General features: G+C 43.4%; 1 protein-coding gene, 1 long non-coding RNA gene and 1 pseudogene across 2 annotated transcripts; all 3 read left to right on the top strand.

Annotated features, from left to right (window-relative positions):
- The first annotated feature begins 15,186 nt into the window (after window positions 1–15,186).
- LOC121439526 lies at window positions 15,187–20,532 on the top strand. Its single transcript, XR_005973259.1, has 6 exons — window positions 15,187–15,352; window positions 15,447–15,545; window positions 15,925–16,069; window positions 16,295–16,417; window positions 18,098–18,170; window positions 20,425–20,532. It is a non-coding gene; the product is annotated as an uncharacterized LOC121439526 (long non-coding RNA).
- Window positions 20,533–54,804: 34,272 nt separating this feature from the next.
- On the top strand, window positions 54,805–56,140 carry LOC121439497 (annotated as a pseudogene).
- Window positions 56,141–82,394: 26,254 nt separating this feature from the next.
- Window positions 82,395–137,177, top strand: Ca5b (carbonic anhydrase 5B). Its single transcript, XM_041639989.1, has 8 exons — window positions 82,395–82,486; window positions 95,471–95,665; window positions 108,531–108,728; window positions 117,688–117,806; window positions 119,296–119,391; window positions 121,256–121,318; window positions 122,311–122,466; window positions 136,276–137,177. The coding sequence occupies exons 2-8, from the start codon at window positions 95,524–95,526 to the stop codon at window positions 136,453–136,455; spliced, it is 954 nt and encodes a 317-aa protein (XP_041495923.1). The 5' UTR covers window positions 82,395–82,486; window positions 95,471–95,523; the 3' UTR covers window positions 136,456–137,177.
- The last annotated feature ends 6,791 nt before the right edge of the window (window positions 137,178–143,968 follow it).

Here is a 143,968-nt window from a genome sequence, read left to right as displayed (position 1 = left end):
CTTTCACTGATAGGCTATCTTAGTAGGGAAACAAATATAACTCCTTTTCATCTCTGGTGAGAAAGGGGAACACTTCCTAGAATGCTGGTTGGTAAACAGTCTCCACCCCCACCCCCCAAACAACAAGGAGCCGGTTCTGTTGAAGCCTAAGGTCTGGCTGTTGTCTTAAGCTCAGCGTTAATGACATGAAGCCTTGCTGCCCAATACGATGATTACTAGATGGTGATGATGCCACCATGGACAATGCTCTGTCCTGGTGCCACTAGGTAACCTCTTAAAGGGGGCGCGAACTGCAATGAAAACTGTAATTTAATTTAGTTTAAGTTGCCAAGTGGTGCTAGCTACTGCATTGTTTGGTGCAACTATTTAACAGTGACTAAGAACTGCTTACTGTGAACTAGGCTCCCTGCACTATTTCTCAAATCCTCACAGTGGTTACAATTATCTCACATATGAGGTACCAACGAAACTGGGTGTTAAAGTCACTGGCAACAAATGGAATGAGAGCAATGGCTGTCCCTTTCCCAGCTACCCTGACCTACCTTGAATCCTGTCACCATCATACTGAACCAGTGTCCTAATAGGTCAAATCCTATTGGAAGATCTAGACCTAATAGGCCAAAACTGAAATTACAACCAGGCCCTGAGATACTCTGAGGATTGAGATACTAGGGATGAAAAGCTCTCCCCAGGTGGGCATCCCACCAACAGTGCCAATAAAAATCTGCAGGGTTCTATGCCTGGGCTTTCCCCTCTCCCCTTATGGTACTTCCTTCATGGAAGGTCAGGAATGGGAAGATTAGCTTGCATCGCTCTGATGTCAAGTGGGGCATCTGGGTTTTAAAGCATCAGAGTGGAAGCTATGAACAGGAACACTTCTGTAGCATTTGGAGAGACATAGTAAGGGGGGATTTGGTTGGAGAAGGCCCCTTTCTGTTAGCTCAACCCACCGAGGAAGGCTGTAACCATCTTCTCCACCTTGGCACCGAGGGCACTGAGAGAGGAAAAGCTGTCCCAGAGGAAGAGGCAGCCAGCCCAGCCATTCTAGCAATGGCCCTGTTAGATGCCATGGAAATTTCCCTAAGCAAAGAGCTAACCTAACTACTCCCACCCTGACAAAAGTCGATAAAGTTATCTTGAGAAGGAAAAGTCAATCCACAGATGGACAGAGACTTAACAAAGATTTCAGTCAGGGCACAAAGGCCTGTTAGACACAGATATCTGATTCGATTTGCTTTTAGTCTTGCATTTCATAAAGTAGTAAGTTCCCATATGCTCTTACTTACATGGATGTGACTAGGACTGCAGTAACACTAAAATACTGCATCTTAGCCAGTGTGCGACATTCATTTCCAAAGAGGAAAAAAGTCTTCTCTGAACAATTACTGTTTCTCAGTGATCTTTTTGTCTTATGTACATATATACCTACGGGCACTGCACACACATGGTGTACAGACATACACACAGGCAAAACACTCATACACATAAAATAATTGAAAGAAAAAATATGGAGAAACAAAAAGTTTTTAAGTACACCTAATACCACCAGCATGAACGACTAATGATGATGTATTTTAATAAGTCACACACGTTTTACTTAGTTTTAAACTTTGTTTTTTCTTTTTTTTTTGAGACAGGATGTCATATAGCCCAGGTTGTCCTCAAACTCATTGAATAGCCAAGTATGACCTTGAACTCTTGATTCTCTGGCTTCCAACTCCCAAGCACTGCAATTATAAGCATACATGACCATACCTGACGGTTGTGGGTCTTCTTATATGTTCTGAGGAAATGTTGCTTTCACTCATTATAGTGGCACAATCAGAACAAGGTGGCATGATGTTGGAACTTGAACATGGACCTTATCTTCTTCTATCCGTAGAGGGATGGTGCTATTCTACAGAATCGGACAAGTTGCATTAAAAATGATGCTTCCTAGAATAATGGTAACTTTTAACTCTAGACACCAATGAATATTTTTCCTTTCTTTTTATATTTTGTATGTTTGTGGTATATGTACATGTATGAGTGGGTTCACATGTGTGAGTGGGTGCATGTGTGTGGTTTCATGAATTCCAGGGAAGAAAGAATGTAGGTATCCTTCTCTATCACTCTGTCTTTACTATAGGAGGCAGGGGCTCTCTCTGGCCCACGAGACAGGCTGCTAGTCAGGAAAGCCCATGAGCCTCCTGTCTTTGCCCCACCACAGTGCTGGGGACACAGATTTGAGTGTACAACCATGCCAGGCTTTTTAGATAGATTCTGGGGATTTGAACCTAAGTCTGCATACTCAGATAATAAGTCCTCTAACCTACCAAGCAATCTACTCAGCCTCCAAAATTATTGTAATTATAGTATGATGATGATGATGATGATGATGATGATGATGATGATGATGGGAAATTGTGTGGTGACACACATGTACAGTGCCATGGTACACATGTCAAGGTGAGAGAATAACTTTGTGGAGTTAATTCTCTCCTTCAACCTTTACATGGATTCTGGGGATCAAATCCAGGAAGTGCCTTTACCTGCTGAGAGCCATCTTACTGGTCGCCAAGGATTTGTTTGTTGCTGTTTTCTTTTCTTTTTACTTTTTTATTATTTGTGTGTGTGTAGGCAGGGGGAGGGGACAGGATTGGGAGCCCATGGCCTTAGCTCTTGTGTGGAGATGAGAGAAAAACTTTCAGTATCCAATTACTTCCACCCAAGGACCAAATTCAGGTCTTCAGCCTTGCCCAACAGCCACCTTTTCCTACAGTGCCATCTTGCATTACATTACATAGTAATCAGCTGCCTTTGCATTATCTATCAGCCCAATATGATCATAGGATTGAATCAGCTGCTGTATTAATAAGCTTGTTTGCATTGTTTAAACTCTCTTTTGTTTGGTTGGGTTTTGTTTTTGTTGTTGTTGTTTTTTGAGACAGGGTCTCAATATGAAACCCTGGCTGTCTTGGAACTTGCTCTGTAGACCAGGCTGGCCTCAAATTCACAGAGATCCACCACCCGACTCTGCTTTCTGAGTGCTGGGATTAAAGGCAGAAAGGTATGTGCTGTCACACTCAGATAAATGAAAGTCTTTTTTTTTTGAGACAGGGTTTCTCTATATAGCCCTAGCTGCCTTGGAACTCACTATGTAGACCAGGTGATCTTGAACTCACAGACGTCCACCTACCTCTGCCTCCCAAATACTGGAATTAAAGAAGCCACAACACCACCACACCACCACACCAGGCAAATTATTAAAACTCTTAAACAAACTGTGCTTTCAACTTTAATTCTAGCACTGTTAATTTGTCCTACAGTGCTTTTAAAAATATCTATTTTAGGCCAGGCAGTGGTGGCGCACGCCTTTAATCCCAGCACTCGGGAGGCAGAGGCATGCGGATCTCTGTGAGTTCGAGGCCAGCCTGGTCTACAAGAGCTAGTTCCAGGACAGGCTTTTTTATTTGTAATGATGTTTCCTGCATGTTCCGGGCCTGAAGAGCACAAATTAGAGCTTCCTTGGAACTGGAATGACAGGCAGTGTTAAGCAACCTGATCTGGGTGCTGGAACCTGACTCTGATCCTCCGCAAGAACAGCAAGCACTCTTAACCACTAAGCGCCCTCTCTAGTCCCTCTCCCCGGTAGGGTTTGTTTTGTTTTGTTTTTAATTTATCTTCTTTGTAGAATATCATGTTCTCAAGTACCAAGGCTTGAAATACTTTCCCCCTTGCCCTTACAGAATCATCTTGAAAATGATAAGAAACACTTCCAACACTTTCTGTGTTTCAGCCAAGGAGCTCTATTCTATCTCTTCTGTTCTTTTTTTTTCCCAATATTATTTTTATTATCTACATATCTATCTATTTATCTATTTATTTATTCATAGGAACAGGGTCTCCCTATGTAGCTCTAGCTGTCCTGGAACTCACTATGTGAACCAAGAGGGTCTTGAACTCACAGAAATCCATCTGCCTTTACCTCTTGGGTGCTAGTATTAAAAGTGAATGGCTTCTCTTTCCCTTTTTTTATAAATTTATTTTTAATTTGACAGAGTCTCTCTAACTTGTTCAGGTTGGCCTTGTACTCATTATGTAAACCAGTCAGACCTTGAACTTTGATTGCTCCTGCCTCAGCCACCTAAGTAGCTAGACTTACAGATCAGCACCACCAGGACTAGGTAATTTTTAGTGTGTGCACCAATTTCTCTCATTTTCCATTACACTTCACAGAGATTTACCTATTCATGTTGTAACTGAGAAAGAGCAAGATCATGGGTCTAGTTTTCAATTCCATTTTGATTTCTGATTTATTAGTAGTTTATAATTTGATAAGTCTTTATTTCTATGATCATTATATGTTTATTTTTCTTTCTAATTCTTGAATTGGTTAATAAATTCATTTATTTTTATCTTTCTCATAATGATTGCAAAAATATAAGATTATCAAATTATATATATATATGTGTGTGTGTGTGTGTGTGTGTGTGTGTGTGTGTGTTTTGTATGAATGCATGTATGTGTGCCGTGTGCAGGCAGTTCTGTAGAGGCCAAAAGAAGGTAGCTATCTCCTGGAACTGGAGCTACAGGCTTTTGTGGCACAGGGGTTCTCTGGAAGAGCAGACTGTGCTCTTAACTGCTGAGGTATTTCTCCAGTCTCTACTGATCAATTTTTATTTTCTAAAAGTTTAAAGTTGGGGCTGGAAAGATGCCTCATCAATTAAGAACACTGGCTGCAGCTGGGCGCGCTGGTGAACACCTTTAATCCCAGCACTGGGAGGCAGAGGTAGGCAGATCTCTTGAGCACCCAGGTTCAGCTACCAGCACCCACATAGTAGCTCACACCCGTCTTTAAATCAAGTTTCAGGAGTTCCAGTGCTTTCTCCTGGCCTTCTCAGATACTGTATACACATGGTACACTTACAGACAGATATGTATTGAGGCACATTAAATAAAAATTAATATTTTTAAGTTTACAAGTACAGTTTTACGTTTTCTCTCTATCCCAATAATTATCTAAAAAGTATCTTCTACAGCAAGTCAGAAACAACAATCTGCTGTAGGATATTTGATCACAGTTTGGGAAGCTGTGTCTCTGTTCTACCTCACCTGCCTAAGGCACCGTAACTGAACAGCCAATAACTAGGCAGTATAGGATAGCCTAGACTTCCAGGCAGGGATAGGCACTCTAGAAAGAATCTGAGGCACCACAGATTAGCCGTTGAGATGAGGAGGAAGTCAGATGTACTGTACTGAGGAGAGGGAATACACCATGTGCCAGGATGTAAATTAATATAAATGGGTTAAGTTTTAAGAGCTACTTGGGAACAAGCCTAAGCTAAGGCCAAGTTTTCATAATTAATAAAAAGTGTCCCTATCATAATTTGGGAGCTGGCAATTCAAGGAAATACCCATCTGCAGCAATCCAAAATGGAATCGTTTATAATATCAACTTTTATAGGTTCTTTCTCAGTTTGCTGCCAATAATCTGAGGTGCCATAAGTTAGTTGTGACAATGAAAGTGCTAAAAGCAAACTGGTTGTTAAGTAGATTGATAAAGATCCCAGTAAAATACAGGGGACGCAGAGTTAGATAGCTGGGCTCTTCTTTCTCAATATACCTTTTGCAGCTTTCAAAACTTTGCACAGATTTGCTGTTCATTTCAATTACAATTATTCTATTTGTTACATTTGTTTACATAATTTGTGCATATGTGTACACGTGTGCACAGGCCAGTGCATATGGAGGTCAGAAAACAACTTTGAAAAGTCGGTTGTCCTCTTCTGCTATGCACAGGCTCCAGGGATCAAACTTAAATCATTAGGCTAGGCAGCAGTTACTTTACCTGCTTGTCATCTCACCTCCTCTTGATAATCTGTCTTTCTGTCTGTCTGTCTGTCTATTTTGCAATGCTGGGATCGAACCCAGAAACTCATACGTGCTAGGCAAATGCTCTGCCACTTATATACCCAATTTTGAAACAGAGCTTATTAAGTTGCCCAGGCTGACTTTGAACTTGCTCTATAGCCAAGCAGTACTTAAACTTTGATCTAAACTCCTGACTAGCTAAGATACCAGGCCTGAACCACCCGATCCAGATCAATGTACAAAATCTAATTAGCAAATTTCCAGAGGCTGTCTTGCTTTACGAACTGCTCATGCAGTCAGCTTCAATAACTTCTTAGTCGCTGTGCTAATGATGACAAAAATTTCAATCATGGCATATCAAATTTATTTCTAAACACTAAGAGTATAGAGAACATCAAGAAAATTTTTAGAGAAAATTATTGTTGCTGGAAGCTTTCAAACGGCAGTCATTATCCTGAGACAGGAAAGATACATTAATCTCACCATGTTTTTAATACCCTAGCAGTTTCTGGGCACATGATTATTGATCTCATGCGCAGAAGAAAATAAAATATGAGGTGACACAAAATAGAAATGTGTCCGTTGTTTTTCTGACTCATGTAGAATGCTTTTTTATTCTTTGTTTTGAGACAGGGTCTCTCTACATAGCACTGGCTGTCCTGGAACTTGCTATATAGACTAGACTGGCCCCAGACTCACAGAGATTCAACTGCCTCTACTTCCTGAGTGCTGGGATTAAAGGTGTCTACCACCACTCCTGGCATAAAATGTTTTTAAAGCTCAGTAAAGTTATAAAAAAACATGTGGATATGGAGGGCTCCATTTATCCACAATAAAGCCAGAGATATCCCTTTAAAATCTGAATCTATTTTGTTTCATTGCCACAACTGGAATGATTTTATTCGCTTTAAATTAAGACACACAGGGAACCAAGATATTTCTGTCCATTCTGCAAAATATTCTATTTTGACTAGTCATTTTCTCTTTCTTTTCTTTTTGAGCAGGGTCTCACTATGTAGCCCTGGCTGGCCTGGAACTTACTATGAAGACCAGGCTGGCCTCCAACCCTGCCTGCCTCTGCCTCCAGAGTGCTGGGATTAAAGGGGTGTGCCACTAGGCAAGTCACTCATTTTCAAACAGTGCTATTTTCTCCTCTGTAGGATATTGGCAGTTCATGAAGACATTTTTTTTTGTCAGAATGAGACTGAGCCTGATTGCTGTCTCCTCCCATTTTATATTCCTCTCTAATGCTGGGATTAAAGGCGTGCACCATAACTGCCCGGTTTCTATGCCAAACTAGTATGGCTACTGGAATTAAAGGTATATGTCACCACTGCCTGGTCTGTAAGGCTGACCAGGGCGACTGTTTTGCTCTGATGTTCAGGCAAGCTTTATTTATTAAAATACAAATGAAATATCATTATAGAAATAGGCAAACAAAACAAACAAACCAGATGTCTTCGTTAGGGTTTTTAGTGCTGTGAAGAGACACCAACCACAGCAACTCTTATGAGGAAAATGTTTATTTGGGGTGGCTTGCTTACAGTTTCAGAGGTTAGCCCATTATCATCATGGTGAGGAGATGGCACTGTGAAGGTAGATGTGGTGCTGGGTCTGAGAGTCCTACATCTTGTAGGCAAAAGGAAGTCAACTGAGACACTGGTCAGTATCTTGAGCATAGGAAACCTCAAAATCCACCCCCACAGTGACCCACTTCCTCCAACAAAGCCATACCCACTCCAACAGTGCCACACCTCCGAATAGCGCCACTCCCTGTGAGACTCTGGGGACCGATTACATTCTATCTACCACACCAGAATAGAACAAAACAAACAAGCAAACAGGGGGCGGGGGAGCATGAGAAGCGTACACATACAGACACAGAGACACATGTGTGGGAAAACCCACAAAAAACAGATCCGAAACCATAATATATAAGCAAAAGACTAGTAAGATATAGATAGATGCATAGATAGATGTATATATACCTCAACACAGATAGATAGATAGATAGATAGATAGATAGATAGACAGATAGATACATACATACATACATACATACATGCATGCATATATACTCATACACACAGATAGATAGCTGTGTGTGTGTATATATATATACATCTATATAAATGTATGTTTACATAGATAGATAGATAGATAGATAGATAGATAGATAGGCAGGCCCAGGCAAAGCATTATGAGACAAAATGACCTCTCCAAATACCCATTAGCTAGTTCTGTGTTGACCACCTATTACTAGGCATGGGACCTCACTTGAGTGTGGTTTATATATCTACTGAGACTCCATTGAAGAAAACTAATTTCTCCTTTGTGAATGTTTGTCACTTGGAGATAACGCCTTGGTTAGAGATGGGATCCACTTTCCCCTCTCTGAGCTGAGACCCTTCTGGCTTCAACCTGTGCAGGCCCTGCGCATGCTGCCACCATTTCTGTGAGTCCATACATGTGTCAGTCCTGCCTACTACTAAAATAAGCTCATCTGACTTTTTACTAATGTAAGACTTTAAGACAATCCTGAAGCCATTTTTGACAATTCTGAATCCTCTCAGCCTCTGTGCCATAGTGCTTCCCCTCCTCCCCTGGGAACCAAGGACCTAACAGCTACACTCGCACGTACTCAGTTCCTGAACAATTACCCATATACGTATGCTTTGATTCGGTCCCCTGGGAAACGGGGTCAAAATGACCTCTTACCTCATCTGATCTGGCAACAGCTCTCCAGTCAATTATTGGTAATAGCCCTTTCGAATAAGCCAATCAGAATAGTCAAAGAACAACCGCCCTTGCTTCTGTGGCCCCTTTAAAAGTTGACTGTACCAGCTATTCGGGGTCCCTTGGCTTCCCGAATGCTGGGGGACCCTGTCATGACAGAATTAATAAAATCCTCATGCTTTTGCATCGGCTGTGGTGTGTGAGATGGTCTCTGGGGGCGACTCCTTCTCGGTGTTTGGACGCTAGAGTCCAACATTAACATGAGTGAGAAGAAAGAGTGGTTTCCTGGTTATTGGAGCCCCGAGCATATACATGGATTCAAAAGCCCATGAGTAGTACGTGCACACTGGAACCCAACATCCTGAAAAGCCCTTCCTGCCTTCCTTTGTCCTTGTCGTTTATACTCATACCATTTTGACATCCAAATACTCCTAAGCATTCCCGTGTGCGTGTGAGAGAATCTCAACTCTCTGAGCCCTAAAGTCTGAACAAGCCTGGCTTTCTCAGAAGCATCTACACCAATCCACACCCCCGTTCTCTTCTGAGAGTTCTCCCAGTTGTTCCTGCTACTTGCTAATGCTCTCGCAGACCTCTGTCCTTGTGTGTTTCTCCACACAAGATCTCCTGAAATGGAACCTGAGAGGTTTTATTTGCCTTTACACATCCCAGCCATTGTTCCAAGTCTGTCTCATTACCATCTCTTTTGAGGAGTCTTTCCTTTGCTTTTTTGGTACAGATTTGTAAGTGGTGCATGTAACCATTGTTCTCAAAGCACTTCTCTCCCACAAGTACATCCATTTCTTTTCCACATAATTTAATTCCCAGTTCTACAAAGTCAACCTCCCCTAGCACAGGCTCAGTTTTGCATGTCATACCCCAAAAGTGTTTCAAAGTTGCACAAAACTAAACTGACTAATTTAAGCCAAAAAGTGAAATTCTAGTAGTTTGACACCTCGGAGGTGAAGGACAGTCCCATGAATGACATTGTCAGTTCATTCTTCACATCACTGCTCAGAGTAAAACAGTTTCCAATATCCTTGATCAACAAGAAATGCTACAATTTTGATGTCTCCACCTCACCCATGCTCACTTTTTTTATTCAAAATTTTTATACAGTTTTAAGGGGTGTTGGTTTTTGAGACAAGATTTCTATATGTAGCTTTAGCTGTCCTGGAGCTAGCTGCGAAGACCAGACTGACCTCAAACTCACAGATCTACCTGCCTCTGCCTCTCAAGTGCTGGAATTAAAGGCGTGCACCACCATTGCCTAGTTATCTAATATTTTTTATCATATTCTTTCTCGTCCCCCCAACTCCTCCTAGATTCTCCCCACTTCCCAAACCATCCAACTTTGTTTTTTCTCTCTCCCTGTCTTTCTTTTTCTGTCTCCCTGTCTCTCTCTTTATCGATCGATCTATCTATCTACAAATATTAAACTCAAAACAAAGCCGGATGATAGTGTTACACGCCATTAATCCCAGCACTTACTTGGGAGGCAGAGGCAGGTGGATCTCTGTGAGTTTGAGGCCAGCCTGGTCTACAGGAGCTAGTTGCAGGACAGGCTCCAAAGCTACAGAAAAACCCTGTAGTAATAGGGATGGCAGGGCTGCATCCCCAGCACCCGGCCGCCCCTATGGCTAGCTTTACCCAAAATAATTACACAGACACTGTATTCTTTTAATCACTGCTTGGCCCTTTAGTCCTAGCCCTTACAGGCTAATTCTCACATCCCGATCAACCCATCTCTAATCATCTGTGTATGGCACCCCAAGGTGCGCTTACCGGGGAGATTCTAGCCTAGTCCATCCTGGGTCGGAGCTTCATCCAGGGAGCAGGGCATGGCGTCTCTCTCAGGCGTCTGCTCCAGAGAGGAGAGCTGTGGCTTCTCTGAGCTCACTTCCTCTTCCTCCCAGCATTTTGTTCTGTTTACTCCTCCCACCTATCCTCTAACCAATAAAATGGGCCAGGGCAGTGCCTTTATTAGCCAATGACCTTCCTCCATCAAAACCCTGTCTCAAAAAACCAAAAAGAGCCGGGTGATGGTGGCGCACACCTTTAATCCCAGCACTCGGGAGGCAGAGGCAGGCGGATCTCTGTGAGTTCAAGACCAGCCTGGTCTACAAGAGCTAGTTCCAGGAGAGGCTCCAAAACCACAGAGAAACCCTGTCTCGAAAAAAACCAAAAAAAAAAAACCAAAAAGAAAAAAATCAAAACAAACAAACACACACATTCAATCCATTTTGGTTTGGCCAATTATTCCTGGGTATGGGGCCTGCCTGGCGTTTCATTCCATGCTCATTTTAGGTGAGGAAATCGCATACAGGGATATTAAAAAAGCTCATCAAATTTTGTAAGTTAATCAATAGCTATAATCGTGATGAACTTTGTCTTATTTTTCACAGGTTAACATTTTTGTTAGTCACAGAAAGTTAATCACTACTGCTTGGAAATAAAAATTAATTCAGAGAAACCAGGTAAATGAAAGTCCGCCAACTTTTCTAAGGTAGGATTTTTTTAAAGCAAGTTCTGACTGGGCAGTGGTGCCGCACGCCTTTAATCCCAGCACTTGGGAGGCAGAGGCAGGCAGATCTCTGTGAGTTTGAAGCCAGTCAGATGTACTGAGCTAGTTCCACAACAGCTAGGGCAACAAAAGAAACCCTGTCTTGGAAAACAACCAAATAAATCAATAACTGCAAGATCTCTCTGTGTAGCCTTGGTTGTCCTGGAACTGACTATGTAGGTGAGGCTGGCCTCCCAAGTGCTGGAAGTCAAGGTGTGTGCCACCATGCCCAGCTTTCAGACAAGAATTGAATGGTCAGTTTCTTCAATGAGCTGTGTCTCATCTTGGGAATGGAAATGCTATAATGAATTTCCTCTACTAGAAGCCTAAAAGCAAGACTTAGCTGACATTTTGTCCGATATGTGCATGTTTCCACTGTTGCCCGGGTTTGTTAAGTAAGGATTATAGAGGGCCACTGTTTTGGATTTAGAACCTGCATGAGGTCTCAGGAAACATGCCAGAGCAAAATGCAATCACTCTTTCAAAATGTCTCAACTGAGTAGAAATTTTAAGGAAGCAGATAGATCTCAACAACCCAGCTTTTCCAGAAAATCCAGGGTTCCCGTTGACTTGAGTCATTCAAGATAAGGAAATCTCTTCTACTTATTAACTCTTACTAAGACTACTCTAAAGGCACTTGATGTTAGCCAACTCTGTGTGTGTGTATGTGAATGCACATGTGTGTTTATATGTGTATGTGTATATTAATCTGGTCTCAATTTCCATCTTACAAAACCCAATGTTCTGCTATTGCACAGTGCAAACTTTAATGCTATTTTGTAGAAGAGAAGCTGCCCCAATTCATGAATCACAAATAAAAGTCAATTATATCGATTACTGCATCTATTGCTTTTGCCTCTGGGCAGTTCTAAGAATTTTGTCATGACATTTTTTTCTAGCACGAATTTATTGCAACCATGTTCTATGGAGTAGTATTATTCAGCCTTAATTCTCAATTTTGCTGCTAGTTGGGCAGTCAGGTTTAGGCCTCTTTGTACAGATTTCTTATGCAAACCTCTACAAATGTGGGTGGGAGGCATCAGGTGATATAACCTTTAAATTATATAGTCTCGGCTCCCTAACAGCATCTTAAGCATACCCTTATTCTCACTGATGCAAAAGGCAAATGAATTACCCAACGCCTCAGAGTTTCCAATGCAGAGACCTGGCCAACAATAATGAACTTGAACCCTCTACTATCTGAATTTCATCTCAACAGCCTTACAATGAGAAATAATTGTGTGGACTGCACATGCACGTGCACACGTGCCCACACACACATTTGACTCCCATCACTATAAATCAGAGATGTAAAATCTTATTTTCAGACACTTGCCTTTCTTTTGCCCATGTCAGACATGATCAATTGATCATGGATTTTTTTTTCTTTTGGGTGTAAAGGAAACATTACTTTCCATATTAAGTTATTTAGCCAACCAACACGGATGAAATTCTTTTGTAGTGACAGACAGGGAAAGATAATCGAAATGCAACTTTGAATTAAGGCAGGCTATTGAGGGTCTAGGCACTCAGCTGAAGTGGAAAGTTTGGATAGTTCCTGAATTTCATTTATTGCAATTGTGGCAACAATTTACATTAAGGGGGTCCGGGGATCACTATCTGTGGCCCCTTCTTTCCACTTACCTCGCATCGTCATCATGAGTTATGGTCTAGAGGTCTTGAATGGCTTTGTTTTCTCTGCCAGTTAAGGAGTTAAAAGGAGCGAAAATCTCCAGGGCATTGGGAGAAGACAGCAGCAGACAGAAGCAGCTGGTGAAGAAAAGGTTTTTTATTGGAGGTGAAGAAGTACACACACACACACACACAGCACAGCACACACACAATGCACAACTGCAAAGCAATGGGGAGACTTGGGAAGCTGAAGCCCAGTCTCTATTTCGGGGGTGGGATTTTTAACGGTCTTTTTAAAAAAAAAAAATTATTACGTACACAGCCTTCTGCCTGCACGTATGCCCGCAGGCCAGAAGAGGGCACCAGATCTCATTACAGGAATCACCAAGTGGTTCCTGGGAATTGAACTCAGGACCTCTAGAAGGACAGTCAGTGTTCTTAACCTCTGAGCCACCTCTCCAACACCTTTCAAGGGGTTTTTGAGTGGGCCTTTCTTTCCCAGTTTAGGAATGGTCAGTTTGCACAAAGGCAGGGAGGCTGGGGTCCACAAGGCTGGGGTAGGTTCTGGTTTGTCCTTAATCTTGTTGGACTGGGAGGGGGGCCTTACCAGACCTTTTTGTTCTCCAAACAGGGTCTCTCTATGTAGTCTGGGCTGGCCTGGGGCTTGCTATGTAGACCAGGTTGGCCCCAAACTCACAGAGATCCACCTAGGGCCTTTGTTTTAAGGTGCCAGTCTTTTGTCTCTGGTGAGGAAGAAGATGAGGAAGAAGTCAGACAGGGAATGGGTCTAGCTCCTGAGCCCCAGCAAGGAATCAGAAGTTTCCCTCAGGGTATGAGTTAAGAAGTGTTTTTCAAAACCCAAATCTCGATTGGTTTTTATGAATATTATAAAACCGTAAAATAATTTTCATTTCCTCCGTTCTGTGGCCCTTTAGAAGCTTAGATCCTCACCTACTTTCCACCTTCCGATACTGTTCTATATCTGATGGTTTGCGGTTAGATGTCTTATTCACCCTTAATAAACTTTTCCTCCAATTCTTAATATTTCTCTTGCAGAATGTTGTGTATATTTTAGTAAGTTGCTTCAAATCATTTCTGGAAGATAAAGGATAACTAATGTTATCAAAACTAAAGCAGTCACTTATACAGGGTGAGGAACTTAGGAGGTGCCCCAAGAGGTAACACAGGCCAGTACGCATGCGTGGTAAGAGGGTTCTAAAAGAGAACCCTTCAGTTTGAGAGGACCGCTCTGATAGGCCAGTAGGAGTGTCTAAAGCGGAGGTGGGGGGGAGCGATGTAAACCAGCCAAGTTTGGGTACCATGGAAATGGCCCCACCAGTAAGGGGAGGTAGATGGTGCAGCCCAGAGGAAGAGGCGTGGCCTAGGCTTCAATTGAACCATGAGGACATGGTTACATATGGAGGCGGGCTGGTGGAGTGGGCGGGGCGCAGAATTAGCTCGAGTGTGAGAGAGTGGCCACTGCCGGAGGACTAGGGCGTGAACAATTCAGTTCCTGGCTGTGGTCAGAGTCCCAGTCATAGGTATACCTGCAGAACAACAGCAGAAAGAAGGCGCCCAGCCGGCCGGATCGCTAGGGCGAGCGCTGCCGCAGGGCGGGACTTCCGGTTATCATGCGTGCTGGTCAGAAGTCATGAACACACGTAGTGTTGTGACGTGAGGGGGTGTATCCAACATGGCTGCGCGCATGAAACAGTGTGCCTGGAGTCCTCGCGGACTCGATCCCGGTAAGTGCGGGCAACTCTGTGTAGCATTAGCAACAGTGTAACATGGCCTTCTGAGAGGACAAGCCCTTGGCCCTTACACTATCGCGCTCTATCGTGGATCTGGGAGACCTGTAAGATGTAGGACCCCGAGTCTAGCGGAGGTCCTGCCGAGCAAGGAAGGTGTAGGGTGTCGATTGGCCGGTTATCAGTGTTCTCTCTTCTATAAAGGGTCACCAGATGACCTCTGAAGATGGTTTCCACTTGGGAGGTGACGAGACTGTGTTGGACTCTAGCGTCCAAACACCGAGGAGGAGTCGCCACCAGAGACCATCTCACACACCACAGCCGATGCAAAAGCATGAGGATTTTATTAATTCTGTCATGACAGGGTCCCCCAGCATTCGGGAAGCCGAGGGACCTCGAATAGCTGGTACAGTCAACTTTTAAAGGGGCCACAGAAGCAAGGGCGGTTGTTCTTTGACTATTCCGATTGGCTTATTTGAAAGGGCTATTACCAATAATTGACTGGAGAGCTGTTGCCAGATCAGATGAGGTAAGAGGTCATTTTGATCCCGTTTCCCAGGGGACCGAACCAAAGCATACGTATATGGGTAATTGTTCAGGAACTGAGTACGTGCGAGTGTAGCTGTTAGGTCCTTGGTTCCCAGGGGAGGAGGGGAAGCACTATGGCACAGAGGCTGAGAGGATTCAGAATTGTCAAAAATGGCTTCAGGATTGTCTTAAAGTCTTACAACTGCATCTCTCGAAACCGAGGCTGAAGAAGCTGGAACTTCTCCGGATCCGCGTTATTAATATCCCGACTGTGATACTCACCACCATCTCCAGGGTAGGCATTGGCAGCACACTATGTCTGAAACACAATTCTGAGCCTTTCCACGCCTTGGTTTCTTACGTCCTTTTCCTTTTGTGCCCTGCCCCAGATCGAGAGAAGAGGAACTTCCAAAATAATGAGTCACTGGGATCCCTGTGACAGCCGGAGTTAAAAGTTACTGGGCCGAAGCTGCTGGAAACTCGTGACTGTACTCTTCCTCGTTTGTTTATAACAGAGAGAGAGAGAGAGAGAGAGAGAGAGAGAGAGAGCGCTTGAGAAATACTTGGCTGTGTACACCTTCATTGGGATAATCTCTTCCGTGTCACTCCCGAAGGCCTCTGTTGCTTTTTTTCCTGCTTTCTTTGCTGTCACTCTGCCGGCCTTCTTTCTAGTCAAAGGTTTTGCTGATGTGTGTAGAACAATCTGAAATCCCTAGTGAGCAAAGCAGTCCTGTGCATCTCTCGGGGCAAATGCACACAGGCTGCTTGGGAGCCCCCTGTGAACCCAAATTCACCCCACTCCCTATAGCTGTTCTTCAGTATTTTGGAAACGAAAACTTCCCCCGTTGTTTTTCTCCTTTCCTTCAGGTATTTTAAAGTCCGAATTTCGGGATTCACCAAAAGCAACCAGGTCCCGGGTCTCTGCCTTTCCACACCTCTGTTGCTTTCTGGAGCCGGACCACCATTGCTTAGAACTGGACCGCAAGTGCGGTCAAGTGCATTGCAAGTGGAAGTAAGTGTGAGGGAAATGATGGCCGAGGCCGTCCTCTGCCACGGGTCAGACATCTGCCAGCGGGAATGCGGAGTGGGGCTCCTCTGAATTGTTAGTGGGCAAGGCGAAGAGAGCGCTTGCTCTTACAGCTCTAGATGAACTTAAGTTTGTCCTCCCTGGACAGGTCCACATAAGTTTCAACTTCTGTTGTGGACAGTTATTATTTTTCTCCCCTTGGTGTTTTAGGTCCCTGCATGTTATTTCGTATCCCTCTGCAAATTATTGTGAAGATGGAGTCTGGTCCAGAGGTCCTTGCTAGCAGGGCTCTCGAAGCCTCTCTCCCTATACTTCTGACTTGGAACTGAGCCTGTGAGTACTGTAGTTCCCTTAGCAGAGCCAAAAGGCTTGTTGGGTTTAGAAAAGTCTCATGCTAAGCATGTATACTTAGGGTGATGTTGACACTCCAGCAGGGGATTATATGCCTGAAGAGCTGTGAGCATGACTAGGATGCACACAAAAGCACCCCCCTTTTATAAAGTTGTAGCATACTATAATTATGCCATGAAGAAAGCGGACAAGAACTGCGAGCAGTTTCAAGTATCTCAGAGTCTAGTCTATCCTGTTGGGAGTTATCATTTTTGGTAAAGTCACTCCATATACTGCAACTTTTTTTCTATGGATCTCAACTTGTCCAGAGTTTGGATTTTAACATTGGCAAGCAGTTCAGGGTTAATTCTAGCTGGCCAATTTGTACTTGTGTGCCCTACTTTGAACATGGAAAGTCGGGGGAATTAGAAGATGTTTCTTCACATCCCTCCATGTTCTTTTCTTGGAAATTAAATCCAGGTCATGCTAATGCCACACAATAGACAGTAATTACGTATAGGAAGTAGTCGTTTTCTTATATATCTATTTTGAATTAAGTGTATATGCCTGCCTGTCTGCCTGTGTGCTTCTGCTTGTGGACACTAAGGTCAGAAGAGGGCATTACATCACCGGGAACTGGAGTCACGCACAGTTGTGAGCAGCCTGGTGTATACTGAGACTCGAACTTAGCTCTTTCTTGACCTTGGAGCCATCTCAGCCCCAGGAGGTGGTTATTCTCAATTGGATGCTGCCCTGAGCACTGAGATGTGGAAGGGCATTTCTGACCTATGGGTAGCACCTTCCCCACAACGATCACATTCAGAATGTCTGAAGACATTTCTGAATTTCCCCTGCGCAGGAGAACAAAATAATGTTAAAAAACAAAACAAGACGCCGAGACAAGGATAAGCGAATACACACTTAAACTTGTATGTGTGTGAATGCTGATGAGTTTAATGAAATGGCTAACAGCTTTCAAGCAGTTAATATATTTCTAATATTAACAATGAATTTATTTTCAAATATTGCTTTATGAGTTTGTGTTTTTCCTCTTTGCAGCTTATTAATGTAGGAAAATTAGTTCATTACCAATTGTAGTTCCACTTGATCCTTGAGAACTGTATCATGAACATACTGCTACTGTCAGTTTATTTTCTTCAGCATTGATTGTGGTCTCATTAAATGAATGAGCCTTGACCAAAACAATCTCTGGCTGCTGTTTATGCTGTTATTCTACCTAGATTATTTAGAATGCTGGTACTTCATGTTCTTAGACTTAAAATAGAAAAAGTCATGTTTATTTAATTACTACTGTTTTATATGACTGAGGAATTCTTTTGCTCTGATTTTTTTGTTTATTATTTGTTTTTATTTATGGAAGTTGAAAGCTGAAGGCCGAAGTCAGTATGCTCATATTAGGATTGCTTGCTGGGTTCAGTCCCAACCAAGAAAACAAAAAGTAGTGGCCCATGGAATTACTTGATTAACTCTCCATATTGTATGTCATGTTCACGTTTCTAAGTTGTTTTTAAAATTAGGGCACAATTGCCTTGATTTGGCTTTTAGAATGTTACACTGTCTAACCTGATCCGGTTTTTGCTACTCTACTGAGCATATGTCCTCTTGTGATTACCCACCCCTCACCTGCTTAGTTACAAAAACGATATTCATTGTTTCTGGCAGTTTCATGGGCAGGGGAAGACCTGGTGGATGCTCAAGACCAAGAATGCCCAAGATTGCTGAGCCTTAAATAAAGGTAAAATGCAAACTCCTTTGTTAGTTCCTACAACACAAAACTGATCATGGACTGCTGTTTCTAGTAAGAGGGCTGCCACCCTGTCTTTAACATTCTCCTTCAGGTGTTTAAATCTGATCTCTTGGAGGCTGCATCACTGAGAGGTGTAGCTTTTTCAGAAACAGCATTTCAGGACTCCCTTGAGCTCTGTGTTTATATCTTTGCTGGCTGGAAGTCATCTTTGGCTGTGAACTAAGATTGCTGTCTGCTGTTTTCTTAGACAGTAGGCTGTAACTGTTGACCATTCTGACTTGTAGTTTAACAGCTTGTACATGTTAGTTACTTAAGATGAAAGCAGCCAAAGAGAGCCATTTAGTATAATATCTAATGAAATTGCCTAGTCACCTAGAAAAGAAAGGAGACACGAGGTTCTAAGTCATACAGGTGGAATTTTGTTTTGCTAATTCTTAATGAGATGTAACAGATGTGAGCTAGAATGGAAATAGCACAAATATAATGTTATTGCAGTAATTCTTAATGCTCATGGCCTCTGTACCTTTTGAAAGATGTGAACCATGGCTTACACTTGGTGCCTGCAGTACCAAGGCAGGAGTTCCAAGACATTCTGGGCTGCATAGCTATGAGACCCTGCCTCACACAAAGGAAAATAGATAGATGTGAGTGGGACTCTCTGAAATACAGCAGCCACAAGTCACTTGTTTGCAAATAAACTTTAATTTCATTAAACTTTTATAACTGACTGTGCCTACTCCTTGCTATATTTCTATTGCACGTTTTTAATCTTCAGAGAAGGTTGTTTCAGACAACAATGCCCAGTGTCATGACTGTATTGCTGAGTCTCCCAGTTTTCCAGTTAATTTGGACGGCCATCAGACATAGAGAACTATAGTATTAACAGACTTGTTTTGCTAAGTCTTCACAAAGAATTTTCATGAAGGACAGGATGCCCAGAGTCTTCTTTCATTAACTTTCCAATAACCTTAAACGGTGGCTAGATAGGAACCCCCTGGATTTGTTGAGTATAAGGCTATCTCAGCTCCCTGGGACTAACAAGAAGCCCTGGAGCTAAACACAGGAAATGTAGGCTTCATTCCCTGTACTAATCATGGCTTGTGATTCCACTGTTAGTCAGTTCAGCCTCAGCATTTCCCCCACAACCCTGATAGTCCAGCAGGTCAAACTGTGCTCCTATGACTGTCATTAACGCCTTAAGGAGAGCCTGTCTGTGCATCCCTGCATAAGGCCCTATGGAGAGCCTGTCTATGTATCCCTGCATAAGGCCCTATGGAGAGCCTGTCTATGTATCCCTGCATAAGGCCCTATGGAGAGCCTGTCTGTGTATCCCTGCATAAGGCCCTATGGAGAGCCTGTCTGTGTATCCCTGCATAAGGCCCTATGGAGAGCCTGTCTGTGTATCCCTGCATAAGGCCCTATGGAGAGCCTGTCTGTGTATCCCTGCATAAGGCCCTATGGAGAGCCTGTCTGTATATCCCTGCATAAGGCCCTATGGAGAGCCTGTCTGTATATCCCTGCATAAGGCCCTATGGAGAGCCTGTCTATGTATCCCTGCATAAGGCCCTATAGAGAGCCTGTCTGTATATCCCTGCATAAGGCCCTATGGAGAGCCTGTCTGTATATCCCTACATAAGGCCCTATGGAGAGCCTGTCTATGTATCCCTGCATAAGGCCCTATGGAGAGCCTGTCTGTGTATCCCTGCATAAGGCCCTATGGAGAGCCTGTCTATGTATCCCTGCATAAGGCCCTATGGAGAGCCTGTCTGTGTATCCCTACATAAGGCCCTATGGAGAGCCTGTCTATGTATCCCTGCATAAGGCCCTATGGAGAGCCTGTCTGTGTATCCCTGCATAAGGCCCTATGGAGAGCCTGTCTGTATATCCCTGCATAAGGCCCTATGGAGAGCCTGTCTGTGTATCCCTGCATAAGGCCCTATGGAGAGCCTGTCTATGTATCCCTGCATAAGGCCCTATGGAGAGCCTGTCTGTATATCCCTGCATAAGGCCAAAGCCTTTGAAGATGTTCTTTGGTTCTGTAGGAAAAGCACAGCCCCCATGACAAAGACAGGCTAGAAAGCCAGTGAGGATGGAGAACAGTGCTGCCCGGCAGGTCGGGGAGAAGCCACAAGGATCATTCTCCGTTTTCTAATGGGTTAGGAAAGGGAAAAGGAAACTCATTTTAGTGATTCTTTTTAATAATTAGTTTATTATTTTATGTGCATTGGTGTTTTGCCTACAGGTATATCCTTGTGAGGGAGCAAGATTCCCTAGAACTGGAGTTCCAGACAGTTGTGAGCTGTCATGTGGGTGCTGGGAATTGAACCCAGGTCCCCTGGAATGGCAACCAATGGTCTTAACCACAAAGCCATCTCTCCAGCACCCTAATTTTAGTGATTTTGTTGTTGTTGTTGTTGTTGTCTGTCTATTTTGGTTTTTTGCTTTTCTGAGACAGAGTCTCTCTGTTTAACAACTCTGGCTGTTCTGTAACTGGCCTTGCAGACCAGGCTGACCTCAAACTCACAGAAATCTGCTTGTCTCTACCACCCAAGTGCTGGAATTAAAGGCATACACCACTATCACCCAACTCGGCTCTCTTTGCCAGTTTTAACAGAGACCTTATTCATTGGCTTTGAATTCTGCAGCTAGCAGTTACAGTATGCCAGAGGGGAGGATGTATCATCTCTGTGGCAGGCGTCTTTGAAACAAAATCAAGAGCTGGATGTAGTGGCATTGGAGAGGCTGAGCGAGGGGTTTAGGGTTCAAGGCCAGCCTGGGATACGGAACAAGACCCTCTCTCAAAAAAGAATCAGAGTCATTTGAGGAATTTCTGAAAAGATGTCCATTCTGATCAGATTATACTATTAAAGACAGAATGCCATTTAAAATCTGTGTTCCAGTTGGTTTCTGAAATACAAAGCTCTCTGAAGAGCAAGTTATTGTATACTATAAAAAATGAAAGCAGTGGCTTCAGGTCTGTTGAGAGATAAAAAGAACACCATGTCAGACGGTGGTAATAAAAGTCTGTTTTCAGAAGCTGCAAGCCTGGGCATGCTTTCCCTGCTCCTTTGGGCTTTCTTACTCTTTCTCGGAAGGCTCCGCCCCACTTTCTAATAGGAACATACTGCTCCTAGTCTAACAGTTGAGTGGTGCCCCATTTTCAGCGATTGGCTTCTGCTATTTAGTAGTTCTGCCTTCTTTCTTTTATGCTCCCATATATAATCCTATAATAAAACTTTCTAAATTAAAAAAAAAAGACCTCACTTTTCATAGATCAAGATTTCTCAACTGTGGGACTTAAAATTTTGGCCTGGAAAATTATGGGACTGCTCTGGTCTGTGTTAAGGTATTGAACAGCATCTCTCGCATCTGTCCACTAGATGGCACTGCTGCACCTTTACTTGTAATAATCCAAATGTTCTATGAAGGCAAGATAGCCTTTTCTGTTGAGAACCACTTTTCTAAGAGGGTTCAGTGTCAGTGTTGCCCGGATACTTGTATCCACCTCCACCTCCCAACACACACACACAAAGAAAAATAAGGGTTTGATTTTGAATTTATACTTGTAGCAACTAAAGCAAGAGAATCATTTCTTCTTTGAAGATGAATGAGAATAAGCAATTTTCTGTTTTTATGGAAATAGGAGCTTTCCAGGCTCTTCATCTTAGTTTACCTGTATTTCAAAAGAAATCAGGAAACAAATTGATGGGAAAAAAGAATCTATTTGTAGTTTGGGCAAGTGTTGACTTGTAGGCTTATTTTAAGTGCTTTTACAACCCAGAAGACAGATTCTTGGGAGTGGCAATTTTATTCAACTCTAGGCTTGGGAAAATGGGGTAGAGACCACATGCTTCACAGAAAAGCAGTCCCCATTTTCCTAGGGAGCCACAGATGCTGGGTTTTTCTAGGGCAGTGGGTGGAAAACTTTTGCTCTTTAATGCCTTTTGTTCTCCCTTAGAGAGATTTGTTCCTCTTCTTCTGCAGTCTGGCAGGCTCCAGGGACTTCCTGCAGTCCTATTAACATACTAATAGGTGAAGGAAAACTGCTGGAAGTTAGGGCCCAAGTGGGCAGAGTTAGTTTGCTAGTGAACCACAGTGATAATCAAGGCTTGCAGGCTTTGTTTACTTTGCATATTAATGCACACTTTTAGTCTATTCTGTTACCTACTAGTTTAATTTCCTTCCTGCAGCCATCTTAACAGTTTTACCATTTTCTCTATATTCTATGTGTTTTATATCATCTGTCTTGATCCCATGCACTTATCTGTCCCTTTGAATCCACTCTCCGCCCCTGCACATCCCCCAAATAAAACAAAATTTAAGGGGAAAAGGAAAGAGAAATAAAAGGTGGAGAACTTAAAAATCCTGGCTATGCTGTTGTTGTCCTGCGCTGTGGGGAGCCTGCACCTTTGCGATTTATAGCAAGCCAGGAGACATAGGCTAGGACATAGACACGCCCTAGCTCTCAGGTGCCTTATCCGGTCCATGCCTGGGTGGTAAAAAAAGAAATAAAAGGAAAGGACATGACTGCTGCTAGGTTTGGTGGGTAGCCAAATGTCTGGATTGAAGAGCCTCTGGGGGAAGAGCAGCCCAGAGATCAGGGTAGAGGGCGGGGTATGCCAGCCATACTCTATAACAGGTAGGGACCAAGGGATGCTGGGTCCGCTTTGATATGTTTGAAACAACCCTGGGTGGAAGGGAACTGGACCTCAGGTTGCTTCTGTTCTGTTATAGAGATAATTTTTTCTTTAAATCTGAACTGAGGAAAACCGAGTCTGAATGATATTGCCCTCCCCTCCTCCATTTTTAAAGGAGAAAAGTCTAGCTTTTTTGTGAGGGGTGGTGTATAAGATCCCCGTCCATTAGAGGCCTTGCCAAGTTCTTAGGGCCTAGGTGTTTTGTCTTTGGAGGCCAGCTTCCTTGTGAACTCCTGTTTGCCTGTAAAGGTTCCGCTTCTCCAAGTGAGAAAAGATTAATCTAATAGCAGGGCCCACTGTCTCTCTTTTAGACCCGTGATACTCAACCTGTGAGTTGTGACCCCTCTTGGGGGTCACCTGAGACCACTGGAAAACAAATATTTACATTACGATTCATAACAGTAGCAAAATATAGTTATGAAGTAGCAACAGAAATAATTGTATGGTTGGAGATCACCAAACACAAGGAGCTGTATTAAGACTAGCTCTTCTACACACACACACACACACACACACACACACACACACACGCACACACACACACACACACACATACCTGCCGCAAGGCTTCAGCAGAGAAACACTGTTCTGGGGATTTGACTTTGTCACAGGTGCATTTTACTTGGTAAAATCTGTAGACTCGGTGGTGGGACATAATACAGAGCTCTGGTCATGGTCAATAACTTTCGGCCATTTATGTCTCCTACTTTTACTCTTTTTTTTTTATTGCGAAAAGAAGAAAAAAAACATAAACAAAAAACAAGTTTCCACCTCCTCCCAGCCTCCCATTTCCCTTCCCCTCCTCCCACCCTTCTCCCCCTCCTCCCACCCTTCTCCCCCTCCTCCCACCCTTCTCCCCCTCCCCCCACTCCTCTCCCCCTCCCTCTCCAGTCCAGAGAGCAGTCCGGGTTCCCTGCCCTGTGTTAAGTCCTAGGTCCTCTCCGTCCATATCTAGGAAGGTGAACATCCAAACTGGCTAGGCTCCCACAAAGCCAGCACATTAAGTAGGATCAAAACCCCCTGCCATTGTCCTTGGTGTCTCATCAGCCCTCATTGTTCGCCATGTTCAGAGAGTCCGGTTTTATCCCATGCTTTTTCGGTCACAGTCCAGCTGGCCTTGGTGAGCTCCCCGTAGATCAGCTCCTCTGTCTCAGTGGGTGGATGCACGCCTCGTGGTCCCAAATTCTTTGCTCATGTTCTCCCTCCTTCTGCTCCTCCTTGGGACCTTGGGAGCTCAGTCCAGTGCTCCTGTGTGGGTCTCTGTCTCGATCTTTATCCATCACCAGATGAAGATTCTATGATGATATGCAAGATATTCGTCAGTATTGCTCTAGGATAGGGTCATTTCAGGTTCCCAATCCTCAGCTGCCCAAGGAACTAACTGGGAACCTCATCTTGGGCACTAGGGAGCCCCTCTAGGGTCAAGTCGCATGCCCACCCTAAAGTGGCTCCCTTAACTAAGAATTGTGGTTCCGTGCTCCCCTATCCACCTTTCCTTTATCCCAATTCTCCTGTTTCCCAGGTCCCCCCTCCTTCCCTTCTACCTTTTCTCTCCCCATCTCCCCTTACCCCCATCCCCCCCAAGATCCCATTTTCTCCCCGGAAATTTGGTCTACTTCCCTTAGCGAAGAGGACAACTATATGTTTTTCCTTCGGTTCACCTTCTTCCTTAGCTTCTTTAGGTTCACCTATTGTAGACTCTGTGGTCCTTATTTATGGCTAGAAACCAATTATGAGTGAGTACATCCCATATTCATCTTTTTGGGTCTGGGACACCTCACTCAGGATAGTGTTTTCTATTTCCATCCATTTGCATGCAAAATTCGAGAAGTCATTGTTTTTTACCGCAGCGTAGTACTCTAGCGTGTATATATTCCATACTTTCTTCATCCATTCTTCCATTGAAGGGCATCTAGGTTGTTTCCAGGTTCTGGCTATTACAAATAATACTGCTATGAACATAGTTGAACAAATGCTTTTGTCATTTGATAGAGCATCTCTTGGGTATATTCCCAAGAGTGGTATTGCTGGGTCCAGGGGTAAGTTGATCCCGAATTTCCTGAGAAACCGAAACACTGACTTCCACAGTGGTTGCACAAGATTGCATTCCCACCAGCAATGGATGAGGGTACCCGTTCTTCCACAGCCTCTCCAGCAAAGGTTATCCTTGGTGTTTTTGAGTTTAGCCATTCTGACAGGTGTAAGATGATATCTCAAAGTTGTTTTGATTTGCATTTCCCTGATTGCTAAGGAAGTTGAGCACGACCTTAAGTGTCTTTTGGCCATTTGAACTTCTTCTGTTGAGAATTCTCTGTTCAGTTCAGTGCCCCATTTTTTAATTGGGTTAATTAGCATTTTAAAGTCTAGTTTCTTGAGTTCTCGATATATTTTGGAGATCAGACCTTTGTCTGTTGCTGGGTTGGTGAAGATCTTCTCCTAGTCAGTAGGTTGCCTTTGTGTCTTAGTGACAGTGTCCTTTGCTTTACAGAAGCTTCTCAGTTTAAGTAGGTCCCATTTATTCAATGTTGCTCTTAATGTCTGTGCTTCTGGGGTTATACATAGGAAGCGATCTCCTGTGCCCATCTGTTGTAGGGTATTTCCCACTTTCTCTTCTATCAGGTTCAGTGTGTTCGGACTGATATTGAGGTCTTTAATCCATTTGGACTTGAGTTTTGTGCACGGTGAGAGATATGGGTCTATTTTCATTCTTCAACAGGTTGACATCCAGTTGTGCCAGCACCATTTGTTGAAGATGCTTTCTTTCTTCCATTGCATACTTTTAGCTCCTTTATCGAAAATGAGGTGTTCATAGGTTTGTGGGATAAAATCCGGGTCTTCTATACGATTCCATTGGTCGACTTCTCTGTTTTTATGCCAGTACCACACTGTTTTCATTACTGTAGCTCTGTAATAGAGTTTGAAGTCAGGGATGGTAATGCCTCCAGAAGATCCTTTATTGTATAGGATTGTTTTGGCTATCCTGGGTTTTTTGTTTTTCCATATAAAGTTGATTATTGTCTTCTCCAGATCTGTGAAGAATTTTGATGGGATCTTGATGGGGATTGCATTGAATCTATAAATTGCCTTTGGTAGAATTGCCATTTTTACTATGTTGATCCTCCCAATCCAAGAGCAAGGGAGGTCCATCCATTTTTTGGTATCCTCTTCAATTTCTTTCTTCAATGCCTTAAAGTTCTTGTCAAATAGATCTTTCACTTCCTTGGTTAGATTTACCCCAAGATATTTTATGCTGTTTGTGGCTATCGTGAATGGTGAAGCTTCTCTGATTTCCCTCTCTGCTTCCCTATCCTTTGTGTATAAGAGGGCGACTGATTTTTTGGAGTTGATCTTGTATCCTGCCACATTACTAAAGCTGTTTATCAGCTGTATAAGTTCTTTGGTGGAGTTTTGGTGGTCGCTTATGTACACTATCATATCATCTGCAAATAACGAAAGTTTAACTTCTTCCTTTCCAATTCGAATCCCCTTGATCCCATTATGTTGTCTTATTGCTATTGCTAGAACTTCAAGCACTATATTGAATAGGTATGGTGAGAGTGGACAGCCTTGCCGTGTTCCTGAGTTAAGCGGGATGGCTTTGAGTTTCTCTCTGTTTAATTTGATGTTAGCTGTCGGCTTGCTGTATATAGCTTTTATTATATTTAGGTATGACCCTTGTATCCCTAATCTCTCCAAGACTTTTAACATAAATGGATGTTGAATTTTGTCAAATGCTTTTTCAGCATCTAATGAAATGATCATATGGTTTTTTTCTTTCAGTTTATTTATATGCTGAATTACATTGATAGATTTTCGTATGTTGAACCAGCCCTGCATCTGAGGAATGAAGCCTACTTGATCATAATGGATAATTTTTCTGATGTGTTCTTGGATTCGATTTGCCAGTATTTTGTTGAGGATTTTTGCGTCAATATTCATGAGTGAGATTGGCCTGTAGTTCTCTTTCCTGGTTGAGTCTTTGAGTGGTTTTGGTATCAGAGTAATTGTGGCTTCATAAAAGGAATTTGGTAATGACCCTTCTGATTCTATATTGTGGAATACATTAAGGAGTATAGGTATTAGGTCTTTTTGGAAGTTCTGGTAGAATTCTGCATTGAAACCATCTGGTCCTGGGCTTTTTTTGGTAGGGAGGTTTTTGATAACAGCTTCTAATTCTTCGCGACTTACAGGTCTGTTTAGATTGTTCACCTGGTCCTGGTTTAGTTTTGGTAAATGGTATTTATCTAAAAAAGCGTCCATTCCTTTTACATTTTCCAGTTTTGTGGCATATAGGCTTTTGTAGTAAGATCTAATGACTCTCTGAATTTCCTCTGTGTCTGTGGTTATGTCCCCGTTTTCATTTCTGATCTTATTAATTTGCGTGTTCTCTCTCTTTCGTTTGATTAGTTTGGATAGGGGTTTATCTATCTTGTTGATTTTCTCCAGGAACCAGCTTTTTGTTTCATTGATTCTTTGGATTGTTTTCTGTGTTTCTATTTTGTTGATTTCAGCCCTCAATTTGATTATTTCCAGTCTTCTACTCCTCCTAGGTGAGTCTGCTTCTTTTTTTTCTAGAGCTTTCAAGTGGGCTGTTAAGTCTCCAATATGTGCTTTCTCTGTTTTCTTTAGGTGGGCACTTAGTGCTATGAACTTTCCTCTCAGGACTGCTTTCATAGTGTCCCATAAGTTCGAGTATGTTGTTTCTTTATTTTCATTGAATTCAAGGAAGACTTGAATTTCTTTCTTTATTTCTTCCTTAATCCAGGTATGGTTCACTAGATGACTGTTCAGTTTCCATGAGTTTGTAGGCTTTTTGGGGGTAGCATTGTTGTTGAATGCTAACTTTAATCCATGGTGATCTGATAAGACACAGGTGGTTACTAATATTTTTTTGTAACTGTGTAAGTTCGCTTTGTTACCAAGTATGTGGTCAATTTTCGAGAAGGTTCCATGAGCTGCAGAGAAGAAGGTATATTCTTTCCTCTTTGGGTGGAATAATCTATAGATGTCTGTTAAGTCCATTTGCTTCATTACCTCCATTAATTCTCTAATTTCTCTGTTCGGTTTCTGTCTGATTGACCTGTCCATTGGTGAGAGAGGAGTGTTGAAGTCTCCTACTATTAGTGTGTGCGGTTTGATGGCTGCCTTGAGTTTTAGTAATGTTTCTTTTACGTACGTGGGTGCTTTTATATTAGGGGCATAGATATTCAGGATTGAGACTTCTTCCTGATGAATTGTTCCTGTTATGAGTATAAAATGTCCCTCTCCATCTCTTCTGATTGATTTAAGTTTGAAGTCAACTTTGTTAGAAATTAGTATGGCCACACCTGCTTGTTTCTTAGGTCCATTTGCTTGATAAGCCTTTTCCCAGCCCTTTACTCTGAGTAGGTGCCTGTCTTTGTGGTTGAGGTGTGTTTCTTGTAGACAGCAGAATGTTGGATCCTGTTTTCTTATCCAATCTCTTAGCCTGTGCCTTTTTATAGGTGAGTTGAGCCCATTGATATTAAGTGATATTAATGACCAGTGGTTGTTAACTCCGGTCACTTTTTTAGTAGTAGGGTTTGTGTGTTTTCCTTCTTTGATTTGCGCTGGTGAAGAGTCTCTAGATGTCTGAGTTATTGTGGTCATTGTTGGACTCCTTGGTTAGTGATTTTCCTTCTATTATTTTCTGTAAGGCTGGATTTGTGGCTATGTATTGTTTAAATTTGTTTTTATCCTGGAAAATTTTGTTTTCTCCATTTATAGTGAACGAAAGTTTGGCTGGGTATAGTAGTCTGGGCTTGCATCCGTGGTCTCTTAGTTTTTGGAGAACATCTATCCAGGACCTTCTGGCTTTCATGGTTTCCATAGAGAAGTCAGGTGTAAGTCTGATAGGTTTACCTTTATAAGTAACTTGGCCTTTTTCCTTTGCGGCTCTTAATATTCTTTCTTTATTCTGTATATTTTGTGTTTTGATTATTATATGGCGAGGGGATGTTTTCTTTTGATCCAGCCTATTTGGTGTTCTGTATGCTTCTTGAACCTTCATAGGTACATCTGTCTTCAGGTTGGGAAAGTTTTCTTCTATAATTTTATTAAGTATATTTTCTGTACCGTTGAGCTGCACTTCTTCTCCTTCTTCTATTCCAATTATTCTTAGGTTTGGTCTTTTTATTGTGTCCCATATTTCCTGAATGTTTTGTGATGAGAGTTTGTTGGACTTGCTATTTTCTTTGATCAGAGTGTTTATTTTCTCTATGTTATCCTCAGAATCTGAGATTCATTCTTCTATCTCTTGTATTCTGCTGGGTATACTTGATTCTGTAGTCTCTATTCATTTACCTAGATTTTCCATGTCCAGCCGGCCCTCTGTTTGTGTTTTCTTCTTTCCCTCCATTTCAGTTTTCAAGTCATGAACTGTTTCCTTTATCTGCTTGATTGTTTTTCCTTGGTTTCCTAGGGTATCATTCACTGATTTACTCAATTCCTCGAACTTTCTATTATGCTTCTCATCCATTTCTATGAGGGCGTTTTTTATATGCTGTTTAAGGGTGTCAATCACTTTCATGAAGTCAGTTTTTTCTACTTCTTCTTGATTAAGGTGTTCATGTCCTCCTGTTGTGGGGTCACTGGCTTCTGGTGGTTTCGTGTTGTTTTTCAGATTGTTGGGAGAATTCCTGCATTGGCGTCTGCCCATCTCTTCCTCCCAATACTCCCTTTTGGATCTTCTTTTACAGGATCAGGTCTTCTTGCCCACTGATGTACCTTCCCAGTGATGTCACTCCCCAGAGATATTTCTCCACAATGATGTTTCACTCGGTGCCCAGAACGAAACTCCATGCTGCTTAGTTAGCTCGCGAACAAAGGGCCCACCCCGCTCGCTGCGGGCAGGCTCTGGGAACAAAGGAGCTACCGGCTACCCCTTTGTCTTCCCGGTTCAGATTCGGTCCCAGCGCCCTAGCAGGCTGGGCAGGGAGGCGCTATGCCCCAAAGGAGGGAGGGAGACAGGGGGTGTGGGGATCTGGATGTAAGCTGAGTGGGATAGGAAGAGAGAGGGGGTTTGGGCAGTATAGCCCCTGTAGGATGGCCAGGAAGTGTGGGCGGGCTGAGGTATGATCCCAGCTGCCGCAGCACTCACTCACCACAATGATGTTTCACTGGGTGCCCAGATCGAAACTCTGCGCTGCTTGGTTAGCTCGCGAACAAAGGGCCCACCCTGCTCGCTGCGGGCAGGCTATGGGAACAAAGGAGCTACCAGCCACCCCTTTGTCTTCCCGGTTCAGATTCGGTCCCAGCGCCCTAGCAGGCTGGGCAGGGAGGCGCTATGCCCCAAAGGAGGGAGGGAGACAGGGGGTGTGGGGATCTGGATGTAAGCTGAGTGGGATAGGAAGAGAGAGGGGGTTTGGGCAGTATAGCCCCTGTAGGATGGCCAGGAAGTGTGGGCGGGCTGAGGTATGATCCCAGCTGCCGCAGCACTCACTCACCACAATGATGTTTCACTGGGTGCCCAGATCGAAACTCTGCGCTGCTTGGTTAGCTCGCGAACAAAGGGCCCACCCCACTCGCTGCGGGCAGGCTATGGGACCAAAGGAGCTACCGGCCACCCCTATGTCCTCCCGGTTCAGATTCGGTCCCAGCGCCCTAGCAGGCTGGGCAGGGAGGCGCTATGCCCCAAAGGAGGGAGGGAGACAGGGGGTGTGGGGATCTGGATGTAAGCTGAGTGGGATAGGAAGAGAGCCCTACTTTTACTCTTAGCCCTGATTCTACCCTCCGTAATATTTCTAAAAGGTAAAGAACTGGACCTTTGTGGTAAGGAAATTGAGGCAGAGAGGAGAGTCAAGGAAAAGACAGGCTCTTTTGGAACAGTGAGGGACCACAGCCTTCCTGTGGGCTGGAGGTTGTTCACTCAGGAGCTGAAGATAGCAAAGTTGCAGGTCTTGACTCTGGGCTGACTGCAGGTTTTCTGAGATCATAAAAGGAGGGCAGGGCTCTCCAGGAGGCTCTGAGCAAGTGGAATGGCCCTGACCAGGGTTAGGGATGACCCGTGTCTGTCTGTCTCTCTCTCACTCACTCACTCTGTGTGTGTGTGTGTGTGTGTGTGTGTGTGTGTGTGTGTGTGTGTGTGTTTCAATCTTCATTCAGCCCCTTGCCCAACTCACAAACCGTTGCATGGTAGATGGGCGGTACTGTAAACTAAAAAATATCTACAAATACCAGTAAGTACTGTGTCTTCTTGCTGGAGCAAATCTGCCAGTCTAGGGTAGTAACTGGCCTCTTATTTGCTGGATGGAAGTTGTGGAATGGGGGAGGGGCAAAGGTTGAAGTTAGGCTTGTCTTTTGGCAAGTCTCACAAGAGTCAAGTTTTTTTGTTTGTTTGTTTGGGTTTTTCAAGACAGGGTTTCTCGGCTGACTGTCCTGGAACTCACTCTGTAGACCAGGTTGTCCACGAATTCAAAGAGATCCCTGCCTCTGCCTCCTGAGTAGGAGTCAGCTTTTTAAGGAATCGCTTATTAGTGGATGTGAAGGGTGAATAAAAAGAAGAGGGAGTAGAGTCTGACTGGAAGGGTGAAGTGGGGACTATAGGTAGGTCGGGGTGAAGTGGGGACTATAGGTAGGTCGGGGTGTCAGCTGCTGGGGAGGGGGTAGTTCGTGGTGAAGTGGGGACTATAGGTAGGTCGGGGTGTCAGCTGCTGGGGAGGGGGTAGTTTGTGGATCCAAGATTGGCTCTGGGGATGATATTTTTGTTGTTAGGGCTTGATCTGGATATAACAGGATGGTCTGTTGAGGCAGTTGGTCAGTTTGGTTGTCAAGAAGAGAGATATTACTTGTGTTTTCATGTACCCTGTAGTGAAGGATGGCCCCTTGGTGTGGAGGAGACTGCTTCAAGGAGATCCTATATTGCAAGAGAGTTAATAATTGGTCTTCCCTTTGCATCAAGAAGGCCCTTTCTCTCCATGTTAAGTTTTTAGGGTATATTATATTGTAGACATAGCCAGAGTCCGTGTATGTGTTGACCGTGAGGTTAGAAGCAAGTGTGAGAAGCTTGGGTGGAAACTGTCGGGAAGATATAAGGGAGTAGGGGTTTGACTTTTACTATGTGTGTGAAAGACCCCAGTGGTGGGCAGTCTTTCAGGCTAACGAGACCCTCCCAAGGAACAGCGAGATCACTCTTCGGATGCAAACAGCAAGAGGCTTTATTCAGTACACAGGTACCTGGGGCGACTTAGTCTCTCAAAAGACAAAGCGCGCCTGCAGACTGGGGGAAGGTCTTTTTATAGGAAAGAGGGCAGCAGAAGCAGATTACAGAAGCAAATGCGTTGTTAGTGGTCAGTTGGAATGGGGCAAGGGGCATAGGTGGTTTTTCCTTTCCCAGCACAGATGTATGGCAACAGATATCCTGTCCCTCTTTTGTTCTTTCTTTCCTTTTCCAGCACAGATATATGGCAACAGATTTCCTGTTAATTGATGTGCTGTCCTAATCTATAGATATCCTGTTTTGCAGCCAGGGACCCTGACCTCACTCTGCACTTACATTTGTTCGTCAAAAGCTTTGTGAAATGACGTTACAGCAGCTTAAGCTGGGATCTTTCATAGGGGGAGTTGTCTCTTCTGTGAATTGCTGCTATTCTAAGTTGGGCATATGTGCTGACTATGGGCATCCGGGTTCCCTAAGCAAACGGGATGTTCTCATGGGAGCAGGCCAGCTGCGGGTTCTGGGAGGGGGTATCCAGAGGGCCTTCCACTTTTCCTGTTTCTAGTTTGGCTCCTTATCGCTTGGGGCCAGATGGCTGACCGGCTGACCGCAGATATCTTGCCTGGCTTCTCCGCCCTTGTTCTCAAGTCGAACTTCCCTGCTCTAATGTTACTTGTGTTGCTCCAAAGTTTAAGCCTGGCGTTGCTGCTGCTTAGCTGTTTGTCTATACTGTGGGGGTCTTTCAGTGTGCACTTGTGGGAGTTGCCAGGTTTCTTTAAAGATCTGTGCCCTCCTCAAAATGGTGCAACTGGCTTGATGTAATGATGTAAATGAACCACTTGCTCTGACTTATGGGGGAGGACGAACGTTCCTTTATTGCTGTATGCAGGGGGAGGAGACAGCGGCTCACATAGCTGAGGGGGGTAAAGAGCTGCAAGTTCCACAGAAACAAGATAATTATGCTCTCCACATAAAAAAAAAACACCTTTTAGCCCCTTCTGGGTGGCACACTTTTGATTTGGCTTTAAGGCTGTCCCCGCAGCTAGCAGTTTTAAATAAATTCAACTAATTACAATTTGAATTGAGTCTGCTTTTTTTTCTTGGTGTCTTGAACTCCATAACATTTCTGGAGGCTCCAGGATGGGTCCCAAGTGAGAGCAAGTCTGAGGTGGAGTTGGAAGCCTGGGGAGCCCGACTAGAGCTGCCACGAATTTGCTGGTCAGGAATATGCCCTAGACGGGAGCAAGTTCATAACTCGGAGGCCCAGGGCATGTAGCCCTAGACGGGTGAGCACACTTGCAAACTTGAGAGGCCTGGGGAGCCCAGACTGACTACCACAAATTTGCAAGTCGAAAACAAACCACAAGTAAGAATTGCTGACCAACATGCTCTGAAACTCGGACAGATTGATGAGTTGTTCTGTTTTGGAGTTTGGACCTTGGAGAGACATAGAGGAGATTGGGTGCAATGGTAGAACCACTCTCTGGGACAGAAAACACATGCTTCTGCCCTGCTTCTGGTGTTTGAGTGACAGCGACCACTACCTCTGAATTTGTCTGATCTTCTCTGTGTTGACGGTCTGTCTTTTTGTTTCTTTTGCCTGGTGGGCTCGTGTTTCCAGTTTTGTTGTAGGGGTGGGAGTTGGACTGAGCACAGCCAAACTCCCCTGTGCTGCCTGCTGCAGCATTGCAGGGGTTCTGGGAGGCAGACTATGGGACTAAACTCACCGTAGGAGCCCTACACTGTCTAAAGCAGAACGGCCCACTTTTGATACGGAATGGCCAGATGCAGGGTCATTTGACCCTCAGACTGCCAAAAAAGAGTCTGGCAAGTGGTCACCGAATCAATCCTGGCCACCCTGATCAGTTTCCTTACATTGACACTGACTTCCCCTCCTCCAGCCCCCTCTGTGACTGAAATGTGCCCTTGAACAGAGCTCCTCTTGTTTTATTTTTTATTTATTTATTTATTTATTTATTTTTGGTTTTTTTCGAGACAGAGTTTCTCTGTGGTTTTGGAGCCTGTCTTGGAACGAGCTCTTGTAGACCAGGCTGGTCTCGAACTCACAGAGATCTGCCTGCCTCTGCCTCCCAAGTGCTGGGATTAAAGGTGTGCGCCACCACCGCCCGGCCACTCTTGTTTTAGACTAAGTCAGTGAGCTAGAGACTGAGTAAGAACCTTAGTAAAACGTTGACACTCTGTCTTAGCGCCTGCAGAGGAGGAGGCTAGTTCTTCACCTTGAAATCCACATTCAGCGAGCCCAGGACCTGACTGTCTGAAGGGGACTCCACCCGCAGTCCTAAGAATTTAGCCTGATTTGCTCTCACCTTCGCCTGGTTTTGCCCTCAGCTCCACCTGACTGGCAGGCAGGATGATGCTGCGCTCCAGCTGAGGCAGAACCCAGCTGTTCTCCTTCACAGGCCACTGCCAACCGTACCCAGGGAATGGGCCAATGGGAGACAGGCTTGCTTCGGACCTTTCCTAGTCTATGTACCTGTTTCAACCAATGATCTGTGTAAGTGGATGCCACACAAACCTCTTAGAAACCTCAGGCCCTCATCAGTCTGTTAGAAGCCATTTGTTTTCCTTACCCATCACCCCACCTGGCCTGATGGTTTGTTTGCAAGCCGCTTTTAGGTTACGCCTTCTACTTTAAGGAAAGGGACTGGCTCATAATTGAAACTAGGAAGGCGACAATGGACCCAGGGGCCACAGAGCTTGATACAAAACAAAATCCTGCCCTCAACCTTACTAAACACTGACCAAGGTAAGGCGGCAAAGCTCTGGTCAGGCTTTAGTGTCCAGAATGAGAGCAGCTGCTAGAAATGCAGCTAATCCCTCAGAGGTATCTCAAGTAATTCAGAGAAACCAGGGATCTCCTGCTGGGTTCCTGGAGTGTCGCTGAGAAGCTTGCCAGGAGTTCACTCCCATTGCTCCTGGCGTCCCAGAAAGACTGCGGGCTATTAATACTGCTTTTGTCACCCAGCCAGCCCCAAACAGTCACAGAAAGTTACAGAAACTAGAAGGGTTTGAAGGAATGAACAGGTCCCAACTGTTAGAGGAAACTCAAGACTAACCAACACAGGAGTTGGTTCAGAGTAGGGTCCGAGGGAGGCCAAAAGTACCTCAGGCGACCAAATCAGCTCTGAGCAAGCACGGAGAAGGGCTGATGTAGAGAGAAAGGGCACTGGAAAAAAAGAATGCCTAAAGATTCATAAAGAAATAGAAAACTGGTCCTCAGTCTGACAGGATCAGATTGATGGGGCTGGGCATCATACCAACGAGCCCCCAGGAATGAGCACAGGAAAATTAGGGGGCAGAACTCCCCAGTTCCTGGTGGATGTGGGTGCAGTCCATTCAGTGCTCTAGGCCCTGTCACTGAGAACCACTATCTAAGGGGTCACAGGAGTTGACACCTATGCTTGGACCACCACATGAGTAGTGCACCGTGGACGAGGTACTGCGACTCTTTTTGTTTGCCAGATTGTCCGTACCCCTGACTGGTAGACACTTGTAAGAAAACTTGGTGCTACCGTCATATTACCTGGGAATAAAGGCTCTCTGGACCTGGGGAGTCCACACTCAGAAATCCTGGTAACTTACCCCCTAGAAGAATATAAAATGATAGAAAGAAATACAAAACAAACAACAAACCTGATAGATGAGCCTCTCCTAGCTAAAGTTCCCTGGAGTGTGGACAGAGACCAATTCCCCAGGTCTGACCTTACTTATATTGCCTACTGATTATTGTTCAACTCTTGAGATCAGCCTTGCCTGTAGGAGTAAAACAATACCCCATCTCGAGAGCAGCTAAGGAAAGAATGAGCAGGCATTGGAAAGAATCAGCGGCCTTAGAGATGCAGGAAGTTTGGTACCCTGCCACTTGCCCTGAAACACTCCACTACTCCCGTTGTTAAGCCAGGCACCAAAGACTATTGTCCTGCTCAAGATTTAAGGGACGTAAATAAGAGTGAAATTATCCACTCTTTGTACCAAAATCTTATGCTTTTATCAGCCTACTGGGGCCAGGAAAAACTGTCTTAGACCTAAATGATGCCTTTTTCTCTTTGCCTTTGGCACCTGTGAGCCAAAATCTATATTTGCATTTGGATGGACAGACCCTGAGTCAGGGTTCAAATTGACCTGGATTTGACTATTGTATCCCCACTCTAAGGAAACTCAGCATGGACCTACTTGAATACTGCCACCAGCACTCAGAGGGCACCCTCTAGCAGTGTGTGGACGATCTCCTCACTGCACATACTCTGAAAGAGTGGCTACCAAGGAACTGCTTGGACTGCTCCAAGTATCTGCCCAAAAGACAAGCTTGTGCTCCAATAAGGTAACTTATCTGGGGGCTTGCTTAGAGGACAGCCCCCTGTCCTTGGGCAGAATCCAAGCTACTCTGAAAATCCCTGAGCCACAGGATAAAAAGGCAGGTAAGAGAATTCTTGGGTACAGTTGGATACTGCAGACTGCAGATAGCCAACTTTATTGAAATACCAAAGTCTAGGAAATAAAGAAATAACAGTGCCTAGAAGGAAATGGCCCTCTCTGAGCAGGAAGGACAAAGAAAAGGAGGCATTGCAAAAACTCAAGGAAGCTTGGTGTCAGCACCAGGGCTTGGGCTATCTGACAATGCTAAACTTTTCCATTTATTTGTGGATGAACGACTTGAAGTGACAAAAGGCATGCTTACTCAATCTTTGGGACCCTGGAAAAGACCTATTTGTCTAAATGCCTAGACCAGTGAGTGGTTCCCCACCTGTGGGTTGTGACCCCTTCAAGAGTTGAATGATCCTTTCAGAGGGGTATCCTAAAACCATTGGAAAACAGATATTTACATTATGATTCATAACAAAGTTACAGTTATGAAGTAGTGACAAAAAATAATTTTATGGTTGGGAGTCATCACCTCTTGATGAGGAACTGAATTAAAGGGTCGCAGCATTAGAAAGACTGAGAAGCCCTGGCCTAGACCCTGTTGCAGCAGGATGGTTACCCTGCATCTGAGCCATTGCTGCCACTGCATTGCTAAAGAAAACTGATAAGCTGGCCACAGGGCAGGGGTTGGTTGTCACCACTCCCCCACTTCATTGAAATGCTCCTTCCAGGAGCCTCTGGGTACTGGATGTCAAATACATGCCCTACTCAGTACCAGCATCTTTTAGATGTACCTGGTATCCAATTTTCACCTCCATGTTGAACTTAGCACCCCTCCTGCCTGACCCTGAAGAATAGCCACTCCAGGACTGTATCCGATCATCAGCCAGCTGCGATATTGATGAAGACCACCCCCTCCCCAAGGAAGAGGCAGATGCAACTTTATTCACCAGTGGAAGTAGTTATGTATAAGATGGAGTCAGATATGCAGGGGTGGAATGTAGTGACAGTCATATAGGTTATCTGGGCCCAATCTCTGCCTCAAGGGACATCAGCTCAAAAGGCAGAACTGATAACCTTGACGCAGGCATTAAAATGGGGAAGTAGCCACACTGTCAACATCAATCTATACCAATAGTCAATTTGCCTTTGCCACTGCACATAGCCATGGTGTCTTGTACCAAGAATGGGACCTGCTGACCTCTGTGGGGAAAGAGATAAGAAACAGAGACCTCAGCTCCTCTAGCAGCTGTTTGGTTGCTGAGGAAGCTTGCGATAAATCTGTCATCCAGGACACCAAAAAGGGTACTTGGTTGAAACCCGAGGCAACAGATTTGATGATGCCCTGGCAAAAAGAGCAGCCACGGAGCCAGTGGGACCACTACAAACGTTAGGCACTTCCTTGCTTCTCACCCTCTGCCCCAACCAGACCTGTTGGAATAACCCACATATACCAGTGAGGAAGAAAATTGGGCCAGACAGCAGGAGTTCACTAAGACAGAGAACAGGTGGGTTCTTCCAGGGGGGCACTCCATCCTACCAGAAGCCCATTCTCTTGCAGAGTCATCATAGCACACACCTGGGTTCAACCAAATTAAAGGAACTAAACAGGGACAAGTACTTCCTACTCCACCTAGGTGAAAGGGTTAGATTAGCTGGGGGTGCTGTCTGCACCAGCTGAACCTGAGAAGAGGAAAGCCAGCACCCATGGGTGTTTAAGAAAGGGAACATTATCCACGAACACTGGGAACTAGACTTTACTGAAGTTACTCAGACAAGGTTTGGCTACCAGTGTTTGCTAGTTTTTGTAGATTTTTTTTTTCAGAATGGGTAAAGTCAGAAATCACTAATGTAGTTGCTAAGAAGTGTAGTGATATTTCATTTGTATTTTAATAAATAAAGCTTGTCTGAAGATCAGAGAGTAAAGCAGCCCCACTGGTCAGCCTTACAGAGCAGGCAGTGGTGACACACACCTTTCATCCCAGTAGCCACACCAGTTTGCCATAGAAACCAGGCTGTAATGGTACATGCCTTTAATCCCAGCCCTAGGAAGCAATATAAAATGGGGGAAAACATATCTTACAGTCTCATTCTGAGATTCCTGGAGGCAGGATTGCCATTTCGAACTGAGGTAGAGGTAAGAGCCAGTGGCTGGCTGTTTCGCTTTTCTGACCTTCAGATTGAATCTGAATTTCTGTCTCTGGATTTTTTACTAATCATGCTACAAAGAAGCTACCAATGAATATCATTCCCCAATTCAGCCTTCCCTCCTCTGTGGCATCTGACAATGGTACAGCGTTCATGGCCAAAGTGTCTCAGTAAGTGACTAAAATTCTAGGAATATGATTGGAAAGTATACTGCGCCTACAGGCTCCAAAGCTCAGGACAGGTAACTCTAATAGGACTATTAAATATTAATTATGTTCTGGACAGAAACTGGCGAGTGCTGAACCAAATTGCTCCCTTCTGTTATTTTTAGGATCAGGTGCTCCCTGTACCGAGACAAGCTGAAATAATTTAAAATAATATTTGGCTGACTGCCTCCGCTTCTTTCTGCCGAGGGAAGGCCAGAGATTAGTGAAATACCTCATCATGCCTTCAAGACCTTAGAGTCCCTGCAGTAGACAACTAGAGGCACCCAGAGCCATCTATCACCCCACCGCCTGCTCCATCTTTGATTGAACCAGCACACAAGTTCAATCCCAGGGTGATGTGGAATGTCCTTCTGGATACGGGTTGCTTTTATTGGTTGATAAATAAAGCTGTTTCGGCCAGTGGACAGGCAAAATATAGCTAGGTAGGAAGTCCAAACAAAGATCCAGGAAGATGGAGTCAAGGAGACGCCATGTAACCACCGGGGAAGCAAAATGTGAGGTAACAAGCCACAAGCCTCTTGGTAAAATATAAACTAATAGAAATGGGTTAATTTATAGTTAGAGCTGGCCAGTAGGAAGCCTAAGCCATTGGCCACACAATCATAACTGATAATAAACCTCAGAGTGGTTATTTCATGGCTGCAGGGACCCAGTGGGACTGTAGGACAGAGAAAGTCCTCCAGGTACACCAGGGACTTGGTGTGGGTCTGGTGCTTACTCAGCAAGACTCTGGAACCTTCCTGGAAGGACCTGTATGCTGCGATTTTGACGACAGCAACAGCCATCACAGTAGCCGGGACCACAGCTTGAGTCCACCACTCTCCTAAAGGCAGACACAGCCGGCCCCAAGAAAGGTGGCCAGTGAAGGGTAATCCAAGATCCCTAGTGCACTTTAAAGGCCTGACCCTTCTGCACCTTGAACTCAGACTGGTGCTAATACTGGGACTCTTGGGAGGTGACTCCCATTATGTGGCCAACTAAAAGTGTTGACCTCTGGAATTGGGAAATCTTTCAAACCACGGATGGGAAAGTAACAGGCATTTTCCAGATCACCATCTCCTGACTTATGTTTAGATTCAACCTGTGCAGTTTCTTTGACAAAGCAAACTTAAGGCCGAATGATGAACTTACAGTCCAGGTCATCTGGCATTTGGAACCAAAACATGGGAAATAGTCTTCTGGTCCTCACCATTTTATGTGTGTCTGGCTGATGGGCCTAGACATTGTCATAAATAAAACAGAGATAATCACTGCTCCACCCAGGGCTATGAGACTTGAGTCTGACCAGGGTGGGCATGAAATCCACAGATCTCCTTCCAGAGATTACAAACCTAGGAACTGCACTCCCTCCACGTTAAAGATTGAGGCCCAGAATGAATTGACCACCAGACACTGGCTTCCAGGCCAGACCTGGAGATTTGTGATTAAATTTATAAATTATGGAACTAGTCCCAGGTAAAATTCACTATTTAAAAAGGTATTGCCCCACCCAGCCAATTCTACAGCCCCCAGAAAGAGCTGGCTACTTCAGCCAAAGACTAGGATGTCTCCTTGCCCTATTCTCCCTCCCTACACCACTTCACCCAGGGTTATAAGTCAGTCCATACATAATCACAGACTTAACCTCAGCCCCACTCCAGAACACAGTTACAGTTTCATTCCCCACTGATGTCCCTGAGCTTGAGATCTTAAGGTTACTATATAATTGAACACACCATACACTCCTCTGCCTGGGAAGAGAGATTACTAGTTTTGTCTAGACCCAAGCTCTGCTTTCTCTGTGCACATAAGGAAGGACCAATCCCTCCCATCACCCCAACTACTATCCCACCAGAAACAATTAAATTGCAACCCAGAGGAAGCTAAGCTCACTTGCTTAACCTCTTCAACTTATCGTCTCTCAGCTTCCCTTTACCCAAGCTTGTAATGTTTACCTGTATGCCAGCAGGTCTGAACATACTAGGATCTACTTCCTTGCTCCCATAGTGGCATGTAGGCCTGCAAAGTCAGCCTTGCTAGGTGTGTGACAGCTGATCATCTCGAATTAGGGCCACAGGAAGGAGATTTCTCCTCTAACCACTCTTCTCCCCCAAGCAGACAAGTGCACTGGAGAGGAAGAACACGTTTGCCTGCCTGCATGTATAGGACATCCTGACTAGGAGATCCGTCACGGCCTTTTTACGGAAAAGAGAATAGCCATCCCAGTGGTCATAATACCCTCCCCTGACAGCAGGAGTCACTGGTGCAGGGGCCTTGGGAATGCCAGTTTTCATTCTGCAAGACCAGAATGTTAAGGCATCGAGTAGTAAAGTAGAGGAATATATACAGCACCTAAAGGACTTCATGAGCCAGCTAGAAAAAGAACAAGTAGATTTCCTCACGGAGCTGGTGTTACAAAACTGTTGATGACTGCATTTGTTACTCTTGAAGAAAGGAGGACTTTGCACCGTCGTAGGTGAAAAATGCTGGGTTTTTATGTCAATAACTTGGGGTTATCTGGGAAACACTAGCTATGGTTCAGGAAAACTTAGATTCAAGGGCAAAGGAGAAGAAGTGAGGCTTCTAACTGGTACCTTTCTCAGGATTCCCTTGGCTCACAACCCTCCTGCCCTTTAATTGCCATAGCTGAGTTTAGCATTACAATTGGCCCTTGCATTTTATTTTATTTTGGTTTGTCAAGACAGGGTTTCTTTGTGTAGTTTTGACTGTCCTGGAACTCACTGTGTAGACCAGGCAGGCTGACCTTGAACTCACACAGCTCCACCAGGCCCCGCCTCCCTGTGGAATTAAAAAGTGTGCCACCAATGCCCAGCTGGCCCTTGCATTTTAAATTGGTTGCTAACATACATTAAAAGAAGAATCAGCTCTGCTAAAACATTAGCCCTCCAAGTGTAGCATCAACCTGTACCTCAACAGGAACCATTGATTTGACTCATACAGTACAGAGCGAGTGGGGGAATGTAATGGCTAAGGAAATTCTTAGGACCTCCTAGAAGGGACCTGGTACGGAATGGTTAAAATCCCTGTCCTTATCCCCTTCTGCACTGCATGCCTTCGATTAGGCTTGAAAGCTGTGGCCCTGCTACAGTTTTTAATAAGTTCAGCTAATTACAATTTGAATTGAATCTTGAATTACATAACAAAATGAGTGGGGAAGGTGGGGGCGGGCTCCTGTAGGGGATAATCAAAGCTATGGGTGAAGGGGTTGAAAAAAACGGTTGAGTGCCTCCGAGCAAGAATGCTGGGGACCTGATGCTGCAGAGGGGTTATTAGGGAGCAAAGTCGTGGGGGTGAGGAGTGGGCATGGCTTTGATAGGAGGGTGAGACCTAACAAGCACGGAGAAGCTGGGCCCTGGGGGGCAGGGGATGTTATGTAAGGTGCTGTGGCTGAGGTCCTTGAGTTAGTGTGGAATGAGAATGTTTTGGGCGCTATGAAGTGACATTTGTTTGCTTCGATGACAAGCACGCTTCATTGGCTAGGGTCTGGAGCCAAGGTGGCCAGCTTTTGGTGACCATGGGGAGCTGTCTCATGACATATGTCATACACACACCCTTGACAGGTTGCAAAAGCCTCCTTCTGGTTAGTTTGTAAGAAGAGATAAAAGGGTTTGTGTAGATCTGGAGAGGTTGGGGGAGAGGTGTAGGAGAGTGGGTGTGAGTAGGTTTATGGGAGAAAGGAGGGATTGGAGGAATAGGAGTGGTTCTTCCAGGGCACGTTAGTGGCCTCACAAGTTGAGCATCAAGGGAGATGTTGGCCATCCAAATGCAGAAGTTAAAAAGTCCTAGTAATTCAAGCAATTCACCTTTGCTTTGGAGAAGGATATAGTCAAGGAATTCCTTCTCCCTGGCTCCCTGGGTATAATTCTCTTTTTGTGAGATTGAGAGGCCCAGATAAATGACCAAGGATTGGCAGATCTGGGCCTTGTCTTGGGAGACCCTCTATCCCTAAGTGGCCAGAGAGTTGAGAAGGACAGTGTAGTGTTGCAGCGTTGTCTGTGAGGATTGGTTATATAGGAAGAGAAGATTGTCTGTATATTGGAGATGGAAACTAGGGAACAAATTGAGGTTGGTGAGATCCTGCTGTAGGTCCTGCCCAATGAGGGCTGTCTCCAAATCCCTGGGACAAGACTGTTGTTAGCGACATAAATGGAACCATGACTTAGAATAATGTAGTGCTGGCAATCGGAGCCGTGCAGCTCAGATGGGACCTAGGCCCCAGGGCAAGCTCTGATATGTTAATAAACAAACCACAAGGCTGCTCATCTGTAACCAAGACCAGGGTGAGCTTTGCTATGTTAATAAACTAGCTCCAAGATGACACTGATATATTAGTGAACCAGCCCTAAACTGTGAATCCCTCCCTATACAAATGAAATTATAAGGAACACGTGAGACATTGGAAGTGGCCCCTAGGATTGCACTGCCATGCTCCTGAGACATGGCATCTTAAGGACCTTCCAGATTTCCATCAGTGCCATCCTCCTAGCCTGCCACAGCAGAAGACTTCATGGAGGATGAGGGTCGAGCCTGCACAACTTGCAAAGCATCCTAACCAGAGAACATGCCCCAGGAGAACCCTGCCTCCGCAGATTTCTACCCAGCCAGCTGTTCTTCACTTGGTGGAATGTCTGTTTAACTTTTATATCACTTAACATGGTATTATAAGGAATGCTATGTGAGCAAACTCAGCATATTCAAAAGATAAATCATGCATGGATGGTTAATCCCATCGGGTGAGAATAAGACCACAACCACAATTTTGAGCCAAATTTGAAGCAAACTAATTAAATACTGGCCATGATAATGGACTCTAGCCAGCTCCTTTCCGGGGTTCCCAGAAGATGGCCACAAGTCACATGTTACAGAGGCTTATTTATAAAAGCAATCCCATAAGGCCACATATATCCCTCCAGGAACAATAAGGGGCAAGAATATACTTCCTGCCTGCATACATCCTGCTTACATCCAATCGGGCAAGCATACATCCTGATGTGTTTTCTGCCTCCATGCCTCCTGCCCTCCTGGATCAAGGTACATCCAGTGCCGTTGAGTCAAACAAACTTGTTTATGGATCTCTTAGGCACAGGGATTAAAACTTTAAACCTAACTTTGACTCTCACAGGACATTCTGTTGCGCCTCACTGTCTGCAACTGCATCAAGATAAGTTATCAGGTGTGCAAGGTGTTTGGGTCTTCCCTGATGAAGGCAAGAAGGGGGACAGTAAAGAAGACATGACTAAGATTGAACATGGAAAAGAAGGCAGCCAAGGAGGGATGGGAAGAGAGGTGCTTGTCTAGGTTAGTGACCATGGATAGCTTGGTTGATTTTTCCGGAGGTCCTAAACCAGTTGATATTTGATGCCTGGAATAGGAGTGTTGTGAAGGGAGTTGATGGGAGTTAAAAGGTGCTGAAGATGGCAAAGCATAGCACCCCCCTCCTCCCGTGCGGTTCCTAGGATGCAGGAAGCAATTCCCTCCAGGCAACCCAGTGGCAGCTAAGGCCAAGGACCTTATGTGTCCTAAGACTGCTTCTATGGCATCTGTGTACACATTTGGCAATGTTATAGATGATCCTGGCTATAGCAATTCTACTAGTGTACTTGTTCTTCATGTTCTTTTCCCCCTTCCACACCAGTGGCTTCTGAAAATATGGATGTGCTGTACAATAATATGAGTCTTCCTGATCTGACAGAGCGGGCAGGCATTGACGCTGTAAAGCTGGTCATGGGAAAAAACCTGACTGATGAAAGAATCAGAGAAATTTGGGGAAAATGCAGAAATTGATCTTTGTCTGATTATGAAACTTGGCAAAAGAACAGTACTGAAACAGAAAGGAACTTGGTTATGATGAATAAAGTTTCTGAAGAAGCTAGGATTCTGGAGCTCACTGCCTATGGCCTTATAAATCAAAATGATATGTGTTGGGATTGTGAGGAACAAAAATGGGAAAGGTACGACAATGGAGTAAAACCCACTGACCCATGTTTCTGTAATCTGCAGGTAGTTAACCTCTGAGGTGAAAGCCTCAGAAGCTGTTTTATGAGTAACTCAGCTAGGAGTTAAGAATCCAGTGGCTGGCATGGGGCTTGGGACCTGGGGCAATGTGATGATGAATGAGGATGTTTTGACTTCAGAGCATCTTTATACTTCTTGTGAACTGCTTTGCCCAGGTAGTGATTAACCTGTGGCAAAAAAAAAAGAATCATTTTTCTTGTGTAAAATTTACAGGAAAAGACTGAGGTTTGAAGCTTGGGGCAGAGAGAGAGTAGAAGAAGAAGCTGCCCTGCAGCTGAGAACCGGTCAGCTTGCATCAGAACCCTGTGTCCCTGTACTCACTTCGCCTTCCAGAAGTCCCAGATTCTCTGCTGAGGCTGGTCCCCGCAAAAAGGGTTCCTTGCAGTAGCTGTTCAATCAATGATGGCCTTGAGTCTGTAGCACATGGTGGAGGGGAGAGGATATAGATCCTGGACCGTGAAGCTAGAAGGCTTTTTCAAGTTTATGAGGATGGGATTATGATGGATAGCTATTGAAGGGTTCGCGGTGTCCCAGACTCGAGGATTGGCTAAAGACAAGAGGCTATGGGTGGAGGTTTGGGCAGGCTAATGAGAAATATGTTGGATATTTTAGGGAGTATTGCAACTTCTCTTATTGCTTTGTTAAAAAATAAAATTCAGGAGTTAAATATTAGGGAAATAAACCTGAGAGATCCACAGAGCAATGGAGAAACAATCACCCACTCTCTTCATCACCTTTTTTGCTGGAAAAAACACCACACATCTCCTTAGGCCCCTCCTCCTGCCCCCTCTGTGTCCCTCTAGCTTCCTCTCAATCCACTAGAAAACTCTATGGTCCACTCTGGTCAGTTTAGTATGGACTCTGCCTTTCAAACGGAGGTCCGATTCTACTGGCAGTCTCAGAACAGCAGCACAAACAAATCCCTCACGACAAGGTGGTGGGGGGGGGCAGATTATGTACAGAAACTTTAAGCTTAGAGAAGTGATATGGGATTCCCCTCTGTATGCTGCGAATATGTTTTTACTATTATTGGTTAATAAAGAATCTGCTTTGGGCCTATAGACAAGGCAGAATAGAGCAAGGCAGGAATTCCAAACAGAGATGCTGGGAGAAAGTAGGTGGAGTCAGGGAGATGCCACGTAGCTGCTGAAGGAGAAAGACACAAGCTGTCAGTCGGAACCTTACCAGTAAACCACAAGCCTCTTTGTAAAATATAAAATAATAAGGGCTGGAGAGATGGCTCAGCGGTTAAGAGCATTGCCTGCTCTTCCAAAGATCCTGAGTTCAATTCCCAGCAACCACATGGTGACTCACAACCATCTGTAATGAGGTCTGGTGCCCTCTTCTGGCCTTCAGGCACACAGACAGAATATTGTATGCATAATAAATAAATAAAATAATAGAAATGGGTTAATTTAAGATAAAGGAGCTAGCTGGCAATATGCCTAAGTGATTGGCCAAGCAGTGTTGTAATTAATATAGTTTCTGTGTGATTATTTTGGGTCTGGTTGGCTGGGAACAGAATGAATAGTCTCAGCCTATAGAGTGGCACCCAATGAACGTTTGGGGCTGATGCCCACCACTCACTTCCAGTTCGGGTGTTTGTGTGCCCACTTGGGGTCTGGAGGAAAGTAGCTGAGACCATGCCTGCAGCTCAGCGCTCCTTGCCTGGGCAGCTCATGGGATTGGGTCTGCTAGGAGTGCATAGGCAGTAGAGTATGGCAGATTCTCACCACCATACACAGAGATATTTCCAGGTCATGCAGTGTGCTGTATGACAGACTTAGCTTTTACTCAGATAAAAAGGGTTTATATGCTGCACGGTGCTACCCAGAGTTGAGGTGCCAAATACGGTTCCCACCTGACTGTCCCAGAGTTGGCGGTAGGGTACCTCTGTCATATTGAAAGTCGGAGAGAGGCAAAGCCAGCATCCAGGGATGGTTCAATCACACTGCTTACCATTTTAAAGACTCCTGGTCATAAAATAATTACAGATATTCAGTAAAGACAGATTCAGATAAAAAGACTTCTAAATGGGCCATGTAGGCTTGGGAGAGAAGAAATAGTTATTTTTAAAAAGTAAATGGTTTTAAAAAAAATAAAGCAAAGTCTTTTAAAAAAAACACAGTTCAGACAGTCATAGATTAAAGGAGTAAAGAAAAATATGCTATGTAAATATGGAATATACACAGAAAGTATGGATTATGTATATTATTGTGTTTTCTTTTAATTTTTTGACTGTTAATGAGCCAAGTACAGAGAGACATTTCATTGTACAGGCTGCTAAACTAAACCAACATATATACTTTAAAATATATGTTGACTTCAAAATTTGGGGCTACGGCTATGTTACTTTGAGAAAGAAGTTCTGCTTTTGTTTCCACAGAAGATGAGAACCTGTGGATTTCTTCTAGGCTAATGTGGTTTGATGGAACAAGACTCGCTGAAAGGTCTCTGTAAACCCCTAAAATACTTTGCCCAACAAAAACAGGAAGCAGTTTGAAGAGAACTATGCCCAAATTCTCTAAATTATTGCTTGTAAATGTATGTTTTCATTTAAAGGGGGATATGCTATAGAGATGAATACTTTGCATTGGTACGGATCTTGGTTTATTGATAAAAATTTAAGGTCAATTTTGTTATATGTATTTCTGCTCTTATTTAAGGTATTGTGTTTGTGCAGCTCATTTAAAAATGTAATGTATAGTTAAGAAATGCAGGTTAACAGTCATCAATAATAGTCAAACTTGTAGTCATGTAGTTAGGTTTTCTAGATGTACAGAGATAAGTTTCAGATGGATAGTTATTCTTCAACCCTTTCAAAGACTAACAGAATATGGCATTTTACATGTTTTAAGATCTTAGAACTTTTCAGAACAATGAAACACATTTGCTCCTGGCAGCACCAGTCTACTTCAAGAATATGATGAGCTTTGAAGAGGCTCCTAATTGAGTTTGTAAGCCATTTGGGCCAGAAACTGCTCTTTGTCTGGACTGCTTGATGGCATGCTGTATGAATTGGACATGCAGGACCCACAGAAAAATGTTTGCTGTACTTGCCTAAAGGTGAGACAGTCCTTCAGGTTTCCTGGTTCATTAAAGAACTGCCAGAGGGCTGGAGAGATGGCTCAGTGGTTAAGAGCATTGCCTGTTCTTCCAAAGGTCCTAAGTTCAATTCCCGGCAACCACATGGTGGCTCACAACCATCTGTAATGACGTCTGATGCCCTCTTCTGGCCTGCAGACATACACACAGACAGAATATTGTATACATAATAATAAATAAATATAAAAAATAAAAATAAAAAAATAAAGAACTGCCAGACATTTTGCATGACACAGAAGAAAGCATATGATGAACTTTACCATTACAAAGCAAAACAGATGTTCAAATTTCCTGCTTCATGGAAAAGTCTGCCAGATACTATGGGCCTGTAAGCTGAAGGTGGATGTCCCAATGTTATAGAAGAACTTTGGGTGACTGTCCAGGCAACAGTCTCTGTCAATTCTAGAGTTTTGGAAGTTGTTTACAATACACTTCCTGTTTACTTAGGTAATATTATATCCTTCTGTAGTCTTTGATGGAATTGAAAAATAGATAGTTATAATTATAGTTTTCCTTAGCTAAGATAAAAGGTAAAATATATGTAAATAGTGTAACTGTAATTTTTGCTTGATGCCTATTTGTTATATGTAATTTTACTATGTTAAAGTTAAAACCTTCCTTTTTATTTAGAAAGAAAAGGGGAGGTGCTGTGGGATTCCCCTCTGTACTGTGAATATGTTTTATTACCATTGGTTAATAAAGAATCTGCTCTAGGCCTATAGACAGGGAAGAATAGAGCAAGGCAGGAATTTTAAATAAAGATGCTGGGAGAAAGTAGGTGGAGTCAGGGAGATGCCATATAGCTGCCTAAGGAGAAATATGTAAGCCTCCAGTCAGAACCTTAGCAGTAAACCATGAGTCTCATGGTCAAATACAAAATAATGGAAATGTGTTAGTTTAAGATATAGGAGCTAGCTGGAAATATGCCTAAATGATTAGCCAAGCAGTGTTGTAATTAATATAGTTTCTGTCTGATTATTTCAGGTCTGGGCAGCCAGGAATGAACAAGCAGTCTCTGCCTACAAAGAAGAAATCATAGCTTAGTGTTGGGGTAGGCACTGAGATATTAGGATAAAAGACTGAGTAAGGATTGCATCGTGTTGCCAAACTAGCAGACCCAGTTAGGCCTATGGAGTAGATTTTAGAGACACCTGACTGTTACTGTTAAATTAGTTGTTTAGTGCCCGGTGCCATTTACTGGAAAAGAAGCTCCTGTATCCAGTATGAAAGAGATTTTTTTTTCAGCCATTGTATCATTATTCACCCTGATGAGCCAAGGTGGGTTCAGTTGGGGGGCTGAGAACCCAGACCTCTTTACTGGGCCAAAGGGGTGGCCAAAGGATTTCAACAGAGGTTAGAGGGGGTGTCAGTGCAACCTGATGGACAGTTCGTCTTCTAGTGATGCCATTGTCCACAGCTTGGACAGCCTTGGCAGGGGCTAGGACATTTATTAGCCCAGTGGTCAGTTTGATTGCATCAAAAACAGGGGTGGGGGTACCTCACCTTCTTGGAACAGTGAGTCACAGGGTGGACTAGATGGGCTGGGATTTAAGAGTTGCGACCAGGAATTGAAAGCTGGGTTGATGTCCTCGCCTCTCCTTTTCACGCTCCCTTTCTTTCCTCTGCCCTGCTTGTGCATATACTCACACAGACATGTATGCATGCACCACACATGCAGGAAAGGAGTGGGTGGAACACTGTAAGAACCAGAATTAGAGGACCTCTGCATCAAAACAGCATTTTCTGGCTATGCCTGGGCTCTTGCATACACGGACCCACAGCTGTTGTGAGTGCATACATCAGAAGACTTGGTAAGATCAAGCTGGCCAGAAGCCCACTGTGGGTGGAGGAGGTGGTCATGAAGTCCCACCCATAGCTGAGGAGCTGTTGGCAACTGATGGCTGCTGGCGGAGGAAGAATACATTTTCTTCAGGGATGGGAGTCCTGGAAAGCTATTCATGTTCCAGTTAGATGATTCTACACTCACGCACATATAGGCAACACGACATGGATTCGGTGGGTTTTTAAAAATAATGAGGTTGGAAGGGAAAGTGGTGGTGGAGGAGATATGGGCAGAATTGGAGGGAAAGGAATGGGGTGGATTTGATCAAAGTACATTTATATGAATGTGTAAAATTCTCTAATGATATTTTTTTAAAGAAATAACCTTAAGCTGGTGTTGTAGCTCAGTAGTAGAGCACTTGCCTGGCAGGCACGATATCCTATGATTAATCTGCCTCCCCAAAAGTAGCCTTGTCTTCCCTGGAGGAATAGCTTTCCCTTGATTCACTTAGACATGGAATGTAAACAAAGTCCTGATATTGGGAAACCAGGAGCATTAATTATACAGGAGTGTCTCCTCGAAGAAGGAAATACCAGTTTTCCATCCAGAAGACTGGGAGTGATATTGTTAATGGCCTGGTGACCTTTGCTATCTGTAGAGGCAGACCCCACCCAAATCCCCCAGAATGTTTATCCCAGATTCTCCCCCACTAGACCTTTATCTTTAGCTCCCACTGAATAGAACCCATCCTTAGGAGAAATGTCAAATGTACTTTATAGCCTGCTGACCTCTATACAACATGTAGCTACCATCAAGTGTAACACGAATAATAAAAACCCGGAGACAGATATTGGAGTTCAATCTGAAGATCAGAAAAGCAAAACAGCGAAGCCACTAGAGAGCTCTTACCTCTATGACATCTTCAGACTGAAAGAGAGTGAGTTCCTGCCTCATCCCACCTTATATTCTTCTAGAATGCTGAGATTAAAGGCGAGCACCACCACTGCCTGGACTGTGTGGCTGACTAGTGTGGTTGTTCTGCATTCTGGTCTTCAGGCAAGCTTTAGTTATTAAAATTCAAATGAAATATGACTACACTTAAGCTTGTTTCACCTGGAATTGGAATGATTGTTGCCTGGAAACTTTCTCCAAATTTTGCTATATTTAAATACGCTGACAATAAACTGCCTGGCATCAGACTCCTGAAGTTTGATCCAGCCTAAGTCAGGCTGAACCGAGTTTTCATTCTCACCTCTTTGCGGATTGTTTTCCCTACCTGCCATGATGCCTTCAGGGACCACCTCATCCTGCTACCTCCACCTTCTCCCTTTTGTGGCATCTGTAACTTTCCTTTTCACATGGAATTGTAAAATCTAAGGAAGGGCAAGTCCAATGCTTCCTCCTTTTTTTCTTATCATTGTTTTTCACTCGTACAATCCATGGATATGAAGCTGATTTCCAGGGGAAAAGAGAGAACCTTTGGATTCAATGAGCAAAAGATGGTTTATTGTAGTACAGTGCATTTGTCAGAACAACTGTAGACAATTAGTGACCAGGAACTTCTCCAATGGAAGCAGCTTGGGGAAGGGACACTGCAGTGCAAGAGATGCTGTGGTGGTTTTGAATGGAATGTAATTGGAACCCATGCCCTCCCAGCCAGGCTCTCCTTGCAAAACGCTGAATTCACTCACCAAGCCTTTATAGCTCTCCCATGGCAAACAGATATCTCCACAAATGGCTACTAAACCTTTGTGATGATCATACACACGGAGCTATGTGGAAAGAAAGGAAATAAAGACATTAAACAGCCAGTGGAAATATTAACCATGCTCGAGGAAGCTGCCTAACTGGTCCAGGTAGCTCTCCTACACTGTGCGGAGAATACCCAGTGATTGACTCCTACTTGGGTAAAGGAAATCAAAGAGCTGACAAGCCAAGTCTTCCAGGGGAAATAATTTATTCAGGCTCTGATACTGATACTGGCTAATATCAGGCTTTGGTGGCCACCTCCAGAGTCCTTGTGTCCAGGAATTTGAACATTGATAGGACAGCATGTACACTTACAGGAAAGCAAAGCAAGACAGTTCATTATGAAAATATAGGCTTGCGCCTTTAAGCCCAGCACTTGGGAGGCAGATGCAGGCAGATCTCTATGAGTTTGAGGCCAGCCTGGTCTACAAGAGCTAGTTCTAGGACAGGCTCCAAAGCTACAGAGAAACCACGTCTCAAAAAAAATTAATAATAATAAAAAAGGACTGAAGAGATGGCTCAATGGTTAAGATCATTGCCTGCTCTTCCAAAGATCCTGAGTTCAATTCCTGGCAACCACATGGTGGCTCACAACCATCTGTAATGAGGTCTGGTGCCCTCTTCTGGCCTGCAGACATACACACAGACAGAATATTGTATACATAACAAACAAACAAATAAATAAATAAATATCAAGAAAAAAGAAAATATAGGCTTGTAAACGAGGAAGTGGGGTAGAGCATGGAGAAAGTTTAACAGCTCAAAGGGCCCTACTGTACAAAGAGCTAGGGGTTTTATGCTGCCGTATTGGGGTCTATCTGGCTCATTTATATAACATGGGCTTTTCTGTACCTGCTCTAATCTGTTGCATGTAGTTCTCTGTTTTATATATCACTCACATCTTTTTGGTTTGGGTTTTGGTTTTTTGAGACAGGGTCTTTTTGTAGCCCTGTCTATCCAGAAACTATATAGTCCAGGCTGGCCTAGAACTACAGAGATCTGCCTCCTGAGTGCTGGAATCAAAGGCATGCACCACTATACTCATCGCTAGCATCTTTTTTTTAATTATTTTTTTAAGAATTGAATATCCCATTTATTAATTTATAAACTGTAAGAAAAGTGAGATGGCCTTTCCCTCCTTGGCAAACCTCACACTGGAAAAGGAAAATGCATTAATACACATATTACAGAAACATCATGGAAATCCAAAAAGACATAATTCATTCTGAGTTCAACACAGCGTCAGGGACACCCACAGAGACTTCTGTGGTGCCAGGTCTCAGTGTCTTCCCCAGGGAGGAAACCCACCAGACCACCTTATCAAGGTGCCCTTCCCACTGTGGTGATGGGCTCTGAACATCTGCAATCCAACAAGCAAGGCAGATGGGACTGCCCTGAGGCTGGCATTGTGAATGAACTAACCTCAGATATAAAACCCCAATTAATCTGGACGGGGCGGTGGTGGAGAGCTTCTTTAATCCCAGCACTCTGGAGGCAGAGACAGGTGGATCTCTGTGAGTTCAAGGACAGGCTCCAAAGCTACAAAGAAACCCTGTCTCAAAAAAACCAAAACCAAAACCAAAAAAACAAAACAAAAAACACAACCCTCTAATTAATCAAAAGCACAAGTACCCAACAAACCAGGAGTTAAGGACTGGGGCGCCATGACACACTTGTCAGCTAAGTGCTTAGAGATGGAGACAGAGGCATGAAGGACTCTAAGAAGAAAGCTAAGAGTTGGAAGATCAGTCCGGGAGCCTTAGTGGAGATGTCTTCAGGTGAGCTTCGTGGCACATGCTTTTAATTCCAGCACTCAAGAGGCAGGGACAGAGATCTCTGAGTTCGAGGTCAGCATGATCGATATTATGAGACCTGTCTCAAAAACAATAACAACAACAAAAAACAAACAAACAACCCCCCCCAAACTAGTGCCTTGATTGCCAAAGAAAACATGTCACAATCCTTGGGTACCACCATTGGCCTGCTGTGCCCACACCAGAACCCTTATTTCTGTGAACCAAAAGGTTCTCCTTGCATTGCCACACTGGCCTTGAATTCACAGGCTTGGGAGACCCTCCTGCCCTGGCTTCCTGAGCAGCTAGGACCCTAGGAGTAGGTCACTAGGATGAGTCCCCAAACGTTTTGTTTATGAGGCAGTCTTATTATGTAGCCCAGATTGGCGTCAAACTCATGTCCATCCTCCTGGCTCAGCCCCTGGATGTATTCCTGCAGGCCAGGTCCCTAAAACCGATCTTTTTCTTGAGATAGGCTCTCATGTGGTCCAGGCTAGTCTGGAACTATGTAGGTGAGGACCCTGACCTTGCTTCCGAGTGCTGGAAAGGTAGGCCCGCACCACTATGTTGCTTTCTGTGATGCTCGAGAACGTAGCCACCAACACATGCACGCGGAGCAGGCACTTCGCCATCCCAGCCTCAACTGACTCTTAACTAAAAACTTAAGATCGGCCGGCTGTCCCATCCACTGGACATCTTCTCACTGACACGCGACACTATATTTGGAGTGTAGATTTCATCTTCTGCTACTCTGGCTGCAGCTTCAAGATGTTTCAGCATTACCTTGCTACCACTGAGCTCCAAGGGACTGCTCCAGTAACAAACATCCCACATTTTGAAATGAATCAAGATGGTTTCCACCCACTGGCTAGCCTGGTGCAGTGCCTGCCAGGACCTAGGCTCCAAAGCTTCTCCAGGGAAACTTGAGGTTCTGGGGAAATTGCCATCACCATCATCCTGCCTTCTGTAACATCAGAAGGGTGTGGGTGCAACCAAGGTTAACACTGGCCACCCCTTCTGGAGTCCAAGCGCCACTCAGACTGAGAGTGGAGGGCTGTGTCCTGCTCTGACACTCACAGGCAGAGGAAGGCCACACCAATCACTGATGAACCGATGGTCACTGTAGGCACCCACGTCAGCAGCACTAAAGTGCAAGTGGCTTACTGCTGTGGAGCATCCTGGAGCACTGCTGCTGAGGACACGTAATGGCACCTGTGTCAGCTCTCCATAACTCTGGACTACAGCCCCGCTGTCCTCTCCTTGAAGCCCCAGATGCCACCTCCTAATAGCTTCCAGGACTGCAGGCACAGCAATGCCAGTTCTGCAGAGTGGGTCCCTGTTGTCACCAGAATTTCAGATCAGACCTCTGCCATGTACTGGGGGCACCTCTGTGCACCAAAGCAGAGCATGGCCTCTGAGCAGAAGAGTGAACCAGGATCAGAGCCATGTTGTGGTCATGTCCCACAGCCCATCAGGCTCTAGGGCTCCCCTGCTGGCCTGTTACGCGTCGGGCGGTCGTCCGGCGGGAAGGGGGCGGCCGCTTGGGCAGGATGGCGGCGGCGGCAGCCGCGAGTCCCGGCGTGGGCGCGGGGGGTGGCGGCGGGGCGCGCGAGGGCGCGCGGGTGGCGGCGCTGTGTCTGCTGTGGTACGCGCTGAGCGCGGGCGGCAACGTGGTCAACAAGGTGATCCTGAGCGCCTTCCCATTCCCGGTCACCCTGTCGCTGTGCCACATCCTGGCCCTGTGCGCCGGGCTCCGGCCGCTGCTGCGCGCCTGGCTCGTGCCGCCCGCGCCGCCCGTGTCGGGCCCGGGCCCCGGCCCGCGCCGACGTCCGGCCCGCTGCTGCCGCCGCGCTTCTACCCGCGCTATGTGCTGCCGCTCGCCTTCGGCAAGTACTTCGCGTCGGTGTCGGCGCACGTTAGCATCTGGAAGGTGCCAGTGTCCTATGCTCACACCGTCAAGGCCACCATGCCCATCTGGGTGGTCCTCCTGTCTCGGATCATCATGAAGGAAAAACAGAGCACCAAGGTGTACCTGTCACTGGTCCCTATCATCAGTGGAGTCCTGCTGGCCACTGTTACAGAGCTGTCTTTCGACGTGTGGGGGCTGGTCAGTGCCCTGGCAGCCACGCTCTGCTTCTCCCTTCAGAGCATCTTCTCCAAAAAGGTGTTGAGGGACTCCAGGATCCACCACCTGCGACTGCTCAACATCCTGGGCTGCCACGCCGTGTTCTTCATGATCCCCACGTGGGTTCTCGTGGACCTCTCCACCTTCCTGGTCAGCAGCCACCTGGCCTATGTGTCTCAGTGGCCCTGGACACTGCTGCTCTTGGCAGTCAGTGGATTCTGCAACTTTGCACAGAATGTCATCGCCTTTAGTATCCTCAACCTCATCAGCCCACTCAGCTACTCAGTGGTCAACACCACCAAGAGGATCATGGTCATCACTGTGTCCCTCATCATGCCACGCAATCCAGTGACCAGCACCAATGTGCTAGGCATGATGACTGCCATCCTGGGGGTCTTTCTGTACAACAAGACCAAGTATGACAGAACCAGCAGGCTCGGCGCCACATCCTCCCTGTCTCTCCGTCAGACCTGAGCAGCAGAGAGCATCTGCGGAGCCCGATAGAGAAGCCCCACAATGGTACACTGTTTCCTCAGCAGGGTGACTTCCAGTATGGCAACATTCTCCTCACAGACCATTTTCAGTACGGCCACCAGAGCCACCCGAACTCCTATGCCCTCAGCCGCCATGACGTGTAGGTGTCATCAGGCCAAGCTTCCTGCACCACCTCTGTAAGTCCAGCAGCCTGGTTAAAAATCATTTTATTTTAAGATTTATTTTTTATTTATTATGTACACAGTGTTCTGCCTGCATGTATGCCTGCAGACCAGAAGAAGGCGCCAAATCTCATTATAGGTGGTTGTGAGCCACTATGTGGTCCCTGGGAATTGAACTCAGGACTTGTGGAAGAGCAGTCAGTGTTCTTAACGTCTGAGCCATCTCTCCAGCCCCACAGCGCTAGCATATTAAATAGCCCCCCAAAGTATGTGTTTTAATGTCACAATAAACACTGGAGTACCTCTGTTCTTGTGTCACTAGTGTAAGATGTTTTAGTTGGCCTGGAAAGGGGAATGTCTTACTGTTTTGTTGCTGTGATGAAACACCATGACCAAGGCAGCTTTTAAAGGAAGTGTTTAACCGGAGGTTTGCTTACAGTTTCAGAGGGTTAGTCTATGACCATCATGGCTGACGGGGAATGTGGTGGTGGGCGGGGAATGTGGTGGCGGGCAGGCAGGCCTGCACCATGTGGGTGCAGTAGCTGAGAGCTCCCATCTGATCTGCAAATAGCAGGCAAGACCACCCCGCAGTGGCACACCTTCTCCAACAAGGCCACACACTTCCTAATTCTTCCCAAACAGCTCAGGGAATCAAGCGGTCAAACATATGAACCTACGGCGGGTATTCTCATTTAAATGATTGTAGGGGTTTATAATCTTTTTCTTTGCCAACTTGTTTTTTCATATGCCAATTCTGGAAGGTTTGTACAGGGCCTTCAGGACGTCACTCTCTGCCGTATTCCCTTTCCTTAATATCCCACTTAGACTGTGGGACCCTCACCCCTTGTTCTCAAAGGGTCGAGAAGAAATTTCCTAGCAGAATGTTTTCCCAGGAAGATAGTGGCCTTCCCCTCTCCCACTCGGGAGATTCCGAGCCCAAGGTCACTTTGCTCAGCCCAGCCAGCCACCTGGTACAAGCTGATAAAGATGGCCTAACTCAAGAACAGTGGCCTTGCTCTAAAAACAAGGAAAAAGCTGACTTAGCAGAATGGGAGGGAGCAAAAAGTCCTTGTACCCGTGCCAAAGCATCTTCAAAGTGTCTCTTTGTAGTTATGCCTTAAAAAGCTTATCCCACAGAGGAGATACAACTCCTCTCTATCTCGCTGTAACGGGGATGGAGATGAGTTCCAAACATGTTTGTATTATGCTGATTAAACCTTGCTTATTACAGTCTGGGCCTCTCTGGTGGTCTCTCTCTGGGGGTGGTAATCTGGGCACAACAAGACTTGGCTAAGTTCAACCCCTCATTGCATGGAATGGGATGAGTTTCTCTAGCATGGAATTTTAACTCATTCTGAAAATTTAGTGCCATAGTGGTTGTACTTCCTAAAGCTCCAATACAGCCAATTTTAAACCAGTTCCTTGAAGGAGTGTACTATGGAGTGGCTAGATTAACAGGCCTAACGTGTCGGAGCTTCTCCCTTTGCCCCACTTCCAGCATTCATTGACTGCCTATAAATACTTTGCTGATAAAAAAAGGGAGGTTTTTGACCTTTAGGGCTTAAAGCCTGGGTTGTTTGGAAAGTGCTTATTTCTTTGGTTTTGTTTGAAAAATACTTCTTAGTCTTTGGCTTTTTTCTTTTTTCTTTTTTTTCCAAAGATTTATTTATTAATGATGTATACAGCATTCTACTTGCATGTGTCCCTGAAGGCCGGAAGAGGGCACCAGATCTCATTACAGATGGCTGTGAGCCATCATGTGGTTGCTGGGAATTGAACTCAGAACCTCTGGAAGAAGAGTCAGTGCTCTTAACCTCTGAGCCATATCTCCAGCCTCTTTTTTCTTTTTCTTTCTTTTGGGTTTGTTGTTGTTCTTTGGGAACCTGACAGGGTCTGTGTGGGATAATCACACAGATGTGTACAAGTGGAACTTTTACCTCTGCATCTGAGGCCTAAATAACCATTTAGACCTGAAACAGGTTACATTGTTCTTCCAGGTGGTTGAAAATAACCTGTCCTTCTCCCTTTGAGGCTCAGGTAGCTTTTCTTTTTCTTTCTTTCTTTCTTTCTTTTTTTTTTTTTGGTTTTTCGAGACAGGGTTTCTCTGTGGTTTTCAGGTAGCTTTTCTGATTGTTATGGGGAAATTAATTATTGTATGATAAATTTCAAAAGGTTACAATTCTCAGGAAATTTGAATGTTGGTTTTTTTGAAACAAGTTTGTTTGGTCTGGCATTTGCCTTACTGTGTTTAAATTTCTAAGATGGAGGCTGGAGAGATGGCTCAGCTGTTCAGACCGCTGGCTGCTCTTCCAGAGTAGATGGGTTTGATTCTTACTACCTAATATGGCAACTTGATGAAGGACGCTAAAAAAGAAATCCCACACTAGCTCAGAATTGAGTATAATAATATTTATTTAGGGGTAGACTCGCAGCTGAAATCCTCTGCACCAACATGGAACAGCAACCAATTCCAGCAACTGGAAGAGAGAGAGAAAGAGAGAGAGAGAGAGAGAGACAGAGAGAGAGAGAGAGAGAGATTTAATAGCACCCCTTGTCATGCTATCTACAAGGTAAACCACAAGCATTCTAAAAGGAAGTGACCCAAATTCCAAATGTGAAATAAATTTTTTTTTTTTTTGGTTTTTCGAGACAGGGTTTCTCTGTAGCTTTGGAGCCTGTCCTGGAACTCCCTTGGTAGACCAGGCTGGCCTCAAACTCACAGAGATCCGCCTGCCTCTGCCTCCCAAGTGCTGGGATTACAGGCGTGCGCCACCACCGCCCGGCTGTGAAAAAATATTTAAACTATGCTTAACCCTAGTTAAGTTCAGTGGCCCCAAATCAATAAATACACAAATAAATAAATAAAACAATAGAAAAAGAGGTACAAGAGTAGGAGAAGGAAGGATTCAGTGGGAGTCAGATGAGAGAACACAAAACACAGTACATACATTTATAAAATTGTCAAAGAATTGAGCAAATACAGGTGTTGGCCAGTGGTAGTGCACACCTTTGATCCCAGCACTAGGGAGTCTGAGGCAGGAGAATCTCTTTGAGTTTGAGTGCAGCCCTGGTCTACTGGTGTGGGAAGTAACTTAAAGGCTATTGGCTTCTGGAATTCCTACAGCAGCAACTCACAATGATCTACAACTCTTATTGTGGGGGTTCCTATACCCTTTTCTGGCCTCCACAAAAACCAGGCTCACAAGTGGTAAGCAAACATACATCCAGGCAAAACACCTATCTATTCTTTTTAAAAATTTAAATACTTTTAAAATTTTTTAAATTTCTAAGACAGATGGTGATAGGTTTTTCTGACGCAGCAAGCCAGATCAAGATAAATTAAAAAGTAAAAGACCACGTTTATTTCGGCAAAGCACTCCTAGGTGACCCTCCAACCCCCAGAGATGGAGGTGGGGGGGGATGGGGCAGGAGAAAAACCACGTGGCTCGTCTAAAGGAGGGGTCTTAAATACCCTGCAGGTGGTGGGGGGCGTGTCCTCCAAAAGCTTTGTGCACAGTTATGGTGTGCTTTTAGGCACCGTCTTGAGCTGCTGGCAACTTGGGGGGGAGGAGCCTCTGCCACTGCCAAGAATGCAGAACTGGGCTTTTGGCGGCTTTTTTGAGGGGGTGAGGTTTGGAGAGAGAGAATGGGGTTGGGGGGTGGCTGAGCTAGAGATTCCAGGCGAATAGATGGTAAGCTTTCAATAGGTAGATAGATGACTTACTAAGAAGGATCTGATACATTGAATATGACCTATATTAGATTCTGGTGAAAGATGTATACCTGAAGGTTCTTAACATTATATTAATTTATGAGTAGAATCATTTTTAGCAAAAATAAGTGGGCAAATGGAATGAAAATTTTTATGTAGAAGTTTTTATGTTATTGCAGAATGAAGATTCTAAGAACGAGCTAAACTTCTGCTGTTTCAATTTTTTTGTTGTTGTTTTGTTTTGTTTTGTTTTTTCGAGACAGGGTTTCTCTGTGGCTTTGGAGCCTGTCCTGGAACTAGCTCTGTAGACCAGGCTGGTCTCGAACTCACAGAGATCCGCCTGCCTCTGCCTCCCGAGTGCTGGGATTAAAGGCGTGCGCCACCACCGCCCGGCTTGCTGTTTCAATTTTTATTGTTACTGGTTTTATAATGCTCCAAGTCCATCCCTAGTTTGTATTGAACTCACAGCACCTTCTAATCCCATAGGGAAGGAGGAGGTGACTGTAGCTGTTTCCTCTATCATAAGAGAGGGAAACAGGAAAATTCTACCACTCTTAAGACCCGACAGTTGGCCTAGTGAGCATCCATCCTACTGGAGAGAAGGGAGACACTCTTTAAGGTATTAGCTGGTTTGAGGTCTGAATGAGTGTGGTTAGCCTACAGAATGTTACGAGGCTTTATTTAGTTCATTCTCAGCCTGAGAGTTGCTAAAGGAAAGCTCTATCCCACCTCTGTGAAATCGTCTACAGAAAAGGACTGGTTTGTCTTTACTTTTGCTGCTCATTGCCCCAGGGGGGTCATTTAAGCTCTTTTCAATGTTGTACTTCCTTCACAGATGGAAAGCTTAACCATAGGCAGAACCATTGAAGAGGCTTGGTACCTCCATCAGGAGCATGCCACACACACTCAGATCTTAGAGATGCTCTTACATCAGTAGAACTTACCTGAAACCCAGACACAATGTCATCATCATAAGCGGTTTACCCTACAGGAGAAAAGGGGACGGTGCAACTAAGCCAGGGAACTAAAACAAAATACATGCAGTACAAGAAAAATTCCTCTTCATTTTTAGGAAAAAAACCTGTCAAATTTACTGACAATTACATGAATGTTGTTCAGAAACTCTAGAGGATATGAGAATGGGTAATATGACCACTATAAGACAAGAATGTCAGTCAAGCAGTGGTGGCGTACATCTTTAATCCCAGCACTCCTGCGTCAGAGGCAGGTGAATCTCTGTGAGTTTGAGACCAGCCTAGTCTACAGAGTGAGTTCCAGGACAGCTAGGGCTCTTACACAGAGAAACCCTGTCTCAAAAAACCAAAAAAAAAAAGTACTCATTGCTCTTGAGGGGAATTGGGTTTGGCTCCCTGTTGGGGAATATTATACTAAGGTTGTTACTTTTGTTTATGTTGCATTTGTTTAACTCTGTGAAGCTGTGACACTGTACCTGTCTAGAACACCTGATGGTCTACTAAAGAGCTGAATGGCCAATAGTGAGACAGGAGAGAGGAATAGGCGGGAATGGCAAGCAGAAAGAATATATAGAAGGAAAAATCTGGAAGGAAGAGAAGGGGCCAGCCATCCAGCTACACAGTAACCCACAGAGTAAGATTTACAGAAGTAAGAGAATGGGAAAAGCCCAGAGGCAAAAGGTAGACAGGATAATGTAAGTTAAGAAATGCTGGCAAGAAACAAGCCAAGCTAAGACCGGGCATTTCTAACCTCTGTGTTATTTATTTCGGAGCTGGGTGGCAGGCCCCCATAAGAGCCAAAAGAGTGAAAAAAATGTCATAGCCCTACAGTTCCCAGCACCCACATGGTAGTTCACAACTACCTGTAACTCCAGAGTAGCCAACACCATCATCTGACCACCTTGGACATCAGGCACATACATGATATCCATCTGTACATGAAGGCAAACACTCATAAAAATTACATCCTTAAACTATTCAAAAGGGAATCATATTTTGGATGAAATGAAAGCCCCCCCCCCGATAAAGAGGCTTTGGAAGGAATTGAACTAGTGTAAAATTTCTTAAAAGTGGGCTCATCTGTCTCTGGATCATCCTGCATCACACTCAGCTCTGTCCGTTTGAAACTGTGAGTGGTTGGGGCTGGAGAGATGGTTCAGAGGTTAAGCGCACTGGCTGTTGTTCCAGAGGTCCTGAGTTCAATTCCCGGCAACCACATGGTGGTTGATTTGGTGTCTTCCTCTGGCATGCAGGTGTACATACAAGCAGAACACTGTATACATAATAAATTAATTAATTAAAGAAAGAAAGAAAGAAAGAAAGAAAGAAAGAGACTGTGAGTGGACATAGATATGTTGAAGGACTGAAAGCTCCTAATGGCAGCGTATAGGCTGTTCATCCTGCGGTGGCAAACTCTTACACTTTGACTGGCTTACATTAGGACTGTGGGTCATTTTCTGGTTTGTTTTTTCTTAACCTTAAATATGGTTGCTTTTGCCTTTTTAATAACAATCCTCAGCTGTCATTTGCTTTTTACTGGCAAGATCCCAAATAAGAAATAGTATGTGCTGGTGAGCTGCCCATCACCTTGACAGAAACCAGAGTCTTCCAAGAAGACAGAACTTCAGCTGAAGAATTGCCTTCATCATACCGGTCTGTGGGCATGTCTGTGGGGCATTTTCTTGAGTGGTGGTTGATGTGGAAGTGTCCAGCGTACTGTGGGTGATGTCACCCCAAGGCAGGTGGACTTGAATTGTATAAGAAAGAAAGCTGAGCAAGTGATGGAGAGAACAGCAGTATGCAGCGTTCTTCTGCAGTCTCTACTTCAGTTCCTGCCTCCAGCTTCCTGCTTGAGTGCCTGCCCTGGCTTCTTTAAATGACGAACTGTGAGGTAGAAGGGTAAGCCAAATAAACCCCAGGTTACTTTTAATCAGTGTTTTATCCCAGGAACAGAAATCAGACTAATCCAGGATATTAAAATACACTGTTGGGTTGGGTGGTGGTGGTGCATGCCTTTAAATACACACACACACACACACACACACACATTAGCATTACATATTTATATATTGTAGTAATAAGAGCGGCAGGGCTGCGTCCCCACCACCCGGCTGCCTGCACGGCTAGCTTTATACCCAAAATAATTACACAGAAACTGTATTCTTTTAAACACTGCTTGGCCCATTAGTTCCAGCCTCTTATTGGCTAGCTCTTACATATTGATCTAACCCATTTCTAATAATCTATGTAGCCCACGAGGTGGCTTACCAGGGAAGATCTTAACCTGCATCTGTCTGGAGTGGGAGAATCATGGCGACTCCTGACTCGGCTTCTTTCTCCCAGAATTCTGTTCTGTCTACTCCGCCTACCTAATTTTCTGTCCTATCAGAGGCCAAGCAGTTTCTTTATTACTTGACCAATGAAACAACAGATAGAAATATGATTCTCCTCCATCAATATATTATATATATAAATTGTATATACTGTTTGCCTTGGGCCTTCAAAACTTCTCCGACTGTCTTTAGTAAGATGTTACCCACAGACTTAAGAGCTCTGAAAATGAGCTGGGTGATGGTGGTGCACCCCTTTAGTCCTAACTTTCAGGAGGCAGAAGCGGGCGGATCTTTGAGTTCAAGGCCAGCCTGGTCTACATAGTGAGTTCCAGGACAGCCAGGGCAACACAGAGAAATCCTGTCTCAGAGGAAACAAAAAGAGCTCTGAGACTGGAAGGAGTCTTGCTGCAGTGTGTTGCTGATTAACTGATCACAAGCGCCAATGTTGAAAAATGTCTACTTGACATATTTAACACCGCTTCAATGCTAAATCACCTGGCATGTGCTAGATCCAAAGAGTCATCTCACAGAGAGTTGGCATTTGTAAGCAGAGCTGATCACCTCAGCTCTTAAAGAGAAGGGAGCTTAATTTCCAACCAGAAATGACTAATGATGCCATTACAAGTTCCGAAAGGAGGAGGCATCTGAGAGAGGCTCTAGGCATGATTCGGCTCTGCCAAACTTGGGTTCCTAACTTTGGAATAATAGTAAAATCTCTGCAAAACCCTGAAAACGCTATCATAGCCCATATTTGGGTTCTAGAATGCCAGAGGGCATTTGAGAGTACTAAAGAAACACTACCAGCCTTGGACTTATCTAACCCTTAAGAGCCCTTCAAGGTATAGATTTAGAGGTACAGATTCAGATGTTTGGAGAGCCAATCCCCTTAACTTATGCCTGATTTCTCTGAACAAGTGGAACAGACATCCAAAGGATGGACATTCTGCCTTCCGGTGGTTGCAACCACTTGTGATAAAAACAAGAGGGCAAGACGTTGATTGGGGGAACGTCTATTATGATATTTATACTTTTTCAAGTACTGATATTATGCAAACAGAAAAGAGGATCCTGGTTAAGAGTGGGGTGAATGGGAAATATCAGACCGTTTCACCTGGCACTCTGAATCTAGGTCCCTTACTCCCAATAGTGGAGGCTGATTTTAACTTGGAAGACAATTGTTTAGAAATTCTCCATGCGATTTGTTACAGAAGATGAGATTTGTTTGATCCGATGCTGATGGCTCATAACTGGGACCTGCTTGCTGGGAGCAGCTTCATGGAGGAAGAGGCTATTGAGCTGGGTATACAAGAGAATGGGGCTTAATCATTATGGATAAAGTAACAAGCCCATGCCCTCCCAAGTGACTGATGCCTTTGCACAAAAGGCTGAGAATTATGTTTGGTCGCTAGGGTTTTATAACTGTTGCAAGGAAAACAAATATGTACTATTCTAAAATTCACCTTCATGATAGATCATTGACATATAGACATTTGGAAAGAGATACAGGAAAGAAAGATGTCAATCACCCGATGGAAATACTGGTTCTGCGTATACCTTAGCAGTCCAGCTAGCTACTGTAACTGTCCAGGGCACCAAAAGTCTGACTCTCCTAGACTGAAGGACATCAAAGAACATAACATACAGAGCCACAAAACAGTCTGCAAGCAAGCCACTTAGATATGTGCCTAAATTGATACCTCGTCTCCCAGAGCTTGGTGACAAATGAGCCAGACAATGAGGCTTCGTCATTACGGAATCTTAATGACCACAGGATGGTTTTACTATTTGAAGCCCTGGTACACTAGTGAGTCAGGCAATGGTGGTGCACACCTTTAATCCCAGCACTCAGGAAGCAGAGGCAGATGGATCTCTGTGAGTTCGAGGCCAGCCTCTTCTACAAAGCAAGTTCTGGGACAGCCCTGTCTTTAAAAAAAAAAGACACTCATGAAAGGACAAATGCAAGAGGAATGCAGTATAAGAGGAAACAAACATTCAAAAACTGCCAGATAGACTTCACTCGGATGCTTAAATAAACAAACGATTTTAAGTTTTTATTAGTATTTGTGTATAATTGTGTTCAAGCTGGGTAGACACCCTACTTAGTGGCAGCTCCTGGGATCTAATGTGCACCTACTAGACTCTCTGGGTTTTGTGTCTTGGCACAAGGGGTAGACAGGAACATGTGGCTAGTGGCAGAAGTACAGGACCTTTGGCTCTACGTCTACTTACTCTACTACTGTCTCTACTTCTGCTACTAAATAGAGGCACGTAAGGTAGCACACGCCTTTAATTCTAGCACTCAAGAGGATACAGCACAAAAGGTGCCATGAGTTCGAGGCTAGGCTGAGCTACATAATATTTCCAAGGCAGCCAGAGGTTTATAGACCAGAGGTGGGGAAGGGCTTAAGTCAGAGTTCTTGGTGTGTAGCTGAGGCTGGCCTTACCTACTGTCGTTCCTCTCAAGCCAGACACCAGATAACACAAAGGCCGGAAGTGGTATTCCAGTAAAACACTGGGTGTGGAGACTGAAACTCAAAATTTGGATTGCTTTCAGGTATTACAGATCTCTTTTGTTTTAAGCCATTTAAAAAATTAAACTGCTGTTACCCTGTGAGCACTTGGCCCTCGGGCTATGGTGCCCATCATTTTAATCTATGCTCAGTGGATAGCAGGCTTTTTCAGGGCAGATTGCTTACAACTGTGGTTCCAACAGCAGCAACGAAGCCCCCCAGGCTAACCCCCACGTGCAAGTATCTTCTCCCTGTGGTCACACGTGCACATCTGTATCAGCTTTCTCTTCATGTAGGGACGGCAGTTACATTGGACTAGAGTCTAGCCCACTGACCATGGTGTTAGGAATTTTTCCTAACGTGAGCTCCCTGCCGACGCAAAATTCCCAATCAAGCCAAATCAAAACAAGCCAAATTAAGAAATACCCAGGTTTAATGGGAGTTCTGCGCTCTTAGGTGGCCCCGTGGTGAAACCTGGAAGCCACAGGACCGCGACCACCAGAAGGGACCACAAGTTCTTCTTTTGGGGGCTCATTTAAATACCCTGGGGAAAGTGGTCCTGAACCCACCCCCAGGGAGGGGTCAGGACCTGGCCTGCTGGAATTTGGAGTCCAGACCAGGCATGGGGGCTGGGATAGATGTGGGGGGCTGGGACCTAAGCTCCCAACTTGACACACGGTTTTATGTTAATTGCCTAATTACCTCTTTGAAGACCCCCCACCTTCAAATACAGTCACCTTCTTAGGTACAGAGAATTAGGATTTCAACAAACATATTTGGGAGGGAAACACCTCAGGCCATAACAGGCCATCCAGGATGCTTTCTGCCCATGTTGGTGCACACACACACACACACACACACACACACACACACACACACAAAACAAAAAAAAAACCAAAACTGAAAATCAGACTGACAAAGTGGCCAAGCCACTGGTGTTTTCCCTCTGTCCACCATGCTCATAAGAGACACCTGTCCTTAGAAGAGACTTTTCAACCTTATCTTGCTTTCTGTGGTTTCTTTTCCCACAGGAGAAGGCTGATCATGGAGGGCTACAGCCTCCTTTACTGCAGTGCAGATGGAATCCAGCCCAGTGCTTGAACTGCAGCCCAAACACCCTGCTTCATTAAGCAGCCCGCAATACTCATCCGCCTTTGACTGCAGTGTTGTTGACCTCAAATGGCCTGGCAGCAACATCATCAGCACGTCTCCATCCGGGGCATCCTCACGAGAGCCAGCTCCTCTGCCTCAAGCCTTTTTAGCCCTTGCAGGGAGGGTCCTGTCTCAGTTTAAAATGAGCCTCCACAGAGAAGCCGCTTTTTGACTAACGAAGAAACCCCATCATTGCATATTATGATCAAGGTAGTTAAGAGTTACTTTCTTCTCGTATACATATTTCCAGTCTCACCACTAGGCTACAGATACCTTGAAGAGCACACCCTAAGAACACTTAGAATCATCAGTAATGTGCCCTGAGAAGTGTGTGTGTGTGTGTGTGTGTGTGTGTGCCTAAACAAATACTCATGTATACAAAATTTTTAAAATTAAAGAATTCATACATTGTGGCGTTTATAACCACCTGATTTTGACAAAGATACCACAACATACACTGGAGAAAAGACAGCTTTTTCAATGTAAGAGCTGAAACTCTTAATGCAAGAGGTAAACTGTATAGTTTATTATTTGCTCTTCTCTCTCTCTCTCTCTCTCTCTCTCCAACATGTTCCTTGTTCTTAGCTTTGTTTTACAAGTTTATTTGAATACATTCTTTGCAGGTTCTTAGTTCACTTTTCAATTTTTCATATGGCTACTGCCCTGATTTTCCATGTTTTCTAGATATGCATTAAAATTTATCCCATTTCAACAGTCACTAAGACTTTTGTTCTTTTGTCTACCATTTGTTGTTGTTTGTAGATTTTGGTAGAGTCTTCTGACTCAATACTCTAGGCTAGCTTTGAATTTTCAGTGATTCTTCTGCTTCATCATCTTGAGTGCCTGGATTACAGTAAGTCATCTTATCCAAATTGTCTTTAATGTTTTGTTTAATTGTAGTACCACTACCAGAAATATACGGGTGTGTGTGTGTGTGTGTGTGTGTGTATGTGTGTGTGCGTGCGTGTGTGTGTGTGTATGCACATGAAAGTACTGGCAGAAGCCAGAAAGGGGCATTAGATACCCTGAAACTGGAATCACAGGTGGTTATGAGCTAAGACTTTGGTCCTCTGCCAGGGCAGCAAGTACTCTTAACCACTAAGCCATCTCTAATCCAAATGCTCTGGGTTGGGGGCAGGGGCCTGTTTTATGTTAGAGTCTCACTGTTTGGCCTGTACCTCACTATGTAGATTAGGCTGGCCTTGAACTCATAGAGATCTGCCTGCCTTGCCTCCTGAGGGCTGGGATTAAAGCTGTGCATCTGCCACCACACCAAAGTTTCTATTCCACAGAATCTGGTGAATCACTGCTTAAAAAAAGGATATGTGTTAGCTGAGCATTGTTGTGTAGACTATAATTTAAAAAAAGAAACCCAAAGACTGATGCAGGAGGATCTCAGAGTAGACCCTAGCCTGAGTTACATAGGGAGAGCCTGTCTCAAAAACAAAACAAAACAAATCTACAAACACATAGATGTGCATATGTGACATGTGTTTGGGTAAAAATATCCTTTTATCCCTATTTTACTAAAATTATTATTATCAATAATTGATTTTAAGCCACACCTGGTATTGAACACCTTTAATCCCAGTACTCTAGAGGCAGAGGCAGGCAGATCTCTGTGAGTTTGAGGCCAGTCTGATCTACATAGCAAGTACCAGGCAAACTAGGGCTACATATCTACCTTGCTTTAAACAAAGTATAGTAAATATAGACAGGTTACTCATTATTCAAATATCATGCTGACTTGTTCATCATAACCCCTTGTTTCTATTATTGTAGGCCTTACTTCAAGGCAAATAGGCTCACATGAAGCCTCAAAGTCTTCATTGATAAGTAAATATAGACAGGTTACTCATTATTCAAATATCATGCTGATTTGTTCATCATAACCCCTTGTTTCTGTTATTGTAGGCCTTACTTCAAGGCAAATAGGTTCACATGAAGCCTCAAAGTCTTCATTGATAAGTATCCGAACAGATTATTTATTTTCTTATAGGGTTTTTTGTTTTGTTTTGGGTTTTTTGTTTTTTGTTTTGTTTTTGACACAGGGTCTCACGCATCCCAGTCTGGATTTAAAGTTGTTCTCTAAGCAAGGATGACCTTGAATTCTTCCTGATTCTCCTGCCTCCACTTCTCCAGCGTTGGGATTGTAGGAAGGGACCATCATTCACTGTGTACACAGTGATGAGGTTGGAGGGGGGCTCCAACACTTGGGCAAGTGCTCTACCAGCCAAGCTGTATGTCCAGCCCATTACCCAAGCTAACTAGATTTGATCTTAAAGATTCCCTGAGCATCTCTATATGGTCAACCCTGTCTCAGCCAGCTGAGGTGAGTATCCCTGTGAATTATAATATGGAAAATTCACAGAGAAGTAAGGATAAGGACAATTTTTTATTTTTAGAGACGTGGCAGAGGTAGCTCATCTGAAAGAACAGTAGACTGCGGATCTAAAAATGTGGGTTGTGGGTGTAGCTCAGTACAACACTATTTACCTAGGTTGCTTGAGGCCTTGAGTTTAATCCCTAGCACCACAAAAGAAGAAACACCATGAATATTGTGAAATACTATTTTAAGATATGTTATAACTCATTTATGCTGTGGAAAATTTCTTTAATGATGCAAAGATGTGTTGCATTCTTTTATGTTGTACGTGTTTAACTCTGTGAAGCTGTGCTACGTTGCCTGTCTAAAACACCTGGTTGGTCTAATAACAAGCCAAATGGGCAATGGCTAGGCAGGAGAAAGGATAGGTGGGGCTGGCGGGCAGAGAGAATAAATAGGAGGAGAAATCTAGGGGAGAGAGAGAGGAATAGGAGAAGGAGAGGACTCCGGGGGACAGCCACCCAGCTACACAGCAAGTCATAGAGTAGGAAATAAAGAAAGGTATATTGAATAGAGAAATATAAAAGTTCAGAGGCAAAAGGGAGATAGGACAATGTAAGAAAAGCTGGCAAGGTAGCCGAGCGGTGGTGGCGCACGCCTTTAATTCTAGCACTTGGGAGGCAGAGGTAGGAGGAGCTCTGTGAGTTCGAGGCCAGCCTTGTCTACAAGAAAAGTTGGCAAGGAGCAAGCCAAGCTAAGGCCAGCATTCATGAGAAAGAATAAATCTTGTATTTATTTGGGAGGTGTGTGGTGGGCCCCCAAAAGAGCAGAGAGTAAAAAGTAAAACAACCACCAACAATGAAGTATCAAAGGAAGACAGATAATTAAACCACTGGAGTTTGGAGAATCTGTGAGGAGTTCTAGAGGTGATCCTCATGCTGGATCTTGCACGCTAGGCCAACATAGATGAGGAGGAGAAAGCAACCTGAAGAAGAACCAATGCATGGCTTGGAGAGATGGCTCAGTCGTTAAGAGCACTGCCAGGTCTGTAAGCTGACCAGTGTGGCTGTTTTACTCTCTGAAGTCAGGCAAGCTTTATCTATTAAAATACAAATGAAATATCACCACAGGGGTGGGGTTGGGAGAAGCCCGGGAAGCAGGTTGAGGACAAGAAATAAGGACTTGTATAGGCTCGGCTAGGGAGTGCGGAAACTCACCAGGTGAGTTTCACCAAGTGAAAGGCTTATGGTGGTTACAGGAAGAGAAGCATACTCCCAACTGCTTGTAGGGCCAGTATGCTATGTGGCTGTGGGAGAGTCTGGCTCTAAGTCTGTTGTAATATGAGTGGCGGGGCTGCGTCCCCAGCACCCCGCCACCTGCTAGCTTATGCCCGAAATAACAACACACAAACTGTATTCATTTAAACACTGTTTGGCCTCTCATTGGCTAGCTCTTACATATAGATCTAACCCATTTCTATTATCCCTGTAACACCACGAGGTGTCTTACCAGAGAAGATCTTAACCTGCGTCTGTCTGGAGTGGGAGAATCATGGCGACTCCTTGACTCAGCTTCTTTCTCCCAGCCTTCTGTTCTGTTTTCTCCGCCTACCTAAGGGTTGGCCTATCAAATGGGTCTAGGCAGTTTCTTTATTAATAAGAAATCACTCCCACATCATAAGTTGAAGCCCTAACTAGTAATCGGTAATGACCTCGTGTACATATACAACAGAGCACACAGACCAAGAAACCTTTACCAGGTGAATCTGCAGGGCTCCCCAGCCAGTGAGAGTGGAGAAGAGAAAGCAAATAAGGACCATTAGGGCTTTGGCTCAGGGGAATCTAGTGGATAGTAATAACCCTGCTATCTACATGCCATGTACATGAAGGGGCAGATGGAAAGTAAGACAGCCAGGCCAGCTGAGGGCATGGCTCAACTACAAGACAGGGCAGGGCAGCAGGGCTGGTGGAGGCTGCAGGAAACCCAGTGCTTCCCATGGCCCTGCGGTCCTGGCATCCACTCATCCATTGCAAATAAAAGGTAACATGAGGTTCCACGTCACTGCAGTTAGAACAGCCGTTGTGAAAATACTGATAGCACTTACACATGGAGATGGAGACAAGGGAACCGAGCTTTAGACGCTGTTGGAAATGATACAAATTATCAAGGACCCCCTGGAAAACAATGCGGGCTCCTCCAAAAGTTAAAATCAGAATGTCCTTGTGATCTGACTCTACCACTCCTGAGTTTATCCCTGAAGGAGCTGAAATTGGTGTGTGTGAGAGATGTTGGCCCTGCCGCTCTGCGGCGCTGTGCAGACTTTTATTGGGTGCTTGGTTACAGTCTCAGAGGGGTAATCCACGATCATCATGGCAAGGAGCATGTCAGCAGGCAGGCAGGCATAACCAATACGACCTTTGATTCTTCTCCCCTGCAGACTTTTTTTGTTTACTTCATGGAAAGTTAATCACTACTCCTTGAAAATAAAAATTAACTCAGATAAACCGAGTGTAACTTCCCAACATTATATCTTTAAATTAAAAAAAAAATGTTTCATATGTGTATGAGTGTTTTGTCTACATGTATATTTGTGCAACTCTTTCATGCAGTGCCTTGGAGACCAGAAGAGGGTATGGGAACCGCTAGAACTGGAGTTACAGATAGTTGTGAGCTACCATATGGGTGCTGGGAATTGAACCCAAGTCCTCTGAAAAAGCAGCCAGTGTTCTTAACTTCTGAACCATTACTCATTCCCCAACATTATGTTCTTTTGCTTGTTATTTTGTTTTTGTTTTTTGAGAAAAAGTCCCTCTGCATAGCCCTGGCTGTATTGAAACTCACTATGTAAACCAAGATGACCTCACATGTATGGCGCTCAGTCTGCTGAGTCATGGGATTTAAAGGCATATGATCATCAAACCCAGTGTACTGGCTAGTTTTTGTTGTTGTTGTTTTTTTTTTCAACAATGTCTTTTATTAGGCACTGGATTTGAAATGATCTCTTCGGTTTCTCCATACACATGTAAAACTATGTGTGTGGGTTTTTGATCCTACTGCACGTACTGGCTTTGGGGGAACCTAGGCAGTTTGGATGCTCACCTTACTAGACCTGGATGGAGGTGGGTGGTCCTTGGACCTCCCACACGTCAGGGAACCCTGATTGCTCTTCGAGCAGATGAGGGAGGGGGACTTGATCGGGGGAGGGGGAGGGAAATGGGAGGCGGTGGCGGGGAGGAGGCAGAAATCTTTAATAAATAAATAAATTAATTTAAAAAATAATAAAAAATAAAAGATAAAACTATGTGTACCATTTAGCATACTGAAGCATGCCAACAACCTGCTTAGCCAAGAGGTCAATTCATCTGCTGACCCCCAAGAACACGGAGATGAATATGGTAGACAGACTGTTCCCCGTCTGCACCTTCATTCACCACTATCCAGTAGCCCTGGTTCAGGCCCAGATCTGCAGTACGTTTCTTTCTTTTTTTAATTTATTTTTTAAAAACCTATCTTTTCTCATTTTACATGCCAAATCCAGTTCCTAATCCCTCCCCTCCTCCTGCGCCTTCCACCTTCTACCCATCCCACCCCCATCTACTCCTCAGAGTGGATAAGGCTTCTCATGGGGAGTCAACAAAGTCTAACACATTGCTTTGAGGCAGAACCAAGGCCCTCCCCACTATATCTAGGCTGAGCAAAGTATTCTTCCAAAGAGAATGGGTTCCAAAAAGCCAGTACAAGCAGTAAGGATAAATCCTGGTCTCACTGCCAGTGGCCCTGTAGTCTGCCTCAGCCATGCAACTGTCACCCACATTCAGAGGGCCTAGTTTGCACCTATGCTGTTTCCCTCACTGTTAGGCTAGAGTTGGTGAGCTCAGGTAAGCCGTTTCAGTAGGTATCCCCATCATGGTCTTGACCTCTTTGCTCATATTCTCACTCCTTCCACTCTTTAACTGGACTTTGGGAGCTCAGACCAGTGCTCCAATGTGGATCTCTGCATCTGCTTCCATCAGTTGCTGGATGAAAGTTCTATGAAGGCATTTAAGATAGTCATCAATCTGAATACAGGGCAATGCCAGTTCAGGCCCCCTCTCCACTATTGCTTAGGGTCTTAACTGGGGTCATCCTTGTGGATTCCTGGAAATTTCTCTAGTGCCAGGTTTCTTGCTAGCCCCACAATAGCTCCCTCAATCAAGATATCTCTCTCCTTGCTTGCCATGTCTATCTTTCCCCCATCTCAACCATTCCATTCCCTCAAGTTCTCCTACCCCCTCCTTCTCTCCTCCCCTCCCACCTTCCCTTCTCTCCCCTATCCCCACACTCCCAATTTTCTCAGGAGATATTGTTTGTTTCCCCTTCCCAGAGGATTTCCTTGTTACTTAGCTGATATATATATATATATATATATATATATATATATATATATATATGACTATAGACTCATTATCCTTTGCTTTACATCTACTATCCACTTGTGAGTGGGTACATACCATGTTCATCTTTCTAGGTCTGGGTTACCTCACTCAGGATGGATTTTTCTAGTCCCATCCATTTGCATGTAAATTTCAAGATGCCATTGTTTTTTACCGCTGGGTAGTACTCCATTGTGTAAATGTATGCAGCACATTGCCGTGTGAGATCCTTGCGCTCCTTCAGCCAATAGCCTTTAAGATACCAGCCCACTTGGCCATAGTCTCTTATACTGTAAATGCAGCTGTAAAGCATGCACTCACTCTCTTGTTTTAGGCTCTCACTTCTGGCTGCTAGGCTCTGTTCCTGTTCCCTGTTCATGCAGAGGATTGTGATTTAAGACAGTGATCTGTAAGTCTTCCCTATATAAGTAACACTTTATTATATGTAATTCTGAACTAGTGTGGGATTATTTTGTATCTTCAGCCATCATCTGGCCCCCCATTGTGGGGCCCAGTTCACACTTTTTGGATCAGTTCACCAACCATGTGACACATTGGGTACTGACTCTCCCACCCACGGCTTTAGCTGACTCTCAGATGCAGCAGGCTGCTGCTCTATGTTCCCTGGCTTATGACCTACACGCCAGCCCACGCTGCTGCCTGCGATCTGTGCAGTGCACATAGTCCACAACTCACACTAATGTAAAACTTTGTGATTTCTCTTTATCCTGGGCCCCAACTCTTGGAATCATTTGACTGCCTTAGTAACTGTTCTTAATTTGTTAAACAAAGCATATTTTTCAGTATATAAGTAAGTAACACATGTTGTTCACTGCTGCTAGTGTCTCTTGGCCACATGGCTGCAACTGCGACACCTGCTGGCCAGTAACGATGATTACACCTGCTCCAATTCATTGGAATTACTTTATGACAGGTAAGATCTGAAAAACTACAAAAAATGACTGATAACATCCAGGAGTTCAATAATTATTTTGCTTATATTATGGAAGGTATAGTGTAAGACTTACACTATTTTCTTTCCTATTATTTGATTCTAGGTATTAACTTTGTTTTCAATATTATCTCATTGAAAATGGTTCAATACTATGGAGAGGAATAGCATCAATTTGATAAAATTTTCGAAAGAATTTGTGCTGTTGAATCTAACTGTAAGAATCTGTTGAAAAGTAATATATCCAAGGATGAGACATTATCTCTACTGGACAAATTTCATATCTTAGAACAGAACACTGGACCGGGGATTCAGACTTTAAAAAAGACAGTAGTAAAAAGATTTTAAAAGACTGAGGAATTTACTGAAATTGATGAGCAGGGACAGAAGGTACAAGGACAGCATTTAACCTCATCAGTACATGCCAGAGCCCTGGATGACATACACAGAGTTTCAACTGCATATCCAGTAATTTCCTCAGAAAGACCATCTGGCACAAAGTGCTCTAAGGTAGTCAAAGAATATGCATGGGGACCAACTATGAGTATGTATGAGCAATCTAAAAGAAATAAAACTAGCAATAGTTTCTTATGACCTACATTCACCATTTGTCAGGGAAATGGTGAAAACATGGTCTTCAAGCACTAAGGCAACCCCACACAATGGGTTTCAGTTAATCTCAGATGTCCTAGAAAATGGACCTCAGATGCTTTGGAAGTGTTATTTTTTTGGAGAAATTAATAGCAATTATCCCAGGAGTGATAGACTTAACCTTATAAAGAGAACTACTTGAATTCTTCCCTGATTGTACACGATGCACCAATAACTGGAGTCCATACATTTTATACTGGTCTAATAAATCAGAGAAGGCAGGTTACAAATCAGAATAATTAAGTAAGGTGGAACAAAGCCCTTATAATTCTGTTTAAAAGGCAGAATTATATGCTATTGTCATGGTACTAAGGGATTTTAAAGAACCTCTCAATATAGTTACTGATTCACAATATGTAGAAAGTGTTGTCTTGCATATTGAAACCACTGAATTTATACCAGATGATACAGAATTGACTTCATTATTCATACAGTTTCAAGACATAATCAGGAATAGGCTTTGTCCCATATACATAACACACATCTGATCCCAAACGGGTCTGCCAGGTCCTCTAGCACAAGGTAATGCAGAAATTGATCAATTATTGATTGGAAGTGTGCTGAAAGCACATCATGTCAATAGCAAAGGTTTAAAGAAAGAATTTTCTATTACATGGCAACAAGCTAAGGAGATTATAAAGAGATGCCCTACTTGCCCTTTCTTTAGCCAAATATCATTACCAGCAGGGAGTAACCCAAAGGGTATTCAAAGGAATGAGATCTGGCTGATGGATGTGTTTCACTTTACAGAATTTGGAAAATTAAAATATGTACACCACACCATTGATACTTTTTTAAAAAAGAGATGAAGACAAGGCACAATATTTTACATGTGAGCGCTCTGTCATCATGTATCCCTGCTAAACCATCTCTCCAGCCCACACCATTGATACTTATTCAGGTTTTCAATGGGCAACTGCTTTGAGCTCAGAAAAGGCTGATTCAGTAATCATGCATTTATTAGAAGTTATGGCCATCATGGGTATACCTGCACAAATAAAGAGAGACAATGGTCCAGCATATGTGTCTAAGAAAATGAAAACAGTTTTTTTGCTTATTATAATATAAAGCATATTATAGGTATACCAAACAATCTTACAGATCAGACAGTTATAGAAAGATCAAATCAAACTATAAAAGAATATGCTGAACAAACAGAAAGGGATGGAAAATACCTCCAGAAATAAATTGCATAATGCTTTATTAACCTTGAATTTTCTTAATGCTAATGAGAAAGGAACAACAGCAGCAGAAAGACATTGGATAATTGAAAAAAACTTCTGAATTAAATCAGCCAGTATATTTCAGGATGTGCTGACCTCACAATGGGAACCAGGAGATGTGCTATGTTGGAGAAGGGGTTTTGCTCTTGTTTCCATAGGAGAAGAAAAGCTATGGATACCATCAAGATTGATAAAGATTCAGTTTGAAAAAGAGACACCTCTTGAGAAAGAGAAATGATTGCTCATCCACAGAGGTGACAATCATACAGGTGGTAAGAAAACCTCATAAGGGTTGGGGCAGAGTTCTGTTCTTGTCCTTGAAGGAAAATATTCATCTTCAAAGACTGGAGAGATCTTGGACATCTAGATGCCTAAAGATAAAAAGATAGCTATCCAGAAAAAAATCAACAAACAAAGAGAAATCTGCCTTATGGCGCTGTATTATCTGCATGGTAAAATTTGATTATTTGGATACATATCCATCTCTCCTTAAAAATAAGAGCTGGCTTTGGAGTTGGGCAATGGCTATCCTTCTCTAAATCCAAGCATGTTGTTAAAAGTAAAATTCAGAATTTCTGTCTCATGTCAGGGGCCATCTGGTATGGGACAGAAAGAAGATAGATTTTTAAAGGAAATATTTAATATTTTTCCATGCCCATTTTGTTTATATCATATCTTTCATTGAATATATGTTTATATAAATAATGCTTAGGTATGCCGCAATGAACAGTAGATTTTCTGCAGTAATATTTGAAGCTTTCAGGAAGAAGATGGGGCCCCCCAACAATGACCCCACCTCATTGATATGATGTCATGATGCTGATAGTGCTACTCTGAGACTGGTTTTTGGGTACCAGCTTTAGAAATGGTGCACCTTCTTATAACATTCTGGCCAAAACTCCAAATAAGAACTTCAAAACAAACAAACAAACAAAAAGACCCTATTGACTACTCAGAGACCATTTGTAATTATACAAAACAGCAGTCTTAAGACTTAACCATCATTTAACTTTTATAGGATCCCATAGAAAAAAACATTGCCTGCATGACAGCAGGAAGCAATTCTAGAAAGTGACGTCCCCTCTCCCAACAAAATTTGTCCTCATGGTTAAAGATACCATTTAGGGGCTGATTATTAGTTGCATAGGGTGGGGGGTTGAGGTGGAAATTGTGTAGGCCTAGAAATCAAAAAAAGGGAAGATTGAATGGGATAATAGGTAATTTAGTGTGAACTTATTCACACTAATAATAGTAATAATAGTGAGTAATAGAGTGAATACTTGTGAACTATTATTTATGGACAATTACACTGGAATAGTTTCTTGTATATTGATACAAGTTCAAATTATATTTGTTATTTCTGTTTACAATATTTGTATACCTATGCAAAGTTATTTTGTCATATTGTATGCATGCATGTTTCTACCTCTGTTTAAGACAATTTGTACATTGATACAATTTTAGGATATATTTATCATATTGCATTATATATTTCTACCTCTGATTAAAATATTTATACATATATGGGCGGGCATTTTTGTCTACAAGAACTAATTTGGCATACTGTTGGATATGACTCCGAAGTGTTTAGCCATGCCCATTCTAACTTCCTTTGTCTGTGTTTATAAAGAAGTATTGGATGGATTAGGCCATGTGGTGGTTAGCATGAGAATGGCCTCTGTAAGCTTATATGTTTGGATGCTTGGTCCCCAGTTTGCAAAACTTGTCTGAAAAAGGTTAGGTGGTGTGGCCTTGTTGGAGAATGTGTGTCCTTGTTGAAGGAGACATGTCACTGGGGAGTGGGGCTTTGAGGTTTCAAACACCCATTTAGCCCATTCACTCTGTCTCTGCTTGCATCTCAAGATGTAGGTTCTCAGCTACTGCTCCAGTGCCATGAATTCCTGCCTGCTGCCACGCTCCCCAACATGATGGCCATGGACCAAACCTCTGAAACTGTAAGCAAATCTCCAATTAAACTCTTTTTTGAGCTGCCTTGGTTGTGGTGTCTCTCCACAGCTATAGAAAAGTAATTAGGACAGGCCAAATATTTTTTGGTTAGATCCCGTCATTTTCAGAACAGAACCTTAAATTACTCCCTCTGGACACATAAAGGACGTAAATTATTAAGTAGCTCACCATTTCTATCCTTGCATGTTGGCCAGTGGTGCTGATTTTGAGCTCTCTGCCGTGGCGCAGCTGTCGATAGCCTAACGATGAGAAGTGTTTGTGAGGACTGTAAAAGATGTCATACCAAATTTCTGCGGCTACAAGTCAGAGATGCTAAATAGGTTGTTCCATGCAACTACCCACCCATCCAGTCCCCAGTAGGCATTGTTAACCAGTCACAGAACTTTTTCCTTCGGAGATGAGACTCACCAAGTTTCACAGCACGATTTACATAGGCAGCTACTGCAAGCAGATCAAAGTTGAAATGTGAACTGAAACCTACTTGCCATCCTAGGGGACAGTAATCTAAATGCTACCATGAACTGTGTACTCTACTTAATTGGGCAGGAACATTCGGACAGTAAGTACATAGAGTTGACTTCATGTAGTGTGCTATGTGAGTGTAACAATGGTATACTTGGAAAGAACCCGTGTGCAGATTTTGGAGAGTCAGCTCTGGCCTTCTGCTCTGGGTTCCAGAGATCAACCCTGCATCTTCGGGTTTTCACAGCAAGCCTCTTTCCTCACTGGGCCACCATGCCAGGCTTGAGACTCTTTTTTTTTTAAAGTATTTATTTATTATGTATACAATATTCTGTCGGTCTGTATGTCTGCAGGCCAGAAGAGGGCACCAGACCTCAATACAGATGGTTGTGAGCCACCATGTGGTTGCCAGGAATTGAACTCAGGACCTTTGGAAGAGCAGGCAATGCTCTTAACTACTGAGCCATCTCTCCAGTCCTTGAGACTCTTTAAGATACATATTTTCTGCTTAGCTCACAATATCATCCTCATTAGAGTTTGAGATTTTTCTCTGAACTAAAGCTTAAGAAGAGTCTGAAGAGATGGCTTAGCGGTTAAGAGTGCTGGCTGCAATTCCAGAGGTCCTGAGTTCAATTCCCATCATCTACATGGCATCTATATACACAGTCATTGATAATGGAATCCACTACGTAGATGTACATGAAGACAACATAAATAATCTTAAGATTAAGAAGCATGTACTTCCCAAAATCAATGAAACCAACAGCACTGGGTAGTTTTACTGTCTCTGTTACCACAGTATCTGACAGAAATGGCTGAAGAGAGGAAAGAGTTATTTTCACCCCCAAATTCGGAGGGTTTAATCCATTGTGGTAGGAAGGGTGTGGCAGAGCAAAGCACTTCATGACATGGTAGTCAGGAAACAGACAGATGAGGAGTTGCCCTTGTCCCAATTTCCTCTCTGCTGCTGTGGAAAAACACACTGACCAAAAGCCAGTTAGAAGAGGAAAGGATCTCTCTGGTTTCTATTTGCAGGTTGCAGTCCATCACTGAAGGAATTCAAGCAGGAACCTGAAGCCAGGCCTACTCGCTATTCCACACAGCATTACCTTCAACCAAGAAATGAATTCACAGCCAAGAGAGTACAGAGGACACCATGAAGGAGCATTGTTTGCTGGCTCAATTGCTTAGCTGGCTTTCTGCATAGCGAATGGTGAAGTCCATAGTAAGCTTGAGTCTGTATCCACTAACAATCAAGACAATTCCTCACATATATATTTGAAACAATTACTGGCATTGTTCTTTTATTAAATAAAACTTGGGGTTAAAACCAACTGATCAGAGAAGCAGCGGGAAAGTGAACAGTAACCCCCCTCTCTCTCCTTCTTCCATCCAGGAGGGCCTGGGAATCTTTCTAAGCCCCTTTCTACTACTTGTACTATGAACCATAAGCAATAGGAGATCTTAGGTTTTATCACCCACTGCTCTATTTGTAAGCAAAGACGGTTGTTTTAAGAAGTAATTATATGCCAGGTGGTGGTGGCGCAGGCCTTTGATTTTAGCACTTGGGAGGTAGAGGCAGGCATATCTCTGTGAGTTCAAGGCCAGCCTGCTTCTACAGAACTAGTTCCAGGACAGCCAGGGCTACACAAAGAAGCCCTGTCATGAAGAACCAAAAGAAAAAGTGCTATAGTTAGGAGTGGGCTATAGATATGATACTTGAGATGTTTTTACTGTGTATATTTATTTTTTCTAATAATTTTTTATTACTTTATAAATAATGCCATTCAAAATTTTCTCTTCCTCCCCTCCTCCCACTTCCCTTCAGCTCCCCCACTCCCCCTCCAGTCCTAAGAGAGGGCAGGCTACCCTGCCCTGTGGGAAGTCCAAGGCCCTCCCCCCTCCATCCAGGCTTAGGAAGGTATACATCCAAATAGACTAGGGTCCCAAAAAGCCAGTACATGCAGTAGAGACAAATCCCAGTGCCATTATCATTGGCTTCTCAGTCTGCCCCAATTGTCAGCTACATTCAGAGGGGCCAGTTTGATTCCATGCTTGTTCAGTCCCAGTTCAGCTGGCTTTGGTGAGCAACCATTAGCTCAGACACACTGTCTCAGTGGGTGGACCAACCCCCTGTGGTCCTGACTTCCTTGCTCATATTCTCCCTCCTTCTGCTCTATCTGGACCTTGGTAATTCAGTCCAGTGCTCCATGTGGGTCTCTGTCTCTGTCACCGGATGAAGGTTCTGTGGTGATATTCAAGATAGTCATCAGTCTGACTATGGGACAAGGCCAGTTCAGACACCCTTTCCTCCACTGCCCAGGGTCCTAGCTGGGGTCATCCCCGTGGACACCTGGGAACCCCTCTAGAGTCAAGCCTCTTGTACTTGGCGTTTTTTAAAAGATAAACCTGTTTGCTTCTTGTGTGATATACCTGAAAGGTTTTTTTTTTTAAAGAAATGTGTTTTCATGGTCTTAATAGATGATTCAGAGGTTAAGATTACTGTGTGGTTTTGCAGAAGACCAAGGTTTGGCTCCCAGAACACACATGGTAGCTCGCAACCATCCATAATTCCAGCTTCAGAGAATCCAGGACTTTCTTCTGACCTTCATGGGAGCTAGGTATGCATGTAGTGGTCCTATATACATTCAGACAAAACACCCACACATGAAAAAGAAGTTCTTATTCTTAAGAAAATATTTCAAGGAAAGAAATGCATATTCATGGTAAAGAGGAGGAGGAGGACCTGTGACTATTAAGACCTCTTCACCGATTAACTCCTTACTATATCTTCCCTTTTGAATTTTATTTTTTTTGGCGGGGGGGGGGCACATCTCAACCAGAGCTGAGGCAACATTAAGCCATACGAACCTTGAGGTTGGTCTTACTTTCCCAAGGACCATCTACACCAGAAATGTGATTTGAATGAATGAGTCAGGGATGTAAGAACAAGTGCAGCAAGCTGGTGGTAACTTCGCCACGTTTTTCTTGGACCGGAAGGAGGAAAGATAACTGTGTGTGTGCTCTCACAACCGATTTAGTGAGGTTAACGTCAAGACGCTCAGTCCCTACATAACAAGAGGGCATTGGTTGCCTAAGAAAAATTATCTTTAAGAGACTCCAGGAAATAGAGAGCGCTTATTTGGTACCTCTGCCTTGCATTTAAAATCAGATAAGGTCAGAGGGCTAGAAGCACCATTTCACAGTCCCGGTTTAAAGGTATGAAAACTGGTTGAAAGGAACATGAACATGAACTCACAGTTCAAGTTCAGGGGATGTTTCGAAACTTGCGTAAATTGAGCTGAAAGGAAGGAACACATCCAACGTTTCGACCTGAGCATGTCAAAATCATGCTGCTCAGAGATGGACGAAACTTGAGGAAAGCCACTTTTTAGACTTAGAGGCTTTTAGGCAAGCAGTCTGATTTTATCTAAGAAATGTTGCTTTTATCCCAGAAACGTTGCCTGCCGCGGGCAAAGAGAGAGGGAGAAGGGGTGTGAAGGGGTGAGGAACTCAGAGGCGTGGCTCGGGCTTAGGGGCGTGGCTTACGCAGGAGGGGTGTGCCCGGGCAGAGAGCAGAGGCATGCCAGATCTAACGGGGCATGATTAGGGCGGTCCCTGTGGCTTCAAGGGCGCTCGAAGGGCTGGGGTGTGGCCTCTAGGGGGCGTGGCGCGGGCGCCAGCGGGCGAGGCTTTGATGGACACTCCCCAGTCGCAGGTCCTGGGAAGCTAACTTGCTAGTGGCACTTGTTAAGTGCTGTCTGAGAATCGTCCAGGTAAGGATGGGCAGCCGAATGGAGTGGGAGCCTCAGGGAGGGTGGACAGACCTAGAGAGGGCCGCGACCCTTCCCACGACCCTCCACCCCACTGATCCCGGGCTCCGAGTAGCGACAGCTGTTGGTTTTGCGAGTCTTGCCTAAGTTCCTGCGGGCCTCTCCGGGCGTCGTCTTCTCTGCTTCAGCCCCCCTTTCTCCACTATTGGGAGTCACTAGACCCCTTCACAGTTCTTTTGCACTTGAGAGAATTTGTGGGGGCACAGGAGGAGCAGGTCCCTTGTGAGGGAGGGCAAGTCAGTCAGAGTTAGTAGAATCTAAATAAATAAAGGTCAGCCTGCTAGGAAACAGCTGGAGACGAGGGTAAAGGCTAACAAATTCTGAGACTTCCTTCAGAAACTGAGGTGCACTAAGTCAAGACTCTGATCGGCGTGGTGTTTCTTCTTCATCCCCACCCCCACTATGCCAGGAGCTGGGGACAGGCTCACAGCCATCCCTAGGCTGTGGAGTACTGTCACAGCTGTGCTTACAGAAATCAAAAACTTTTTTACTCTGAAATTACTCCTTCTGGCCTTAACTTTTGTGCTCTGCCCAAGACCTAGAGGAAAGGTACCTCCAAAATCCAGAATGGTTGATGGCTGCCATTCTTTGCAGCATTCCTTGTTAAATATTTTACTCCCGAGAAAACTTGTGACAGCTTGTTAATATTAATGTCAGTGCCCTCCCTTTTCGTGTGCGTTCCCAGGGAAGGTTTGAGAAACATTAAGAGCTAACGGGCACACCTTAGTTTGGAGAACACTTGTGCCTTCTTGGCCATGGAAAACCGCTTTGCTTTCTGCTTCCTGATCTCCCTTTGTTGATACTTTGGCGTCTTCTTTTACGTGCTGCTGTTTAAAAGCTGGGTTGGATTATGAACAGAAGTAACACCATTTTTCTTGTGAGTGAAACGGCCCTGGATCCTTTAGCGGTCCCTGCACTTTGCTCCGAGTAGCCTATGTTCACAGGTATGTTGAAAGTGGGAAACCTTTCCACTTCTTAGGAGTTTCCTCCTTCATTCACAACCTTTCAAATCAGGCTGGAATTCCTTGAAGACCCAAAACAGCAAGGGTACCATTCTCAGCTGGGAGTCATGCTCTCGGGGGAAGAAGGGGCTGAGAGGAGGAAGCTAAGCTTTCTCCATCGAGATTTGGCAAGATAATCTCTAATTCAGATTTGAGGAGTTGCAAAAGGCCTCCTTCCTTTTGAAATCAAGAGTCAGTCTGATGAGAAACAATTTCTTTCAGTGTGATCATAACCTTTATTCAGAGTACATTTTCTTTCTGCTGTCTGTTTTGCACAGAGAAAGTTTAATCAGGCAGAGTTCAAACTGCTTATCACAGCAACTACACAATTGATGAATGATTCTTTAACAGTCTTTCACATTTTCTCCTTCTCACACACATTTGGCTTCCCTGGCACATTGATGCATCTCCATGAGCGAATGGAAATACAGGTAGATCATTCATGAAATGCGGTAAGATGTAGTGGTGGGTCATTGAGACGTGGCATGTTTGACAGTTAAACGCCATTTACTGCTTAACGTGATTGGACAATAGGAGTTCCGTAAATGCGTTATAAATAACCAACTCTCAAGAAATTATTCCAGTTTAAAGATTGACCCTAGACCCCTGAACAGTAAAAAGCTCAAGTATTGTTATAGATACTGTAGCCTAGCTTTAGTTAAAGTGGGGTTCTAATTATTTAGATTTTCTTGGAACTCTCTTCACCTCTGACCCTCCATGTTCGGTTTCTTTCTGGACTCATTGTTCCTTTCCTCTTGGCTCTCCCATTGGTGTCTCCGGTCGAGTACAGTAAATGGCGAGACCACCATGTTTCCTTGTTTCTCCTGCCAGGGTATGTTTCTCTGTTGAGGGATTCATTCTTATTCTACCTGCTGTGCAGTCACTATGGCTTCTTCTGTTGGTTCATTCGGTGGAAACACTGCCGCCTTTCTTTTAATAACAAAATGGCCTTCTACCACCGAGCTGCCTTCTCAGCCCTCTCAGGGCCATTTCGTTGCTGTTGTTGATTTTCTTTTTTTGGTTGATTTTAGCTCTGACTGGTTTGGCATTTGCTATGTAGCCCAGGCTGATCACAAACTCACAGTGTTCCTCCTGCCTCAGCTTTCCACATGTTGGAATTATAGATGTATACCACCACATCCAGCTCCAAGGGAATTTTTAATAAATAACACTGAGTGATCTTATAAAATGTAAATCAGATTGCTACTCTTTTAGTCAAAACTCCCTATTTTTGCCTTCCTTTCACTGAGAACACTGTTCTCACCCTGGGACAACCTTTTCTACCAGGCAACATCTGGCACTGTATGGAAACCTTTAGTTTTTCTAGCTCTGCTGTAGGTGCTATTAGCTTCTACTGGAGCCTAAATAGTAGGGATGCTGTAAATACCCCCACAATGCACAAGATAGCCCCTCAAAACCAAGACTCTTCTAGTTCACAATGCCAAGGCTGAGAAGCCTTGACTTAGAGAAAGAATCATTATTATAGTCTGGAAGTCTACAACATCCATTGCCCCTGGAGCTCATCTGTTCCTTGTTTTGATCCTACTCACTTTGCTTTGGCCCCATTAGCCTCCTCTCTATCCCTTTAATATGCCAGTTATATTCTACTTCGGGATCTGTGCACAAACATTTTGCCTTCCCTAGAATGCCCTCTCTTTAGATGCTATTTAACAAATTCTCGTCCCCTTTCGGGCCTTAGCTCAACTATCACCTTGTTAATGAGGCCAAATGTACACCCCCCCCACCCCAGTGGCACTCCAGATTCACTATACCCTGATCTGTATTTCACTGAGTATACTTTAATCACCTTTACAGTTAACTTATCATAATACTTGTTTACTGTCTATTTTTCCCTAGTAAAACCTAAGTTTCACAAGGGTAGAAACTTTACTTTGTTCCCGCACCTAGAGTGCCTGGCCTCTAATAGGTGTTCAGTTGCTGTCTGGAAGAAACTAAAAATGAATGAAGCGTGATTGACATAATCACCTCCCTGACTTGTTTGGCTCTACCCAGCTGCTTCCCCTCCTGTGCTCTTCCGCTAGAGCTATCGGGAAACTTCCATTCCATGGAACGACATTCAAAATGCTCCTTGGCTCTTGAAAACTTGTTTTCTCCCCCATGAATCCCAGAACCTCATCCAGCCCTGCCTTCCACTGCATGCCCGGGTGTCTGATAGGCCAGTGCAATTACAGGTATTCATAGAAGGCTTGGGATGGCGGGAAGGAGGTTCAGAGATCTTCTCTCCTGGTTTGAAAACAGGTATTTAGATTTTTTTAAAAAATATGGTTTTTTGAAAGTCAAGCTTGACTTCAACTTCCTGTGTGGCTAACTTTAAAGTTCTGATCAATCCTCCTACCTCTAACTCGTGAGTTCTGAGGACTACAGACCTGGGCCACCAAGCCTGGTTTATGGGGTGCTGGAGGTCAAAGAGCTTCATAGATTTTAGGCAAGCACAGTACCAACTGAGCCACATCCTTACTCCCCGCTATTCTTTTGTTTTGTTCATGTAACATAAAAGAAAGTCTGAAGAGTCAGGGTCCCCTACAGTAAGATCAGCCACAGGGGTCAGATTTCCAGAGCACCACAGACCCTTCTGGAACGTGACTGATGAAGGACGACATCAGGTCTTCTAGAGCCTTCCTGACCCCTAGCCCTAAGAAGCTAGTCTTGACACGCATAAGAAGTGTGTCTTCTGGGCGAGGTGTCATTAGCCCAGACATTGTTCTATATGACAGGGTAATTGTGGAGTGGGCGCCATTCATCTGTGTTTATTCTCAGCTTGCCAAACAGCGCAGCCTCCCCTCAGGGATTCCCAAAGACTGTGGGGAGCGAAGCCATAGGCCAGACTTCTCTGGGAACCATGCTAACACGTTTAAGACCCCCGGAGAGTGCGTGTGCACACAGGCCGTGTGTGTGCCATCCACCTGCTGGTACAGCTTGTGCCCAGCAGGCATACCCTTGGCCCTGCCTTATCACAACCGTCCATTTGAAGGCCGAACTGGCTTTCTCCTTCTGTTGAGTACACACTGATCCTGGCATTATCTTCCTGAAAGTTAGTAAGTCTCTCATACCACTCACCCTGTAAGCAAGAAAGGAGTCCTTTGTCGGTGGAACTTTTGCCCATATCCCCCCTGACACTGGCATTGTTCACGGGATAAAACTAAGCCTGCCCACTTCAACCTCAGTTGGCTGCTCTAGCTTAGGTACCTGCCCACTCTCCTCATGTCATCACTGGACCCAGTTTCCCTTTCCTTCTCTGCATCTTTACCTCTCCTCTTGAATCATCCTGATGCCTCTACCCTAAAGCTTAGAGCCCCTGCCTCTTGTGTTCTCATTGCACTGCCCTGCCGTTAGCCTTGCAGCCAGCTTTAATTAAGAGATTCTCATTCTATTACGCTAAATGAAGTAAGTCAGCCACAACAGAAGAAATACTGTAATTCCATTTCTACGGGGTGTCTGGAATGGGCAGATACACGGGGACTTACGGTAGACCGGAGGCTAGCAAGGGTTGGGGAGGAGGTTTTAAGTACAGAGTTTACACTGAGAATGGATGGCGAGAAAGGTTTGAGCACAGGTAAGGGTGATGGCGACAGAACTTTATGAATGTATTGAATTTGTAGAATTAAAATTGGCTAGCCAGGTGGTGGTGGCGCACACCTTTAATCCCAGCACTTGGGGGGCAAGAGGCAGGCAGATCACTGTGAATTCAAGGCCAACCTGGTTTACAAGAGCAAGTTCCAGGACAGGCTCCAAAGCTACAAAGAAACCCTGTCTCAAAAAACAAAAACAAACAAAAAAATTAAACAAAAACAAAAAAAAAATTCCCTCCGTGCAGGAATGCAGCTCAGCAGAGAGAAAGCACAGAGCTAAGTACACTCTCCTTACATCCCCAGGTAGTTTTTAAATCCCATTTCAGTATCGACTCAGTTTTATAGAGAAAATCCAGACTAGTTGTGGTAGTTTGATGTACTTGGCTTTTAAAAACGACATTTAAAATCCCAAACTGTGGGTGTAGTGTCGCATGCCTAGAATCCTAACACTATGGACATAGAGGCAGAAGAGGCCTTCCCTGCAGGTTCAAGGCCTGCCTGGGCTACATAGTGAGTTCCAGGTTGGACATTCTGGTGTATATAGCCAGTTCCAGACCCTGTCTCAAGTAAACAAATAAACAAAAAAAAAAACAAGCAAAAAACAAGAGCAAAAAAGCCATGCGCATGTGCGCGCACGCACACACACACACACAAAATAAACAAGCAAACAAATCTTCAAAATTACTCAAGGAGAGGAAGCAGGGGTATTGATGAAAGCATGATTATTAATGGATAGATAATTGTTGAAATGCTGAATACATAGCTTTTTTCTGTTGCTGTTGGGTTGCGTTTTTTTGTTTGTTTGTTTGTTTGTTTTTCTCTTTATGGGAAGGGGGTTTGAGACAGGGTTTCTCTGTAGCTTTGGAGCCTGTTCTGGGACTCTCTCTGTAGACCAAGCTGGTCTCAAACTCACAGAGATCCACCTTCCCTCTCCCAAGTGCTGGGATTAAAGGTATGTGCCACCACTGCCCGGCTTTTCATTTGTTTGTTTATTTTGGTTTTTCCAAGACTGGGATTTCTCTGTGTAGCCCTGGCTGTCCTAGAACTTGCTTTGTAAGCCAGGCTGGCCTCAAACTCACAGAGATCCACTTGCATCTGTCTCCCAAGTGCTGGGATTAAAGGTGTGTTCTACAACTGTACAGCACATAGCTGGTATTCAGACAGTATTTTTCACTATACAGTCATCCCTCAATATCCGTGGAGAATGAGTCCGTGATCTCCTCAGAAACCAAATCTGAAGATGCTTGTCTTTTATACAATGACATAAGGTGCACATGTACTGAAATATCATAAAGTACTCTGTAAATATAGTTTGCGTCTTTTTTATTTTATTTTTTATTGATATTTATAGAACTCTATATTTTTCTCTGCTCCCCTCCCTGCCTCTCCCCTCCCCCCTTCAGTCCTCCCCCAAGGTCCCCATGCTCCCAATTTACCAGGAGATCTTGTCTTTTTCCTACTTTCCGTGTAGATTAGATCTATATAAGTCTCTCTTAGGGTCCTCATTGTTGTCTAAGTTCTCTGGGATTGTGGTTTGTAGGCTGGCTTTCTTTGCTTTGTGTTTGAAAACCACCTATGAGTGAGTACATGTGATAATTGTCTTTCTGTGTCTGGGTTACCTCACTCAAAATAATGTTTTCTAGCTCCATCCATTTTCCTGCAAAATTCAAGCCGTCATTATTTTTTTCTGCTGTGTAGTACTCCATTGTGTAAATGTACCACATTTTCTTATCCATTCTTTGATCGAGGGGTATTTAGGTTGTTTCCAGGTTCTGGCTATGACAAACAAAGCTGCTATGAATATACTTGAGTACATGTCCTTATGACACGATTGAGCATCCTTTGGGTATATACCCCAAAATGGTATTATTGGGTCTTGAGGAAGGCTGTTTCCTAATTTTCTGAGAAATCACCACACTGACATCCAAAGGGGTTGAACCAGCTTTCATTCCCACCAGCAATGCAGGAGTGTTCCTTTTTCCCCACAACTTCTCCAGCATAAGTTGTCATCAGTGTTTTTGACCTTGACCATTCTTACAGGTGTAAGATGGAATCTCAGAGTTGTTTTGATTTGCATTTCTCTGATGACTAAGGATGTTGAACATTTCCTTAAGTGTCTTTCAGCCATTTTAGATTCTTCTGTTGAGAGTTCTCTGTTTAGGTCTGTACTTCATTTTTTATTGGATTATGTGATCTTTTGGTGTCCAATTTCTTGAGTTCTTTGTATATTTTGGAGATCAGACCTCTGTCTGATGTGGGGTTAGTGAAGATTTTTTCCCATTCTGTAGGCTGTCATTTTGTCTTGTTGACTGAGTCCTTTGCTTTACAGAAGCTTTTCAATTTCAGGAGGTCCCATTTATTAATTGTTTCTCTCAGTGTCTATGCTGCTGGGGTTATATTTAGGAAGTGGTCTCCTGTGCCAATGCGTTCAAGTATACTTCCCACTTTCTCTTCTATAAGGTTCAGGGTGGCTGGCTTTATGTTGAGGTCTTTGATCCATTTGTACTTGAGTTTTGTAGGTGATAGATATGGGTTTATTTTCATTCTTCTACATATTGATATCCAGATATGCCAGCACTACTTGTTAAATATGCTTTCTTTTTTCCATTTGATATTTTTTGCTTCTTTATCAAATATCAGGTTTTTGAAGATGTGTGGATTGATATCCGGGTCTTCTATTCAGTTCCATTGGTCCTCCTGTCTGTTTTTTATGCCAATACCAGGCTGTTTTCAGTACTGTAGCTCTGTAGTAGAGTTTGAAGTCAGGGACTGTGATGCCTCGAAAGAAGTTCTTTTATTGCCCAGGATTGTTTTGGCTATCCTGGGTTTTTTGCCTTTCCAAATGAAGTTGAGTACCGTTTTTTCGAGGTCTTTGAAGAATTTTGCTGGGATTTTGATGAGCACAGTTTTGTGTCTTTATGTATGTTAAATATTTTCATTTATTTATTTTGATGGCCCTTTTTTGGACAGAGTCTCACTAGGTAGCCAAGGCTAGCCTCAAATTAGAAATTTTCTTACCACAGCCTCTCAAGTGCTGGCATTATATGTTTGTACCACTACACCCAGTGAAAAACAATTCTAAATTACAAAAAGACAATGCAGACTGAAAGTAAGAGGTATATGTCGAAAAGAGGTACAATTTTTTACATATACTTTTGATTCATGTTTGACTGAATCTATGCATGTACTTGTACAGTGGGCCCACAAGATAAACTTGAAGTTTTCCATAATAAAAAATTAAGAAAAGAAAGCAGAATCAAACAATGAATTGAGCTGGTCAGTGAGCTCTTATTCTGTAAGGCTGTTCTGTTAATTCAGTTAAAGAAGATATTTGAAAACAAGATATTATTTGTTTGAAGACACTATCGAGATAATGTGTGTGTATATTCCTCAGGTACTGCATTTTTTAAAATATAGGGTCACTCATTGAATCTGGAACTCACCAATTGGCTAGACTGTCCAGCAAGCTGTAGGGATCCTCCTGTTTCTATTTCCCTGGCGCTGAGATTGCAGGCATGTTCTGTGACACCTGGCTTTTTACATGGGTACTGGAGATTTGAACTCAAATCCTCGTGCTTGCATACCAAATACTTTACTGGTTGAGCTATCGCCTCACCCCCTAGCAAAATAATCTTACACATTTCTTACAAGATTGTGTTTAAATATTGAGTAGGGCTTTGCACTCAAAAACATATAAAATTATAAAAAAATTGATTTTAACTTTGGTTTGAGAATTTCAAATACCTTTTTTTTTTTTCGAGACAGGGTTTCTCTGTGGCTTTTTGGAGCCTGTCCTGGAAGTAGCTCGTAGACCAGGCTGATCTCGAACTTACAGAGATCCGCCTGCCTCTGCCTCCCAAGTGCTGGGATTAAAGGCGTGCGCCACCATCGCCCGGCAAATACCTTTTGAACAAATTTGCACACGGTTTAGAAATCACTTACCTAAATGGCCTAGGTAGAGTCAGGCTTAGAAGTGAGGACTCTCATTGGCCTTTAGAAACAGCTTCTCATTCTCTCCTCTTGTGTGATGGATGCACTTTGATGTTCCAGGGTGTGCATTTGACAAAGCAATGCACACTGCATGCTGGAGATTGGGTGAGAGATCAGTTAACCACCTGGGGAGATGGCTTGATGACAGTTACTGTTCTGCCTGGAACCCTTGATTATCCCTTGGAGAGTAACTATAGAAAGTAACTGCTCCTGTTCTCACTGGACACACTGTCACTGCTGGTGTGATACCTCTCTCCTGTTCTCTCTGGGCACACGGTTACTTCTGTGTGACGCCTCTCTCCTGTTCTTACTGGGCACACTGTCACTGCTGGTGTGACTCCTCTCTCCTATTCTCACTGGTTACAGTGTCACTGCTGGTGTGACTCATCTTTCCTGTTCTTACTGGGCATGCTGTCACTGCTGGTGCGACTCCTCTCTCCTGTTCTCACTGGGCACATAGTTTCTTCTGTGTGACACCTCTCTCCTGTTCTTACTGGGCACACTGTCACTGCTGGTGTGACTCCTCTCTCCTGTTCTCACTGGGCACATAGTTTCTTCTGTGTGACACCTCTCTCCTGTTCTTACTGGGCACGCTGTCACTGCTGGTGTGACTCTTCTCTCCTGTTCTCACTGGGCACTCTGTCACTGCTGGTGTGATACCTCTCTCCTTTTACTTGCATGTAGTCTTCCTTCTTCCCTCTAGTTCAAAAGGCGCAAGATCAAGGACAGCGGTACAGAAGAAAGAGTCAGCTCCTAGTCTCTGGATGGCAGGGATGTGCTTGAAGAGGGAGAAAAGGCTGAGGTCACATTCTAGGCCTCCTTGCTTTGGCACTGAGTGGGTGGGTCCTGATACCAGTTTTCTGTGTATTTTTACTTTTTTTTTCCATCTAACACTCTCTTGGGAAGAAGCGTTCAAGTCTGTAGTGAAATACATCTGGAAAATCTCCCAGCTTTTCTTCTTATTTTGCGCCTCTTCTCCCTAGTCAAGACCAAACTGTCGGGAGCTGTTTCTTCCATCCGAGACAGAAACTGTAGGGTTTGCTGCATCTTTCCCTGTTTCTGTGCTTTATAAGATACAACTGTTAAGGTAAAAAGTCACACGAAATAAAGCTAACTTCTTTAAGTGAAAATCGCAGTAGCATTTAGAATGTCCACGGTTTTGTATAACTGCCCCCTCTATTTAGTTAATTAGTTCCAAAATCTTCCATCACCTCAAAAAAAAACACCTTCTTCCTAGTAAGTGACCAGTTGCTGTTGTCCCTTTCACTTACACCCTAGCAACCAGCAGTCTGCCTTCTGTCTCTCTAGTTTCCTAATGTCAGTACTGCATGCGCTTTCGTGCCTTTATATAAGACAGCGCATTTTACTTTACAGTAGCTGAGAAACCCCCCCACCACCACTCTGTTTCAGCTGTGACATGCAGCTGATGTTAGGTTGGGTTTTGGTAGTCATTCTGAGCAAGATTATTTTACATCCGTATTTATTATTACTGCGATGCCTGGGTGTGCGTGTGCACATGTGTCAGGGTGAGGGGACAAGTTGTTCAACTTTCTGGAATGCAGTTTGGTCTTTCCACTGTGGGTTCCTAGGATCCTAACTCAGGTCCCAAGGCTTGTATGGCAAGCACCTTCATCCCCTGGGCTATCTAGAACTCCCCCACACCCCTTTTTGAGATAGGGTCTCTTGTAGTCCAGGTTTTGAATTTCTGATCCTCCTGTCTTTGTTTCCAAAGAGTTGGGAGTCATAGGCATGAAGCACTACCCTGGCTTTGATCAATGTTTTTCAATCTTCAAAATACTCAGGGCCCAACAGATGTTTAGCAGGTCATACCATTCTCAAATCTGGCATGGAATGCATTTGAAGGAGAACTGAAGGGCCGTTTCCTTTAAAAAAAATGTATTTGTTCACCCCAATTTCTTTATTTGACACAAACATGTCCTAATGGCATATTTTTTTCTTTAATCAGCAGTGGTGATTGAATGATTAAATAATATGGACCTTTATATGTAAGTTTGCTCTACTTAGCATTTCCTGTCAATGTGACACAGACTAGGATCACCGGAGAAGTGAGTCTCACGTATCCTTATCAAGTTGTGTCTGTCCCTGTGTCTTGGCTATTAATTGATTCCAGAGGATCCAGCCGACCATGGGCAGAACCATTCCCTGCGCAGGGAATCCCGGGCTATCTAAGGAAGCTAGCCGAGCTTGAGACAGAGCAAGCCGTCAGGCGGCATTCTTCTGTGCGGTCTGCTTCCAGCTCGTGCTTGACTTCCTGCCCGGATTCCCCTCAATGATGGACTAGACTCTGGCAGTGTAAGCTGAAATAGACCGCAACAGGGATGAAACAGGTTTCTTTCCCTCTAGCATCATAACATATAGCGTGAATCAAGATTGTTTTAGTGACTTCTGCCCCTCCTTTGAATCACAGTAGCCAACAATAGTATCTGGAACAAAGGAAATTATAATAAACGTTGAAACAGCGACAAAATGTTGAGAGACTTCCCACCCTTGAGTGTCTAGACTGGAATGATACTCTGGTAGCTTCTAATTTCCATCGGGATCTTTTAGGTTCTAGCAGAAGAGACAGGAGATGCTTCTGGGAAAAGGTATATAAAAAATATAGACAAGCCACGTGGTCTGAGGGTATAACTCTGTGCCAAAACACTTGCCTGGCATACCTGAAACCTTGGGATATGTAATGCTGGAACAAATAAAATAAAATAAAATAAAGTAACACTAGGAAAGACCCTTACTACTGTTCCAGTACATGCGGGCTGCCGTGCCGCAATTCTTAGCTCTTAAAATTAAAACCTAAAGCCAGGTAGTGGTGGTGGCGCACGCCTTTAATCCCAGCACTTGGGAGGCAGAGGCAGGTGAATCTCTGTGAGTTTAAGACCAGCCTGGTCTACAGAACAAGTTTCAGGACAGGCACCAAAGCCACACAGAGAAACCCTGTCTCGAAAAACAAACAAACAAACAAACAAACAAAAAACAGGATCTACAATTCGCCACCACAAAGAAACCTGCTCAGGTCCTCAGTCCCATGCTTTATTTTTGTTAAACTGTGTGTGTGCAGGTATTTTGTCTGCGCGTATGTCTGTACATTATGTGTATGTAGTGTCTATGGAGTCCAGCAAGAGGGCTTTGGATTCCCCGGAACTGGAGTTACAGATGGTTGTGAGCCACCATATGGGTTCTGGGAATCAAACTCTGGTCCTCCAGGAGAGCAACCGGTGCTGTTAACTGCTGAACCATCTCTCCTGTCCCCAAACCCATGTTTTCTTAAGGCCTTGCCCCTAAGAAATGCAGCTATGACTGAGACAGACACAGATGCTCCCCCTAGGGAGCTTAGGTTCCGGGGAGAATGGAGCTGCAGCTGCATCAACTGTGATAAGCACCAAGAGGGGGTTCGGCTAACCCGGTGAGTGTTCACCAGGGAGCCTTTAAGGAAGTGGCTCTGTGGTCAGTCACATAAGTGATAAGCAGCGATTAAGCAGGTGCAGAAGGCAAGAGAATAGTTTTAGGAATATGTTTGGACTTTAAGCAACTTGTTTGCTTGTTTTATTTTCAGAACTTGTCTGCTACAGGGATAAGAAGGGGTCTTCAGGAGCAGTTGGTGAAGCATAGAGGAGCAGGGGTGAGGGACCACTGGAAGGGAAATGTTCAGAGTTCAGGTGCCATAAACTGAGGACTCTGGTGAATACCTCGGACAGCTTTGCTTCGGAGCCTGTCACTGTGACTGTGTGTGGTAGAGACAAGGTTGAAGACTTACCGTTGTTCGTTTTGTCTGTGTTCCCGAGCCAGTGTTACACTAAAAACTGGCAAGAGCCACAGATATACTTAAACTTAGATTTCAAAACAGCCAGAGCTGTTTTGGCAGGATGTATGTGCTGTTTTTTTTGTTATTTGGTTTTTTTTTTTAAGCAAGCCAGAAACAATTTAAAAAAAAAAATTCAGACTGCCTGAAAGGAGTATTAATCGTTGACTTCTTCCTGCATATAAATACCATACTGGGTAAGTAATTAGGATTTGAGGGAATAAACTTCCTTTTAATTTTGAGAAACGGTAGGTACCACAGTCTTTATTTATGTGTGCGAAGGAGAATCTTTCCTCTTGGCCTCTAATGTCTGCCAACTCGGAGGGAATGGCCAAACTCTGAGTCAGTCCTCTGAACCCTGCATACCACCAAGGCACTCAGTTTGAAAAACAGGAGTGAATCAACTCTTGCCTCCCATTCGCCCCACCCCCACATCGGGGTGGGAACGAGCTTTCCAGCGGTCCTCTCGGAGCTGTCCTCGGGCTTTCCACTCCCTGTGGTGTATACCTTTCCTTCCTCCGTCCTGTAGGTTTCTAGACTCTCTTGAGGCGTGTAGCCACTGCTGGAGATTCCAAGCTGACGATGCCGCTGATGAATCACCTGAGGGTGATTCTGCACGCATCTCCATGTACATTGCTGTGGAGAAGGTTCCAGGTTCCGAGGTCAACGCCACGGAGGTCCTGCAGTCTCTATACCTGCACTTACAGAACCCGGAACCGAGCCTGTGAGTACTCCAGTCCTTTAAGAGTAAAAAGGTCGGCAGAAAAAAAAATGAAACTTACACACTTTAAGAACTATGAACATGCCCGGCGATGTTGGCGCACACCTTTAATCCCAACACTCGGTAGGCAGATCTCTGTGAGTTCGAGGCCAGCCTGGTGTACAGAGTGAGTTCCAGGATAGCCAAGGCTACACAGAGAAACCCTGTCTCAAAAAACCAAACCAAACCTGTGAACATGACTGTAATGACAGCAGACATGGAAAGTTCTTTTAGATCTTTATGCTAAATGATGTCACGCTGAAAGTAGACAGGGCTATGAAAATTTGAGATGTCTTGAAGGCTTATCTCTTACTATTTTTTTTAAAGAAAAACAACTAAGGTTGACATACAGACTGCAAACTGTTGCAATGGGTCTTACATTTATAGAATTTGCATATTAAGTTTTGCAAGTGGGTCATTGTCTTCGTGCTCTGAACGAAATATTCTGTCTGGAGTTAGAAATCCCAGAGTTAATTCTAGCGGACCAGCTTGCCAGCGTGTGCTCTGCTGTAAACACGTGAGCTCAAATGAGGTAGCAGATGGTCTTTCAATGCCCTGTGGCTCCCTTGGAGGCACAAGCTATTGCCCATGCTATGGTGTTGCAGGGGTTCTTCCCCCCTGGCATGGGTGCAGGGCTGTGGGGGAGTGTGTTTACTCCCTTGATCCTAGTCGCAACCTACCCTCACCCCAGTTAGAAGAACCAAAAGTGTCTGTAGACATTTCCCAGTGAGTTCTAGGGAACAAAACTGCCCCCCTGGATAAGAACCACTGAGATAATGAGGAAAGATGGTGTGTGCATTTGTGGTTATGGACAGATGAAGTAGCTAAGTATAGCACTAAAGAGAAAATTTCCACTATCAAAAAAAAAAAAAGCTTTTCACAGACTTTTTGAATGTTGGCCTGCACTGAGATCTAGGTTTCTCCCTGAACCCATATATATAAAATTAAAAGATGGGCAAAGAAGATAATGCTTGCCAAAATGGTGTTAATCTAGCTTAAGCCCAGGATTCTGAAACTGCTCCACAAATCTGTTTTAACTGTAAATTCCCTTACTTGCCTTCAGCACTGGGTGTCTTTTAATAAAAGAAATTGGCCTGAGTCATAAGAAATTTCTGGTTGCTGGGTGTGGCTTCCTACAAGCATGCCCACATCCTATCCAGACTGGCTTACTATGAATTCTGGTACTTTGTGGTCGAAGGCCTAAGATGGAAACAATTAGTCATATTGATCTGGCTACTAAAGTTTTCCTCTTTTTTGTTGTAGCCGAAGGTTGAAAGTTAACCATCTACTATCCTGTCTGCGTGTTATTAGGCCAGCGTTCGTCAGGCAGAAGTGGCAGAGAAGGTCGATTTACCTTGAATAATCTCTCATGTATCTTAATAAATGAGAAGTTAATGTTCTTCTTTCTAAGTTGGTGGGGGGGAAATGGGGCACATTTTCCGTTTGTTTGGCTCTTGGCATGTAACACTGCCCCAGACTGTTTTCAGGCAGGAGAATGTTATGGCCTTTGTTGCCCCAGTGAGCAAATTTCCTCCTCTGCCAGCCATCCTTCCCCTGCTTAGCTGTGAATTGTAAAGACCACACTCATTATTTCTGACAGCTTGGAGCCCCATGGAAGGCCGCCTAGACCGACACAAGAGGTTGGCAATGCCTAGCCATTTAGTTTTGGCAGCTCCTTTTAGGATCATGCGTGTTCCTTTTTAAAAGTTTGTTCATTTTATTTGGGTGTGTCTTGCCTGCATGTGTGTCTGCGCAGCGCATGCATAGGGGAATGTCTTTGGAGGTTAGAAAAAGGAACCAGAGTTACAGATGGTCGTGAACCACCATGTGGGTGCTGGGAAGCAAACCCAGTTCCTGTGCAAGAGCAACGTATGCTGTTTGATCCCCGGAGCCACTTCTCTAGACCCCATAGTGACCATTCTTATCTTCGTCGTCTTTGTCATCGTCATAGGTTCGGTGCTATCTCAAATCTTCAAATATGACCATTTTATGTGTTGTTTGTCTGGTCTAGTGTAACACAGACTGACTTTCAGCTCACTAAGTAGCCCAGTATGGCCTTGAAATCTTGATCTTCTTCCTGTCTTAGTCACCGGGAGTGCCAATATTCAGTCACGTACCGCTACACCCAGCTTTCAAATCTGGCCATTTTAAGGTAATGTAAAGCAGAACACGGAATAAAAGGGAAGTGGGAGATTGTGGCAACTTCAGAAGCATTGTGCTAATTGCCTTCCACCTTTTTTCTCTGTTCAGTAATCATGGGCTGTCTATTCAAATTACTGTTTGCTGTTTTCCCCAGATGCAGTCAGTAACTCTTGAGGACTTAATAAGCTATATGCCCATTACCCAAGATGAAAACAAAATCACTTTCACTCAGAGTACCATTTAGCCTAATTGTTTCATTAAAATTTAGGCATAATATCTTAAAACATAGGAAAATGAATTTGATGATTTAGTAATTTTTAATTTAATGAAAGTTATAAAGAAGATGATGGAGAATAAAAATGGTACAAATTTGTAATTACATCAAGGATGCATTGTATGTAATAACAAATTTGTACCATTTTTAATGCCCTTGATTTTCCTACATTTATTTGTTTGCTGTTTTTTTTTGAGACAGGGTTTTATGCAGCACAGGCTGGCCTCAAAATTCCTTTGTAGCTGAGGCTGCCTTTAAACCTTACTTTGGTCTTCATTTCTTGAGTGCTGGGATTATATCTTTTCATCAACATACTTGGCTTCTTTTTTTATATAAGGAAGAGAAACATTGGAATTATTGAACTGCATTGTATGAAATATAGCCACTAAAAATATGCTACTACAAAGATAAAAACAAAAGAAAGGAAATAAAAGACAAACAGGGAAAGGAAAATATGTAGTCACTAGTCTTATGTATTTACAAGTCAATTTAAATTCCTTAAGATTTTATAACCATGTGTGCCTAATAATTACCATGCTGGACGTTTCCATCTTCAGAAGAAATTCTGCTGAGCATTCCTGTATGGGGTTTTTACATTGTTCTATTACTTCTCTATTTAGTTTTGAAGAACACAAAGCCTGGACCACAACATTTATGAAGCTTGCTTAGGGGGGCTGGAGAGATTGCTCAACACTTAAGGGCTCTTGCAGAGGACTAGCACCTACATTGAGGGGCTCACATCTACCTATAACTACATCTTCAGAGGACCTGACACCCTCTTCTGGCCTCCTAAGGCCCACACATACAGCACTTGTCAGACATAGACACAGATACATAAGTAAAAATAATTAAATAAGTAAATTAATCTGAGGGAGTTATTTAGGTGACTCTCCTGTAAGAAATTCATACTTACACTTGAGTATGTCTTATTATTTTCTTGTTTTTTCTGTACTTAAAAATATATGTTGAACCAGGAGTAGTGGTACATGCCTTTAATTCCAGCACTCAGGAGGCAGAGGCATTGAATCTGTAGGAGTTCAAAGCCAGCCTTGTGTACGTAGTGAAAATTCCAGGACAGCCAGGGCTACATAGCAAGACCCTGACCCCCCCCCAAAAAAATATAATCATCTATGTTAAAAATGTCTTTTGATAAAATTCAGTTCTGTTAAAAATTTTTGTTTTGCTGGGCAGTGTAGATGATGGCCAAAGCTGGTTCTAGTAACCCCAGAATCAACAAACAAACACATTGAATAGACAAAAATAAATTAATAAACACATTTAAGGGTTTGCTTTTTACCTTTATTTTATTTTTGCTTATGTGTACATGTGTATTCGTGCCACATGTGTGGCTGCCCTCTGAGGCCAAAGGATGGAATCAGATCTGCTGAAGCTGGAGTTACAGGTGATTGTGAGTTGCCAAATGTTGGTGCTTAGAACCAAGTTTGAGTCCTCTGCAAGATTATCATATTGACATGATTTTTTTAGATGAAATTCTGAGGCCTTCAGCACATTTCCAATCAATAATTGATTAATTTCTACATTACCTTGTGCTAGAGGACCTGGCAGACCTGTATGGGATCAAATGTGTGTTATGTATGTGGGATGATACATATTCCTGACTATATCTTGTAACTGGATAAATAATGAAGTAAAAAAAAATAAGTCATTAAAATTAAAATAGTTTAAATAAACTACTTGCCTTGAGTTGTTGAGGGAAATGTCTATATTTCAATATACACATCAATTCTGTGTTAAAGTCATTAAATATTTTAGTATATTAAAAAGAAGTAATTAAAATTAGTTTAAGTAAAAAAATAGCATGGAGCCTTCTCTTTAGTCCATTTAAAGTTTGACATAATGGCTCACACTTGTAATTTTAACACAAGCATTCAGAAATCTAAAGGATTATGAATCTTGGCCAGCCTGAGTTACATAGTGAGACCCTGGCTCAACAACAAACCAAACAAAAATTCACTGATAACTCCTGGGTGATATAGGCCCGGATACTTCAAACTGGATTTGAGATTGAGAGCTTCTTGGAATCTCTTGGTGATCTTGGGCGTATTTTCAGCTCCCCAGGACTAACAAGAGGCCCTGGAGCTAAGCATAGGAAATGGGGGCTTTCTTCCCTGTAATTAGTTCCCTGTACTTTCTTCCCTGTGATTAGTTAGTCAGTTCAGTATCAGTTTTCTTCACAGCCCTGGTAGTTCAGCAAGTCAACCTGTGCTTCTATGACTGTTAGTAGTGCCTTAAGGAGAGCCTATGTACCCCTGCAGTAGCGCCTTAAAGAGAGCCTTGTATCCCTGCATAAGGCCAAAGCCTTAGAAGATGGTCTTTGGTTCTGTAGGAAAAGCACAGCCCCCATGACAAAGACAGGCTAGAAAGCCAGTGAGGATGGAGAACAGTGCTGCCCGGCAGGTCGGGGAGAAGCCACAAGGATCATTCTCCGTTTTCTAATGGGTTAGGAAAGGGAAAAGAATCTGATTAATTTTTGTGATATGTTTTATTTAATCCAGTATATTCTGGATGTTAATGTCTTTAACATGTAATTACTCTAAGGATTATTCATAAATAGTGCTATCCAATAGATGTGCAATGTGAGCCACAAATATGTGTCATATAGGTTAATTCTGTGTTTTCAAATAAAAGCTAGAAGGATGGTTCAGTGGTTAAGACTGTTGACTGTTTGCTCTTCTAGAGGGTCTAGGTTCGATTCTCAACACCACCATGGTGGCACACAACCATCTATAACTGTAGTCTAACATTTTCTTCAGGTATATGCAGGTACCAGGCATGCACATGGTACACAGACATATGTGTAGGCAAAACAGACACATATGCAGTGAAAGCATCCATATACATTCAATAAATAAGAAATAATTTAAAAGTACAAATAAATAGATAAGTTAATTCTTTTACTGTTTTTAGTTAACCTAATATATCAAAAATATTGTATTTCTAACATGAAATCACTATTAGAACTATAAATGAATTTTTGCATGATTTTTGTGCTTAGCTTTCAAAGACCCTACGGTCATTGATTTATAGCACATCTCAGTGTACACTAGCTGCATGAGCTAAGTGGGTATCATACCAAAAACTCAGTTACAAAGAGGGACCAGGACAATAACTGGAGCTATTCTAAATTTAAGCATAAAGAGCCTAAGGATAGAGGGTAGGAGAGTTGGGCGAAGGGAAGAGATTTGGATCTCTTTACAGGCTGTCTTCCTGTCCCAAAGTTTTCTGTGCTTCCAGTAGCCCTGTCCTTTTAATCTAAATTCCATGTAGATTTGATGTCAATAATTTATAATCTCCTTCCTCATGTTTTCGGTTTTTTTTTTAAATACTCTGGGTTTCCTTCAGACAGTTTCCCAACTGCTATCAAGCCTTGCTTCAGAAGGTTTCAGCAACTTGTGCCAGGACTGCTTTCTTTCTGGGCAACAGCTGTAACACCCCCCCTCCCACCACCACCACCTTTAATTTTTTTTAAATGAAAATTCCTTTTAATTTCATGGATTGGGAGAATTATTATTGCAAAAACATCCATATTATCCAAAGCAAAGTAATGACTGTCCATCAAGGTACTAACGGTGTTCTTTAGGAAACTATAAAAATTCCTAAAAACTCATGTTTGGATTTGAGATTATAATTACATCATTTCCTCCTTGCCTCATCCCTCCAAATTCTCCCATATATTCCTCGCTATTTTTCAAATTCATGGTCATATGTATATTCCTAAATATGTAAGTACAATCAACTCAGTCTGTATTATGTTACTTGTGTGTATGTTTTCAGGATGACCATCTGGTATTGGATAATCACTTGGTATGCTCTTTCCTGAGGAAAACAATTTCTCCCACTCTTAGGGTTTCTTAGTTGCCTGTGTCTTTATCTAGGGTTGAGACCTTGTGAGCTTTCCTGTGTCCACCATAGCACGTCTGTTGTTGTCATTTTTATTTAGGCTATGAATAATTAATTCCATCCATAAGAGTGCCACCTTCATGATCTTCATTCTGCTCTTTCTCTTCTTAATTTGAGCCACAACTACTGATTGAAAGCCAGGTTGGCTTGCAGAATAGTGGAAGAGGCAGACAGTTAAGCAAACAATGCTAACTATATCTGTGAATAAAGATTGGAAGGGTAAGTCAATGTTGTGATTAAAACATGCCTGGGTATTGTGGCACACAGCTTTAATCCCCGCACTGGGGAGGCAGAGGCCAGTGGGTCGCTGTGAGTGTGAGGCCAGCCTGGTCTGTGATACAGAGTGAGTTCCATGATAGCCAGAGATACATAGTGAAACCTTGTTTTTATAAAAAGATATGGGATGAGAACTAGAGGAAACTTTGCTAAGGAGGGAACAATTAAGCCCAAGGCCTACAGATAATGGGAGTCATTCCTTGAACTGAATGGGAGGATTAGTTTTTGTAGAAGGAAAAAAGGGGCTAAGGCATGAGTGTGCTTCTCATGTTTCAAAGGCTGAACTAGCAATAATACTCTTAAGGCTGGAGAAATAGCTGATTGCCGCGAACTGAGTGCATCTCCCTTAAACTTGTATGTCGAATTCTTGACATCCCAGTGATGATAATGTAGGTGATGTGGCCTCAATGAGATGAAGAGGACTCTGCCCTTATGAATGGGATGAGTGCCCTTTTATGAAGACCAGAGAGAGAGATGACACCAGGAAGAGAGAAAGTAGCCTTCAACAGACACCACATCTGCGGGTGCTTTCTGTTGGGCTTTCCAAACTCTCAAACTCCGAGGAAACATTTATTTGCTGTGTTTATAAGCCCACCCATTCTATGATATTCTGTTGTAGGAGCCCACAGAGACTAAAACAGTGCCAGAGCCCACACTACACCAAAGCTACAGGAATAAGAATTGAGGTCAAATGTATGGTCCACATGGAATCTAAAAGTTTGAGGGTCTGAAGAGATGCATGTAGTACACAGCCATGAAGGCAAAACAACCATATGCATAAAAATTAAAAAAAATAAATCTGTGGTGACTTGAATAGGAATGGTCCCCATAGACTTTTGTGTTTGAGTGCTTGGCCCTTAGGGAGTGGCACTGTTAGGAGGTGTGGCCTTGTTGGAAGAAGTGTGTCAGTGTGGAGGTGGGCTTTTAGGACTCATATGCTCAAGCTATGCCTGGTGTGGTAGTTTCTCCTTCTGCTGCCTGCAGATCAAAATGTAGAACTCTCGGCTCCTCCAGCACCAAATCTGCCTGCACACTGCCAGGTTTCCTGCCATGATGATAATGGACTAAACCTCTGACCCAGCAATAGAAACCCTAACTAAAACAAGACAAACATAAGTGTTGATGTTTATTGGCTGCAGAATACACACACACACACACACACACACACACACACACACACACAGTTCTGGGCTTTGAACCTACAGTATCATGGTATCATGCCTGGGAGATGAACATTCTACCACTGAGCTAACACCGTAGTGATTACAAATCCTATGAACAATCTGACTCTACTAAGTTGAACTGCATTTGACACAATCATTGCTGTTTTATTTTCTATAAGAAATATGTGAAGATAAAAAACCTCTTAGCATGCAACATAATCTTCGTATTTCAAGGGAAATCAGCAAGTACCAGTAAATTATCCCCATCTGCTTTTAGTTTCAAAGGCGAAAGAAAGGGAGAGAGGAGGATGAAAACTCTGAGTGTATCTTTTGAAAGAAGCGCTTGACCAAAAGCTGTCTAAGAGGACAATGAGCAGGACTTCCCACTCTCAGTGGTCTAGAGCAGTAAAAGGGGAGGGGAATGGGGTCAGATGAAGAAGTCTGATGGAAGCTGAACTTGCAAAGCAAAAGTTACCAACTGAGTCTAGCATTATAATCACAAGAGGGCAGTTGAAGGAGCAGGCCCAGCCTGGTTTTCCTGAGCTACTGATTGCTTGCATGGATGTGAGAATTTATAGTTCCCATTTTCTGAATGAAATGTTGAACAATTAAAGGTGACTGAGGACGTTATCTTAGGGACCTGATAACTGGCATTCTAGTTCTTCCATGATCTTCACAGGACCCTCACCTGTTAGCCTTTGTTTGATGGTTTTGGTTTGGTTTTAGTTTGGTTTGATTTGGTTTTGGCTTTGGCTTTTGTTTTGTTTTTGTTTTTTGAGACACGGTTTCTCTGAAATTCTGGTTTCAAGCCTCAGCTATCCTGGAACTTGCTCTGCAGATCAGGCTGGACTTGTTGGCTTTTTAACTTTATGACTTCTCAGGTTATGGACATCTGAGGGTGTCAGAGGTGCAAGATAGGTTTCCTTGGGCCAGGAATTTCTGAAACTAATTGGGCTGTGAACCAAACTTTGAATTTATATGTGGCTTTTTTGGTTCTAGGTGAAGGTTTCTCAATTTTGGCACTAGGGACATTTCCTGTAGGATAATTCTTGCTTTGCAGAGCCTGTCCGTCCTGTGCAGGGAAGGGTGTTTAGCAGCATCTCTGGTCCTTATCCAGTAGAGGGCAGTAGAACCCTATGCCAATTTTGTCTTGCATCTTCTGGAAACTCAAATGTCTCTTAGGGGACTGAATTCTTCCTCCTGTTGAGAACTGGTCAACACCCTCAGGAGGACTCCATATCTGCCAGGACACTTTTGATAAAAGAAAATCAAGGAAACAAAAGATAAGACTTGGTGAAATATCTTCTCTACGATAGTGAACCCTAGACAAGATTCTGGTTTTGTGTCAATAGGAGGATGAGATGACACCAACATACATGGGGAGATTTTCCTGGCTCACAACACAGCTGTCTTAAACAAGCACATAGGGTCGGCGAAGGGACAAGAAGTGCAGGGCATTGCTGCTAACTTCTGTCCATCTGTGTTAGTCCTGCTTTTTTATGGCTTTATTTTTTATTTATATGGCAGAGGCCAGAAAGGGGAGGCCAGAAGGAGGAGTCAGATTCCCTGGAGCTGGGGGTTTATGTGCTTGTGCCCCCCCCCCATATGGGTACTAGGAACCAAATTCAGATCCTCCGCAAGAGTAGCAAGCGCTCTTAACCAGTGAGCCATCTCTGCTGCCCCGTGTTTCTCCTCTTTTTCTTGTTGGCCTTGATCCTGTCCATTCTTGGTGCTTCACTTTTTTTTCCTTTTTATTGAAACTTTACTTTTTAACTTTTATTGATTCTTTGCAGATTTCATGTCATACATTCCAATCCCAGTTATCTCTGTCCCCTTGCATCTACCCTCTGCCCTTGCAACCCCCTTCCCCACCAAACAAACCCAAATTTAAAAGAAAAACCAAAACCCAAACAAAATTAAAAAACAACAACAAAAAAAAAGCAAACAAAAGGAAAAAAAGAGAGAGAAGAATCTTGTCATGGAAGCTATAGTGTGGCCCATTGAGTCCCACAGTTTTTCCTTTAGTTTATTCCTCTCTTTCTTAAAAATTTATTTGTTCTGTCTGCATGTATGCTTGCAGGCCAGAAGAGGGCACCAGATTTCATTATGAATGGTTGTGAGCCACCATGTGAGTGTGGGAATTGAACTCAGAACCGCTGGAAGAGCAGCCAATGCTCTTAACCAGAGGCCACCTCTCCAGCCCCTAGTTCATTCATCTTTACTTGCATGTGTTCATTGACACAGGTCATTAGTCTGTCTTGAGGATTCTGGCTTCTGCTATGCCACTGTTGATGGGCTCCCAATGGGGCTCCTCTAGGATAGCCTGTTGTTGTCCTATGTCATAGAGATCCTGCTGTTTTAGATCTGTGGGTTCATCTCCATTACATGCCCTAACAATTCATAGATGAGGCAGATGTTGGGGGGGGGGGCAACACATAGCCCTGGTTCTGGGCCCTGCTGGTAGCTGGATTGGTCAGATCACCAGCTGTCCCTTATCATCACTACCCAGATGAGTTCTCCAGCACTGCCCAGGCTAGCTCACTCAATGCAGTTTGCAGCAAAGATAAAAAAAAAAAGATTGTTTTTTTGTCAGGTGGTAGTGGCTCATGCTTTTAATGCCAGGACTTGGGAAGCAGAGACAGGCAGATCTCTGTGAGTTCTACAGAGTGAGCTCCAGGACAGCCAGGATTGCACAGAGAATCCTGTTCTCAAACAAAAAACGAAAATCAAACACAAAAAATAGTTTTTTAAAATATAATCCATATCCTGATTACTGTTTCCCCTCCCTCTACTCCTCCCAGTACCTCTCTGCCTTCCCCCGATCCAGATCCACCCCCTTTCTGTCTCTCATTAGAAAATAAACAAATTTCTATTATTATTTTATTAGTTTTTCTTTGTATGTTTTAGTCAGGTTCTCTATATAGCCCTGGCTGTCCTAGATCTCACTATGCAAACCTATGTAGGCTAAGAAAAGAGACAGATTTCTAAGGAATAACGTATAATAAATATAACATAATATATAGATAAAAAACTGACATGTTGGGATAGGACAAAAAAAGAAGGAAAAGAGCCCAAGAAAAGACACAAGACACAGATGCAGAGGAAGAGATCCACTTGTCCACACACTCAGGAATCCCATAAAAACACTAAACTGTAAGCCATAATATATACACAAAGGATCTGTAGCGTTAATGGGGAGAAAAAAATTAAAATACAAAAATAAAAAATAAGGCAAGTAGTAGTGGTACACACCTTTAATCTTACCACCGGGGAGGCAGAGGCAGGTAGTCAAGGCCAGACTGGCCTACAGAGAGAGTTCCAGGACAGCTTGGGCTACACAGAGAAACCCTCTCTCAAAAAAACAAAAGAAAAGGCTAAAAAAAAAAATCCCTGTCACAGCATTATGAGACAAGGTACCACCAAAAATGCTGTTGGCTTTCTACTGGCCATGTACTGCTGCTGGGCAGGCAGCCTACCCTTAAGAGTAATTTGTTTCCCAGTGAAACTTACTTTGAGATAACAAAATTTTCATTTGCAAGTGGTTATCAATTGGAGATAATGCTGGGTTAGGAATGGGGACAGGTGCCCACTTTTTAGCTCTAGGACCCCATCTGGTGCCGACGTGAGCAGGCCCTGTGCATGCTGCCTCAGTCCCTGAGTTCATATGAGCTTCAGTCATGTTGATTCATTAGATCCTGTTTCCTTGGTGTCCTCTATCCTCTCTAGTTCTTTCCACCTCCTTTTCCACAGGGTTCCTTGAGTCCCAAGGGGAGGGATTTGATGAACACATTTCATTTAGGGATTAATGTTCCATGGTCTCTTACTCTCTGCATGTTGTCTGCCTGTAGGTCTCTGTATTTGTTTTCTGCTGCAGGAGGAAGCATCTCTGATAATGACTGAGCAAGGCACTAATCTGTGAGTAGAGCAGAATGTCATTAGGAGCCATTTTATTGCTATGTTCTTTCAGTAGAACAGTGGTATTTAGTCATTAATTGTTGATCTTAGTGCCCGTGTTAATGAATGGTGTTTTGTTCAGAAGTCTTTTCCTGCGCCAATTCATTCAAGGCCATTTCTCACTTTCTCTTCTACCCAGTTCACTGTATCTGGTTTTATGCTGAGATCTTTGCTTTATTTGGAGTTGAGTTTTGTTCAGGGTGATAAATCTATTTGTATTGTTTTACATGCAATCAACCAGTTTGACCAGGCAGACCACCCCCAAATTAATAGGTGTGAGTTCTACTCATTATTTCTGGGTGGCTTAACAGGTCGATTTGTGTTAGCATCAAGAAGTCTGCTGGTTTGTATTGCTACAAAGACCTGGGCTTGGCTCGATGGAGGAAGGCGCAGCACAAGTTATATAGCCAGTGCCAGTTTTGGACAAACTATATAGTATACCTTAAAAGACTGTGTCCACGGTCTTGTGACAAACTGTGGGCATGAGGGACCTCAGCAATGCTGGTGTCTATCCAGGCCTTACAGAGTGGCTGCTTGCTCCTCACAGCTCTTCATAGAGGTTAATCTAGCATGCACACGTATACGGTACAGTCATCTAGGAGGCAGGCTATACCAGCCAGCCAATTGAAAATCGACAATACTGAATCGAAGTTTGCTTCCCAACAGTTCTAACCTTGTTTCCTTTGCTGAGATAAAGTGTGTTACTGAAGGTTCACTTGACTTTGTATTTGAAACCAGTTTAGGTGGATGGAGTTCAAGAAACTGCCGTGAAACAAAGAGCAGCATTTGTGAAAACCATTTCCACACTCCGATCCGCATGTATTTTGCTGATCCCGCAGAACTGATGGCACTGGCTTCAGGTCACCTTAGCAGACATGCTGAGATGGGTTGGTTTTATTGAGATGACCGAATGACGATTCCCTGGCAAGGTGCTCTCTGGCCAGCCCTGGTTTCCATTATGTAGCTGATTAAGGCCCCAAGTTTCTGAGACTGGGAGCTGCCTTTGCCCTCTTTGGTTTCTTCCCAAATGGGATGGTCTTATGTGTGGTGCTAGAATAGTGGCTGTTCTTGCTAACTGCCTGGTCTTTCTCTCTCCTAGTACCTCCACTCTGGGAGAACTTGGACCTTGTTCCTGCGGGTGATCGACAGTCACCCATCAACATCCGATGGAGGGACAGTGTTTATGACCCTGGCTTAAAACCACTCACTATCTCTTATGACCCCAGCACCTGCCTCCACATCTGGAATAATGGGTACTCTTTCCTTGTGGAATTTGAAGATTCTACAGATAAATCAGGTAAAAGCAAGATCTGGTAGGCATTTGTAAAGTGAAAGGAACTATGTTACACCAAAACAGGCAGTCTCCATGAGACTAGTGACCTCTTTATTAACAATGACGTGAAACTCACTGGTTTTACTTTTTGAATATATGTAAAATGTTTTTATGATCATTTCTTCCATCCAAAAGAAGTGATGTTTTATTACTTACATATAAATTCTATAACCATTATAGAAGAGAATATGTGAAATTTAACTTTGCTAGAAATTTATTTTGTATATATATATTCAATTGGTACAACTTTTCCTCTGCTTGCTGACCTTACAGGAATCAGCATATTAAACAGAAATATTATTAATCACAATTAAGTTATCAGATTGCAATATATCTGAAATGGGCCAAAAATAGTATTTATGTGTGTGCTAGATTATAGTCTTAACTATCTAAGGTGTGTCACATATTAGAGAAATAAGAAACTTATATCATGCTAGTTTTCTTAAACAGTATTACTTAGTTTTGCAGGGTGTCGTGGCATACACCTTTAGGAGGCAGAGGCAGGTGGATCTCTGTGAATTCAAGACCAGTCTGGTCTACAGAGTAAGGTCCAGGATAGCCTACAGAGAGATCTCATCTCAAAGAAAACACTATGAATTTGATGATGTCCAGTAATTATTACTTTGAGAAAATTATTCAAAATAGTATAGATAATGTAGTGGTTCCCAATTAGGAACAGTTTTGACACCTTCCTCCCATTGCTCCATTTCCTCCCATAGACCCTGGACAGGGGATTCTCCGGAAACTCTGTAGACATTTTTGTGTATTTCAACTCTCAGGGAAGGTGAACACAAGTAGCATTTTAGACCCAGAATGGTGCTGAAGGACCTGTGGTGCACAGAACACCAAGCAGGCCTTGGATCACTTTAGAACTGATGTTGGCAGTTCCTGAACTCAAGGAAAATGGCTTTCTCTCATGAATATGAGAAGGTGGGTCCATAACAGTGATGCTGGGTAAGGTAAAAAACATGTACTTTAAAAGCACCGGCATATGTAACTGATCTGGGAATCTCAGCTGTTCCTTTGTTTTATTTGCATTTTCCTGTAACTCTTGGATGCTTAGATATGGTGCTCTGGCCTCTTTGGTTCCCTGGACTGCAAACAGACTACTCTTCCAGTGCTCGCTCTCTCTCTCTCTCTCTCTCTCTCTCTCTCTCTCTGATTATCTTCCTGCTACAAACTGCAACATTATACAGTAATTGCTCAGCCATCTTCACAAACAACTTATCAGAACCAAGGGATCTGGTAAAGGCTAAACCAAAAGGCAGGCTTTTTGGCATTACTGCTTTGTGAATAAAGTGGCTGTCTTTTGCGGTAGATTTTTCACTGTAGCTGAACACCCTTTCTGTTTCAGTTTTGGGAATTGATTCTCTAGTCCAGAACAGTTTCCCACTGCCACCTTTCATTCCTCTCTCCCAGGTAAACACAGAAATCTGCCTTCCTGCAATTATCTTTATCAGTAGGCGTTTGGTCAGTGTTTAGGGCCCAGACAAAGAGCATTCCATTTAAGATAGTCACAGATATCCAAGGACATAGAATTACTGCTCACTCAAGCTGCTGCTCTGGTTTTACCCCACAACCAGAGCTGCTGATAACAGCATACCCCAGAACTGATCATTTAGAGGCCTGGGTCTCCTCTTTGTTTCTTCCGCCTAGAACAATAAGTATTTAAAACGAAAAAAAAAAAAAACAAACAAACCACTGAGCAATAAGTATAAACTCCAGACCTGGGCCCATAGAAACTGAAGTGTCTATCTGGTGTATGTACTTTCTGATAAAGAGCTTCTCCCTGACTCCATGCATGCTAAGAGAAAAGAAACAGTGTACTGATTTAAACAATCCATGCCCTGTTCATAATTGTACTGAAAATAAACTTTTTTGGCTCTTTCTAACCCCCTAAAAATGTACCGTAGCGCACTTCTCCTCTAGAATTCCCTGATGATTTAGTTCCTTTCTTAACTAACTTTCTTCATTAAGGAGTCATCAGACATGCACGGATCTGTGTGTCTGCGTGTGAAAACTCCTATCTGATTTTCTATGGGGCAAAAGAATTCCAGCCCTGGAACCTACTAGGACTGGGCAATTGCAGGTTGTAAGGATATATATGACTGGGAATGTTTGGAACGGGTGGAACAACGAGAAATGATGGATTGAAGAGAGTAAATAATCATGGGTAGACAGAACCTGTTGTGGGTAGACTTCTTTACCCCCAGATTTTTAGTCCCTCCTTTAGTTTATCCTGGCATCTTTAATTGAACCCCGAACGGAAGCCTTAAAGGCAAGAACTTTGAGGCTCCCGTTATCTTCCTTCTAGCATCCTTCTCTGCTATGATTCAGTATTCAAACCTGTCCTTTTGTACTGCAAGGTCTCCACATCCCCCATTCTTTGCTTTGTCCTATGTGGGTGCCTGTGCGTGTGTAGTATATGTAAGCATATGTAGTGCATGCAGATCTATGTAGCCATACATGTGCATGCAGAAGCCACAAAAAGTTGTCAGGTGTCTTCCTCTATTGCTAGCCACCTTATTCCCTTCAGACAGGGTCTCGCACTGAACCCAGAGCTTTCATTTCAGTGAGGCTGGCCTGCCAGTAAAATGTTAGGATTCTCTTTCTGTCTTCCAGTGTTGGGGTTTCAAGCATGTGTGGCCAGGCCCAGTTTTGCATGGGTGCTGGGGATTAAAACCCAGGTCCTAAGGCTTGCAAAGCAAATCCTTTTACCCACTGAGCCATCTTTCCACTCTTCTCTGCTTTATAGTGCAATACAGCCCCTCCCCCAAATCCTTAATGTGTTATTTAACATGCCTCAAACTAAGAAGGAATTTGCTCTTTTTCCTTACAGATTTGTGAACATTTTTCTCATACTTTCCCTCAAACTTAGAATTTATTCCCCATTTCCACTGCAAGCTTGTATTACCCCATATGTAAGAATTCCAGGAAATTTCAAAACAGCAAACTAAGTTCCTGTGTTTCCTGTTACTGTGCTGGCGCTCAGCTGCTATCCCTGTTGGCCTAATAGGCAGACCTAGCTGTGGGTACCTACCCGCACACACTCACTCTGCCTAGCTGTGGGTGCCTACCTGCACACATTCACTCTGGATACACCTCACAGTCCCTTCAGAGTCAGTCGCAGCACCGTTCCTGGTAATTTTCTTTCTGTCTGCAGACTCTAGGGTGTTGGTCAGCTTTGAAAGCCCTTGGTGGATTTAGCAGGTTGACAATTTATCATCGCTGTGTTGAGTGGGGAATCACAGGAAGCTGTCCGATGGTTTCTCTGAGCCAAGTGAGTTAAGCCCAAGAGCGTTCAGAGTTAAATGGCTACGTTTTTTTGTTTTGTTTGAGACTGGATCTCATGTAGCCGAAGCTAGCCTCTAGCTCTCTGTGTAGCCAAGGATATCTTGAACTCCTGATCCTCCAACCTCTGCCTCTCAAGTGCTGCTATTGCATGTGTGCCCCGACCTGGCTTCCATAGCTGTTTTAAAATTTTGTAGTCTCTCTTTTACTTTTTTTTTCTGTCTTTTTTTTTCTCTTTTACTTTTGAACTGTAGATTTAAGAAGTCCTATTCTACTCTTTCACATGGGTAATCTCAGAGGAAAACCAAAGAACTCATGTTTCCATCACAACAGATGTTTCGATTCTACAGACCTACCTGACTAACATCCCTCTGATGCTGTTTCCCTGAGTGAGTCAATCCCTAGCAGTCAGTCACACTGTTTTTATAAACATGCAAGACAAATTCTTGAGGAATTGCTTATTTTTCACTTTCTCGGAATGGACTCAAAGTGACAGCTCTTTTATACCGTTTGATTATCATCTCCTGTTGAATGCCATCACTCTCTACTAAGTCCGTAACTTTCTCTCTGTCTCTCATTTTTCCTTTCAGTGTTTGACTGCCTCTTAATCCCTGCTTATTCTTCATTGTTGGTTCTTCATCCTGTCTCAAAAATAAATCCACAGTACTCCAAAAGAGGCAAAAATAGAGTACCTATGCATCAAAAGTAAAGAAAATAATAAAAGAAAGTAAAAACATGCTAGAAATGAAGAAAAGCAAGGAACAGTTCTAGGGAGAAAAATCTAATTTATGAGTTTCAAAATACAATAGGAAATGAAAATTTCTTAGGAAAACAGCCCTAAGAAATGCTGTTGCAGAGTGTGTTGTATGATCTGGAATAAAGTGAAGGAAAAGAGCCAGGGAAGTTATGTGACATAAAGCATCCTGCCAGGTCTTAGAGCAGCTAAAGCATCGTTTTAAAGGGAAATTCATAGATGAAAAGGCCCATAACAGAGAAGAGGGTTGTCTCATCACTAAACTTAGCTTCCCACCCTAAGAAACTGCACCAGAAGAAATTAAACCCAAAGCAGAAAAGAAGGCCATGATAATGAGCTGAACAGAAATCAATGGAATGAAAAAGTGGTTCTTTGGAAGGAGCAACAGCATCGACAAAGGTTCAATTAGATGAGCCAAGAAAACATTAAAGAAGACGCTATTAAAACCTGACATGACTAAAGAGGCAACACAACCTACCTACCAGAAACTCACGGCTCTAGACTAGAAGGCATGTGAGCGCCACACTGCTGTCCTTTTCGGAGGATGGCTTTGTTATCCGGGTCCCTGTTCTAGTTTTATTTCTGTCGCTCTGAGAATATCCTAACAAAAAGCAACACAGGGAAGGAAGGGCTTATTTGGCTTATGGTTCCAGCTTATAGTCCATCACTGGAGGGAAAGCAAGGCAGACATTTAAAGCTTCAACAACCATGGTCAAGAGCAGAGAGAGAAATGCCTGGAATATTGTTTGCTGGTTCTCCCTGGCTAGTTTTCTCTATTCTTACACCATCCAAGTGGTGCCAAGCCATGGTGCCAGTCGTATTCAGGGTGGGTCTTCCCACCTCGATTAACAGTCAATCACCCACAGACATTCCCACAGGCCAACCTGACCTAGCCAATTTATCAACTCAGACTCCATTCGCGAGTGTTTCTGGGTTGTAGCAAGTTGACTTTTAAACTCACAAGTTGGTACAGGGATGCACACTTTTAGTACCAGTACCAGGCAGAGGCAAGCATATCTCTGTGAGTTCTATGCTAGCCTGATCTACAAGAGTGAGTTCCAGGACAGCTGGGGTTACACAGAGAAACCCTGTCTCAAAATCAAAAGAAGAAGAAGAAGAGGAGGAGGAGGAGGAGGAGGAGGAGGAGGAGGAGGAGCAGGAGCAGGAGCAGGAGGAAGAGGAGGAGGAGGAGGAGGAGGAGGAGGAGGAGGAGGAGGAGGAGGAGAAGAAGAAGAAGAAGAAGAAGAAGAAGAAGAAGAAGAAGAAGAAGAAGAAGAAGAAGCAAAAATCCAACAATCATAACCCCTGAGAAGGCCATACACAGTTCCCTGGTTTTAATGAGTAGGTGTGGTAATTATGACAAAGTGTCGGGGAGTATAACGGTCTTTCTCAGACCACCAGCCCACAAATCATAGCTTGGAGGCATATTATTATTTATGAATGCTTGGCCTTATTGTATACTTGTCCCACATATAATTTAATTTAACCTCTTTCTCTTTATCTATGTTTTGCCTTGGGGCTTTTTGCCTTTCTTTCATTCAGTCCTACTTTTTCTGCTTCTCCCATATCTGAGTGACTGGCAGCTGCCTGGCTGGCTGGCCCCGGGCGTCTCCCTCTCTTTCTCTTTTTTCTTCCAGTCCCAGATTCCTCCTCCTACTTATTCTCTCTGCCCACCAGCCCCACCTATCCCTCTACTGCCTAGCTATTGGCTCTTCAGCTTTTTATTAGACCAATCAGGTGCCTTAGGCAGGCAAGATAAAAACAAATGCAACACATCTTTCCATAGTTAAAGTAATATTCCACAATATAAATAAATGTAACACATCTTTACATAGCTAAGGTAATGTTCCACAACAGTGGAGGATGCTACATTATCCCTGGGCTGACATGGACGGTCCCTGTCATCAACTTAGTCAACTTTCTTGAAATTCTTACTGGCATTCAGGAGGAGGAGAGGAGGGTCCCATTGTTCTCCTAAGGGTGCTGCCTACCCAATTGTGTCTCACATTATACTTTTATGGGCACCAGGAGGTGGCGAATCTAGTAAGAATGCTTTCCAAAACCTTTTCAGCTCCCCTTCCCTATTTAGGTTCTACATTAACTTAAAAAAATAAATTATTTTGGTAAACTTACAGAGTGATATCACGTATGAACTTCCTCAGTTGGCAAGTATGCTCACTAGCAAAGAGTCTGCTTTTGTGCAAGCTCTATCAGGCTTTGCAAGCAAGCAAGCAAGCAGGGTGGAAGTTGGTCCCTTTGTTTCCTGTGGCCTGGGTTTCTGATACAAGGGGACAAACCTAACCGCAGCTTCAAGGATGTTTAACCACAATACGGCACTGAAGCCCACAGTTACAGTTTCATTGGTTTCTTCACGTCTCACCTCCCTCCTTAACCAAGAGACACAACTCCCAGCACAGAGCTCCTGTTTCCTGTTACCTCATATCTAACTCCTTGCCTACTGCGTTTCAATTACAAACAGCCAATGGGTTCAAGCCAAAGTTCTTTCGCTTCAGAGTTCATCTTCTCCACAGTGTTATATGGTAGAACCCTTCTCTGCATTGCCTCCCCGTGTTGTCCAGTTTACACAGATATGATGCTAAGCACACCAAGGGGGTTGTAACTTAGAAAGTGCTGGAGCCAATGCTAGCGCTCTAAGCTCTTTGTTCCCAGGACTCACAGTATGGCTGTATCTACAGGCCAGAGAGCTAATGAGAACTAATCAGACTGGCCGAGTTTAAAGGAAGCAGTGGCAATGAAGAACAGGTGGGTCTACTCCAAGGGGGCAGCCTTTTCACCCACCCAGCCTGTAGTCCAATGAGAATGTGTGCCCATCATGGCCAGAGGAGTTTCACGGATGCAAGTCAGGTTGAAAATACGTATGTTTGTAAGAAATTGCCCAGCTTTAATTTGTTTCCTGCTCCCAGTTTTCATGTGTGTGTGGTGTGCATGGTTTTTGCATGCTCGTGGTAGCACATGTACTTGTGGAAGCCTTAGGTTGGTGCTAGGGATCATCGCTCTTCCTCCCTATTGATTGGACTCAAAACTAGAGCTTGCCGCCTATGCTAGTCTTGCTAGCTAGCTTGCTCTGGCAATCTCCCGTCTCTGCTTCCTAGGGTGGAATTACAGGTGAGTCACCTCATCCACCTACTCACCTAGCATTCCACCTGAGTTCTGGGGATTCAACCTTTAGTCCCCACTCACACCAGCAGTTTGACCATGGAGTTACTGTCCTAGCCCTGAAATTTTCCAGCTTGAAATTTTGGCACTCGGATTTTAAAATGTCTTTAGTGTGGTATCAACCAGTGCTATCTGGTAAACTGGAACACCCTGAGGCCAGTTCTGCCTTTCATTTTCCTCACAGCCACTTTGTTGGTGACATCTCCTCTCTGCTTTGTTCATCGTCTTTGGAGGCAGCAAACAGTCAAAGTCCAGGATGTTTTCAGGGTTGTCCTAGGGAAAGAAGAGAAAAAAATGGGCCCTTTCCTCTGTGCCTCTTAATTTGGGATTAGAACCTCATTTTTTTTTGTTTTTGTTTTTTTTGAGACAGGTTTCTCTGTAGCTTTGGAGCCTGTCCTGGAACTAGCTCTTGTAGACCAGGCTGGTCTCAAACTCACAGAGATCTGCCTGCCTCTGCCTCCCAAGTGCTGGGATTAAAGGTGTGTACCACTATGCTTGGCAAAACTGTTTTTTTCAAAAGAAGACATCATGTGAGAAAACTTTAGAGGCCAGTAAGATACAGAGGGGACCACTGCCCGCTACATCAGTGCATTTGGTCCTTGGGGTTGCCAGACTCCACCATTTGTGCACAGAAGTCGCAACTCACGACACAGTACACGCTGAAGATCATGACTTTACCCTTTCTGAGGAGTGCTCGGGAGGGGGGAGTTGGGGGGAAGGTGGGGAGGGAGGGGGAACTGTGGCTGATATATAAAATGAAAAAAACCTTTTAAATAAAAAGGATACATAAGATGCGCTGCTGGATTGGTTTGACCGTGTACAGATGTTGCTAGACTCTGATGAGACCGAAGGAATGAGAATGGTTTAGCAAAGTTGGGGGTGGGGATCAGCGCAGCTCAAAGCAGATGGGAGAGTGACATTTTTTCCCTTCTTGTGCCCATGTTGTACCCGGGGTAACAATGAAACCCTGGCTCAAAAATAACAAAACCCCAAAACTTGAAAAGGAGGGTGTTAGTGTATAAAGAAAAAAAAAAGAATGGGACTGGTGAGATGGCTCAGCAGGCGAAGATGCATACTGCTAAGTCTGATGGTGTCTGAGACACACAAACACAAATAAATGCATTCACTTTTTTCCAGGAAGGAGAACGAAACACACCTTTAAAGGCAGCTCTTGGGAGGCTCAGCCAGACTAATTCCTAGTTTGAGGGAAGGCTGGCCTAAGTGAATTTAAAATCTTTGTCGAATAGCTTTTGTCTGCATAGTTTAGTTTTATCTCATTGCATTGGATAAGCACACCAAGAGAAATTTACATTTTTATTTTATACAATGGAAACTAGGCCCAATAACTACAGATGAGAAATAAGTCAAACTGTAATCCCAGCACTCAGAAGGTGAAGTAAATTCAGGTTCATGGTCATCTGTGGCTATATAGTGAGTTTAAGACCAGCCTGGGATACATGAAAACTTGTGCCTAATTAATTTAATTAATTAAAATAACCTGAAATCTAGCGTTTACCATTTGCATGTTGCTTGGTACGTGATCCAGTCTTGATATTATTCGGCCGAATCTTTAGACAGTGTTTACTTTGTGGAAATCAGTTTTCTAAATACTTGTATGTGATATGGTAGACTCCAAATGATTCAAGGACAAGGTCCACCCTTTCTCCACGTTTTCCTGAATTGCTGGATGTGTCATTTCAGTGATTAAGGGAGGACCCCTGGAACACAACTACCGACTGAAGCAGTTTCATTTTCACTGGGGGGCCATTGATGCTTGGGGTTCGGAGCACACTGTGGACAACAAATGCTACCCAGCAGAGGTATGTTTCTTTTCCTTTCATTCTCTATTTTTTTTTAAGATGAGATCTTCCTGTAGTTTTGGCTGTCCTGGAGGTCACTGTGTAGACCGGGCTGGTTGTGAACTCACAGAAATCCTCCTGCGTCCACCTCCCAAGTGCTGGGATTAAAGGTGTTCAGACCCAGCTGGAACAACAGAAGGATGCTGAAAAGGTCCCCAAGAGCAATGGGTGTGTGTAAGTGGGGAGAGTTCTGGGTTTCTAGTTCACGGAAATTACCCAGAAGTCCCAGGTGATGCTTTAAATCCTGTTTAGCTTGCTTGGGACAGGGTTGAGCCTTCCCATTTTATACATGTAAAAATTATATTCGTTCTGAATAGTACACCTGAAATAAACCTTAAGATGACGAAACTGCATTCTGGGGCTGGGGAGACAGGTCGGTGGTTAAGAGCACTTGTTGCTCTTGCAAGAGGACCTGGGTTCAGTTCCCCACACCCACATGGTACCACAACCATTTGTAACTCCAGTCCCAGGGGATCTGATGCCTTTTTCTGACCTCAGCAGGCACCAGGCGCATACATGATACACAGACATACATGCGGGCCAAGCACTCAGACACGTAAAATATAAAATAAATAAATATTGAAAATTAGAATGGAATTCGTTCTGAATTCCGAGTTAGGTGCAGTCATTCCTAAAGCCATAAGTTTCTGTAGAGTTGCAAAACAGATTAATCCCAGTGGGAAATAGTGGGGCTCTCAGTGAAGGCCGGGGCAAGAGAGAATGAGAGAAACAGGAAGATTATCGAAGGGTTCTGAAGTCAGAGTGCCAAAGCACCAGAACTTGCAGTTGAGTTCGTCTTCAGGACAGAGAGCTAACTGGGACCTCAAAGTGGCCCATTTGGGAGGTTAGGTGATGGGAATGCACTGGTTTGAGAAAGGTGGGCGAAGAATGATTGATATGGAAATGCAAGCAGAGCACAAGGAAATAGGATTTCTCTTTGCAAATAGAATTTCTTCTTGCAACTTTTCCCTCAATTTAGTTTTAAATGTGATGCTAAAAATGAAAACCTTTTAAGTGATCATCCCTCCAAGAAGAAATTTGTCTCTAGCGCCCATCTAATTTTCACAGGGAGAATATATTTCTCTTAACATAAACATCTTCTTGCCTTGAGATGCAAATGGATTTGGGATATTAGTATTTCATGCAAATCAGGGAGGGGATGAAGAAAATGTTGATCCGTCATTGCAAAGTTACTGTCCTATGTGAATTTTATTTTTCTCTCCTAACAAATCCCTCTCTTTCAAAGTAATATTGCTCTTCTTGCCACAATGTCTCCTTCCCATTCTTTATGTTGATCTCACTTCGTACCAGACCGCCACATACTTTTCTCAGTGGCTCTATGTTAGGAGATGAAACGAGATTAAATGTTCCATGTTGGATGGGGCTGTCTGTTTAGTTCGGTGCAGCCCTGCATGGTCTTGTATAAACCTCGCGTTTCCTGTTGTTTCAGCTGCACTTGGTACATTGGAATGCAGTCAAATTTGAAATCTTTGAGGATGCAGCCCTGGAAGAAAACGGCTTGGCTGTGATAGGTGTATTTTTAAAGGTAAAAACAAACGCTCAGGCCGGACACGATGGGACACACCTTCAATCTCAGCTCTTGGGAGGCAGAGGCAAGCAGAGCTCTGTGAGTTCTAGGCCAGCTTAGTCTACATAATGAGTTCCAGGACAGCCAGGCTATACAGAGAGACCCTGCCTCAAGCAAGCAAGCAAACAAACAAGCAAGCCAACCATCTCACCAAGTTCAAATGGTCTATTGTATCTTACACTGAAAAGATAGAACATTACAATATAAGCTACTTATCTGAAGAAAATTTAGAACTAAAAGGAAAAATATCTGTAGAGATTCCTTAATGGTTAAGAACATGTACTACCCACGTAGTTGATCACAGTTCAGTTCCCAGCACCTACATCCACCAATTTATGACTGCCTCTAAGTCTAGCTCCAGGGCTATTGGATGCCTTCACTCAAATGCACATCAACCCTCCCTATGCTCATGCGCATACATGCGCGCACACACACTTCAAACAAGTAAAAAGAAATCTTAAAAAAGAAAAAAAAAGAACATTGGGCCAAGCATGGTGGCGCATGCCTTTAAATCCAGCACTCAGAAGCCTGAAGCAGTAGCTAGCATTGCTGATATATTAAATATTAATGTGGGCTACAACATGAGAATTTGTCTCAAAAAGTTTAGGAAGAGGGACTACTGAGAAATCTCAGAGTTTTAAGAGTGCTGCCAGGCATGGTGGCACACACCGTTGATCCCAGCACTCAGGAGGCAGAGGAGAGATGTCTGTGAGTTCGAGGTCAGCTTGGTCTACACAGTAAATTCCAGAACAGCCAGGGCTACACAGAGAAAAACAAAACAAAACAAAGCAAGCAAGCAAACAAACAAACATTGGGATCAATAGGAAAGGTGAGGAGGAGGGACGGGAAGGGGAATGAATATAATTGAAGTACATGATATATACATATGGAAATTTCACAAGGGAGTTCACTATCCTGCATAATTAACATTTTAAAAAGAGTATTAGTACCAGGCCAAGTGTGGTGCCGCACACTTTTAATTCGAGTACTCAGGAGGTACCGATCGGCAGGTGGATCTCTGTGGGTTTGAGGCCAGCCAGGACTATGTAGTGAGACTGTCTAAAAATATATGTGTTCTACATATAGATGGAAAAACCAGCAGTAGTTAAAAAGCAGTAACTATTATGAGTGTGTTTCAAATGGTCTAAAAATGTGTTACAGAGGCTAGAGCAATGGCTTGGTGCTCTAGAGTGCTTGCTGATGTGATATTCAGTTCCCAGCATGCTCACCAGGCTGCTCACAGCTGCCTGTAACTCCTGCTTCATTGGATTCAATACCCGCTTCTGTACTCCATGGGCATCTGCCCCACATGCACAGATCCCTACTCAGACAGACAGACAGACATACATACATAAAAATAAAAAGTAAAATAGGTCTTAAAAATACACAGCCAAATAGAGAAGGCACAAGTCATCTGGGGCACGTCAGCACTTGGAAAATGCTTAGTTTGAGACGTTGAGGCCAGCCCAGGCTACATGCTAAAACCCTGTCTTAAAAGGGCGAGGTTAGTGAAAATGCAGGGTAATTTATAATTTCATTCATTTAAAATGCAGCGTAAGAAATGATAGTTAATGGGAACAGGAGGCACCTTTCTCTGTAGACAGGCTGCTCTTGCCAGCAAACAGCCTGTTCATTTTGCTCTCAGTCTAATTTAATTTAGTGCTGTTTATAATATTTGTAATTACCAGCTGAAATCTAGTTTCAGCCCTGTGGTTTGTTTATATGTAACCACCAGGTGGTTAATTTTGACTCGCATCCTATTTGAGTTTCTACAGCGAGATGGCCATTGTGCGTAATATTTCTTCTCCTTTTATTTTTCCAGCTAGGCAAACATCATAAAGAACTACAGAAATTGGTGGACACTCTGCCATCAATTAAGCACAAGGTAATCTTCCTCCTTACATCACCTGAAGCCTATCTTATATATATCGGAGTAGATAATGCACTTAGAAGCAGGAAGACAAATTAAAGGAACTACATTCTGTTTCCACACTGCTGCAGGAGGAGACCTGGCATGGATGAGGGTGCATTGATGATGACCATCCTGTGGTTAAACCCTGCAGGGCACAGGAGAAATGACCTTGGTGGAGCTTTCTGGTTTTGCTGAGTGCTTGCTAACCGGGGATCTACCCTTTCCTGACAATTCCCTCTCCATCTTTGTAGGGACACTCAGAACAACCTTCTTTTCTTTATCTACCTCCCATGAGTAGGCAGAGAGAAGAGTTGTACAGAAACTTGTCTAGAGTGAAGCACTCTGTGTCCTCTGTCCAACTGCCAAGACGAATTCCTCAGTATTCAGAATCCCATATGGGCGGCTTCCCGGAAATCAGTACACCATTCTGTTCTCTGCCCTCCTATTCCCCTCCTTCCCTCCCTCTCTTCTTGTTTTCCTCTTTTTCTCTTCTTAGTTCAGGATTCTGGCATTCCTTTCCTTCCTTATTTCCTTCCTCTCCAATTCCTCCTTCCCTCCCTTTCTCTTTCATTGCAGTGCCGGGATGGAACTCAGTGTTTGAGCATGCTAGGCAAGCAGTCTAGCACTGAGCTATACCCTCAGCTCTGGGCTAGTTTTGAAAGGACAAATCTTGTTAGTTTCTCTTGAAGAAGAGACACCTCTCTGTTTATGAGCAGCTACTACCTAATACCCCCCAAAAGAATTAAAGGAGAAAATGTTTTTGTTGTTTCTCTCGGGGAGAACTATCAGAAAATCACAGTGTGATTTTGTGTGAAGTAGTGATGGCTGTTTTAGAAGGTACCCTTAGTCCCTGGACATGCCCTGGACCACTGTTAGTCCCTGAACAATCCATGAAACTCACTGCCTCACCCTTTGATGCCTGAGTAACTTTGACCAATAAGTAATAACTCCGTTCTCTTGGACAGGACACCCTGGCAGAATTTGGATCATTTGACCCTTCCTGTCTGATGCCTGCTTGCCCAGATTACTGGACCTACTCTGGCTCTCTCACTACACTGCCCCTCTCCGAGTCTGTTACCTGGATCATTAAGAAGCAGCCAGTAGAAGTTGATCATGATCAGGTATTCCTTGCGCATCTTCCATCCAGGGAAATGCTCATCTGTCTGTTCACGCTTGGCTCTAATCTTAACATCAGTTTTGCTTGTTTGTTTTGGGAGAAGTGGGGTCTCATGTAGCCAAGGCTGGCCTGGAACTTTAAAGGAACTTTTTTTGTGCATGTTTTATTGTCTTGTGGTGGTAGAGATTGAACTCAGGGCCTTGCCCAGACTAGGAAAGCATTTGCTTCTGTATCTCTAGCCTTAACCAGGAAAAAGACTTAAAACACAGAAGGACATGGACGTAGCTATTTGCCTTTATATTTGCTTAGGAATTGTGTGCTTCCTCTGTAGCTGTGAATCTCTATGTAAAATCAAGACCCCGGTGAAGGAAAGTGTGAGCTGGAAATGTCCAGAGCATTTATAATTCTCAAGGGAATTCTGCAGTAAAAGCCCAGGAGACTAACAATGACTATGAAGAAAACTGAATATTATTTAAACCTGTGGTCTATATTTGCTTAGAAAACCAGTTGAAGTGATAATTACTATACCTATACACAAAGTCTTGTTTAGTTTACTACTAAAATGCAATGATATTTGCTCATGGGTTTGGGATCTAGCTTAGTTCTGGGTTCAATCCCCTGTAACACCTCTCTCTACACACACACACACACACACACACACACACACACACACACTCCAAACAGATAATTTCTAATATTTTCTCATACTTGCTGTGTAGGATATGTATTGATTATTAATCCTTTTCACAAGAAATAAACAAAACCTTCCAAACTTTTTATGAAATCAATATAACTGACTCTACCAGTGATAGCCCTACCAAAGTGAATTTGAGACTGATCAGAAAGTAAAAGAGGTAAAATCCAATATTAGAAACAGAATCCAGCAGTGTATCAGATGCAGAGGGATAGTTGTTACTGGTCCCAAACTCTCTTAACTGCTGAGCCAACCCCAGATGCCTGTTTATTATAGTAACAAAATTCATGGTATCAGTGACTCTACCTAAAGAAAAATATTAACATTGCCAGAACTTTGTGTTTCTTCTTTTGGGATTTTTGAGACAGGGGTTCCTCTGTGTAGCCCTGGCTGTCCTAAACTCACTTTGTAGACCAGGCTGGCCTTCAACTCGCAGAGATCCACCTGCCTCTACCTCCTGAGTGCTGGAATTAAAGGCATACACCACCATTGCCCCGCCAGACTCTTTATTTTTAAAATGGTACTGAGAATTGAACCTAAGATCTAGTGCATGCTAGGCAAGTAGTCTACCACTTAGCCACATCCCTGGCCCTCATTTCTGGAGACTCTTAATGACAGTTGTAAAAGTCTTTATTTTTTATTAAAGAAATAGAAGTTTATTAAGAAGGAGAAAGTAATACTCCCTCAAATAGGAGTGAGCTAGTGAGTTGAAGGAAAGCCCCTACAGCCTCTAGTTTGTTTTCGTTTAGTTTCATTTCTTGTTTTTTAAAATATGGTCTCTCTATCTAGCCCTGTCTGTTCTGGAACTCACTATGTAGACCAGGTTGTCCTCAAACTCCCAGGGATCCTCCTGCCTCAGTCCCCTTAGTTCTGGGTACCTTGCTATTCTGTCCGTAATAACTTGTACTAAAATACAGATGAATAGAGACTTCCTTAACATGGTGATCTTAGGAGCTAGGGAGATGGCTCAGGAGTTAAGAGCACTTGCTGCTCTTCCAGAGGCCAGGAGTTCAGATCCAAGCAGCCATGTCAGACAGTTCACGGCCACCTGTAACTTCAGTTCCCGGGCATTCAGTGTCCTCTTCTGGCCCACATAGATAGCATACACAAGTGGCATACTCTCTCGCTCAAAAATAAAAATAAAATAATTTAGAAAGCAAATACATTCATCCGTTGGTAACTGTGGAAGACTGGTTCCAGAACCCCAAATATAGTAAAGATGCAGCTACTCAAGTCCCTTATATGGAACTGCCTAAGACTTTAACATTTGCATGTATCCTACACACACCTTACAATATACTTTAAATCACCTGTATATTACTTTTTGAGATCATATTGCCATACAGTAGAAATACTATGTAATGTTTCTACTGTATTGGTTAGGGAGTACTGTCAAGAAAAGCCTCTGTACATAGTCAATAGAAGCAATTTCCTGGCTGGCCTAGAGTTCAGTGTAGACCAAAATGGCCTTGAAATTACAATGATCCTCCTGTTTCTGCCTCCTGACTATCAACAGTATTTTTCTAATATTCATGTGGAACCCATGGATACAGAATACCAATAATTACAATAATTATGTCTTATATGGAAGTATTTTTTTGCCTCATGTAGCCCCACTCTGGCCTCCAACTCACTATGTAGCCAAAGATGACCTTTGAACTTCTCTATTCACGTCTCTACCTTACAAATGCTGGGATTACAGGTACACCTGGAAATAACTGCTACCATATTAAATGTTATATTAAATTATATTCTAGAATTATCTATATACTATGTATGCCTACAGACCTAGCTACTCAGGAGGCTGAGGCAGAAGGATTGTCTGAGCCTGGCTGTTCAAAACTGGGCTGAGCAATAATATATCAAGACTACTCCTCTCTCTTAAAAAATACGTTATAGAGCCGGGTATGTTGGTACATGCCTTTAATCCCAACACTAGTGGGATCCTGTCTCAAAAACAAAAGACCCGAAACATTGTAGAAATGGCCCATATGATCAGATCAAAAAATAAAGCTAAGTGAGGAAAACAGTTAAAAATGCAAAAATGAAATAATTTAACAGTTGGTGCAGTGTGTTAATATATAGAAATAAAGATATATATCAACTATATGTCAGTTAAAAGACATAATGACACAAAGATATAATTTAAAAAGTCATAGATATGATCAGAATAAAACTGAAAAATACACTAGAGCAGTTTGAACAAGGAAAGCTAAACATAAAACTTAAAAGCTTCCAGGATACTGAAGAAGACTTAATTAACTTCATTACTGGCCAGGAAGACATCATAACGATGTTAGTTTTCCTTAAGTTGTTATATTTTCCATGAATTCTTTAGTCTCCATAATTTAATGTAGCTCCAATAAACATGTCATCAGGACTTAAAGTGACCACATTACTTTTAAAAGGTTTTATTTTTAAAAAATTATTTTATGTATATGAATATTTGTCTACATTTATATGTATATACCACATGTGTGACTAGTTTCCAAGGAGACCAGAAGAAGGTTTGGATATACTATAACGGGAGTTATGGATGGTTGTGAGTCTCCATGTGTTTGCTGGGAACTCAGTTCAGGTTCTCTACAAGAGCAGCAAGTGATCCTAACCACGGAACCACCTCTTCAGCCTCATTTCATTCTGGTTTTGAATGTGTGTATGTGTGCCCTCACAAAGAAGCCAGAAAAGGGGTGCCAGATCCACTTGAACTCAAATTAGAGGCTGAGTTGCTCAGCATGTGTGCTGGGAACTAAATTTGGATCTTCTGAAAAAATGACAAGCACCCTTAACCACTGAACCACCTCTCCAGCCCCTTAGACATAAATTTGAGTCAAAACAGATATGCATAAATAGCCAGGGAGATTTCTGGCACAGGAATAAGACAAACAATCAAGAAAAGCGGTTAGAAAATAGAAATAAAGCCAATGGAAGGCACACACCACACACACACACACACACACACACACAGAGAGAGAGAGAGAGAGAGAGAGAGAGAGAGAGAGAGAGAGAGAGAAGGGAGTGAAGAAGGAAGGAAGGGAAAGTGGGAATGAATTAGTCTGGGTTCTTTTGAATAGGGCTTCTTATGCTCATGTGCTTATGGAGGCTGAGAAGTCTTCTGGTTTGCTGTCTTCTCCTGAAGAACCGGCTTCAGCAGGTTAGAGAAACTGGAGCGATGGGAAGTCAGCCACTACTAAACATATACACAAGAGGTTTATCCGAGGGGGCAAAACTTAATTGTTCATTTTATTTTTCTCTTTCTTCTTCTGCCACTTAATTTTTCTCTTATCCCTTTGATACCACCTAAGTCAAAAGTTTCTATGCAAGAAAAAATTACCTCCCAACCACAATTACATATTTTCCAGAAACAAATTAAAATCTTTACAAAGGAAGAAATCATATCATAATCACAAGTTACAGGGTTTTTATTTTGTCGAAGCCCACAAGTAGTTCAACATTTTTCTTTGTATTAATTTTCCCGCCGTAACATTTTTCTCCCAAAGCAATGATTTCTTCATTATTAGCAAAGGTCTAAGCAAGCCAGTGTATTGCAGCCAGTTCCTTTGCACTGGCCTGCAGCTGTTTCAGGTTTCAGTGCAGCAGATTCGTATAAAGCTATAAACAAGAGGTGTAGCTCGCCATCTGTTTTCCCTTACACACAATAGGGACATTCAATTTCCTCTCACAGCTTTGTTTTTTCAGGGTGCACACCAGGGCTGTGATTAATTCTGTAGGCTACATGACCAGGGACCTCAGGCCTAACCCTGGGTGTGGGGACATAACTGCCTGTTTGCCCACAGGCAGAGTTCATGTACGGGTCTGTTAATGCACTGAAACTTCCTTATTGTTATTTTCCATCCTCGGCAAACCTCACATCTAACAAAGGGGAAAGTGACTTCTAGCCTAATTTTGCCCTTTTTTTGTATGTTTTATTACAGCAATTGGCAGACTAACCTAAACCGTTTCCCTAATCATCTTTTCTGTCTTAAGCACCTGTATCTTTAAATCATGGATCTCACCATTGCTCCTATAAAAGTCATCTTCAATATGATCAGCAAGTAAAATGCTCAGTGAGGAGCGGGATTTTCCCATGAAACCATCCCACTATCTTAGGCACAGTGGGATCCTTTCACCTGGTAATCACACCATGCCCAACACACCAGGAACATGGCAGCAGCAAGCAGGAGAAAGCACAGCAGAAGAAAGGGGCTTGCTGGAAGCAATCCCTCTCCAGCGTGTCCCCATCATAACTTTGTTGTCTGGTGGGCTGAGGCTCATAAGCTCCATTGCTGACTGCAGCTCCTCAGGCAGAGCCACCGGACAATCTACAGCCTGAAGCTTACCAGCAAGGTGAGCTCCAGGGCCTGAGACCTGGAAAGCCAACAATGGGCCTTCTAGTCTAGGCTTCAAGGCCTGAGAACTAGGAGCTCCCAGTGCAGAGGCAGATTGATGGCTCAGTTCAAAAGCAGTCATGGTGGGACTTGTAAAGACAGAAAAAAGGTGGGCACGGTGGGACTGCTAAAGCACAGAAAGGGAGACAAAACAATAGGAAAACAATCCACAACTAAAAAACATCGGGTGACCTCAGGTTACCCTTTCATGTAACAGGATTAAGGCAGAGGCATCTTCATTACAAGGCCAATTGAAATGGCCTGTTTGGGATTTCACTGTTAAATTTCTCTAATTTCTGTTTCGTAGAAAATTAGATAAACAGTTTAGTCTCCCCTTGGTAAAATGGAAGCCTATTGTGACTCCATCTTGATTTTTTTTTCTGAGACAGGATCTCACTATGTATCTCTGGCTGACCTAGAACTCTCTGTGTAGACCAGACTGGTCTCACTTCACAGAGATCTGCCTGCCTCTGTCCTCTGTCTCCCTAGTGCTGGGATTGAAGAGCCACCATACCCAGCTTCTCCATTTGATCTTTATGTTGGTCTATCGGGACCTAATACAGTCAGTTCTCTAATTCCACACAAAGTAGATGTTGTGGTACAGCCTATAATACCAGCACTTGGGCGGTGACCACTGGAAGATCGGGAGTTCAAGATTACCCTCAGTTATATAGCAGTTCGAGGCCAGTCTCGGCTATTTAAGACCCTTTCTCAAAACAAAACGAAAAGACAGTTATTGACAGTAAAGTTAACCCTCTACTTTTTTGTACTATTCAGGCTCTCCACAGTGGCTGACACCCTCATTAAAGAAGACCATCTGCTTTCCTAAGTCCCCCAGTTCAAATCCTGACCTCTTCTGGGAAACACCCTCACAGACATACTTACGCAGCTATCCGCACAGCCTCGGTCTCATTGACAGAGAAAATCAGGCTTTGCAAGAAGAAAGTTGGAAGTTCAAAAATGTGTCCAACTACATATGAGAATTTACTTTATGATGAACGAAGGTGGTATTGTTAATCCCACCAACTGAGAATAAGAACACTACCACAGTTTAAAAGCCAAATTAGAAGCAAGCTTTAATTAAATACCGGCCCAGTGGATGGGATCTAGCCATGTCCATACCCAGGTTCCTCAGGAAATGGCCCAGAATCAAGTATGGCAGGGGCTTAAGAAGGAAAAGCATTGCAAAGTTCATTGCATTTGCCATCAGGTCCAATCAGGGGCAAGCATATACCCTGACATATGTCCTGCCTACGTACCTCTCGCATGTCATCACGCACATCTGCTGCAGATGGGCCTAACACACTTGTTTAGGGGAATGCAAACCATGTGGCTTATTATCTTCCATACGCAGTAGCCTCCAGCGTTTCAGGAACTGTCTGTCCTTGCAGATCACAGGCATTTTTGTGTCAGGGATCTCTACAGCCTAGTCATTAAAACTTAAAACATTGGCTCTCACAGCATCTCAACTCAGTGAAGAAAAAAAGGACAAGGCATTCTATAAGATACGTTGTAAGGGCAATGTTTGGTGGTCAAAGGGGAGCTAGATTGAGCATTCAAGCTTTACACAATATATTAAATGCACAAAATGGCATAATAGGAGCTGGGGAGACAGCTCAGTGGAAAACTGCTTCCCTCGCATACGCGTGGCGCCACATTTAACCCTCAGTACTGCAAAACAGACAGCATAAACTTTCATAGAGAAATCCCTCCAGTTTGCAAGCCGAATGGCTCTCTTTCAACCACAAAAGAAACCAGAGGTCTGAAGGAATACAAGCCCTCAAACTCGTGTTAGACCTCATTTCAACATTTCTTATCATGAAACTTACAAACATTAGACAAAGTCCAGAGCTGGACTGCTCATGAGGTTGACCTTTGTGACCTACACATTCAGTCTGCTACGCTGCTATTCTTCATGTTTAAAGACTGATAAAACTCCGAAAAAAAAAAGCAGAGGGTCAGTGGCCTATGGAGGGAATTTCCAGTACAATTTTTAACATAGTATCCTACTTGGCTTTCTGTTTTCTTGTGAAAACAACTTGGGACAGGAAGGATTTATTTCATTTTTTACAGCTTACAGTCCCTTTTAAAGAGAAGCCAGGGCAGGAACTCAAACAGGAATCAGAGAGATTGAAACAGGCCATGGAGGTGCACTGCTTACTGCTTGCTCTCCGTGACTTGCTCAGCCTGTTCTCTTAGAGCACCCAGGACCACCCGCCCAGAGGTGGCATCGCCCATAGTGGTCTGGGCTCTCCCAGATCAATTATTAGTCAAGAAAATGCCCCCCTCCCCGATTTGGCTATGTGCTAATCTGACTCTAGTTTTTGTCAGGATGACAAAAAATACAACCCATATGCATAGATAATTCAGTAATTAAGGCAATGTTACCTGAGGATTACATAGTGAATAGTTAATGGGGGAGGGAGAGACACTTTTCCTCAGTGGTGTAGCCACTGGTAAAGTGCCCATCCTCCTGTAGGTGGCCCTAATAAATCTCAGTGGGTCATATAATGTTTTTTTTCATATAATTTTTTTAAGACATGAAAGTAATTGGGAAGAGGGAAGTGTTAGATTTTGGAGCACAGAGTAAAGAGACAGAAGGTGGGAAAGAGAGCAGAGTCTGACCTGATCTCATCTCAAATGATGAGACTGTTTCTTTCAAACAGAAAAAGATAGGCACTCTCCCATGGGGTAGAGGTTTTCTGTAGGGTAAAAGCTCACTGGGACCCTTTCTGGAGATTGGGGGCGGGGTTTGGGAATGAGGAAGTTGATGATGCAGCTTCAGGAGATTATGTGCAGCTCTGCAGACTCTCCTTCCTGAATTTGTTTGCCCAAGCCAGACAGATTATTTTGGGGAGATAAGCTGTCCAGCAAACATTCTCCTCTGGGTTGTGGCTGTCAGAGAAGGATGAGCGCACAGCCATCCGTAATTTCATGGAAATCCTGTTTTCACATCCAGGCCCTCTGTCATCTCAGGCCCTGAAGCGTAGAAAGAAGTAAGGGACGGGGTCAGCAATGATTTCTTAACGGTTTAGTGCTGTTGGGGGATCATTGCAAGGGAGAGAGAAAAAAGTGTTTTGTTTTGTTTTTTTCCAGGGTCTTTTGACTTAAGAGGTATCTTGATTCCTTGAGACTATATGGCTTTTTGGGATCTCTGATTCCAGGACTCCGAGGGGTTGGTAGTCCTCAGTCAGGAGGAGTTGAGTGATAGTCGAGGAGGTGAGGGCTTGAACTCCTTGCTGCAACAGATTAGAGAGGAATTTCAAAACATAAAGACTGAAAATTAGAGCTAGAACTATTATAATAAGGGTCCTAATAAACGGGGCTATTCATGTTATTCATGTACTCCAAGGGCTCCCAAAACCTGTCCAGCCTGATGGTGGCTGTCTGGCCCGTGATTTTATTCTTTCGACAGCTGATAAATTCACAAAGAAACAATATTTCTCGACTAGCAAAGAAACAATATTTCTCGACTAGCATAGCATAGCATAGATCCCTCACTTCTACCATAATTAGACCTTTGGTTTTTTTTGTGTTTTTTTTTTTTGAGACAGAGTTTCTCTGTAGCTTTGGAACCTGTCCTGGAAACTAGCTCTTGTGTAGATCAGGCTGGCCTTGAACTCACGTAGATCCACCTGCCTCTGCCTCCTGAGTGCTAGGATTAAAGGCTTGCGCCAACACTGCCTGGCTTCCACAATGAGATCTTGTCCTGGTGACTGCCAGGGAGTTCAACGGAGGGTGGAGTTTTTGTTTTCTTCTCCTTCCTTCCTTCCTTCCTTCCTTCCTCTTTTTTTTTGTTTTTTTGAGACAGGGTTTCTCTGCTTCCTCTTTTTTTTTAAAGACTTGCTGGCAGTGGTGGTGCGTGCCTTGGGAGGCAGAGAGGGAGCTCTCTGTGAGTTCAAGGTAAGCCTGGTCTACAGAGAGTGTTTCAGGAAAGCCAAAGCTACAAAGAGAAACCCTGTCTCAAAAAACAAACAAACAAAAACAAAACAATAAAAATAAATAGATAAATAAATATTCACGTATTTTATCTTCATGCATGTCTGCACACCAGAAGAGGGCACTGGACCCCATGGGACTACTGCTATAGATAGTCGTGAGCTGCCATGTGGGTGCTGAGAATTGAACTCAGGACCTCCAGAAGAGCAGCCAGCGCTTTTAACCACTGAGCCATATCTTTGACCCCAAGTCTAGAGTTTTTTTGATGCTGTCCTGTACCCGTGTCAGATCAGCCTTGATTTGTTGAGTGATCTGGTTATGTTGAACTTGTTGGAGTTCAAAGGCCATTGATCCCAGGCTCATAACCCCTGCCATAGTTTCTTAGGATGTCATCGTTTTTGGTTTGGATAGGGGTGAGCTGATGGTTTGTTTTAAAAACAATCAGTAAGATTGGAAGTGGGAGGTAACAGGGACAGAGAGTAGCAGTGAATAGGATCAAAATATGTTATATACACGTAAGAAAATTTCATGGTGGAACCCATTATTAGCTATAACTAATATATGCTAATGAAACATTTAAAATGTTATCTGTCATTTATAATCCTAATCACTGGTTATTTTCACACTCAGTATTGTTCATTATTTGATGGAGGAAGGTCATTGGCTAATAAAGGAACTGCCCTGGCCCATTTTATTGGTTAGGACATAGGTAGGTGGAGTAAACAGATCAAAATGCTAGGAGGAAGAGGAAGTGAGGTCAGAGACTCCACAGCTCTCTCGGGAGCAGATGCCTCAGAGAGAGACGCCATGCCCCGCTCCCGGGATGAAGCTCCGACCCAGGATGGACTAGGCTAGAATCTCCCCGGTAAGCGCACCTTGGGGTGCTACACACAGATGATTAGGAATGGGCTAAATTAATATGTGAGAATTAGCCTAGAAGAGAATGGGCCAAACGGTGTTTAAAAGAATACAGTGTCCGTGTAATTATTTCGGGGCATAAGCTAGCCATGTGGGCGGCCGGGTGTGGGGGACGCAGCCCTGCCGCCCCTAATACTACATATGGCGCCCACGTGGACAACTGCTTCCACATAAAGCCTGAGACAGCTTGGGAAGTAATTCTAGAACAAAATGAAAGCATTGTGCCTGGTTTCTTGGTAGCAGCAATTTCTCGGTTCTACTCTGCTTGCTAGAGGCAAGCAAGCGCCTCATCTAAGAGAGGCTTCCTGACTCAGCTTTAGCTGCAAAGCCTGCAGCTCATTAAGAGGTCCTGCTCGAAACACTTAAACGGTGTTGACGAAAAGCTGAACGCATGCTTTTCGGTTTTCAGCCATAACAGGAAAAAAGCTGCGCCATTTAAAAATGCCGGCTTTCTGGGCCGTCCTGCCAGGGCAAACTCTGACTATTTGAGGCAGGAGGGCCGGCTACTGAGAGAGGACTTGAGTGTTGTCTGTTGTAGCTCGCTTGCTGGCTACAGCCAGTACCTCAGCCATGAGGCTGGAAAGCTAAGGAATGGGCTGGATCCAGCCGGCAAAGCCACGCCTTTAATCCTACTGATATTGCTTGGTAAATTAAAGACTCGTGTGGTCAGAAAAAGAGAGATATACAGTAAAGAGAGATTCAAAGACAGAGAAAATTTCTGAATGGTTTAAAGTGTGTTAAAAATATGTGCAAGCTAAAAGTTGAAGTTCTTAAAGTAACAAAAAAAAAAAGGAAGAGAGTTGTTGTGTGTGGTAGCACACACCTTTAATCCCAGTGCCTAGAAGGCAGAGACAAACAGATCTCTGTGAGTTCAAGGTGTAGTAGTGTACACCTTTAATCCCGAATGCCTGGGAGGCAGAGACAGGCGGATCTCTGAGAGTTCAAAGACAGCCTGGTTTACAGAGTTACTTCAGGTCAAAGATACAGAGAACCTGTCTCAAAAAGCAAAGAGTTAAAAGTAAAAATAAACAAAATAGAGGTTAAAACAAAGCTGCACAAAGATGGAAAATACACAGAAAATTTTGATACTGTATGCTATTATGCTCTCTTTAAATTATTTAAATGCTGAGGAAGGAGCAACAGATGCTAAAAGATATTTGTTTATAAATGCTGCTGAACTAATCCAACATAGATATTATGAATTTGGATCTAAGGATATGATGCTTTGGAAAGGAGTTTCTTATTTTGTTTTCACAGAGGATGAGACGCTGTTCATTTCTTCTATTCCGATTTGGTATGATGGACCACGCCCTCCTGAAGGGTTGCAGTGAACATCTTCAGAAAATTGCTTCGCTCAACTGCCAACTGAGATGAAACTAGCACACAGGTTATACCATGAAAGACCTAATTAACGACGCCCCCATTCAGCAGGAAGCAGTTTGGAGAGAAAAAACTGCGCCCATGTTCCCAAATATGGTTTATAAACGTCCTTTTACATTTAAAGGGGGATATGATATAGATATGAATAATTTACATTAGTATAGATTTTGCTTTATTGATAGAAATTTAAGGTCAATTTTGTTATATGTATAAGTGTTTCTGATTTTGATTAAGGTATTGTGATTGTGTAGTTCATTTAAATATGTACTGTATAATTGAGAAATATAGGTTGTTAATGGATAATCATCAATAATAGTAAAGCTTGTAGTCATGTTAGTTAGATTTTCTAGATATATAGAGATATATTTTAGATAGACATTCTTCGTGTCTTTCAAAGATTACAGAATAGGACATTTAATGTTTTAATAACTGAGGACTTTTCATGACAATGAGACACTCTGCTCCTGGCAGCACCAATCTACTTCAAGAGGAAGATGGGCATCGAAGAGGATCCTTATGGAGTTTGATAGCCATTTGGGCAAGAAACTGCTCTTGCCTGGACTATTGCATAAACTGGACACAGAGAACCCGCAGAGAGAGGACTACTGAACTTGCCTAAGGTGAGATGATCTTTCGGGGTTCCTGATTCATTTAAAAAGAGTCTGCGAGACATTCTGCAGGACACAACAGATAGTGACTGAACTGACTTTGAATTTTCCTGCTTTATGGAAATGTCTGCTGGATACCATGGGCCTGAAGGCTGAAGATGGATGCCCCAACGGTACAGAGGAACATTGGGTGACTGTCCAGGCAGTGAGATGTCTTTGTCATTTCTAGAGTTTGAAGTTTCTTAGTTCTTGTTTACTTAGGTAATATTATATCTTTCTGGAGTCTTTGATGGAGTTAAGAATAGTTAGTTATAGTTATAGTTTTCCGTAGTTATGATAAAGATTATTGTAACTTTTACTTGATAACTGTTATATGTAATTTTGCTATGTTAAAGCCTTTTTTTTTTTTGTTTAAACCGAAAAAGGGGAAATGATGGAGGAAGGTCATTGGCTAATAAAGGAACTGCCCTGGCCCATTTTATTGGTTAGGACATAGGTAGGTGGAGTAAACAGATCAAAATGCTAGGAGGAAGAGGAAGTGAGGTCAGAGACTCCACAGCTCTCTCGGGAGCAGATGCCTCAGAGAGAGACGCCATGCCCCGCTCCCGGGATGAAGCTCCGACCCAGGATGGACTAGGCTAGAATCTCCCCGGTAAGCGCACCTTGGGGTGCTACACACAGATGATTAGGAATGGGCTAAATTAATATGTGAGAATTAGCCTAGAAGAGAATGGGCCAAACGGTGTTTAAAAGAATACAGTGTCCGTGTAATTATTTCGGGGCATAAGCTAGCCATGTGGGCGGCCGGGTGTGGGGGACGCAGCCCTGCCGCCCCTAATACTACAATTATTTGTATAAATCCATCTGATCTTTTATCTTTATAATGTTGGACTCTAGCGTCCAAACACCGAGAAGGAGTCACCCCCAGAGACCATCTCATACATCACAGCCGATGCAAAAGCATGAGGATTTTATTAATTCTGTCATGACAGGGTCCCCCAGCATTCGGGAACCTGAGGGACCTCGAATAGCTGGTACAGTCTACTTTTAAAGGGGCCACAGAAGCAAGGGAGGTTGTTCTTTGACTATTCTGATTGGCTTATTCGAAAGGGCTATTACCAATAATTGACTGAAGAGCTGTTGCCAGATCAGAGGAGGTAAGAGGTCATTTTGACCCCATTTCCCAGGGGACCGAATCAAAGCATACGTATATGGGTAATTGTTCAGGAACTGAGTATGTGCGAGTGTAGCTGTTAGGTCCTTGGTTCCCAGGGGAGGAGGGGAAGCACTATGGCACAGAGGCTGAGAAGATTCAGAATTGTCAAAAATGGCTTCAGGATTGTCTTAAAGTTTTACAATACTATGTATAATTTTGTGACTAAATGGAACCATTTTGTACATACTACTTTTCTAGCTTTTTCTTTCCATGGATGTTCCTCAGAATCAAAGAGATGATGCAATTCACTTTTGGCAAACAGCTACTTTGTGGGGACCAGGACCTTTGTGCCTAATCTTCAGATCCCAAAAGCTTGGCTGGTTTCCAAAATTCCTGCTGCTGTCACAGAACCATGCCAACAACATGGCATTAAACTATTTGTCACGTAGTGAAGACATCTCACCCAGAAATAAGTTCTCTTTCTGGATTCAGTTAGAAACAAAGTATTGTAGAATTCTTTAAGTGAGGGTAATCCAGGTGTGGTGGTGCATGTCCGTAATCACAGCATTTAGGAGACAGAAACAGGTGGGTCTCTGGGAGTTCAAAGCCAACCTGATCTATGTAATGAGTTCTAAGTGAGACTCTGTCTCAAAACAAACAAAATGAAAGTAGTTTATCCATGTACTAAAGCTCATTTTTGATTGGTATTCTTAATGTTTTTGGTTCCTAGCTTGAGCAGTTTCGAACCCTGCTTGTCACTTCTGAAGGGGAGAAAGAGAAAAGAATGGTGGACAACTTCGGCCCTCTGCAGCCACTGATGAACCGTACTGTCCGCTCGTCCTTCCGCCATGATTATGTGCTCAATATACAAGTGAAGCCCAAGCCAGCAGCCAACCAAGTCACCCCCTAAGATGTTCGTATTTTAGGCAGCATCTTGCTTTAATGTATATTCACTTAAAATCTTAACTAGATTATTTTAAAATTCTGCATTTAATAATACTTATATGTATACATTTATATTTCTTTCCTTCCATTTTTGTAACAACATTTCAAAGTTTCTACCCTTGTAAAGCAAAGACTTGGAGACAAAACAATAAAAAAAAAAGCCCATAACCGAATCACATCAGGTTACCTTAGGTTACCTTTCCTTGGGACAGGATTAAGGCAGAGGAATCTTCTTTACATCAATTGAAGTGGCCAGTTAGGGATTTTGATGTTAAATTTCTCTAATCTCTCTTTCTCAGAAAGTCAGAGAAAGTTTAGTTTTTGCTTGGTAAAATGGAAGTTCAGTGTAAATAACCCATCTTGATTTTTCTGTTTGGGCCTTAATACAGGAGCTTAACAAACCCACAACAAGAGGTTCTTGTGAATTTTATTTAATGACGACAGTCTTTTGTCCAAACTGTTAAATTGTCTCATCTTACACTATTGGTCCCAATCTTAGCTACCATCATTTGGAACTGCTGACCTCAAGTGGCATTCAAAGGTTAGGTGTGCATTTATTGATTTCAGAGTATTTCATCTATTTTTTTAAGATAAGGTTTCTCTGTGTACCCCTGACTGTTCCATAACTTACTCTGTAGACTTGTCTAGCCTTGAACTCGTAGAGATCTTCCTGCCTTTGCCTTCCAAGTGCTGGGATTAAAGTCTTGTGCCACTGCTCCTGGTTTTCGTTTGTCTTACCAAATGCATTTGCTCTTTGGCTGTTAATAGTATGTGCCATTGGGATAGCAGCAGGACATTCAAGTTGCTCTTAAAGCAACCCGTTGGTAATTATGATGTGTTCTTATAGCTGACATTGTGTGTGTGTGTGTGTGTGTGTGTGTGTGTTGTGTTTTGAGGCAGGATCTCATTCTATAGTCAAGGCTAGCCTGGAACTCACAGTAATCCTCTTGTTTCAGTCTCTCAAGTGCTAGATTAGAGGTATAAGGTACCACATTGGACTATTAGATGTGACACGTTTGGTTATCATTATTTATTTTTTGAAACAAGGTGTCATGTAGCCCAGGGTAGACTAGAATTTGCTGTTTAGCTGAAACCACTCTTAAACTTCCGATTCTCCTGCCTTCACCTCCTAACTGCTAGGATTATAAGTGTGGGCCACATCACTCAGCTTTAACTATCTTTTAATACTTAGAGTTCTGTAGAATTTTAAACAGGTATTGTAGCCAAAATGTTAACATCTACCAAAGGCATAGACACTGACCACAGGCTTCTCAGAAAACATCTCTATGGGCCCAGACTGGTAACTCCTACCTGAATATTGACCATAGTTTTAGGTATAGTTTGTTTCAAAATGTGAGAATTTTTGTATTCAGACTTGTCAATGAGTACGCCTGTACTAATCTTTAGTTGCTATTGCTAGCATATGTGTACTTATTATCAACTTGCTGTATAGAAAATATATTTTATAATAATGGCCTGGTGAGATGGTTTAGTGGGTTAATACTTGCCATGAAAATCTAATGACCTTAGTTCGATCTCCAGAACCTACGTAAAGATGAAAGAAGAAAACTAACCCCACAGAGTTGTTATCTGACCAAGCATGCTCCATGGCATAACACAACTCCGTATACATCATAGATACACACAATAATAAAGAGAACTTCAAAAGAATAAAAAACAAAATATATTTTATAATCACAAGAAAACAGGACTTTTACTATATCTAGAATTTCTTTTGCATTTTTGAAGGTCAGATATTTTACTGAAAGACTTGGGATTCTATAGAAAGCTATCTGAGGGTTTCTATTGCTGTGATGAAGCATCATGACCCAAAGGCAAGTTGGGATGGAATGGGGTTATTCAGCTGAAATTTCCACAGCACTGTTCATCCTTGTAGGAAGTCAAGACAGGAACTCAAACAGGGCAGAATCCTGGAGGCAGGAGCTGATGCAGAGGCCATGGAAGGTGCTGCTTACTGACTTGCTTCCATGGCTTTCTCAGCTTGCTTGCTTATAGAACCCTAGACCACCAGCCCAGGGATAGCACCACCCACCATGGGCTGGGACCGCCCACATCCATTACTAATTAAGAAAACACCTTATAGCTGGAGCTTAGGGAAGCATTTTCTTAGTTGAGTTTCCCTGCTTTCAGATGACTCTAGCTTGTGTCAGGTTAACATAAAACTAGCCAGGACAAAGCATATTCAGAATGTTTTGATGATTGAAATGCTATAATATAGAAATCTTTTATGCTGAATTTATAGAAATATGTTTCCAAGGCCTAATCATCTAGTAGTCTATCATTTGTAGTATGGTATGTATATTGTTTATACACTGTTACATAGAATATAATGGTATCTTCAACAATAATTGAGTTCTTACCTTCTCATTAACATTTTCTCATTTAATTTTACAATGATGTTTCTTTTATGTGTGTGGGTATTTTGCCTGCATGTATGTCTGTGCACCACATGCATGCCAGGTGCCCAAGAAGGCCAGAAGAAGGTATTGGATCTCTTGGAATTGGAGTTACAGATGGTTATGCGCCATCTCGTGGGTTCCTCTGCAAGAGTATCAAGTGCTCCAAACGTCTGAGTCATCTCTCTTGCCCCTTTTAACACTTTATCAAATTGGTTTTATTTGCTCATTAGCCAAGGTATGTGTGTGTGCGTGCGTGGGTGGGTGGGTGCTGCTGAGGTTCTTTATAAGGCAGGAGCCTTATTTAATTAAACCTCCTGAATTATACGGGAGGTTTAGAGGACAGAATACCAAGTGTTGTGAGGATGCAGAGAAGTGCCCTGGTATAGCCACTAAAACCAGACTGACTGCATGATCCAGAAATTCCACCTCTGGGTAGATAGCCAGAAGACTTGAAAGCAGGATCTCAGAGAGAGAACTGTACACCCTTTCTAATAGCATTATTTCCAGTACCCAAGAGGTGGAAGCAACCTAAATGTCCCATGGACCAATATATTACTAAATGGGATGTGATATGTTGGAATATCAGCTTTGAAGAAGGGACCCAGCTGTGAAGGTGTAAGTCATAAACAATGCCGCACCAGTTTGGAATTATGATTAATAGGGTGGTATTTATTTAAAGGGGAAAAAACTTACAGATCACTGTCAGCCCTCTGCGCAACCAGGAAGGGAGTCTAGTCATCGGCGGAGCAGGAAGTGAAGAGAGAGAGGAGAGGGAAGTGGCCGCTTTTTTAAAGGGAGAGAGACCACGCCCCAATGGGCTGGTATCTCAGCAGCGATAGGCTGGAGGAGTGGGAGGACACAGTTTAACACAGCTGCACGCACAATGTGAGTTAAACTAGAAGGCATTGTGCTAAGTGAAAGAAGCCAGTTTCAAAACGACATACACTGTATGATTTCAGTGGTACAATGGGTCAAAAGTCATCAAAAGTATAGAACTAGAAATTAGAAAGATGGTTGCCAAGGGTGGGGGGAGAGAGGGAAGGAGAATTGTGTCTAGTGGTAAAAGTGAATACTGTGTGTTGATTTATTCTTTTAGCTTTTTTGGGGAGGCCTGCCACCCAGCTCCCAAATAAATCACACACAGAGGCTTGTTCTTCCTTATGAATGCCCAGCCTTAACTTGGCTTGTTTCTTGCTAGTTTTTCTTAAATTATCCTACTACCTTTTGCCTCTGGGCTTTTATCTTTCTCTATTTCTGTATTTCTTTACTTCTTTTTCCGTGGCTTGCAGTGTAGCTAGGTGGCTGGCCCCTGATCCTCCTCTCCTTGTTCTCTTGCTCCTCCTCTCCGAGTTCTCCTCCTATCTATACTCTCTCTCTCTCTCTCTGCCAGCCCCACCTATCCTTGCTCCAGCCTCGCTGTTGGCCGTTCATCCCTTTATTAAGACCATCAGGTGTTTTAGACAGGCACAGTAACACAGCTTCACCAAGGTAAACAAATGCAGCATAAACAAAAGTCACACACCTGGAAATAATATTCCCCAACAAGCTAATCTTGTCAACTTGATCTGATTCTGAGGCCCAGTGGAATTTACACAGAGTCTGTCTCTGAAGGAGCTTCTAGGGATGACTAGATCATGAGAGATCAAATAGGATCAATAGCTTAATCCAATGATGGGTTCAGAATTGGAATAGATTCCTGGGCGGTGGTTAGAACTATAGAAGGTGTGGCCTGACAGGAGGAAGTAGATCGCCTAGAGTGTGTCTTTGGGTGGGGGCTTTGCTGTGTCGCGGTTGAGTTCTGTTACTGCTCTCTGTTTCCTGGTTGCTGAAGGGAATAGTTTTCCTCCACCGAGCTCTTCTACAGTGACGTACTGCTTCATTCCAGACCAGATGCAGGGAACCACCATGGACTAGAACCTGTTAAACTCCAGACTAGGCTGCGGCTCAAACCACAATACCTGCAATAGTCCCTCGCGTTTTGCCAGCCCACAGATACTGACAGGCAACCTATGAACACCAATTCTATGACTGTCTAACAAATGAACTCCCAGGGGTCTGATTTCTCACTTGAGGGATTTGCAGGCTTAGAAACATCAATGAGATATGGGTGGCTACCAATAGCACACACCACCCACCTCATCCTCTCCCTGTCATCTACTGGGGGATCAGAAAGTCTGGCTGAAGGCTCATGCTATAATAAGCCTTTCCTACTTCCTCAGAGAACTATAAGGAACCCCCACTCCGGCTCCTCTCTAGGACCTGATTTCAGAATCCCCATCATGCTGTTTATTTGTGGTGATTGGGGCCTGAAATCCTGAGTCCCAGGCATGTGGCTATTTGTCTGACTGCCCTTAGAATTAAAAAATTTGAATACAATTTTTTTTTTAGTCCCAGCAATCTGTCTTAGTGCCCTCCTTAACTCCCATACCTAAGACCTTTAAAACATTAAGCCCAAAGAAATACTTCCTTCTTTAAACTGTTCCTCTTCTTTCAACTATTCGTTATAGTAACAAAAAGTCTAACACAAATGGATGGAGTGTTAGCGTTGCAGGATGAAAACGTTCTAGAGACCTGTTGAATGTGGATATATTTAGCAGTGTTGAACTATATACTTACAAAGACCGAGGATGGCAAACACTGAAAACTGTGAATACGGAAGTAAAAACCTAAATTCAGTTTTGAAGATAGTTTGGTGGTATACATACATATCTTGGGGATATCTCTTTTCTAAAGAAAAGTGGAAGCAGACTTTTGTGCATGCCTTGCAAAAGATACTTAAAGTGATTAAAGGCAGGTGTGATGGTTAGTGCTGATGGTTAACTTGACCCGACTTTGTTTTTTTAATTTATTTATTTATTAAAGATTTCTGTCTCTTCCCCGCCACCGCCTCCCATTTCCCTCCCCCTCCCCCAATCAAGTCCCCCTCCCTCATCAGCCCAAAGAGCAATCAGGGTTCCCTGCCCTGTGGGAAGTCCAAGGACCACCCACCTCCATCCAGGTCTAGTAAGGTGAGCATCCAAACTGCCTAGGCTCCCACAAAGCCAGTATGTGCAGTAGGATCAAAAACCCATTGCCATTGTTCTTGAGTTCTCAGTAGTCCTCATTGTCCGCTATGTTCAGAGAGTCCGGTTTTATCCCAGGCTTTTTCAGATCCAGGCCAGCTGGCCTTGGTGAGTTCCCGATAGAACATCCCCATTGTCTCAGTGTGTGGGTGCACCCCTCGCGGTCCTGAGTTCCTTGCTTGTGCTCTCTCTCCTGCTCCTGATTTGGACCTTGAGATTTCTGTCCGGTGCTCCAATGTGGGTCTCTGTCTCTGTCTCCTTTCATCGGCTGATGAAGGTTAATATTCAGGAGGATGCCTATATGTTTTTCTTTGGGTTCACCTTCTTATTTAGCTTCTCTAGGATCAGGAATTATAGGCTCAATGTCCTTTGTTTATGGCTAGAAACCACATATAAGTGAGTACATCCCATGTTCCTCTTTTTGGGTCTGGCTTACCTCACTCAGGATAGTGTTTTCTATTTCCATTCATTTGTATGCAAAATTCAAGAAGTCCTTGTTTTTTACTGCTGAGTAGTACTCTAATATTTATATATTCCATACTTTCTTCATCCATTCTTCCATTGAAGGGCATCTAGGTTGTTTCCAGGTTCTGGCTCTTACAAACAATGCTGCTATGAACATAGTAGAGCATATACTTTTGTTGTATGATAAGGCCTCCCTTGGGTATATTCCCAAGAGTGCTATTGCTGGTTCCAGGGGTAGGTTGATCCCGAATTTCCTGAGAAACCGCCACACTGCTTTCCAAAGTGGTTGCACAAGTTTGCATTCCCACCAGCAATGGATGAGTGTACCCCTTTCTCCACAACCTCTCCAGCAAAGGCTATCATTGGTGTTTTTGATTTTAGCCATTCTGACAGGTGTAAGATGGTATCTTAAAGTTGTCTTGATTTGCATTTCCCTGATCGCTAAGGAAGTTGAACATGACCTTAAGTGTCTTTTGGCCATTTGAACTTCTTCTGTTGAGAATTCTCTGTTCAGCTCAGTGCCCCATTTTCTAATTGTTGACCCGACTTTGAATCACCTGGGAAGAGAGGCTCAGTGAAGAATTGCGAAGAGCAAACTAGCCTGTGCCATGTCTTTGGAGGGGTGTCTCGCTACCTGATGTAGGGAAACCTAGCCTCTTGTGGGTGGCACCGTCGCCTCGGCAAGGGATCCTGGATTGTATAAATATAGAGAGCAAGCTGAACATTAGGAAGTGTGCATGCATTCCCTCTGCTCTTGACTGTGGCAGTGATGGGACGAGCCCTTTCAAGTTCCTGTCAGCTTCCCGTCCCCACAAGGATGAACTGCAGCCTGGAACTGCAAACTAAAATAGACCCTCCCTCCTCTAAGTTATTGGTTGGAGCGCTTTATTGCAGCGACAGCAATGAAACTAAAGCATGCTGTAAGGTACAGAGAGATGGCTCAGTTGGTAAAAGGGTATAAGCCTAACAGGAGTTCTGCCTCCGGGAACTCACATTAACACACACACACACACACACACACACACACACACACACTCACTCAGAGAGAGAGAGAGAGAGAGAGAGAGAGAGAGAGAGAGAGAGAGAGAGAGACCAGGTGCAATAGTGTCCATCTGTAATTTCAGCACTCTTACTGGAAGATGGAAGGAAGAAACAGGAGAATTTCTCCAAAGCTCAGAGGCCAGCTAATCAACTCCCCAAAATTGTCCTCCAGCATCTACATGCAAGCTGTACTGCACACACCTGCACTCATTCACACACTCCAGAGAGAGAAAGGGGGAGACAGAAAAGGAAATGGGGGTGCGGTTCAGTAGTAGAGTGTTTTTCCCTAGCATGTACAAGGCCATGGGCTCAATTCCCATCACCACAAAAATAAACATCTTGAAAAATAATTCTGTTAACTTAATAAAATTCATGTATACCAAATTCTGTTTTTTTTCCCAAAGGGCAAACACAAAATGTTTCTTCCCCAGGGTACATAAGCTCCCCCAGCCTCTTACACACCTCTATGGACACTGAATAGCGGCAACTC

The sequence above is a fragment of the Microtus oregoni genome, unplaced genomic scaffold, assembly GCF_018167655.1.
Source record: "Microtus oregoni isolate MIOR12 unplaced genomic scaffold, Mior012 000061F_ref0000440, whole genome shotgun sequence".
NCBI classification, from domain to species: domain Eukaryota; kingdom Metazoa; phylum Chordata; class Mammalia; order Rodentia; family Cricetidae; genus Microtus; species Microtus oregoni.
This window is presented reverse-complemented; position numbering and strand designations above follow the sequence as displayed.

Bases quoted from the DNA above. Each gene is read 5' to 3' on its own strand.
- Ca5b (XM_041639989.1), top strand. From the start codon at position 95,524: ATGCCGCTGATGAATCACCTGAGGGTGATTCTGCACGCATCTCCATGT. The intron at 119,392-121,255 runs GTAAAAACAAAC...TTATTTTTCCAG, and splicing joins TGATAGGTGTATTTTTAAAG to CTAGGCAAACATCATAAAGA. The intron at 121,319-122,310 runs GTAATCTTCCTC...TCTCTTGGACAG, and splicing joins TGCCATCAATTAAGCACAAG to GACACCCTGGCAGAATTTGG.